This window comes from Nerophis ophidion, linkage group LG05, assembly GCF_033978795.1.
Source record: "Nerophis ophidion isolate RoL-2023_Sa linkage group LG05, RoL_Noph_v1.0, whole genome shotgun sequence".
In the NCBI taxonomy this organism is placed as follows: Eukaryota; Metazoa; Chordata; class Actinopteri; order Syngnathiformes; family Syngnathidae; genus Nerophis; species Nerophis ophidion.
Window position 1 is genome coordinate 47,538,154 of NC_084615.1, and position 144,179 is coordinate 47,682,332.

Genomic DNA, 144,179 nt, shown 5'->3' on the forward strand with positions numbered 1-144,179 from the left:
TCAAAATAAACCCTAATTTGCCATGTGATGAGGTGGCGACTTGTCCAGGGTGTACCCCGCCTTCCGCCCGAATGCAGCTGAGATAGGCTCCAGCACCCCCCGTGACCCCAAAAGGGACAAGCGGTAGAAAATTAATGGATAAATCCTCATTTAGTTGCAAAAAATATGACTTACAAATGATGGATAGAGTATGTCATCGTCTCAGTAGTCCCAGAATAAATATCCAATTAACAGGTTTATAGGTCTAACTTAATTTAAAGAGAAGATCACCTATAGCAACTGTTAGCGTGTGCATGTAGTCGCTGGATATTGCTAACAAGTCCACAAATGACACTATCCTCCCATTCAGTCAATGATAGTTGACGACAAGAGGTCTCACTCCCTTCGTTTTATTCCCACTATGGAACAGACATGGTCAGGTGATAAAGCCGATACACAGAGTGAACTCTCTTGCTGCCTGTAACATTTGGAAAGACTGATGAGACACAGGTGCTTGTAACATCTAGAAAGCATTATGAGACACAGTTGCTGGTAAGACTGATGAGACACAGGTGTTTATAAAATGTGAAAAGACTGATGACATGGGTGCTTGTAAGTGACTGATGAGACACAGGTGCCTGTAAGATCAGAAAAACTATCAAGACACAGGTGCTTGTACCACCTAGAATGACTGAGACACAGGTGCTTGTAACATTTAGAAAGACCGATGAGACACAGGTACTTGTAAAATCTGGAAAGCATTATGAGACAGACTTGTTGGTAGGAGGACAATGAGACACAGGTGCTTGTAAGACCTGGAGAGACTGATAAGACAGAGGTGCTTGTAAGAGCGCGATGAGACAGGGGTGTTTGTGAAAGACTGATGAGACAGGTACTGTACTTGTGACATTCTGAAAGACTTATGAGACACAGGTGCTTGTAAAAGACTGTTGAGACACAAACGTTTGTAACATCTGGAAAGACTGATGAGACATAGGTGATTGTAACAATAAAGATATATTAGAAGAAAGTGACACAGGCAGCTTTACTGTGACGGGGACTGATGAGACACAGACGCAGGGAAGACAAGGACAGACTGATGAGACACAGGTGCGCGGAGCACAGGGTTTTTGAGATTAATCCCTGACTGATGTGACCCATAAAGACATGTAACATGAGGGTGGTCGACTAGGACACACTGATGAGAAACAGGTGGGTTTAAATGTGCGAACATTTGATGAGACACGTGTATAAAATACAAGGATGGATTAACACAGATGGGCAGTATAGCCAGCCAGGATAGGCTGATAGGACACAGCTGCGGGGAAGACCAGGACAGATTGGTGAGACAAAGGCTCACCTCACACTAGCTGAGAGGAAACAGTAAGACACAGGTGTGACGAAGACAAACTGATGAGACAGTTGGGCTTAATGCACAGTAGAGATGCGCGGTATGCGGTCTCATCCGCGGAGTCCGCGGGTAAACCGCGGGTCGGGCGGTTGACATCAAGAAAAAATAGATTTTAATTAGATTCGGGCGGGTGGCGGTTGAACCATCCGGAGATATTTGACATACTTGGTTCTGGGATCGGTATCCTTTGCCATTCAAAGAGCCATTTAAGACCCGTGTCATAAAGCGAATAACTCAATAGGAGACGCTATTATTCTCTTGAATGACTACCGGCAGTCACCCAGATAATAAGTATTGGTGCGTGCTATGAAGCCATTGGCTTTGTCGCCTTCTACAACATGTACGATCTGCTTGTCAGTCCAGCATTGTGTTGTGTGTGACCTCCGCGGTAACACACGACTGCAAGGCATACTGGGTGACACAGAGTACACTAATGGTTGTGATATAAACAATTTTAACACTCTTAGTAATATGCGCCACGCTTTGAAGCCACACCAATTAAGAACGACAAACACATTTCGGGAGAACAACCTCACAGTAACACAACATAAATGCAACACAACAAATACCCATAATCCTTTGTATTCATGACACTTCCTGACTATTTTATACACCCCAAACCCCGCCACCTCCCCCCCACCTCCGTGCATCGGTAAGGTGGGTGGGATTGGGGGCGCGGGGTGTAAAATATATTAAGGAAGTGTCATGAATACAAAGGATTATGGGTATTAGTTGTGTTGCGTTTATGTTGTGTTACTGTGAGGATGTTCTCCCGAAATGTGTTTGTCAATCCTGTATTGTGTGGCTTCATAGCGTGGCGCATATTACTAAGAGTGTTAAAATTGTTTATATCACAACCATCAGTGTACTCTGTATCACCCAGTATGCCTTTCAATCTCATACGTGTGATTGCGGAAGCGGTACACAACATGTTGCAGGACCAACATTCGGTTCGTACATGTTGTTGAAGGTGTCAAAGGCAATGGATTCACAGCACGCCCATATTCTTGTAATCAGGATGAACGCTATTGAAAAGTCGCAAGAACATTAGCGACTCCAATTGACTTCATTACTCTGTGAGACAGGTTTAAATATCTCTGTGAATGGTAAAGGTGGCCAACCTCTGATGTAATTCAGCGGGCGGTTGGCGGGCGGATACGGTCCTGATAAAATGATGGTTCGGGTGGACGGCGGGTGGATGACGATTGTGGTGACGCGGATGCAGATGATCTAATTGCCTATCCGCGCATCTCTAATACACAGCTAGACTGATGACACAGGTGTGTGGATTGCTGGGTTTTCAAGTTTGATTGCTGACCCAGAAAGACAGTTGAGGCATCAATTAGGGCAGAGTGATTAGGCAAAGGTAAAACTAAAGGCTGGTGCTTAAAAAACTGCTACACATAGACTGTCCATGGTGGAATGTAGGTTGGCTGCGTCTTGATGTGCGTCCTGCTGCTGTCACTTATCGTCTGTCCAAAGAGGAGCTAACATGTCCGCCAGTCAAGAAGAAAGAAAAAAGCTCTTCTTTCTTAGGAGGTAAAGTGCAGCCTGAGGGGAAATATTTGTTCAATTGAAAAAGCTTTGGTGGGACAACTAGGACTTCTGTCTTATAAGCAAATATAAATATCAAGCATGGTCTTTCAAAAACATCATAATTTTTGTCTTCTTGTGAGGGCACAGACATTACAATCACCTTATATTACCGTCAACCTGTGAGGTCACCTGCAGCTAATGTCCCAAAATAGAAGAGTCCATGCTGAGACAACATTGTTGGCGCTTGTTTGTTTTTAAAACTGGTACTTTGAGACAATCACCTTAGACTTTTAGACTGCTACATATTCAACCAGTCGTCTTCTGTTTTACTTCCATATGTCCTTCATGTTTGTTTACCAAAATCCCCGTGCTTGCTTCTTTAAACCACCAAATTTCTCTTGAGTTCTAAAGGTTGTGGCACATTCTATCCCTCCCAAACTCCACAAGTTAAAAAGTAATTTTTACTCAGAAGTCTGAAACTGTACAAAAGCATGTCCTTCTCAGTTTTAGATTAAATCTGCAAGGACTAATCTGATTCACCAGCACAGGAAGTCCATTTTTAATGTGGTATGATTTCCCATCTTGTTGAGACTTCATAACGTCCGTCCAGGAATACAAACCGTGGATAAACGACTGCCTCAGACGTCTATCAGCGTTCTCTCTGTGTTGTGACAGGACAGTTTTCCTGCCAGGTTTGGAGGGATCCACTTTGTGAACCAGCCGTGGTACATCCATGCTCTCTACACCGTCATAAGACCATTCCTCAAGGACAAAACCAGAAAGAGGGTTAGACCACACCATCTTTGCTAAATCTTTTCAAAGGACATCGTCTACATGAATGTTGTCATCTTCAGATCTTCATGCACGGCAACAACCTAAACAGCCTCCACCAGCTGATCAACCCTGAGATCCTACCTTCAGAGCTGGGAGGCATGATGCCGCCCTACGACATGGGCACGTGGGCCCGCACGCTGCTGGAGCACGCCTATGACGAGGAAACTGAATATTGTCCAGAGTCCTACACGCTCTCGGTGCAAGACCTGGAGAGAGACCTGGAGAAGGACTCGTCTCCAAAAACAATGAAGAGGTGAGTTGACAGACACAAAATTAGCCTTCCATGGACAAAGTGTCAACAAATTCTGATTAGTGCTACCACAAGGACTGCAAAGTGTATTTTTATTACACTGTACATGTAATATTTCGTGAGCTGATGCTAACGTGCTAACATTCTGTGTCCTTGCAGGTCTCAGTCAGTGGTGGAGCCGGGCGTACTAAAACGTCCAGACAAGGTGAAGCGTGACGAAGACAACTTGCAGCCGCTGCTCTCGCTCGATTAAAAAGCAGCTGGTAGAATTCCAGAATCCTCAGCAGGACAGAGTCAAGCGTCCTCTTTCGAAAGTCTGGGGATGCACCTCAACGTCCCACAATGAGCTTCTGCTGATTGACTTCCATGTCAATATTTGAAAAGTGCCAAGTTTGGAAAACTCGAAAAGATTTTTTTGAAACTCTTCTGTCCTCAGGAAGAACAAGCTCAAGATACAACACAACAAAAAAAGAGATATTTGAAAAAGCTTTCTTTGTTCGAGGATTTTCAAAAGTTCGGCTCAGGATCGGCAGAAAGAACATTTACCTTCCTGGAGATCAGAGACAGAATAACGAACAAAAGTCCTTTTACAGAACATCACTGATATTGTCATTGTCTTCTTCATTTTTACTACAACCAGGAAGTTGTAGTCCAACTGCTGTAGGCTATTAGCAATTATTGACTGAACCAACCTAAAAGGGTGTTTTTATGTATAGAAAAATCATTCACATTTTTATTTTTCATAATCAGTGTTAAATAGACGCTAAAACCAAAACTAGCTACTCGTTTGTAAATATAAACGTGTTAGCATCAGCTGCTAGCAGAGTGCTCCTCTATTCTCAACTCTCGTCAAAGCAGATTAAATTATTGGTGAATTCTACATTTCTGAAAATGTTTATATTTATTACAGGCGCACACTTTTAACAAAAACATTACGATACAAAATTAAATTGGCTGAAATGTTGTCAGTATTTACAGTTAGCGTCTTTCATGTTGTGATGACTATTCACACAGTGTTAGTGACGGTTTCCAAAAAGTGTTTATTCCCAACATTTAAAAGAATATTCCACTCCAATCATTTTACTGTAAACCCAGCTGGAAGACAGGCTAAATTCAGTAGCTTGTTTTCTCGTGATTCAATTCCGCTGTTTGCGCTTAATGTTGATTGACATCCTGTCCAAAGTCCACCGCTGACTTGAGCGACAAGGTGACAAGTGAATGTTGAAACCATTAAACGTAACATGGATGTAACAACTAATGTATTTATTATGTTACTTTCATTGATAAATATCACCTTTTACAGCCACTGTAGATGCTTCCAGTTTCTAGGATACAATGTTTACATTCAATAAACATCACTCAGTCACTAAAGCTCACCTGGCGAAACGCTTAAAATGTCGAAAGTATTTATTTTATTGAGCTGCTGCGTCGTCTTTCATGCTCCCAGTAATGTAAGCGAGAAGGAAACGTTAACGTTCTTTATCGACGATGCAGATTGTGGTTACACGGGGCCAAATTTGTCATGTGACTCACCACTGCCTCTTCGGGTGGACAGTGGTATTGTAAGCAAGGGCAGGCGGCCGTAACTTGCTTGTTTGTAACTTATGTAAAGAAACACAGCAGGTAAATATTTTTACTTCTATGACAAATACACTTTATCACACTGAAAGTTTCATTTATTTTTTGTTTTTCAACATTTGAATGAAAAGTGCTTGTTTAATGAAGAAATATGTTTTGATGGAATATCCCAGCAACTCAAATAAGATATTGTTAAAACAACTGTTCTAGCGAACTTGTGTCTTTATGAGAAAAGCACATCAAATGTGTTTTTTTGCTCCATCGTGTAAGCAGAGACGCTGGTTTGTTGCTGCGTAATGAGAATGATTTTGGGAGAAATTGAGCTGTAAATACAGAATGTTATCTTTTATTTTTGGTCTTCCAGAAATACAGTGAAAAGTCACACAGAAGTGATTGTTTAGAAACACAAACATGGACATTGTTTCACATAATGTATCATATTTCACTAAATGTATTCATTATTCACATTGTTCTTATTAAAATGAAAGATGTGTGTACGTCTACTTGGCCTCATAACTACACAATCCAACAAACATTCATAAGACAAAGGTTTATTCTGCAATTAGAAGCTGATTCGGGCTCATTGAGTTTTATTTTGACGTGTTACCAGTTACAGTTTTTATTTAAAAAAAAAAACAGCTGTCACCATAGAAACAAAGTTGTTATTCGCATTATTTACCATGAATTGATTAACGTGGACTCCGACTTAAACAAGTTGAAAAACGTATTCGGGTGTTACCATTTAGTGGTCAATTGTACGGAATATGTACTGAACTGTGCAATCTACTAATAAAAGTATCAATCAATCAATCAAAAACCAAAGTTTGCACTAATGCAATCATAATATATAATAATAATAGTCCAAGTAATCCTTTCAAACGCAATGAATGCGGTATTTTGTTTCACTATTTTAATCAGAATGTCACAAACTTGAAATTATACTAAAATGCAAAGCAATAACATTTAATTTCAAGCTTTGTAAACAAAAATGGACTTCAATAAACACTGAACATCTTGAAGTGCACTTTTTTGATAGTTGGAAAAACTGAGTCAGTGGTTAGTTTTGTTGTCTTTACTTTCCAACATATTTGGCACACTTGCTCATTTGTCCGTGTTGATAGACTTTTCTTACTCACTTGTTTGAAGCCCAAATTTTCCCAAACCAGACATTTGGCTTTTCTCCTCCTATTTTTACTATTGTTTCTTTGCAGTGCTTTTCCAGTGATGTTGCTCGGTTTTTGATGTAGAGAGTCCCCGGGAGCCACAATTGAGGATTTGCGTGTGTCCCGACTAAAAGGGAGTGTTTTTAAGCAGATACCCAAGATGGTGCTAACTTTCCAAAGTGTTGTAAGCATTATATCCTGCCCTTTTATGCACGTAATGAAGTAACTATACATAAATCGTGCATGCGCATTGGCCTTGTGTTTTCATACCTAATCATAGAGATTTGGATGGCGAACGGTAGCTTTCATTGTTTTTATATTCTGTCATAACAAAATGACTGAAAATAGTTTGTTGCTTCTCTTGGACTGCTTTTGTGTAGGCGAGTGAGAAGACATGACAATGGTGTTCTTGTTATATTTTTGGGTTTAAAAAAAATCCATATATAATCCAAATATACATACATATATATATATATACATATATATATATATATATACACATATAACTTCCTGGAGATCAGAGACAGAATATATACACAGAATATATATATATATATATATATATATATATCTACATATTGCGCTCTACCACGGTATCGAGCACTATTCTCTGGATAATCCAATCAAGACATATACATATATATTATATATATATTTATAAACATACACACATATACATACATGTATATATACACACATACACAATACTATATATTGTATGTAGTATATATACACACGTATATATATATATATATATATATATAGATATATAGTATATATATATCTATATATATATATATATATATACAAACACATATACATAGATATATAAACATATACATACACATATATATATATATATATATACACATATATATATATATATATATGCATATATACATACATACATATAGATACACATACATATATATATATATATATAAACATAAACACACACGTGTGTGTGTAATATATATATATATATATATATATATATATACACACACACACACACACACACACACACACACACACACGTATATATATATATACACATTCATATATATATATATACACCTGTATATATATGCTTATATATACATATATATACTCTATACATATACACGAATGTATACATATACAGTGGGGCAAAAAAGTATTTAGTCAGCCACCGATTGTGCAAGTTCTCCCACTTAAAATGATGACAGAAGTCTGTAATTTTCATCATAGGTACACTTCAACTGTGAGAGACAGAATGTGAAAATAAAATCCAGGAATTCACATTGTAGAAATTTTAAAGAATGTATTTGTAAATTATGGTGGAAAATAAGTATTTGGTCAACCATTCAAAGCTCTCAATGATAAAAGGTGGTTTTGGCTCAAAATCTCACGATACATGGCCCCATTCATTTTTTCCTTAACATGGATCAATCGTCCTGTCCCCTCAGCAGAAAAACAGCCCCAAGGCATGATATTTCCACCCCCATGCTTCACAGTAGGTGTGGTGTTCTTGGGATGCAACTCAGTAGAGATGCACGGTTTGCGGTGTCATCCGGTCGGGCGGGTGACATGACGAAAAAATAGATTTTAATTAGATTCGGGTGGGTGGCGGTTGAACCATCCGGAAATATTTGATATGCATGGTTCTGTGATCGGTATCCTTTGCCAATCAAAGTGCCCTTTAAGACCCGTGTCATAAAGCGAAGAAGACAATAGGAGACGCTATTGATTTTATTCTCCTGAATGACTGTCGGTAGTCACACGGATAATAAGTATTAGAGCGTGCTATGAAGCCATTGGCTTTGTCGCCTACTACAACATGTACGATCTGCTTGTCAATCCAGCATCATGTTGTGTGTGGCTTCTGCAGACACACGCACACGACTGCAAGGCATACTGGGTGAACAAATACCCATAATCCTTTGTATTCATGATAATTCCTGACTATTTTATACACCCCACTAGCAGCAAACCCCGCCACCTCGTGCGTCGGTAAGGTGGGCGGAGTTGGGGGCGCGGGGGTGTAGAATATATTCAGGAATTGTCACGGATACAAAGGATTATGGGTATTTGTTGTGTTAATGTGAGGATGTTCTCCCGAAATGTTGTTGGGTGTGGCTTCACAGCATGGCGCATATTAGTAAGTGTTAAAGTTGTTTATATCACAACCATCAGTGTACTCTGTATCACCCAGTATGCCTTTCAATCTTGAACGTGTAATTGCGGAAGCTGCACACATCATGTTACCGGCCCAACAATCGGTTTGTACATGTTGTTGAAGGTGTCTAAGGCAATGGCTTCACAGCACACCCATATTCTTGTAATCAGGATGAACGCTATTGGATAGTCGCGGGAACGTTAGCGGCTCCAATTATCATCATTACTCTGTGAAACAAGTTTAAATAGCTCTGTGAGTGGTAAAGGCGGACAACCTCTGATGAATTTCAGCGGGCGGATGGCGGGCGGGTACGGTCCTGATAAAATGTTGGTTCGGGTGGACGGCGGGTGGATGACAACATTGGTGATGCGGATGATATAATTGCCTATCCGCGCATCTCTACAACTCAGTAGTCTTCTTCCTCCAAACACGACGAGTTGAGTTTATACCAAAAAGTTCTATTTTGCTTTCATCTGACCACATGACATTCTCCCAATCCTCTGCTGTATCATCCATGTATCCATTTTGGTATAAACTCAACTCGTCGTGAAATCCACACTCTTTTGCCCAGTTGGGTTGTGTTAACACCACCTCACCACGTGGTTTAGCATGTTAGCTATAGCAAGTGTGTGGCAATTTGAGTCAATAGGTGAGAGATTTAGGAAGTGGGTGAGTGCCACTACCGCTGGATACTCTACAAAAGTAGAGTGCAGCTACCATACAACAAAAGGTACTGCTTCTCCACAGCACTCCCTACCTCCATGTACTGCTTCCATAAATATTTACAATGGTGAATTTTAAAGTGCCTCATCAGATATTTAGTATTGACGCTTGTCTTTTTGTCTCTTGGTGGAATTTGTGGAGAAGTTGTGCAATATTTCTTTTTCTGACAGTTAAAAAATCTGTAAATAAAACCCCACACCAGTGACTGCCATGTTGCTTTTCTCTGTAAACAACAGGCCATGCGCGCAGTATCATGACATGCGGCCATATCGTAAGGGGTAGAGGGGTTTGAGGTACCAAGCCTCAAGACAAGCCAACATAGAGACTAACGGCAATCACGGTGATCTATGTGATGTCATAATTGCCATTTTCGGTCGATAATTAACGGCAGCCGATATGATCATGCATCACTACTTACAACAAAAAAAGACATCTATTGAGCTTAAGAATGTTTTGTTTGTGTTAAAATCAGCACTTTTGATAACTTTAATGATCCGTGGCCTGGATCATGTTTTGTTTAGTCATGTTCTGTTCTGTCTCACGCTGCTGGTAGGGTGGGCTTGCAACAGTTTCATTGCTTGTAGCTGGTGCGGCTCTCACTATACAGTAGCAGGAGTTGACTGGGCTTGACGTGCCGAGACAGCTTGTACACGACCCTATGTCTGTCTGGTCTCACGTGGTATGAGACTGTAACCCATTACCTGGAAGACAATAGACCAGGCGAGGGGACTAACAAGTCAACTCTAAACTTCTTGAAACCAGAAATGGTGGAAGGTTAGGCATGGGGCTAGCAACACCAACCCATAAAAACTCCTTGCTACAGAAACATTGACGAAAACCAAAAAATCCAAAAGTCTTGGAAAGGAAGTCTCTTCGCTTACACAAACCAAAGAAAAAATGACGATGCGCTCGGAAAATCGTAAGGAGACGGTGCGTCTGATTCTTCTGACCCCTAGACACTCCACTAACATCGCAACATGGAATGTCAGGACCATGTATGCAGGAGGAAAGACAGCAGTTATAGCAGAAGAGATGAGGAGTTACAGAATATCTCTCATGGGTCTGTGCGAAACCAGATGGCTCCAGTTGGGGTAGGTTAAACTGGCAAGTGGTGAGTTCATACTATATTCAGGGCACCCATTAGACTGCACCACATACAGATGGTGTAGGGTTCATGCTATCCAAAGAAGCTCAGAGGGCCCTCATCAGTTGGGAACCCATCAACTCAAGGATCATTACTGCAAAATTCCATACCACGCATAAGAAAATTAACCTCCAAGTAGTACAATGCTATGCCCCTACCAACGAAGCAGAGGATGAAACGAAGGACAACTTTCACAATCTTCTATACCACATTCTTCAGAAAAAGAAAGGAAAGGACATCATGGTCTTAATGGGGGACATGAATGTGAAAATAGGAGGAAATAACAATGGCTATGAGCTGATAATGGGAACGCAAGGACTTGGAACAATGAATATAAACGGTGAAAGGTTTGCTACAGCATGTGCAGACAACAGCTTGGTTATTGGAGGTTCCATTTTCCCACACAAGGACATCCACAAAGCAACATGGGTTTCTGCCAACCACACAACTGAAAACCAGATTGATCATATCTGCATTAACCGGAAATGCAGGCACTCACTGCTTGATGTCAGAGCGAGAAGAGGAGCTGACGCTGCATCTGACCACCACCTAGTCACAGCAAGGTTCCAGTTGACATTGAAATGCATTAAACAAAGAGAAGGGAGGATCAAATTCAACATACAACAATTCCAAGATGTAGGCACCTTGGAACTATACCAAGTCACATTACACAACCGGTTTCAAGCACTACAGGACCAGACAACACAAGCACCAGGAACTGTAGAAGGGATTTGGGAAGGTTTGAAGACCACATGGAAGGAGACCTGTGCAGGAGTGGTAGGGAGAAAAAAGTCCACAAACAAACCTTGGCTATCCACAGAAACCCACAGGAAAGTTAGTGAGAGAAGGGAAAAAAAGGAGGTAGTAATTGATGCAGAACGAGAGCAGAAAAGGCAGCAGCACAGAGAGAATATGAAGTAGTAAACAAGGATGTGAAGAAGAGTGTCAGAAGGGACAAAAAGAAGTACATCGAAGATTTAGCACAGCAGGCAGAGGAAACAGCAGGAAAGAATAGTCTGAAAGAACTCTATCAAACCACAAAGATGCTCACCTGCAAATTTAAACAAGCCCAAATGCATATTAAAGACACCAATGGTACACTCCTCACAACCAAGGAAGATCAACTCCAGAGATGGACTGATCACTTTCAAGACCTACTCAACAGAGAGCCCCCTCAACTGACTGCAGATATCCCACCAGCTCCAATCATGCTTGAAATAAACAGCAACCCCCCTACCAAACTGGAAATCAGGAAGGCCATCAAAGCCCTGAGAGCAAGAAAGGCAGAAGGGCCAGATGAGCTACCAGCAGAAGCTCTCAAAGCAGATATCGAAACATCCTCCAGTATGCTTTTCCATCTCGTGCAAGCTATCTGGGAGAAAGAAAAGGTCCCATCAGACTGGAGAGATGGCAACATCATAAAGATTCCCAAGAAAGGAGACCTCAAGGAGTGTAAAAACTACAGGGGAATTATGCTCCTCTCAACGCAAGGGAAGGTGCTCAACCACATAGTACTAGAAAGGATGCGGAAATTGGTCGTTGCACAACTGAGGGAAAACCAGGCTGGTTTCAGAATTGGAAAATCTTGTGCTGACCAAATTGCCTCCCTCAGGATTATAATAGAACAATCCATGGAATGGAAATCACCGGTATATATTAATTTCATAGACTTTAAAAAGGTGTTTGACAGTGTCGACCGTGAGACACTGTGGAAGCTGATGGCACACCATGGCATCCCACCTAAACTCATCAACATCATCAAGAGCACCTACCAAGGAATGCGATGTGGTGTCCTACATGACGGATGGCCATCGGAGGCCTTCGAGGTCCTGACTGAGGTGCGGAAAGTATGTCTGCTCTCGCCTTTCCTTTTCCTCCTCTGTATTGACTGGACCATCAACCAAACAACCAAAAACAGCAAAACCGGCATTCAGTGGAGCCTTACCGAACAACTGGAGGACCTAGACGATCTAGCTCTCCTGGCTCACACTCACCAACAGATGCAGGACAAATCACAATAACTACAAAGAGCTGCTGCATTTCTTGGGCTTAAGATCAATTCACAAAAAACAAAGGTTTATGCGTATCAATAACAAGAACAATACACCAATAACAATGGACCATAATCAATTAGAAGAGGTAGTCAGTTTTACATACTTGGGAGCATAATCAGTGTAGATGGAGGGGCAGATGAAGATGCCAAATCCAGAATAGAGAAAGCAAGAACATCATTCAAAATGCTAAACAAAATATGGAGAGCAAAACACATTTCTCTCAAAACCAAACTGAAAATATTTACCTCAAATGTCAAATCCATCCTGCTGTACGGATCAGAAACATGGAAAACCACCAATAGCATACTCACTAAACTTCAGACATTTGTAAACCGTTGCCTCCGTCGGGTCCTAGGAGTCTACTGGCCAAACACCATCACCAATGCCAACCTGTGGGAACTCACCAAACAAGAACCAGCGGAATTGCAAATCAGGAGAAGGAAGTGGAGCTGGATAGGCCACACACTCAGAAACCCCAATAAATCAATAACCAAACAGGCACTAACATGGAACCCACAGGGAAAAAGAAACAGAGGGACACCAAGAACAACATGGAGAAGAAGCACAGAACAGGAGATGAGGGCTGAGGGGCTGTCATGGCAACAACTCGACCGTAGGGCACAAGACCGGAATGGATGGAAGGCTTTCGTCGGCGGCTTATGTTCCTCAGGGAATACTAAGGCCTAAGTAAGGAAGTATTTTCTGTTTAGTTTTGGATTCCCTTAGTTTCTGTTTTGTGCACACCTGGATTTGTATTGGTTACCATGGGTGCTGATTGGTTTCACCTGCCTCTGGTTATTGTTCGGCTTGCTTACCTGCTGCCGAGCACTAATCAGAGAGCTATTTATTCACCTTTCTCGCCACGCTCCGTCTGGCTTCATTGTTTGCTACATGCAACTGTTATGTTTGGTTATTCCTGTTTCTCGACTCTGGAATCCTGTGCTAAGTTTTGTTCTTTAGCGTTTCTCGTGCGATCGGCATGCGTTTTTTTGTTTGTTTTCTGACGTTTTGTATGTTCCTACCAGCACGCTTCGTCCGGAGTAGTCCGTCTGCATCCGGGGAGAGCGAAACCTCAGTAACATGTGACCCCTATGTGACAATAACTTATTTTAGTGGTACAGGAACTATTTTGTTTTCATTGGAATTCTAGTAATTTATTTTAGTACCATTTGCATTGCTCCAAAAATGTTGTTTAATGCAAAAATTTTGGAAAAATAGTGATACAATAAATACAAAGACATACATTCTTTAAAGATGGGACCCACTGAATTTTCCAGGTGTCCTGGGAACTCACTACATTGAAACTTATCAACATTACTGTACTTGCAGATAACGCCAATATAGTAAATGAACAAAAATAAAATGATCACAAAAGACCAGAGGCGTAGAAACGGGCTCAACACCAGGGCCTTTTCCACAAAAGGTTCAAGGACTTTTGGTTCCTTAAAACCTCTGTTTCCTGGAACTAAAGGTTTTTATAGAAGTGTGTGGTTTGTGTTTTCACCGCATTTCACAGTTCAGGGTAGTTTATACAAATCACCGCATTTCACAGTTTAGGGTAGTTTATACAAATCAGGCTGATGACGTATGGAGGAGTGGTTTACTATATTCATATACTGATACCTTGAAAATAAACAATATTAGGTCAGATTTATTCCACAAAAATGTAATTGAAATACAAACCAATAATTTACAAAAATGATACGATTTAAAAAAAAAGGAAAGTGTAACGAGATGTTCTTAAAGGCCTACTGAAACCCACTACTACCGACCACGCAGTCTGATAGCTTATATATCAATGATGAAATATTAACATTGCAACACATGCCAATACGGCCGGTTTAGTTTACTAAATTGCAATTTTAAATTTCCCGCGAAGTGTCTGTTGAAAACGTCGCAGAATGATGACGTTTATGTTGACGCGTGCTTGTGACCGTATTGGTTGTGGCGCACATTCTATACCAACACCACTCACGGCTAAAAGTCGTCTGCTTTAATCGTATAATTACACAGTATTTTGGACATCTGTGTTGCTGAATCTTTTGCAATGTGTTCAATTAATAATGAAGACTATAAAGAAGAATGCTGTTGGTGGAAAGCGGTGGATTGCAGCTGACTTTAGCAACCAAAACACAGTCGGTGTTTGTTTGTTGTGAAGCTTTAATATGGAACAGAGCGGTCAAGCGAACATGTTTCTCTACCACATGTCAACCGGCAGGTTTCGGTGAGAAAATTGTGGTAATAAGTCGGCTCTTACCGGAGACATGAGCGGAGCTTGTGTCGTTCTTCCTGCAGCAGCTGTCAAAGAGGCAGCTGCGACTTTCTCGGCTCCTGCATGGCTTCCATCAGAGACACTGGCGGTCACCACACCTCTCCGACTTTCAGGTATGACTTTATAATCTCACTAAAACACTAGTCACACAATAAGCAGATAAGGGATTTTCCAGAATTATCCTAGTAAATGTGTCTAATAACATCTGAATCGCTCCCACTGCCTTTGCCTTTTTTTTGTTTTTCTAGGGCTTCACTCTAACTTTCCTCATCCACGAATCTTTCATCCTCGCTCAAATTAATGGGGAAATCGTCACTTTTGCGGTCCAAATCGCTTTTGCTGCTGGTGGCTATGATTATAAACAATGTGAGGATGTGAGGAGCCCTACAACCCGTGACATCACGCACACATCGTCTGCTACTTCTGGTACAGGCAAGGCTTTTTTATTAGCTACCAAAAGTTGCGAACTTTATCGTCGTTGTTCTCTACTAAATCTTTTCAGCAAAAATATGGCAATGCCGCGAAATGATCAAGTATGACACATAGAATGGACCTGCTATCCCCGTTTGAATAAGAAAATCTAATTTTAGTAGGCCTTTAAAAAGTCAGGCTTTTGTCCGCTATGTCCAACAGTCAGAAAGTTGTCCTCTCTGTAAATGATGAATTCATGAGGGTCAGACAATTATTTTTGTTCCATTTCAGCTGTGGATAACAAAATATTATTAATAAATGTCGCGGTTTATCTTACGCTAACTGTAATAATATGCCGCTTTAGCGTTAGCTTGTTAGCATTAGCTTTCTGTTCACTCGAGTTGAGGCTAATAACTCCACAAATGGAGTGTCACTGACTACTTTTCCACATTTGATAAAGAAAATAGTTAATATTGGATGTTGTTTACCTTTGTTTCACTTGTGTAATGCATCCTGTTTTTCCACATTTATCCAACAAAGTCAGAGTAGTAAGCATCTGAGGTCGCCGCTTCGGTCCAGCTTTATATTTCTCCGTAATACATTTAAGAGTCCGTCCACTTCTCACAGTTTCGCGTAGCAAAATTAAATTTAGTAAAAACGAAAAAACAACATTAAACTGCATTTAATTTAAAGACAAACGCTGAGTAAAAACACTCCAAGACAGTTCCACTGACCATTCTTCAGCACACAGATGCTCCACAAAAGCTCCTGCAATTCAATAGCTCTTTTCGTTCTTCTTTCTCTCCGTTGTCAAGTTTGTTGTAATAGAAATACACAAGAAATTAAAAATAAACAAGTGTGGAGGTGACATGCCATTGTAACCTACAATGGCAGTCATGTGTTTGAAAAATACGTTTTAAGTACGCCCCCAACAGTGTTCTACCAACAGCACAGCCCGCCTTCCTTGTCGCTTGGAAAATTGCCACCTATCTAGGAGGAACTCCAAAAGGTTCCTACAAGAACTAAATCTACCCGGATAGTTTTTGGTGGAAACACAGGGGGAGCTTTCAAAAGGTCCTGAAAATGTTTTTGCAGTAGGAAAGGGTGTATTGGGAAAGGGTCTTTTGGAACAGGTGCACAGTGACGCACACCCGCACGCGCAAATTTGAAAACTGAACATTAAATACCCTTGCTTACCGGGTGTTTTCATTTATTAAATACACACTACACAGGCATGTATGGTACATCGGTAGCTGCCAACACTCAATATAGCCTGCGGTCAGTCACTCAAATACATCTGTGTGCAGTATAAACACAAAAAAATGTATTTGTTAAATCCCTTTTCTTTTGGAAATAAAATAATTTGTATTATTTGTATTTACTGACTTATTATATCAACTCAACACTTTTCATATCTAACACAAACATATTGTTAGTTCAAATTATACTTTATACCTTTTACATTAAACAATACAACATCAATAGTGTAGTTGAAAAACTTTCTTTCTAGAGGTTTACTTCAACAACACTTCTTTTTTTTCTTGAGTAGTGGAACACTGCTGTGATCCACCGCCACCTGCTGGTGTGTGGGTTTTGTGTTCCAGTAGCCCCTCTCTCCATTATGAGTTGCTTTTGTATTCAAGACCTTCTCAGAAGACAACATTATCTCCGCAGAACACTGCCATTTTCTAGTTTAACCTTGTAGGAACTCTGCGCTCTGAGTCCTCACTCCTGCTGTCCTCTAGAAAGTTGTGTGCGGCTCCCAGGGCTGGACTCCCACGCTGTCTCCTTGTTTCAGAATGTCCATGTCCTTTACTGTGTAGTTGTAATATTTGGCTGGTCTCTGTTGATTACGTCTCAGTCCTGCGGTTGCATCCGTCGCTTTTGGTTCCGAACAAACTCTCTTTGATCTGCAAAAATGTTTTTGTTCTCCTGCTCAGCCGACTTGAGTGCAATCTTTGTGTTGGAGTATAGCTGTGATTTAGTATAGCTGTTGTTTTTAGCTTTTGTCATCAGTCTTTTTGCCGTCTTCATTGCTGACTCCGCTTACAATGGCTTTGTTGTAGGTGTCACGGTGAAAATGTTGAGTGTTTGAATTCCCATCTTTCGCTGAAAATTTGAAACCCCCTGAATGAATATTGAGGACTATTTCAGGTGTGACAGTATGTGGGATTCCTTGTCTGGCAAAGTGGGTTTTAACGTCCTGATTACTGTGCTTGACTTAATATCTGAGAGGTAGTTGATTTCTCTGAAGTTCAAACAATATTCCACTATTATCAAGTAGTTTCTGCTCTCAAACAAACAATCCGTGCCAACATGGTCTGTGTGTCACATCATGTGGTTGCAGTGTCTCTTTTTGCTGATTCACGTCCAGTGATCAACGGATGTCACATTTTGAAATGAAACTTTTATGTATTTCATCATTCTTTGCCAATAAACACAATCTCTTCCCCTCCTCATGCATCCCTCTATACTGAGTGGATAACAATGTGTGATGTTTTGTCAACAGAGATCATCTTGGAATGAGACGTAATTTAAAATTTCTACAGGTAACTCTTTTTTGTTATCTGGCCATCCTTTCTTTATGTTGGTAATTAGCAACTGCAGCTGTGTGTCTTCTTGTGTTGCTGTTCTAATTATATTCATTCTTTCAGCCGAAATTTGGCAAATAGTCCACCATGTTGCCTACTTCCGTCTCCATTTCCATTTGCCTTTTATGTGTATCCTGAAAGTAGGCTCTGTTTAATATGTCAGCCAGCAGAATGTTCCTTGCCAGTGATTAGTACAGTATATCATCTGCTACGATGTTTAAACTACATAGCAAGCCTTCTAGTGCTTGTGTCAGTTTCTTTTAGAAAACTTCTGGCGCAGGACTGATCCTCATCAGCATCCTCAGCCAGTGGAATCTCCTGAGTGGTGTCCTGTCCCTTGTGCTTTGGCGAGATCTGGTATGATGTCATCTATAGTTGGAAGTGGGAAGTGACTTTGATTCAGTGCTTGGTTGAATCTATGCAGATTATTGGGCTGTCGCTTGGCTTCTGGATAGATACCATACTGCTAATCCAATTTGTGCTGTGTTCAACAGGTGTAATAATCCCTATATCCACTATGCTTGACACTTCCTCCATCAGTGGTTTCATTATCACCGCTGGTACTCTACATTTTGGAAGTTTTACTGGTTCCACTCTGGCGTCGGTTTCAAATCTACATTCTCCTTCCAAGCATCCATCTGTTCTGAAGACTTCTTGATACTGAGATTGTATTTTCTGCATTTTCGATACATTGTCGTACTTGTCATTCACAGTCATTAGTTGCATAAAATGTTCTCATACTGTATGAATTTACATTTGCCCAGTAGTGGAGTGATGTGCTTCTCGTCTACCACCTGAAACTTCATTCTGTATATGGTTTCTGGGGTTTCTTACATTTCCCAAGTCGACAACATTTGGATATTTTGTACATTACTAGTACTTTAGTAATTTGGGTCAAACAGATGTAGTGGAATGACATTGCACGTTGCACCACGATCTATGTGGAACCTTACAAAGTTATTGTCACCCAGCATAGCAACATATAATTCCTATTTTGTGTTTATTCTGTCTGACTTAACCCTTCTTTATTCGGTGTTATGTCTACACATGAATCATGTTCATTTTCTGCCACTGTCTTTCTTTATACTGCTGCATGCAACTTCGAAGTGTTTTTTCTCTCCGCACAATTTGCATCGTTTCCTAAAAGCTGGACATTTTACTTCTCTCATTTAATTATCCACAACATTTGCATTGCACTTCTTTTCCTTTTTCCCCATTTTACAGCATGCTTGACATTGTGTACTTCTTCCAGTAATTGTCCTTCAATAGCACTGTTTTTTTCTCAAGACATGTCCATAGGTCTGCACACTTGCGGACACGTATCCAAAGGCAGGTTGTCCTCTGAGCAGTCTTTCCGTAGCACACAATTTTGTCTCTGGTCAGAGAATCCCTTAACTCACCAAAGTTACAGGTGCTTGTAAACATCAGCCACATATTTGTCAATAGCTTCTCTCGGACTTTGAGTTCTGGCACAAAATAAATAGCTCTCCACTATCCCATTTACTTCTAGGGTGCAATGATCATCGAACTTGTTCATCCCTTTGATACACTTGTTATTGAGGGCTACATAAAAAAAATTATATTGATTGATTGATACATCTTTAGTTTAACAGTGCATCATGTTGTGCTCTCAATGCTCATTGGTAGTAGCTTAAATCTCTTACTTGCATTCCAATGAGGTAATAAAACAGTTTTATCTTTGCTGTTTGATCGGCTTCAGTCATCCCCAGGTTTGTGTTGAGAGTGAATTCCTCCTTTCATATTTTCAACGACATAACAAAATGATTTAAGTCCATATTCCACTGTGCGGGTGGTTTTATTTTTTCTTCATTTTCCCGGTAAATCCACATGTGTCCTTTGAAACCATGTTTCAATTCGTACTGTCTCTTGACTTTACAAACTGGACGACTGATTGTTATTGTTGTTAATTAGGTGCACGTAGACTACACAGAGACACATCAGTGGCTGTAGCTATAGGCGCCAATCTACATTTCTGCCAGTGGGTGCTAGGTGTGTGTGTATACCGTATTTCCTTGAATTGCCGCCGGGGCACTAATTAATTTAAAACCTCTTCTCACTCCTGCGCTTACCAAAGGCATGCGGTAAATAAGCATGCGCTAATTATTTTAAAACCTCTTTTCGCTCCGGCACTTACCAATGGTATGCAGTAAAAATGTGAGTGTGATGTAAGCTTGGACCTTAAATCCTACTGAATAGCTCTTAATCTTCTTCCCTTTATGCAATTTCAAATTACCGGTATTGAAATCAGCCTCCTCCATTTTGAAAATGATGACAGAGAAAGTGTCACTCGTGACGTCACGAGTTTGACCAGGCGGTAATACTAAGCATGCGATAATTATTTTGGGAAGCGAGTTTGACCCGGCAGTAATACAAGGCAGGCGCATACTATATGCCCTGCGGAAATTCAAGGAAAATACGGTATTCTAAAAAAAATAAGAGACCTTCAGCGAAGTTAATATCCTTATATGATTTGTGGCTTTATCATTTTGTAAAATGGACCAAACTCGCCACAAAATTAACTACAACAAGATTGATTTTGAAAAAATTATTTTAAAGATTGAATGATGCCATCAATGCTACGTGGATGCTTGGGCCCTGAGGCACCCACGGGATCGGAGCCTAAGGCTGTAGCCAAGTCTTTGTGCAGCATCCTAGTGATTAGAGCAGGGGTCACCAACCTTTTTGAAACTAAGAGCTACTTCTTGGGTACTGATTAATGCGAAGGGCTACCAGTTTGATACACACTTAAATAAATTGCCAGAAATAGCCAATTTGCTCAATTTACCTTTAATAAATAAATATATATATATATATATATATATATATATATATATATATAAATAAATGGGTATTTCTGTCTGTCATTCCGTCCTACATTTTTTTCCTTTTACTGAAGGTTTTTTGTAGAGAATAAATGATGAAAAAAACACTTAATTGAACGGTTTGAAAGAGGAGAAAACACAAAAAACAATTAAAATAACATTTGGAAACATAGTTTATCTTCAATTTCGACTCTTTAAAATTTTAAATTCAAACAAAAAAAAGAAGAGCAAAACTAGCTAATTCGAATCTTTTTGAAATAAATAAACATTTTTTTATGGAACATCAATACTAATTATTCCTGATTAAGATTAGTTTTAAAATTTTGATGACATGTTTAGGTTAAAATTCAATTTGCACTTCGTTAGAATATATAACAAATTGGACCAAGCTATATTTCTAACAAAGACAAATCATTATTTCTTCTAGATTTTACAGAACAAAAATTTTTAAATAATTCAAAATACTTTGAAATAAGATTTAAATTTGATTGTAGAGATCTTCGAGATTTGCCAGAATATTTTTTTTTTAATTCTAATCATAAGTTTAAAGAAATATTTCACAAATATTCTTTGTTAAAAAACAGAAGCTAAAATTAAGAATTAAATTAAAAGGATAGGTTGATTGGCAACACTAAATTGGCCCTAGTGTGTGAATGTGAGTGTGAATGTTGTCTGTCTATCTGTGTTGGCCCTGCGATGAGGTGGCGACTTGTCCAGGGTGTACCCTGCCTTCCGCCCAATTGTAGCTGAGATAGGCGGCAGCGCCCCCCGTGACCCCGAAGGGGAATAAGCGGTAGGAAATGGATGGATGGATGGATATTTATTATTCTTTACAATAAAAATAAAAAAATTACTTGAACATTGATTTAAATCGTCAGGAAAGTCGAGGAAGGAATTTAAAAAGGTAAAAAGTTTTTTGTGTTTAAAAATCCTAAAATCATTTTGAAGGTTGTATTTTTTCCTCTAAAATTGTCTTTCTGAAAGTTATAAGAAGCAAAGTAAAAAAAATAAATGAATTTATTTAAACAAGTGAAGACCCGGTCTTTGAAATATTTTCTTGGATTTTCAAATCCTATTTGAGTTTTGTCTCTCTTAGAATTAAAAATGTCAAGCAAAGAGAGACCAGCTTGCTAGTAAAATAAATACAATTTAAAAAGTAGAGGCAGCTCACTGGTAAGTGCTGCTATTTGAGCTATTTTTAGAACAGGCCAGCAGGCGACTCATCTGGTCCTCACGGGCGACCTGGTGCCCGCGGGCACCACGTTGGTGACCCCTGGGTTAGAGTGTCCGCCCTGAGATCGGTAGGTCGTGAGTTCAAACCCCGACTGAGTCATACCAAAGACTATAAAAATGGGACCCATTACCTCCCTGCTTGGCACTCAGCATAAAGGGTTGGAATTGGGGGTTGGATCGCCAAAATGATTCCCAGGCGTGACCACCTCTGCGGCCCACTGCTCCCCTCACCTACAACAATTCCTATTATAACAGGATATATACAGTATAACTTGTATTTATGATTATTGTATGCACTGTGACGAGGTAGCGACTTGTCCAGGGTGTACCCCGCCGACCGCCCGAATGCAGCTGAGATAGGCTCCAACAACCCCCTTGACCCCAAAAGGGACAAACGGTAAAAATGGATGGGATATGTCATTTTATAATGCAAGCACCAGTGACTGTTACACCATGGTAATGTGCACTTCCAAACAGCAGGTGGTGGTGTAGCATCATGTCGTGTCGGGAGCGAAGAAGACCACAAACAAACATGGCGACCCCCGGGCACAACTCGGTAGGCATGAAGATGCTTCAATTTCTCAAACTAATCGGACAGCTTAAGGTAAGGCACAGTTCTCGACACAGTATTTCATTTTATTAGTTTCCATGCCTTTTAAAAAGTTCTTAAATCTACGAGTGTATTATTAATGTAGTCTACATGTTAATTAACAGTCTACCCGCATTCAGCCCAAACCCATGGACATATTTCCTATAATAGAACGATGAAGGCTTGTTGTCAATAACACTAGGTCACATATCAATAATGTATGAAGAAATGTTAACTTACCTTTCCTTCTGCAGAGGGTTCCCCGGACAGGCTGGGTGTACAGGGAAGTGAAGGAGCCAGAGAGTGTGTCAGACCACATGTACCGCATGGCCCTCATGTCGCTCACCATCACTGACCCCACGGTGGACAAGGACAGGTGAGCTCTTTCACGCCATCAGCCGTCCCTTTGGACACGGGCTGCCCTCCTCTTCCCTGTCTTCAGGTGCATGAAGCTGTCTCTAGTCCATGACATGGCCGAGTGCATCGTGGGAGACATCGCCCCGCTGGACAACGTCAGTAAAGCTGAGAAACACAAGCGAGAGGAGGTGAGTGAATGGGCTGGTTTTCTGTTGGTTTTATTCCTTGAAAACACATTTCCCTCAGGCAGCCATGAAGCAGCTGATTAGTTTGACTCCAGGCAGCGTTGGACAGGAGTTGTATGGCCTGTGGGAGGTACAAATGATTGTTTGTCACACAACGTCCTCCTCATATAAACAACTGCTTTCATGGAGGAAAATGTTTACTTTTCAGGAGTACGAAAACCAGAGCAGCCCCGAGGCCAGGCTGGTGAAAGAGTTTGACCGCCTGGAGATGATCCTGCAGGCTCACGAGTACGAGGAGCTGGAGGGAATGCCGGGAAGGTTGCAGGAGTTTTTCGACTCCACTGAAGGTGAGTCCGTCGCCTCGTTGTGGCAACCAGCATATTGCTGATTTGCGTCTTCTTTAGGTTATTTCCAGCACCCGGATGTTCTCCAGCTTGTCAGCTCTTTGAATGACGAAAGGAGAAGTCATATGACACGTTCAGCAAAGAACTCTTTACATGCTTCGTGACCTAAAACTAAAAAGGTGGGGGGCACATAATGCACACATACATTTCCATTAAAAAAAGTTAAAATGCTACAAAGTCTATTTATTTTTGAAGGGAAATGGTAAATGGGTTGTACTTGTAAAGCACGTTTCTACCTTCAAGGTACTCAAAGCGCTTTGACACTACTTCCACATTTACCCATTCACACACTGATTGAGGGAGCTGCCATGCAAGGCGCTAACCAGCACCCATCAGGAGCAAGAGTCTTGCTCAGGACACAACGGACGTGACGAGGTTGGTACTAGGTCGGGATTGAACCAGGGACCCTTGGGTTGTGCACGGCCACTCTCCCAACTGCGCCATTGTATAAATTGTACGCTATTTTGTTGACAGATCGGGTTACAACTAGTTGAGAAAGTAATGCCACGCAGTTAAAACAATCCTATTGCTGTCTTTAATAAACTTTTTTCAAATTATAAGACAGGTCCTGAGAGTCACTTTTATTTCAACATGTAAAAGACGGTCACCTTCAAATGTTGACATGAAAATAAATCCCAGCAAACAATAGGAAAAAGGATATGACAATGTTAAATACAATTACATTATACAATGTGTGCCGGCCCTGCCTTGAGGTGGCGACTTGTCCTGTGTGTACCCCGAATGCAGCTGAGACAGGCTCCAGCAAACCCCAGCGACCCCGAAAGGGACAAGCGGTAGAAAATGGATGGATGGACAACGTGTGCTGCCTTAAAGAGCCCAGATTGTTCATATTTTAATACAATAAATATTCAATCAGATTGCTTTAGCAATCTTTCTTTCCTTCAGCATCATACCATTCTCCTGAGTGCTTAAATTTTAGCTACAACTAAATGAAGGTTACTGTGCATGCAATGTCCTGTACATTTATTGGCGTGCCCCTTATTAACCTTGTATGAAAACGATGAATAAAACACAATCCAGCTTTTAAATGTCTTGCAGCAGCATCATGTTAGTATTGAACTATGTTTTATATCACATCCTATTGGGTTTTTACACAAATGTTATACTAACAGAACAACAATATATTTTAAAATATAAATGTTGTGCAGCATAGTTGACTGTTTCTTATAAAGTATGAATAAAAAAGTGAGCACTCATGCAATGTAAAGTAGATTAGTGGCCACTAAGTGTCAGAAGACAACTCACTCACAAATATCAATGACTTTGCACAGTTACAGCATATTTGGAATTTGTTACGAGTCAATCGAATAAATACTGTTTGGAGTCGTTTTGGTCTACTGGGGCCTATCTGGCATGTCACTCAAGTCGTTGTTGGGCGTGTCCTGAGAGCTGGCCTTGGCAGCTGAGGAGAGAACGTCCTCAAAGCTTCCTCCTGCGCCCGAACCTCCGACTCTGGTCTAGGAAACGTAAACAATAAATAATTAAGTCCATGAAGTACAACTTTTGGGGAAAAAAAAGTATCACCGGCAAATGGAATATTTGTACACACCTTGATAGTGCTCACTGTACTCTCAACTTTCTCCTCAAAAGACTTGAAACTGGGCGAGTTTCTGTATAGAAATACGATCAGGTCAAAACATTTTTTTCTACCAAAATATTCAGTCTTTAAAGCCATGTAACAACATTTAAAAATATTAATACCATTCATTGTAATGTCTCCTAATAGGAAGAACAAGATCTCTGTTATTGCCGTGGAAAGCCTGTCACCTACTTTAGTGGTCTTTAAAGTAACTGGTGGACCGGCCAGGGGCACCTCTAGCTAGCATTAGCATCTGTGGTTAGTATTCAGTACGAGCTGTTCTTGTATAAACATAAAATAAAAATGAATCAGATCATGTACATAATTAGCATTAGCCTTGAGCATGTAGCCCTCTAAGTACACACACACACACAAACACAAACAGTTACCTCATGGCGGGCATGCTGACAGAGTGTGTGATAGAGTAGCTATCCACCCGGAGAGAGAGCATGGCGAGAGGGGAGACAGACCAGAGTTAGTTGTTAGCACATTTATAAACAAGCACACACAGGGACAGACATCATTTCTAAGGTATTACTAATCACAAATTCTATGCCTCGAATAAGCAAATGTGGTGTATTACATTTTCTTACATTATATTACATTACATTGTTAGCACATTTATAGACAAGCACACAAAGGGACATACATCATTTCTAAGATACTACTAATCACACATTCTATGCCTCTAATAAGCAAATGTGATGTATTACATTTACTTCCATTACATTGTTAGCACATTAATTGACAAGCGCATGGAGTGACAGACATCATTGCGAGGGCACTACTAATCACATGTTCTATGCCTTTAACAAGCAGATGTGTTCTATTACTTTGAATTACATATGTTAGCATGTGCAGGTTCTTACCCAATGGAACCGGACCTTGGTGGTGCATGCAGGACACAATTAAGGTTTAATTGAAGATAACAACTAAAGAACCTGCACTTTTATTTGGGGTTGACTTCCTGCTTGCTGCTCACAAGGGAAGGTGCTCCAAAATACACACATTCAAATCAAACCAGAATTTGTTAGAACTTAAGCAAACCAAACCCATTCATGCATATTCAGTTTAACAGCACTATCAAATGGTGATCACCAATATCTTCACATGTTTAACGTTGTGCTCAAACATGCCAGGCAAGCAAAACCATAGAAAACAAAGTGCAAAACATGCTTTATATTTCCAAACACACACAACCACACTCACACAAACACACACATACCTGCTGGGGAACAGTAAGTGTAGACCAGCCATGCTGTATGAACAACAAGGCTTAGAATGTGCTTCCCTGATTTGATATGCCCTATGAAAACTACAGCCAACATTATTCAAAATTATTATTTTTATTAGTATATATTTTCTTAAAGTCAGGATTTATTTTGTGGTGTATTAGCAGGTGTACCTAATGAGTGGTCCCCTGAGTTATTTTCAAAGACATTCGCAGCAATAAAAGTAGCATTGGGGGATAAAAGCAAGTGTAAGTGTGCACCTCATGTCTCCAAACTTCCTGTTGATGGTACTGCCCAGGGTGCTGAAGGCTACTGAGGTCTTTTGTCCAGCTGAACTTAGCGTCTCTGATGTCCTCTTGTACCTGGCCAGCAAACACAACATCATAGAACAGGATGTACTGTTGCATACTAATTATTTGATAACAGAAAAAAAACGTGAACTTGCAGCTTTTTATCCTGGTAGTGTTGATTTAGTTTACAATAAAGACAAAGTGTTACCCAATCTGTGTGGTCATTGATCTGCATTATACATGAGGAAGGTTAGTGTGCTCATCGATCTGCAGGCTGCAGTAACTTGATCATACCTCCAACAACCACCACCCTCATTTACTACGCTTCTTCTTTCAGTAAATTTGAATCTGCAATGTACTTCTTTCTTGTGGTAGTAACAGTACAAGGTGTACTAGTAGTAGTAGAAGTACATAACAAAAGTAGTGGTGGTAGTAGTAGTAATAATAATAATTCAACAATTTATTTTTTGTCTTGGGTAAGCACAAAAATGAATGAGTATTATTTTTGGAGGAGGAGCGCAATGATTCAAGTATTAAAAGTAATAATGGGCTTGTTTTTTTCCGGAGAAACCTGCATATGAAATGAGGCTGTGCACCCTCACCCCAACTTGGACACATAAGAGATAAAAGATTTAAACAGAGGGCAATGATCCTTAACAGTCTTTACGTTCAGAATTTTTTTTACCGGTATAAAAACTGGCTCTGACGAGCTACGGACAAGTATGGGTTCGACAGCTTACTTCAATCTCTTGTCCATTGGATGTGCTCTTATGGACCAATTCCACCAATTAATTTTGTTTTTCTTGAGGAATAAAGTACAGTTTGTCTCGGTACAGTCCCAATTTACTCTAGGTTGTTGCTCTCTCGACATCTCACGGGTACAGCATAGCCATGTAAATAAAATCTTTGGCCCACAAAAATGGCTATTGCGGCCCCACAATACATTGCGAAATCATGTTCCCTTTTTAGCCCTATATCACCATCCAATGTTTTTTTGTACTTGGTGTAGATTTTGTGATTTACCTTCTTTAAAAAATGTAATAATCCTCTCCTTTGTTTGAATGAATGAATGAATGGTTTATTTTGAGCCATGCAAACAAAACAAGAGTGACATAAAATACAAAAGAAATATATAGATACATTATTTTTACACCTACATTGAAAACATTACATGTGACTAATCTTTTGTAGATGTCAAGATTGGCTCAAAAGGGAGTGGGAAGAAGTAAACTTATTAGGTCCCACCCCTATACATATACAATATATATATACAATATATAATACAATAATATATATAATATAATTCAATTCAGTGGTTGCTGCTATATATTGTCGATATAAAATACATTTAAATTCACACACACTTACATATATACCTATGTACACACACATGTACACAACACACACATATATACAATTTATATATATATACATACATACATACATACATACATACATATATATATATAATATATGTATATATATATATATACATACATACATACATACATACATACATACACACACACACATACATACATACATACATATACACACATAATCACATACATATACCCAAAATACACACACACACACCTATATAAATACTATAAATAGAATATTATATATAATATACACTTTGGTCTAAACATTATTAACAGTTTATGGTGCCTATGGGAACAAGCTTTCATTTTGACTGTGATATTAGTGGTTAATAGTGGATCTGTGGCTGTGGAGCTACTGCCCCTGATCAACAGGACCTGAGGACCACTCTTGCTATGTGTCCTATGCTGTGCATTAAAAGAGACGAGGGGAGTCCCCTGCCAGAGGAGTTATCCCCGAACATAAGATCCCCCACTCGCCTGCCCTGTACTCCAGATAGTGTACTTATGTGTCCTATGCTGTGCATTAAAAGAGACGAGGGGAGCCACCTGCCAGAGGAGTTATCCACGAACATAAGATCCCCCACTCGCCTGCCCTGTACTCCAGATAGTGTACCCAAATCCCTTTTCTTAGTTTCCATCGGCACCAATTCTTTAGTCAGAATTCATATTTGTTTTTACATTTGCAGAAAATTAGTATTACTCAAATTGCATATAGGATTGTTTGTGTACACACACACACACACACACACACACACAATTCAATGTATTCCTCTTATTGATACTAATTCATATAGTTTAACTAGTTGGGTGATGTCATAGAAGTAATAATAATAATGATAATATCAACAATGACTAAACAATAATAATATCGATAATGATAACAATAATAATAACAATATGAACAATAGCAATGACAATAAATGATGACAATAATACATATAAAATAATGAAGATGATGATGATAACAACAACAATAATAATAATAATAATAATAATCATTATTAGCCAGTGATGGAGTTTAACACTTAGACATCCATGTTCACATTCATATACATTGCCCATACCATTTTTTTGTATCTTATTTTGAACTGATGGACATTTGGACATTGCTTGAGCCCCACATCCAATCCGTTCCAAAGTTTCGCTCCACGCACAGACACACACAAACTTTTCCTCGTAGTTCTTACTGTTTGAATATTAAAGATACTACACCCCCTTAGATTATGAACTCCTTCTCTGTGTTTGAAATGTTTTTGAATATTGGCAGGTAGAACCTTTTTGTTTGCTTTAAATAGTAATTGAGCTGTATTAAAATCAACTAGATCAGGCAGTTTTAATAATTTAGATTGTAAAAATAAAATATTTGTGTGGTTGCAATATCCCACCTTGTGTAGAATTCTTATCGCACGTTTTTGGAGTGTAACCAGGGGATGTAGTGAAGTTTTGTAGTTGTTGCCCCAGATTTCTATGCAGTAATTTAGATATGGCAAGACCAATGAACAATACAATAAATGCAGAGCTGTGTAATTTAAGAAGAATTTGGATTTATTGATAATAGAGATGGTTTTGGAGATTTTGCTTTGTATATGTCTTATGTGTGGTTTCCAGCATAATTTATTATCAATAGTGACTCCTAAGAATTTAATTTCTGACACTGTTTCTAGAATCACGCCATCTATATTTATTGCTGGTCCTGGATTGGAATAGCCGAATAACATAACTTTTGTTTTCTTTAAATTAAGGGATAATTTGTTTCTATCTAACCATGTTTTTAATTTTGCAAGTTCATTATTTAGGGTGGATACAAAATTTGTATAATTATCGTTAGAATAGAAAATATTAGTGTCTGCGAATATGACTAATTTTAATACATTTGATACTGTAAATACGTCATTGATATATAAGTTAAATAACTTTGGACCAAGAACGGATCCCTGTGGAACCCCACAAGCAATGTCCAAATGCCCAGATGTAAACTCGCCCATCCTCACAAACTGCTGTCTTTGTGTTAAATACCTCCTTATCCAAGTCAAAGCTACTCCCCTTATTCCATATCTGTATAATTTTTTCAGTAATATTTGATGATTAATGGTGTCAAATGCTTTACTCAGATCCATGTAAATTCCAGCTGCATATTTCTTACTATCTAAGCTATTGGTTATCTCTTCTACTGCATCAATTATTGCCATAGATGTTGACCTTGCTGTCCTAAAACCGTATTGACTTTCATTAATTATCTTATGTTTATCTGTAAATTTCTCTAATCTAGTGTTATATAATTTCTCTAAGATTTTGGAAAACTGCGGGAACAAAGAGACAGGTCGGTAGTTTGAGAAGATGTGTTTGTTCCCATTTTTATATATTGGTATTACCTTTGCCATTTTCATTTTATTAGGAAATTGTCCTGTTTGGAAGGACAGGTTAAATATGCAAGTTAGTGGTTTGTTTCAATTGATATCGCTGGTGTTTGAACCATGATGAATGTCAAGCCACCTGGTGCAACAGCTCTCCAAAGTGTGAACACTCCTATTTAACTGCAAAATAATGAACACATTTAATCTGATGCAGATATTAGCTTTGGAAATGAAAATTGACAGAGTGATTCCATCATAAAATGCTCAGAATTGAGTGATTCCATAATTTCTTTACTCTGATCAATGCGTCCCAGCTACAACGGGGTTCTATTAACACTGACACGATTGTATACACGGCGGATACTGCCCTCCAAAATACTTTCTCTCGTTTTGAGGAAATAACATTAGAGGAATTGTTACAACGTGTAAATGGAATAAAACAGACAACATGTTTACTTGACCCTCTTCCTCGGAAACTGATCAAGGAGCTCTTTGTATTATTAGGTCCATCAGTGCTAAATATTATAAACTTATCACTCTCCTCGGGCACTGTTCCCCTAGCATTCAAAAAAGCGGTTATTCATCCTCTTCTTAAAAGACCTAACCTCGATCCTGACCTCATGGTAAATTACCGACCGGTGTCTCACCTTCCCTTTATTTCAAAAATCCTTGAAAAAATTGTTGCGGAGCAGTTAAATGAACACTTAGCGTCTAACAATCTATGTGAAACCTTTCAATCCGGTTTCAGGGCAAATCACTCCACGGAGACAGCCCTCGCAAAAATGACTAATGATCTATTGCTAACGATGGATTCTGATGCGTCATCTATGTTGCTGCTCCTCGATCTTAGCGCTGCTTTCGATACCGTCGATCATAATATTTTATTAGAACGTATCAAAACACGAATTGGTATGTCAGACTTAGCCCTGTCTTGGTTTAACTCTTATCTTACTGATAGGATGCAGCGTGTCTCCCATAACAATGTGACCTCGGACTACGTTAAGGTAACGTGTGGAGTTCCCCAGGGTTCGGTCCTTGGCCCTGCACTCTTCAGCATATACATGCTGCCGCTAGGTGACATCATACGCAAATACGGTATTAGCTTTCACTGTTATGCTGATGACACCCAACTCTACATGCCCCTAAAGCTGACCAACACGCCGGATTGTAGTCAGCTGGAGGCGTGTCTTAATGAAATTAAACAATGGATGTCCGCTAACTTTTTGCAACTCAACGCCAAAAAAACGGAAATGCTGATTATCGGTCCTGCTAGACACCGAACTCTATTTAATAATACAACTCTAACATTTGACAACCAAACAATTAAACAAGGCGACACGGTAAAGAATCTGGGTGTTATCTTCGACCCAACTCTCTCCTTTGAGGCACACATTAAAAGCGTTACTAAAACGGCCTTCTTTCATCTCCGTAATATCGCTGAAATTCGCTCCATTCTGTCCACTAAAGACGCTGAGATCATTATCCATGCGTTTGTTACGTCTCGCCTCGACTACTGCAACGTATTATTTTCGGGTCTCCCCATGTCTAGCATTAAAAGATTACAGTTGGTACAAAATGCGGCTGCTAGACTTTTGACAAGAACAAGAAAGTTTGATCACATTACGCCTGTACTGGCTCACCTGCACTGGCTTCCTGTGCACTTAAGATGTGACTTTAAGGTTTTACTACTTACGTATAAAATACTACACGGTCTAGCTCCATCTTATCTTGCCGATTGTATTGTACCATATGTCCCGGCAAGAAATCTGCGTTCAAAGGACTCCGGCTTATTAGTGATTCCCAAAGCCCAAAAAAAGTCTGCGGGCTATAGAGCATTTTCCGTTCGGGCTCCAGTACTCTGGAATGCCCTCCCGGTAACAGTTCGCGATGCCACCTCAGTAGAAGCATTTAAGTCTCACCTTAAAACTCATTTGTATACTCTAGCCTTTAAATAGACTCCCTTTTTAGACCAGTTGATCTGCCGTTTCTTTTCTTTTTCTTCTATGTCCCACTCTCCCGTGTGGAGGGGGTCCGGTCCGATCCGGTGGCCATGTACTGCTCGCCTGTGTATCGGCTGGGGACATCTCTGCGCTGCTGGTCCGCCTACGCTTGGGATGGTTTCCTGCTGGCTCCGCTGTGAACGGGACTCTCGCTGCTGTGTCTTGGATCCTCTTTGGACTGGACTCTCGCGACTGTGTTGTATCCATTGTGGATTGAACTTTCACAGTATCATGTTAGATCCGCTCGACATCCATTGCTTTCCTCCTCTCTAAGGTTCTCATAGTCATCATTGTCACCGACGTCCCACTGGGTCATTATTGTCACCAATGTCCCACTGGGTGTGAGTTTTCCTACCGAGGATGTCGTGGTGGTTTGTGCAGCCCTTTGAGACACTAGTGATTTAGGGCTATATAAGTAAACATTGATTGATTGATTGATTGATTTGAAATCTCTATAGTTTTGTGCCATATATTCAGTTTTTTTCTACAAAATTAAACAACTGAATGAACATACTTGAAGTCTGCAACAATAAGTCTTGCCAAAGGTTGTAGTTGCAGTAGTAGAACCTCGAGATGGGGGAAATAATAGATTTTTAGATACACCCCAGTTCGGCCATCTATAAAATGGATTACTTAACGTCATCCCACATCAGAGCAAGAAAAAACTCAACCCGATGGGAACAACGAAAAACCTTGGAAGGGACCACAGATGTGGAGACCCCTGCAAATGATCTCTGAATAACGGAATTAAACTTGAAAAATACTATGGTAGTGGTTTATAATTCAAGATTAGTGATTCGCTCATGTAGCTGTCCTTCATAAAAGGGTTTCAGCTTCAGACAGATCATCCAATCATCATGTGGAAGATCAGCATCCAGGCCAACATAGGCCGAGCTCACTCTTTATACACTTTCAGGGTTGCTCGGCATCCGTGGGTGGGACAAAGCCAAGCATTTATCCAATGTTTGTTAAGTTTGGCTGCAGTGGAACAACCCAGTCTATGCTCCCCCACTGAAGTCAATGGACGCACAGCTTCAATACAATTTAATGCACTGTGAAAGTCGCGTCAGCTGTCACGAAAGTCACTAAATCTGAACAAAATGTGAATGCAGTCTAGCGTACATTTAGTCAATGGAAAGTACAAACCCCGTTTCCATGAGTTGGGAAATTGTGATTTCCCAAATTGTGATACAATGATTTGCAAATCCTTTTCAAGCCATGTTCAATTGAATGCACTACAAAGACAAGATATTTGATGTTCAAACTCATAAACTTAATTTTTTTTTGCAAATAATAATTAACTTACAATTTCATGGCTGCAACACTTGCCAAAGTGGTTGGGAATAAGACATCTTCACCACTGTGTTACATCACCTTTTCTTTTAACAACACTCAATAAACGTATGGGAACTGAGGAAACTAATTGTTGAAGCTATGAAAGTGGAATTCTTTCCCATTCTTGTTTTATGCAGAGCTTCCGTCGTTCAACAGTCCGGGGTCTCCGCTGTCGTATTATACGCGTCATAATGCGCCACACATTTTCGATGGGAGACAGGTCTGGACTGCAGGCGGGCCAGGAAAGTACCCGCACTATTTTACTATGAAGCCACGCTGTTGTAACACGTGGCTTGGCATTGTCTTGCTGAAATAAGCAGGGGCGTCCATGATAATGTTGCTTGGATGACAACATATGTTGCTCCAAAACCTGTATGGACCATTCAGCAATAATGGTGCCTTCACAGATGTTTAAGTTACCCATGCCTTGGGCAGTAATACACCCCCATACCATCACAGATGCTGGCTTTTGAACTTTGCGCCTATAACAATCCGAATGGTTATTTTCCTCTTTGTTCTGGAGGACACCACATCCTTTGTTTCCAAATATAATTTGAAATGTGGACTCGTCAGACCACAGAACACCTTTCCACTTTGCATCAATCCATCTTAGGTGAGCTTGGGCCCAGCCAAGCCGGCGACGTTTCAGGATATTGTTGATAAATGGGTTTGGCTTTGCATAGTAGAGTTTTAACTTGCACTTACAGATGAAGCGAAAGTGGTTTTATGAAGTGTTCCTGAAACCGTGTGGTGATATCCTTTACACACTGATGTCGGTTTTTGATGCAGTACTGCCTGAGGGGTCAAAAGTCCATAATATCATCGCTTGCGTGAAGTGATTTCTCCAGATTTTCTGAACTTTTTGATGATTTTACGGTAAAATCCCTAAATTCCTTGTAATAACTGTTGGACAATTTGCTTACAAAGTGGTGACCCTCGCCCCATCATTGTTTGTGAATTACTTAGCATTTCATGGAAGCTGCTTTTATACCCAATCATGGCACCCAACTGTTCCCAATTAGCCTGCACACCTGTGGGATGTTCCATATAAGTGTTTGATGAGCATTCCTCAACTTTATCAGTATTTATTGCCACCTTTCCCAACTTCTTTGTCACGTGTTGCTGGCATCAAATTCTAAAGTTAATGATTATTTGCAAAAAAAAAAATTTTTTTTTATAAGTTTTAACATCAAATATGTTGTCTTTGTAGCATATTCAACTGAATATGGGTTGAAAATTATTTGCAAATCATTTTATTCCGTTTATATTTACATCTAACACCATTTCCCAACTCATATGGAAACGGGGTTTGTAAACACAAAAGTACATAATTTACCATGTTTTTTTTCTTCGTTTTAGGTTAAAGCTGAGCTTCCCTTGCAATCTTAGAGCAATCACCTTAGAGTAGTAAGGATAGTAGTAGTAGGAATAATAACAGTAATAGTAGTAGTATTCTTACGCAATGGAGCTCTGCATGTCCTGCCATCCTCGAGTGAAGTTGTTGCGTATTTCAATGAGAGGATTAATTCCAAGTTTGTGTTTAAGTTCACTGTGTTGCTTCTCTTTAGACGCCAACACCTGCTTCAAAGTACTGATCTCCTCGTCCAGCTGGAGCACAAACACACAATTGATTGTGTTTACTATGATGTACTGCGTTACTGTATTTGTGTCCTCTTACTCTAGTCAGTTCTTGTTGTATTTCTTCTCGCTCTGCTTCAGTCAGGATGATGTATGACGCCGTGTGCTCGTCTGCTTCTCTCAGAGGGTCCGAGTCCAGGAAACCTGAAATACGCCATAAAGGTCAACAAACATACCTTATCACGGGCTCATTGAAGTGCGGCCTGATTTTTAAAAATTCCTCCCCGACATACTATGATAATAAAATAAATAGATTATTAATTATATATTATTAGATATGACATTACTTTGCTTTGTTCGCTATAACCACAAAGCTAAGATGTTTTGTTCAGATAGTTTAGCATCTATAAAACTACATTGGTTTTAGCATTCAATTTATGAAAATTTTTAAACAATTGCATCCGTACTTTATTTTTTTTGCATGCTATGCTCCTGTTAAAGATCAACTAAGTGTGCATTGTTTTTTTGATGACACCACAGAAAGGCCTCAGTGAGAGCAGTGAAGACAACTATATCCCTCAAGGATTTCACAATGTCACGATTGCACAAATTCACGCAAATTTAACCAATCACTGTGATTTATGCATGGCCCTGCAACTTTATTGAAATGCCCGCAACTTCCCCGCACATTTTGGCCAGTCAGTGTTATTTTTCAACCAAATTTGTCTCTGAGCGGCACTTAAACACATGTCAAATGTCTAATGAAAACTTAAGTTTGTTTCTTTTGTAGACTTAACAGGAACAACACCATGTAGCAATATATCAACTTTTTATTGCTCAAACGACACAATTGTTGTCCTCCCGCATAGCTCAGACCTTCCTGTTCCTGTCTACAATGTTAAGTAGTACATAAACATTTACTTCCTAGTTTTAATGTGTTTATATATTTAACTTTTATTTATCCAAGGTAAGACAATTAAGGACATATTTTTATTTGCAATGCTGACCTAGCAACAAGGCAACATTTACATGTTAGAGTGAAGTGAAGTGACTTATATTTATATAGGGCTTTTCTCAAGTGACTCAAAGCGCTTTACATTGTGAAACCAATTATATAAGTTACATTTAAACCAGCGTGGGTGGCACTGGGAGCAGGTGGGTAAAAATGTCTTGCCCAAGGACACAACGGCAGTGACTAGGATGGCAGAAGCGGGAATCAAACCTGCAACCCTCAAGTTGCTGGCACGGCCACTCTACCAACCGAGCTATGCCGCCCCACAAGAGATGTTGATGTGTGATGATAATCTCTTATCTCTCATTTACCAACATAAAATAGCGCTATAGATCACTCTCAACAGTTCACATGTGCGGGGTAAATGTGTTTGAACATAAATAAATGAATGCTTAAGACGGAAAATCCCTTTTCAAGTTTAAATCATACACATACACTGCTCTATAAGCTATCTATCGATCAGTGTGCCTCTTCTAATTGTTTTACAGCTTTCTTTAGCCCTTTTCTAAAACCTTTAGTAGTCTTATCGTACTTACAAAGCACCCTCTCTTTGTTTTACCGCTACACTTTCAGCGAGCCAGCTGCAAATCTAGCGAAGGTAAGCGTGTGCCGGTCCGAAGTCTCTCGCTCCGAAGACAGCAAGAACTCGACTCAGTGAAAGAAAAATCGTGAGTTCTTCATGCACTCTTCTCATTAATAAATTGTCCCCTGCTAGAAGGCTGTGTCCGCCAGTTAGAGCAGAGTAACTTCTTAAATTTAGACCACGCGGGCATATTTGCTAGCGCTAGCCGTATTTACATACATAACCCATTTTGTAGTAGCACTAAACAGCCTATAAACTAAGGTGAGCTTAGCCTTTTAGCTAGCATTACACCACAGTCAAAAAGCTACCATACCTTTGTTATAGGGGACTCCATTACCCGGAACATACAGGCCAAGTAATCTGTATTCCTGGGGCCAGAGCACTCGACATTGAAACTAATCTTAGGGAACTGACTCGCAGCAGGAGTAGCAAACATTCTATTCATGCAATCTACTGAGGTGAACAGATGTGGGTTTAGATCCAAGGATTTTGTCATCGTTTGTGAAGCCTTTTAAAACACATGTGATTAAGAGCTATATAAATCAATTTTTATTGATTGATTGAGAGATATCTGCAAGTTGTGGATGACAGAGCAGACAGTGGACAATAAGGAAGCCTTTGGTGGTGTTTATTTTTGGGATCATAATTATTACAAATTTTTATTTTAATTAATGCAAACCTTTCAGTCATTTGACAATGAGCTCTGAGTATTAGAGCCAAGCTGATTATGTGCATTTACTGCCTTTTAGTTTCTACTTTTGAGTATTGTGTTTGTAATACACAACATAATGCGATGGGACACCGATCTGTACTGACTGAAAAACATGAACAATTATATTACAGTATCTGTAAAGTACTAGCCCACATTTCATGTTTTGTTTGTACACAGCTCATCTGTCATGATGAATGCATAATGTGTTGTGTGCTGGCTTCTAGAAACCGTAGTTCACCCTCCATAAATTCACATTCAAAAATAGAAGGTTATGAATCCTCATTTGTCCAAAAATAGTTGTATTCCTTGATTGTTACTGAATCTGTCATGATTAGAACACACTCGCGTATTTGTATCCGTAAGGGGTTGTTGACAGAAGTCCAACATGCGCTGCTATGGAAATACATATAAATGCGCCGAAGAATTAGTTCCGGCAATGATTAAAATGACCAAAATACAGTAAATAGTGTACATATTTCATATTGTTATGAATGTGTCTGTTACTACATTATATATAGACTTGCAGTACGTATATAAAAAGTTAATGGGAGGGTTTTGAAGTTGTTTGAGGGCTTTGAAGGATACAACGGTGACTCCCATTAGCCGCATCTTCCAAGTGTTTTAACATATTTTAAACCCCCCCCCCAAAAAATAAGACGTGTTCTTGATAATGATTATTATCTTGATAATGATTGTAAACGATAGTCAAAAGTGCAGTTACCCTTCAACACATTGATAGCAAATTAATAAAATCAAAAGTTGATTCAATCTTTTTTTAAGAAAAAAATCTCAAAACATTGCAACCTTTGCTGCAACTTTCTGAAAAAGATGCTGAAAATTCAGGCATTTACAAAAAAAAAAAAATTCAAGGAAATCCTTTGGGAATGATAGAACATGTCACAAGAGTGAGTCGTTTTCTCTGAAATGTCTTACCTCTTTTTACAGAATGTTACTTAAAATGTTCATAAAATATCTGACACAATTTGAGCCTGGAACAGTGGCATGTCAAGAGGGTGGGTTGGGGTGGCACGTGCCACCCCTAAAATCTGACAGAACACCCCAGGTTCCACCCAACTCAGAGGTGGAATGATTTTAAGCAGCTAATCAAACTGTGGTATGCGAACCATTCCGACCCCATCTTGTGGTACACCAAAGAATTGCTTAAGGGCCTACTGAAATGAGATTTTCTTATTTAAACGGGGATAGCACGTCCATTCTATGTGTCATACTTGATCATTTCGCGATATTGCCATATTTTTGCTGAAAGGATTTAGTAGAGAACATAGACGATAAAGTTCGCAACTTTTGGTGGCTAATAAAAAAGCCTTGCCTGTACCGGCAGTAGCAGGCGATGTGCGCATGACATCACTGATTGTAGAGCTACTCACATCCCCACATTATTTACAATCATAGCCACAAGCAGCTAGAGCGATTCGGATCGAGAAAGCGACAATTTCACCATTAATTTGAGCGAGGATGAAATATTTGTGGATGAGGATAGTGAGAGTGAAGGACTAGAAGAAAAAAAAGAAAAAAAAAAGACGAGGGCAGTGGGAGCGATTCAGATGTTATTAGACACATTTACTAGGATAATTCTGGAAAATCCCTTATCTGCTTATTGTGTTACTAGTGTTTTAGTGAGATTATATAGTCATACCTGAAAGTCGGAGGGGCCAAGCGAGTCGCAGCTGCCTCTTTGACAGGTGCAGGAGGAACGACACTAGCTCCGCTCATGTCTACGGTAAGAACAGACTTCTTACCACAATTTTCTCACCGAAACCTGCCGATGTACATGTGGTAGAGAACCATGTTCGCTTGACCGCTCTGTTCCATATTAAAGCTTCACCGTCATCTTTAGGGAATGTAAACAAAAAAACACCGGCTGTGTTTGTTTTGCTACAGCCGACCGCAATACACCGCTCTCCACCAACATCTTTCTTCTTTGTAGTCTCCATTATTAATTGAACGAATTGCAAAAGATTCAGCAACACAGATGTCCGGAAATCTGTGTAATTATGCGATTAAAGCAGACTACTAATAGCTTAGATCGGGCTGGAAGAACATGTCCGTTACAACCGATGACGTCACGTGCACGCGTCATCATTCCGCGATGTTTTCAACAGGATGCAGGATACTTCGCGGGAAATTTAAAATTGCAATTTAGTAAACTAAACCTGCCGTATTGGCATGTGTTGCAATGTTAAGATTTCATCATTGATATACAAACTATGAGACTGCGAGTTTCTTGTTGAAAACGTCGGGGAATGATGACACGTGCGCGTGATGTCACGGACTGTCAGGAAATATTAGCTCAGCACCAGTTACGGCTAAAAGTCGTCTCTTTTCATCGCATAATTACACAGTAATTTGGACATCTGTGTTGCTGAATCTTTTGCAATTCGTTCAATTAATAATGGAGACTATAAAGAACAATGCTGTTGGTGGAAAGCGGTGTATTGCAGCTGTCTTTAGCACCGAGACACAGCTGGTGTTTCTTTGTTTGTTGTGAAGCTTTAACACAGAGCGGTCAAGCGAACATGTTTCTCTACGTCAACCAGCATGTTTTTGGATGGGGAAATTGTAATATATATCTTACCGGAGACATCTTTGGATTATTTGTCCTCCTGCAGTAGCTTTTTAAAAGGCAGCTGTGAGCTTGGCTCCTCGGCTTCTCTCGGAGACACTGCGTGTTCACCGCAGCCATCCGACCTCGAGGTATGTCTTTACAATCTCACTAAAACACGATTAAAACAACAAGCAGATAAGGGATCTTCCAGAACTATCCTAGTAAATGTGTCTAATTACATCTGAAATGCTCACACTGCCGCCACCCGGAGCCGTCGCTTTTTATTCTATTTTATTTATTTATTTTTTTTCTAGTCCTTTGCTATCAATATCATCATCCACAAATCTTTCATCCTCGCTCAAATTAATGGGGAAATTGTCGCTTTCTCGGTCCGAATAGCTCTTGCTGCTGGAGGCTCGCATTAAAAACAATGTGAGGACGTGAGGAGCCCTAAGCCTTGTGACGTCATCGTCTGCGACTTCCGGTAAAGGTGAGGCATTTTTATCAGCACCAAAAGTTACCAACTTTATCGTCGATGTTCTCTACTAAATCCTTTCAGCAAAAATATGGCAATATAACGAAATGATCAAGTATGACACATAGAATGGACCTGCTATCCCCGTTTAAATGAGAAAATCTCATTTCAGTAGGCCTTTAATTCAGGTCACTGGTCGCAAAACTACTTCCCATGAATTGTCCCAAGTTTAAATGAATTAGGAGATACTGAAATGTAGTCTGCCACCCGATAGGTAAGGTCCACAGCAAATACTATTGACTATATACACTACAGGAATATGTCTTGCTCAGACTCAATATAAAAAGGTACTAATTTAGACAACCTTTCCAACTCATGATCTAATCAATCAAAAACCAACACAGAACATTAAAAGATGTGATACAAAAACACACAACTTGCTCACTGAACTCTGTGGACATTATAAAAAAATGTCTAAGAGTACCATACACAATTCAAAAATACACCCATTTAACCCATTTACTTGACCTGGTGGTTAATAATATGCCAAACACTCTCCACACCTCGATATGTTTGGCGAATTTCAGTTGCTTGAGGGACATCTATAGAAAATGGATGGATGGATATTTCTGATGGATTACAACATTTTAAAGAGGAAAGTAAACAAGGTATAAATTGTTCACATACTCTAAATGTTCAATGTTTTATTGTTTATACTTCATATTGTAGTGGCAAGGCCACCCCTAAAAAAAAAAAAAAAAAAAAAAAGAAAAATTCTGGAAAAAACTATTTTTTATTTGTTTTGGATTGCTGCATGTTGTTGTCTTTTGAAATATTCTTTTAGTTTTTTCGATTGTTGCCAAAGAATATTTCTGAACTTCTCCTTGCCCTAGTTTGCATTTTAGACAAGACTGTTACGTAATGTGTGAATGTGGCTCTAATCTGGATTAACAGACATGGATTATGTTGTTCTCGCAACCTCGCACGCACGCACGCGCACACAAGTGAAACAGAAACCATTTGTTTTTGCACGAAACCGCTTCATCACATAAAAAATGACTCATCAAGTCAGAGGCAAACATGTGAGAAATGAAGATGACAAATATGCTCATAAAAAGGTGAGAATGAAAGTTATGATAAAGTGTACCTGATGAGAGACGTCTTGTGTCTTGATGCAGCAGAGGAGTAAAGGATTATTATTCACACTTGTATTTCACTACTAGCACCCTGTCTTTTTACACTAAATTACAAAACATGGACGCTAACTACAAGCAAGTTTCCAAAACTACTGCATCCTGCTACTTTACCACTTCTTCCTTTGTTCACCTATCTACAAGTCCCAGTCGTTGGAGTGACACGCCAAAGCTTCGTAGTTATCACCATTTTGCATACTTACCAACCTTGAGACCTCCGATTTCGGGAGGTGGGGGCGTGGTTAAGAGGGGAGGAGTATATTTGCAGCTAGAATTCACCAAGTCAAGTATTTCATTTATATATATATATATATATATATATATATATATATATATATATATATATATATATATATATACACATACATATACACACACACACACACACACACACACACACACACACACACACACACACACACACACACACACACACACACACACACACACACACACACACACACACAAAAAAAAGATATACTTGAATTTCGGTGTTCATTTATTTCCACATATACACACATAACACTCATCTACTCATTGTTGAGTTAAGGGTTGAATTGTCCATCTTTGTTCTATTCTCTGTCACTATTTTTCTAACCATGCTGAACACCTTCTGATGATGCATTGCTGTGTGGCACGCACAAAAGTGCTTTCATCAAATGCACTAGAGTCTGGAATCTTCCATCTTTCCCTGGCATGGCCCAAAACCGGTCAATCTTTGCTTCCTGAGGAAGATCTTCACTGCCAACACTTGGTAGTCCACTACTTCTTCCCGGAGGCTATCCAGGTCCAATCGCAGCTACGGCTTGGAACTTACAAGCGTATTTCTTCATCTTACTCGTCGTCGGTGTCGCCGCGGCTGTATGTTCCTCGTTCTTCTGCTTTGTCTCCTTGTTGTGTGCGCAGCTGTGCACTGCACTCTCTAACAGCCATAGATGTTACCGTCACATATGCATGTACAGTAGATGGCAGTATTGTCCTGTTTAAGAGAGTCACAACATTGCTGTTTACGGCAGACTAACTGCTTTACGGGAGACAAAAACCTGACTGCTGTTGATGTGTGTTGTTAGCGCACTGGGAGGACGTTAATGAAACTGCCTAACAATAAACCCACGTAAGATATCAAGAACTCGCCCTCGATCATTGTACTGCTATAACGTCATTGGGCAGACACGCTGTTTATATTGTGGGAAAGCGGATGTGAAAACAGGCTGTCCTCACTTAGGTTCGCATGGAGCTGGAGGGGGCGTGGTCTCCAGCTGCGCCTGAATTTCGGGAGAAATTTGTCCCGGGAGGTTTTCGGGGAAGGCGCTGAATTTAGGGAGTCTCCCGAAAAATCCGGGAGGATTGGAAAGTACACCGTTTTGAAACATCTGATTGTAATCTGAGCACCTGCTAGTCACCTCCTCACCAGAGGAGGCAGTCTTGCTTATTGTCAAGCCTGCACAGTCATATCAAAGTATGAAATCTTTTTTTTTAATACCAAAATGTCATCAAATAGGATTTTTACGACGTGGCACAATTATTTTATATAGCTAATTCTCAATGTTTACGACACACTGATAAACGATTAAGTTGTTCCCATTCAAGATGTCTCCCAAGCTTGAGGTAGGTTCTTCTGAGGGCAGTGTGTCAAAGAAAAGAAAAGAAAAGTGACAAGTTGATCATCATGAAGGATAAAAAAGGTGTGAAAAATATCTGCTTTTATGTAATGGACAGTGACAACTAAGTAGCATAGTGGTCTCAATATTGTCACTTTCTGTCTTTACTGTACACAGAACTTTGTGTGTTCTGTGTGACTAATTACGTGTGATTTTAGGTTGAAGTTCTCACCTAAACTAAAAGTCAAAGAAACAAAACTCGTACTGTAGGTAGACAAGAGTACTGTTTGTGTTTGCTGCCTAAACGGGCTGCTGAAGAAACTGAAAGTAGACAGCATAAAAGGTAAAGACAAACTGAGCATTTTACAAAAGTAAAAACATGACTGTTTCTTTGCATTTTCCCCCGCATCAATTGGCACCTCCCGACAAAAGCACCATCACTGGCGTATTGTGCATGTAGCACATGTAAAAGTGGTAAAGTAAATTTTTTACGTTCGCCGTGGCGTAGATTTGGCTGAAAATTTAAGTCGGCCACATAAAAATAAATAAATTAATTCATAAAGAGTGGGCAAAATGTGCTTTTTAGTATTTCCCCCTACAATGTGAATTTCACACGAGATGTTAGCATATGTGGAATTTTTTATTGGTTTATTGTTTCCTTCACCAAAGGTTGTATCTGTTTACAAACAATTCAGAGACCAACCAGAATTGCTTACCTGCATTAAACTAATAAGGTAAACTAATATTTTCCCCTGTGACTGATAATGATGATTCCTGGATTCCAGGTGTCTCAAACTCCATTTACCTGGGGGCTGAATTGAGAATCACATTTTAACCATGTGACTATATTTGTTAACTTCTTCTACCATAGTGACCCTGGGCTATTGTATTAAAACTTTCAAATTCAATGTAAAAATTTTACATTTTGACATTGTTGAGTTCCCCAGGAGGATGTCAGTGACACTTTCGCTTGCTTACAGGAAGTTATTCTTTGTGTTGCTCAATTTGTTTGCTGTGCTGCCATTTTTATTGCAGGTATTGTTCTTTCTACATCGTAGAATTCAACATTGCAACTGCAGCGTGAATTGGCCCCAAACCCCTGATTTAATCGTTCATGTTTGGGAAGCCTTTATTTTCTTACGATGTTTCTGCTCAGTAGTATTACCCTGCTCTGCCTGGTGCATTGTGGGGTTAACCCATTCCTCTCCAGGGCCCACGCTGCCCCAGTCCTTTCCCCGAGACTCTGCAGCCAGCAGACAAGGGCAGCGCTCAGCAAAGGAGACAAATAAAAAGTTAAGCTAACTTAACTGACACTGTAGCAGTCAGAGGAAATTCTAAAGGGAATGTCAGAATAATTTTTAATTAATACACAAGCACCAGGTAAGGTAATTCATTAATTTCTGGTTCAAACCCACAAAATTTGCGATAAATGGTCAGAATGATAACAGCGGTAAAACTCCCGACGGTTAGTATTACTTCTTTAAATTAAAACTTTATTGATAACTGTATTTTGATAAACTCATGGACTGACTGGCGCTGGTTTGCTAGCTTTAATGCTCACATGAAAACAAGAATCATTCACGTATTTTACAATCAAGAAACGATACACCCCAATTTATAAAAACATTGCTGTCTGATCAACTAAGCTATTCAATTGTGTACATTGAATCTACAAGTTGTGCTTTATTAGTGTTCCTTAATTTTTTTTGATTGAGGAAAAAAAGCAGATGTCTTTTTTACGGTGCGTTCAAGAGTAGGAAACAATGCGCGGCAGAAATAATTATCAATTTTTTTTGTTACGCACTTTTCATTTAAATAAATTTGAAAGTGCTACACTACAAACTCATCCATCCATCCATTTTGTACCGATTGTCCCTATCACTGTCGCGAGGGGTGCTGGAGCCTATCTAAGCTGCATTTGGGCCGAAGGCAAGGTACACCCTGGACACGTCGCCAACTCATCGCAGGGCCATACAGTACAAACTAATAATTAAAACAATAACAGCTTAGCCATTAAAACCAAGACTAAACCACTATTAGTGAAGCAAAATAAACACAGTGGGGTTTCTAACAGTGTTTCTATTTATTTTAGTTATCTGAAAATATTTATTGGTCAAAAGATTTCAGTGTGTGTAGTAGTACTTTTTGAGCACATTCAACAATACCGCAATAATAATGATAACTATGATAATTTTGGTCACAATGACTGTGATATGAAATTTTCATTTTGTTACACCCTTTTCCTCTCTAGGTTTGTAGACAATGAAAAAAACACCAAAAAACTATTTTGTAAGAACAAGAAAAAGGTCAATCCAAACACTTTTGTATTGTTTATATACTGATACTACACCAGGTATCAAATGTATCGACATCTGGATGGATCATCCCTACTTTACATTAAAGCTTTAGTGGTTAGCTTCTTGTGTTGTCCTGCTCTGTGTGTGTGTGTGTGTGTGTGTGTGTGTGTGTGTAGCATGCGTCGCCATTCATTTTCTTCCAGTGATAATGTTACATAGAAGAAACAAAGTGGTAAGGATTAGTATCTTCGAAGCGTCTTCGCACTGAGGATAGACGCGTTGCTTTCAAATTGGAGCCAGTGTTCTGGCAAAACACGCACCTCCTTTATGCTACTCCTACATGTGTGTAACAAGAGATACGCAAACGTATTTGTGACTCGCTGAGCATGCATCACTTTAGAAGGAATCTCACAATCTTCTGCATGGAAACACTTGGACACAACTGGGGTAAAATCCTGGAGGGTTAGATAATGGCAAATGACTACCATTGAACATTTCAAAAGTATCAACTACTCATAAGGCTAAACTTGAACTGGCCCCAAGATAAAAAGTACTCTGGGATCAGTAATGATAAGAACTTGTCTTTTGAATCTCAAATAGAAAAACATGTACTGTACCTAAACTTAAAATTAAACAGTTTTTTCTCTTCAGAAACAAGTCCTGTTTTTCTTTACAAGTTAGGAAATGCCTTTGCTATATTTTAATGGAGACTTGTTTTTACAAATGCGCCAAACACTTTTTTGAAAAAACTGTATTAATGTGGCTTACGTTTTATTACTGAATGTGGCAACATTTAGTAATAAATCCATGTAATAAGTCCATCATTGCACTTTGCATGCAAAGGCAATCTGTCCATCTTGGTCAGTCTGTAGATTTTCTTGATGGATGTTTTTTCATTTATAAATCCCTTTTTGGTCACAGGACATTGTTGGCGTGTTGATTTCTGGAGCTAACACTTGGTAAAAATAAAAAGACTTCAGATTTGATGCTCCATGGACATGGAATTAATTACAAAACTGATTTCAGGCTACCTGAACTCATCACTTTGGGGGGAATTTCAGCACAGTTTAAAAGATTGAGAAGCTGTTTCTATTGGGCACTGTAATGGTTTTTAAATAGTTTTTATTGAGTCATTTTTTTTAACCTATTGGGTGTTTTTATGTCTATGTTGTAAGTAATTTGTGCTTGTATGTATAGTATGTGATTGATCCTGCTTTTTGTTGTTCTTTGTATTGATGTAACTTGTTTTTACTACCTTCTTGGCCAGGTCACTCTTGTAAAAGCGATTTTTAACCTCAATGAGTATTTACCTGGTTGAAAAGGAAAGCGAATGAAAAATTTGTGGAATATCTTTGGTGGTACTAAAACAAATGATGCAGGAATTGACAACAACTGTAGCAAATCATCCAACGTGTTACTTTCACATTTGACTTCCGGGTAAAAGTAAAGTGGTCATATTGTGTAAAGTGTGGGGTTATAACACATGCAGACACTTCTAAAGAATATCTTAAACATAAGAAACAAGTGTGCAAGTCAAACCTGTCACGTCCATTTTTATTTGACCAAATACCAGATAAAAGGCATACGTCCAAAACACTCATCTGTCTTCTTGCTCCTCTTTTTGTCTGGCCTTGAATAGCTCTGGTCACAAGATTCCAATCTGGTCATGTGTTGTAGCTAAATCAGAGGCCTGGGGTTGGTCATACTGGCTGTAAAAGCAACTCAAGCTCAACCTGAACAAAGTACAATATGACCATTCATTTAAGTGCCAAATAGAAATGTTTGGACCAGAACCAGGTGGACTGTTTACACACTGGCAGGGAGAAAATGGAATGTAAAAAAATGCCAATAAACTAACGTCCATCTGACTACCTGGCAGAGTGGCTTAGATGGTAGAGCGGCCGTGCCACAAACTTGAGGTTTGTATCTAACCTACGCCACCCTAGTAATGGCCCTTGTGCCTTTGGGCAAGACCCTTAACCCACCTTGCTCCTGATGTATCTAGTTCAGTGTTTTTCAACCTTTTTTGAGCCAAGGCACATTTTTTTCATTGAAAAAATACGGAGGCACACCACCGGCAGAAATCATTAAAAAATGAAACTCGGCAGCCAATAGTGACAATAACAAGTTTTCGTCGGAATAGTTGGATATGACTTGATGAGGTGGAGACTTGTCCAGGGTGTGCCCAGTCTTCCACCTGAATGCAGCTGAGATGGGCTCCAGCACCACCAACGACCCCAAAAGGGACAAGCGGTAGAAAAAGGATGGATTGATGGACTTTAAACCATAACCAATTATGCATCACTATAGCTCTTGTCTCAAAGTAGGTGTATTGTCACGACCTGTCACATCACGTCACGACTTTTTTGCTGTTTTCCGGTTTATAGCGTTTTAGTTCTTGTCTTGCGCTCCTGTTTTGGTGGCTTTTTGTCATTATTTGGTATTTTCCTGTAGCAGTTTCATGTCTTCCTTGACCGCTATTCCCCAAACCTGCTTTGTTTTAGCAATCAAAAAGAATATTTCAGTTGTTTTTATCTTTCTTTGTGCGGACATTGTCATGTCATGTTTGGATGTACTTTGTGGACGCCGTCTCTGCTGCACAATAAGTATTTGCTGTCGTCCAGCATTCTGTTTTTGTTCACTTTGTAGCCAGTTCAGTTTTAGTTTCATTCTGCATAGCCTTCCCTAAGCTTCAATACCTTTTTTTAGGGGCACTCACCTTTTGTTTATTTTTTGTTTAAGCATTAGATACCTTTTTTAAACTGCACACTGCCTCCCGCTGTTTCCGACATCAACAAAGCAATTAACTACCTGCTGCCACCTACTGATATGGAAGAGTATAACGTTGTAAGTCTGCCGATCTCCAGACAGTACAGACACTCAACAATGGCACATTACTTGCGGATTATAATTACTGGTTTGCAAAAAATATTTTTAATCGTAATCTTTTATGTAAAAGCGCTTTGGGTATCGTTTCAGATACAAAAATGTAAAAGTACCACTGATAGTCAGTAACACACACACCAGGTGTGGTGAAATTACCCTCTGCATTTGACCCATCTCCTTGTTCCACCCCAGTGGTTCTCAAATGGGGGTACACGTACCCCTGGGGGTACTTGAAGGTATACCAAGGGGTACGTGAGATTTTTCAAAAATATTCTAAAAATAGCAACATTTTAAAAATCCTTTTTAAAATATTTATTGAATAATACTTCAACAAAATATGAATGTAAGTTCATAAACTGTGAAAAGAAATGCAACAATGCAATATTCAGTGTTGACAGCTAGATTTTTTGTAGACATGTTCCATAAATATTGATGTTAAAGGGGAACATTATCACAATTTCAGAAGGGTTAAACCAATAAAAATCAGTTCCCAGTGGCTTATTTTATTTTTCTGAGTTTTTATTTTTATTTTACCCGTCCCGGAATATCCCTAAAAAAAGCTTTGAAGTGCTTGATTTTCGCTATTTGCAAAACCACTGTCCATTTTCCTGTGACGCCACATAGCGATGCCAATACAAACAGATGGATACCACAGCAAGATATAGCGACATTAGCTCGGATTCAGACTCGGATTTCAGCGGTTTAAGCGATTCAACAGATTTCGCATGTATTGAAACGGATGGTTGGAGTATGTAGGCAGATAGCGAAAACGAAATTGAAGAAGAATCTGAAGCTATTGAGCGAATAGCTATTGACGCTATTCGGCCATGCACGTCTGCCTTATTAGCATCGCCGGTAAAATGTGCGGACCAAACGATCATGACTTTTGCATTGACACTGGAGCAACTTAAATCCGTCGATTGATAAGTGTTTGTTTCGCATTAAATGTGGGTGGAAGGAAACTCTGGATGTAAATATAGTTTCAAATGTACATACAGCTGGCCTAAATAGCATGTTAGCATCGATTAGCTGGCAGTCATGCCGCGACCAAATATGTCTGATTAGCACATAAGTTAACAAGATCAACAAAACTCACCTTTGTGATTTTGTTTACTTTATCGTTGGGAATGCATCTGATTTGAGTATTGCAAGATATCCAGACATTCTTGCCATCTCTGTGCCATCTGTGTCGTAGTTCCGCCGTTAAAAACCCAACGAGGGACTTTCGCATCTCTTGACACTGGAGCAACTTAAATCTGTCGATTGGTATGTGTTTGTTTGGCATTAAATGTGGGTGGAGGGAAAGGTTGGATGCAAATATAGCTACAAATGAGGCATAATGCTGCAATATGTACATACAGCTAGACTAAATAGCATGTTAGCATCGATTAGCATGCCATGCTAATCAATGCACATTCTACGTAAATCAACTTGAATCCGTCCCTGATCGTGTTGTTACACCCTCCGACAACACACCGACGAGGCATAATGTCTCCACGGTACCGGAAAACAGTAAAAAAAAACGGAAAATAACAGAGCTGATTTGACTTGCTGCGTGTAATGTGGTGGAGAAAATGGCGTTGACTACTTAGGTGACGTCACGTTCTGACGTCATCGCTCCGAGAGCGATAAATTGAAAGGCGTTTAATTCGCCAAAATTCACCCATTTAGAGTTCGGAAATCGGTTAAAAAAATATATGGTCTTTTTTCTGAAACATCAATGTATATATTTGACGCTTACATAGGTCTGGTGATAATGTTCCCCTTTAAAGATTTCTTTTTTTGTGAAGAAATGTTTATAATTAATTTCATGAATCCAGATGGATCTCTATTACAATCCCCAAAGAGGGCACTTTAAGTTGATGATTACTTCTATGTGTAGAAATCTTTATTTATAATTGAATCACTTGTTTATTTTTCAACAAGTTTTTAGTTATTTTTATATCTTTTTTTCCCATATAGTTCAAGAAAGACCACTACGAATGAGCAATTTTTTGCGCTGTTATACAATTTAATAAATCAGAAATTGATGACATAGTGCTGTATTTTACTTCTTTATCTCTTTTTTTTTTTTCAACCAAAAATGCTTTGCTCTGATTAGGGGGTACTTGAATTAAAACAAATGTTCACAGGGGGTACATCACTGAAAAAAGGTTAAGAACCACTGTTCCACCCCCTGGGAGGTGAGGGGAGCAGTGAGCAGCAGCGGTGGCTGTGCTCGGGAATCCTTTTGGTGATTTAACCCCCAATTCCAACCCTTGATGCTGAGTGCCAAGCAGGGAGGTAATATGTACCATTTTTATAGTCTTTGGTGTGACTCGGCCGGGGTTTGAACTCACGACCTTCCAGTCTCAGGGCGGACACTCTAACCACATGGCCACTGAGCTAAAAAGCAACCCAAATAGCATCAAAAATAATTTTCAACAATTTATTTATCTATTAGAAATGCACGCATTGTTTCTTAAGACAAGCATCAATTCCTTCGTTGAGAAAAAGGCCTTCATTATGAATTAGGAGACAAAACTAGACATATTAAACCCTGGAAACGCTATCCAATTCCAGGCTTATGGAATAAACGACAAAAAAGTAGTCACCGTGTTGCAACGTCACTTCAGGTTACCTGTGCTTCGAGAAACGTATGGAACCAGTTTATCTGGACTAACTCAAAAGTTATTAGGCAAAGAAAAATAGCCATTTAAGTGACCGCACACACTGGCCACAATTGTCCACTGTCAAAGAGGAAATATAGTCCTACTTTTTAGTGGACATCTTGACAAGGTGCGGTCATGCTCTGCAGCCAAGGTATGAATAGCAAGTTCTACTGAAAAAAGCCGGGTATGAATGGAACAATGAAACGTAAAAACATCGACTGACCTTGTTGTCTGGTCTCCATTGTTAAGTAGTAGTCCCACGGAGACACGTCACGGCGAGTGTAGCCGCTTGGCAGGTCGCCGGAGTAGTTAGTAGTTCAGTTGGTCTTCTCGCCTTTGCTGTCGCAGGCTATGAGGGCGGGTCTTACTTTGTGCTACAGCCAATGAGAGCGTGCACCGCTGCACCTTTCGTTCGGCTTACTTCCGGTCATGTTTGACTGACAGGAGGTCCGATATTTGCTTGCTTTGTTCACATATTTTTATTGTTATGGTAATATGAAAAAACAACACCAACGGATAAATTTAGGAGAACATATTTAACAAATAAAACTCTATATTTGTCCCAAATTAAAATATTTGTAAAACACTTGTGCGGATCAAGGGGATTTGATTGGATGTTAATTACGACTCTTAAACTTGTGTTCGCCCACGGTAGAGGTCTTGGACAACTTAGAGCAGGGGTGTCAAACGTACGGCCCGAGAGCCAGTTCAAGCCCACGAACAAGTTTTATCCGATCCATGGGAAGAGTTTTGTTAAGCATAAAAATTTACCTTAAATGTTTGAATGAAAAAAACTGCTGTTCTAAAAGTGTCCACTGGATGTCGCAGTAGCAATTTTTTGGATCTTTGTAGATGCTACATGTAGAGCAGTGGTTCTTAATCTGGGTTTGATCGAACCCTAGGGGTTTGGTGAGTCGAGCTCAGGGGTTCGGCGGAGGTCAAGACGCACCCGACTCATCGAGTAAAAACAAACTTCTCCCTATCGGCTTATTGCGGATACGGCAACAGCAGAAGTCACATTGATTTGCAGGTGTGTAATTTGTTGTGGGTTTATGCACTGTTTTGGTTTTGTTCTTTGAACAAGGTGATATTCATGCACGGTTTATTTTGTGCACCAGTAAAAAAACATTGTAACACTTTAGTATGGGGAACATATTCACCATTAATTAGTTGCTTATTAACATGCAAATTAGTAACATATTGGCTCTTAACTAGTCATTATTAAGTACTTATTAATGCCTTATTTGGCATGGCCTTATTATAACCCTAACCCTCTAACCCTAACCCTAACCAAGCAACTCTAAATTCAGTCTTTGTTACTTAAAATATGTTCCCCTAGTGTCCAAAAAAACTCTAAATTAAGTATTTGTTACATAGAATAGTGTCCAAAAAAACTCTAAATTAAGTATTTGTTACATAGAATATGTTCCCCATACTAAAGGGTTACCAAAAACATTTAACTGTCTTGAATTTGAAAAAAAAATACCAAATTTTATTTTTCACTAAAGGAGGGTTCGGTGAATACGCATATGAAACAGGTGGGGTTCGGTACCTCCAACAAGGTTAAGAACCACTGATGTAGAGGCAGGGATGTTTCACACGTGTCACCTGGGATAGTGGGTGTGGCTACCAGTGTGTGGGCGGAGAGTGTGTGGGGCTGAATGATTGCTGAAAGACTAATCGACTAATGCTGCGATGCGGAGGTGACTTGTCCAGGGTTTACCCCACCTTCTGCCCAATTGTAGCTGAGATAGGCACCAACGCCCCCCCGCGACCCCAAAGGGAATAAGTAGTAGAAAAGGATGGATGGATAATGGACTAATGCACCTGCCTGTGAATTGTTTGACTTGTATGGAGAGAGTGAGCCAGGGTGCCGTTACTTCTGTTGACCGCAAATCAATCTACATGTAATGTATTATTGTATTTATCCATCCATCCATTTTCCTACCGCTTATTCCCTTTGGGGTTGCGGGGGGCGCTGGAGCCTATCTCAGCTACAGTCGGGCGGAAGGCAGGGTACACCCTGGACAAGTCGCTACCTCATCGCAGGGCCAACACAGATAGACAACATTCACTCACATTCACACACTAGGGCCAATTTAGTGTTGCCAATCAACCTATCCCCAGGTGCATGTCTTTAGAAGTGGGAGGAAGCCGGAGTACCCGGAGGGAACCCACGCAGTCCCAGGGAGGACATGCAAACTCCACACAGAAAGATCACGAGCACAGGATTGAACCCAGGACTACTCAGGACCTTTGTATTGTGAGGCAGACACACTTACCCCTCTTCCACCATGTTGCCCCGTTATTGTATTTACTCAAAGGGAAAATAAATCACCCTCAAAACGCCAGCAATGACTTCATGTTGCATCCTTGGACCCAGTGTGTCAGACAGAGCCCTGCTTGCCACTCTCAATGACTAATTAGTTTCTGATAGTCACACAACACTACATATGTACAAAATAAATCACATGATGTTAGTACATCAGTCAAGGAAAATTATCAAACTATATAAATAACATTGTTTAATTTGATTTTGATATTTTTTTTTATCTTGATTGAAAATTAACACCAATGAGTTGACTGATGAATGTCATCGCATAATTTATTCAGAAAAAATAAATAACGACAAATATTTTATTAACCGCTACATATCTATGTGTAAAAAAAAAAAACCCCAACAACATTATGATTTGTACATTTGTGCTTAAACAAAGAAAACAATCTGAAGTTGTCTTTATTTTTAAGTTATCTTGTCGTGATTTTACCAGTCCGGCCCACTTGGGAGTAGATTTTACACCCCTGACATAGACTTAGACAAACTTGATTGATCCACAATGGAAATTGTTCCTAAATTCTTTACCAAACAAATGATTTAAAAATGGATGCACTCTTAACAGGCTAACACCGATCTTGCAGTTTTGCGCCGTCCTCGGAGTGGCGTGTTTTCAACAGCTTGAAGCAGGAACCCTAAGACATGTGGTCCGCGACATCCCCCTGTTGACAGTAAACTGCAATCACAAGAGTACACACAAAACGAGTGACAAACTTCACTTTATTAGTTCTCCATCCACATTTCAAACACTCTTCAGCACACCCCAAATTAGAGGAAGAAAGTGTCCAATGTGTAGTATCCTGACCACAATCTAGTACGTTTACATTCATCTACTTGGAAGTGTCCAGGTTCCTGTAACGTGCATGTCAATAATATGTGCAAAAGTACAATTATACATACTTGGGTTGCAGCTGGGACCATGGATTGTATTAATAGAGTCAGCACAACTGAATGCTATGAATATTCAAATTTACCCTGTGAAGTGAATAATAGTCAATATTAACCCTATATTTAATAATGGTGTCACATGATCAACAAATTGATGCCTTGCATCAGTGTTGGGGGCTATAAGGCACACTTGAAACATTATGTAACTAAAATCGGTCAAAAGGTAACATCCAGCCAATAGAAACCAGCAGCCTTCATTCAAATTGACATGACACTGAACTTATTCCTATAAAAAAAAGGTCTGATAAACAGCATGAGGGCCACAATGGGAAATGACACAAATATCAACAAAACAGGAATTATGGGAATAATGTACAAAAAATTGTCTTATTTTTTCAAACGAAATTACGAGATAAACAGAAAAATGATACAAGATTAAAGTCATAGTATGAGCGTAGACAAACTTTAATCGTAATGTAACCAGAGATCCTTGTAACTTTTTATTCATATTACAAATACTGTTTAATCTTGTGATGTCAGAATGTTTTTGTAACTTGATAACTTTACCTTGGCTTTATTCCCTCATAACTTTATCTCCTAAAATTATGACTATTTTTTATGAAAATACTATGACTATATTATTGAAAGATCACAACTCAGTTTTACTGCTCAGTGGCCTAGTAGTTAGAGTGTCCGCCCTGAGATGGGTAGGTTGATAGTTCAAACCCCAGCCGAGTCATACCAAAGACTGCAAAAATGGGAGCCATTACCTCCCTGCTTGACACTCAGCATCAAGGGTCGGAATTGGGGGTTAAATCAACAAAAAATTATTCCCGGGCGCGTCCACTGCTGCTGCTCACTGCTCTCCTCACCTCCCAGGGGGTGAGGGTGATGGGTCAAATGCAGAGGATAATCTCACCACACCTAGTGTGTGTGAAACAATCATTGGTACTTTAACTTTAACTATTACAACTTTCCGCCCCCTGAATATTATAACTTTATTTTCGTAACATGCCAAGGTTATTGAAGGACTGCATCATTATATTCAAATGTATTTTTTACCGATTAGTTAATTGATTTTTTTTTAACTCAACTTACTTATTTTTGTCACATTTGACCTTATTCTTTGTATCACAACTTTTTTCCATTGTTACCAACTTTTCTTCTCGAAAAATGTGGACTACAATATCAGGAATTTATTCTTGCAACCACCTTTTTTCCTTCTAATAATATTACGACTATATTATTGTAACACAAATAATTTTGTAACAATACGACTATATATTATCGCAAGTCTGCAACTACATTTTAGTATTTAAACTTTTTTTCTCGTAAGATTACAACTTTATTAAAATATTGCATCTCTTTATTCCAACATATTTTTCCTGATCTGACCTACCATTAATTATCAAATATTTTTCTCACATTCCAAGTTATTCTTTGTATTACAAAATAATTCTTGCAACATGACAACATTATTCCATCGTTACCTCGCAAAAAAGACTATTTTGTAACAAACCTTTCCCCCCCGTAATATTACGACTATATTCTTGTAAAACCACTACCTCTTTTGTAACATTCTGACTATATTATCCCAAGATAACAAATCTATTTTAACATAAGTACCTTTTGAACCCGACTATTACAACTTTATTAAAGGATTGCATCTTTTTTGTAACATATTTCTCCCGAATGTTTTACTTAAAGGGGCAATATTATGTAAAAGTAACTTTTCCTACCTATTGATATCTGTTTTTGTGTATTTGGGATCTGCTTAAGTCTCGTTAATTTTAAAACAGAGAAATTGTAAGAAACAATTTTGCCTTCCTTTCTTCATACTTCCTCTTAACAAGCCGTTTGGAATTTTCCCACTTTGTGCCGTTTTTAACACCGGTGACATCAGCGGACATATTCATATATGGTATATTTACTCGAAGAGCTATGCGCGACTCCGCCATTGTAGTCCGCACTGTAGTCAACGAGTTCTTTCTTTTTCTCTACCCTCTTGTGGGGCAGACTGGCTCGTACATGCACATGCATCCTCAGCTATTGCCGTTTCTAATGCAAAGTAGCGTATAGTCTTAAATTATATCTGTCAGCAGACTCCATGTGGAAGCGCTAAAAACTACAACACGGCTGGCGGGGAGAAGATGCAGTCAAAGTGGAGGCATGTAAAACACCACCCACAAAATGGCATATCCTGAAGAGAAAACGGCTTGAAAACTTTCTCTAGACATAATCCATGCAGGATTTTGACCAAAGAACCACTATTACATGATATGCAGAACACTTGAAAGTGTTTTAAATGGAGAAAAAAAATCACAATATAATACATTTAACATTAAACTATTTTATCAGAATCCATACGTATTCTTTGTATTACAACTTAATTTCTTTGCAACGTGACTTTCTTAACACATTTGTCACATTCTTTATTCCAACATAACCAACTTTTACTCTTGTAATATCAGGACTTTATTCTTGTAACCAACCTTTATTCCCGTAACATTAACACTTTACAACATACTCATTGCATTACAACTTAATATTGCAATATGAATAATTTGTTTCAACACTATAATACATTTTTTGGGGAACCCGTCCATCCATTTTCTATCGCTTATTCCCTTTGGGATCGCGGGGGGCGCTGGTGCCTATCTCAGCTACAATCGGGCGGAAGGCGGAGTACACCCTGGACAAGTCGCCACCTCATCGCAGGGCCAACACAGATGGACAGACAACATTCACACACTAGGGCTAATTTAGTGTTGCCAATCAACCTATCCCCAGGTGCAGTCTTTGGAATATTACCTTTTTTTTTTTTAGCAGTTTTGTAATTTCTCATACTATCTCGACTTCATTCGAACATTTCTTCATCATTTTCCGATTCGTTTCCTTTGTATCATGTCTCTTTCACCACTTTGCGGCACTGTTTTAATAAAAATCATAAAACATCGGGAACAACATTTTTATAGCTTTTTTTCAGTGTGGCCCTCATATTCTTGGGCACATTTAGCCTTTTCTACACGGAAGTCAATAGTGAATACCGTGGAATTTTATTTCCTCCATATTTCACACACGCGTTTCCAAATATAGAGCGGTGGATTTTCATGTTTGAGGACAATGGCGTGTTCAGCGAGACAGACATGACGTCTTTTATGTTACTAGAATGTGTTAAAGTGTGTGGCTTGATAGGGAAGGTTAAAAGCTTCCAGCATTCTTTGGCAATAAGAAAAAACATTTGGACATGAGCATCCTGCTACAGATAAGTAAAAGTAAAACGGGAGCAGATTTAGCGCAACACATTTAGGCAGGTTTGTTTTGGCACAACACGACAGGCCGACACCTTGGTTTTGTTTTTGATGAGGATGCACACGTGCTGACATGCAGGGTGTGGGCATGCACACTTACACACACACAGTAGTTTCAACTGTTGCATAAATTACTGTTCACTATAATGTGGATATTTTTGTTCCTTGTCATACCTCCAGTCTTCTCTCCGGGGTGCTCATTTCTTCTCAACACAGTCCCACCTCATCCAAATGTCAGCCAATCGTAGATCAATCGTGCAGGTGGCAACAAACCTGATTCTCCTCAGTTTGATTAAATGAATGTCAAGCGTGGATTTGGGAAAAAAAAGTGCAAAAGTGCAATATCCCATTCCTGGTCTTGTTTGTGAGTGGTGGTCCAGGGAACTTGGATGACCCTGAAGAGATGCTCCTGTGGTGCACCCGGCGTCAGGCAGTCGAAAAAGATATAGCTGTAAAGCGCTGCTTCTTTCTCTTCTTGCACACATAGTAGATGGGAAACCCTATCACACCTGCAAACATGAACAGCTGGCTAAGAACATATAGGAAACATACAATAAATGCTCCTATTACTGCATATGCTCAATTACCACAGAGTCTGGGTACTACAAAAGCAAATAACCGCCAGGGACTTTAACAATAGGGGTGTGCAATCTCACCATTTTATTATGATTCAATTACCACTCAATTGTCAAACAATTATCACGATTATGGATGTTACTTTTTTCCCCCAGACAGGGTTTGTTTTGAACAAGGTAGTCCATATTTATAGGCGTTCATTAAATAAAGTAAACAAAACTCAGACATAACGATCCAACACGTCTTAACAAAAAGCTGCTCTAATTACATAAAGCGTAATACGTAAAGTGCTTTCAGAAATTACAAAATGCAATGCTGAAAAGCCAAAGCCAAACTGAAATGCTAACAGGACTTAGCCTGTAACAAAATATGTAAGTCTTAAGTGTATGTCTGCAAAACACTGCCACGCTAACGTTAGCGTGCAAAAGGTTAGCATGCGTGAAAAATCAAAATACTTGACTTTGAGCAATATACCTGAAAAAATTGCTAAAAACCTAATATGTTAATAGATAGTCAGTACTTTATTTTATTGATTCGTTCAGGAGAGTTCCCTCAGGAAAATTTTAATTTAAGTTGAATTTAAAACAGTTAGAATGTGTGACAAAATGGTAAATGAGTTATACTTGTATAAAGCTTTTCTACCTTCAAAAAACTCAAAGCTCTTTGACGCTATTTCCACATTCACCCATTCATACACACATTCACACATTGATAGCGGTAGCTGCCATGCAAGGACCCTAACCACGACCCATCAGGAGCAAGGGTGAAGTGTCTTGCACAAGGACACAACGGACGTGACTAGGATTAGACAGGAAGATGTTTTAAGACTATAGAAATGATTCCAATGGTTAGAATGTGCACTTTTGAGTGACATACAGGTTACTACGGTAACCATAGGAAGTGCTGCTTCATGCAGACGAGGCACGGGCAGAGTGGGTGGGGCAGCAACAAGCCTGAGACCTCCCAAAAGCAAGTGTCATACAGAGTCAGATTTCTACAACAAAGTTGTGCAGAACAGTGATATTATGTTGAAAAAGTTTATATTTAAAATATAATTTTGCCTTTATTTTTTGCCGTGTTTGTTACATCTTTGTTGCTCTTGCTTGATTATGAAAGATGTTGATCCAGATGGTCTGCAGTAGAGAAGCAACTTTCATATATTCTCAATATTCAGTGTTTTATTGTTCATAGTTAGTATTGAAAATCCCACATTGTGTATTTTCATGTACATTTTTAGTGTCTTTTTCAGTAAAGTACTAAACAGACCACCTCAAAAACGGAAATGAACTCCTAAGTTTTTTTTTTACTGACTTAAATGACAGTTACAATGTACAAACCCTGTTTCAATATGACTTGGGAAATTGTGTTAGATGTAAATATAAACAGAATACAATGATTTGTAAATCATTTTCAACCCATATTCAGATGAATTTGCTACAAAAACAACATAAAAGCGTTACTAAAACGGCCTTCTTTCATCTCCGTAACATCGCTAAAATTCGCTCCATTCTGTCCACTAAAGACGCTGAGATCATTATCCATGCGTTTGTTACGTCTCGCCTCGACTACTTTAACGTATTATTTTCGGGTCTCCCCATGTCTAGCATTAAAAGATTACAGTTGGTACAAAATGCGGCTGCTAGACTTTTGACAAGAACAAGAAAGTTTGATCACATTACGCCTGTACTGGCTCACCTGCACTGGCTTCCTGTGCACTTAAGATGTGACTTTAAGGTTTTACTACTTACGTATAAAATACTACACGGTCTAGCTCCATCTTATCTTGCCGATTGTATTGTACCATATGTCCCGGCAAGAAATCTGCGTTCAAAGGACTCCGGCTTATTAGTGATTCCCAAAGCCCAAAAAAAGTCTGCGGGCTATAGAGCATTTTCCGTTCGGGCTCCAGTACTCTGGAATACCCTCCCGGTAACAGTTCGCGATGCCACCTCAGTAGAAGCATTTAAGTCTCACCTTAAAACTCATTTGTATACTCTAGCCTTTAAATAGACTCCCTTTTTAGACCAGTTGATCTGCCGTTTCTTTTCTTTTTCTTCTATGTCCCACTCTCCCGTGTGGAGGGGGTCCGGTCCGATCCGGTGGCCATACTGCTCGCCTGTGTATCGGCTGGGGATATCTCTGCGCTGCTGGTCCGCCTACGCTTGGGATGGTTTCCTGCTGGCTCCGCTGTGAACGGGACTCTCGCTGCTGTCTCTTGGATCCTCTTTGGACTGGACTCTCGCGACTGTGTTGTATCCATTGTGGATTGAACTTTCACAGTATCATGTTAGACCCGCTCGACATCCATTGCTTTCCTCCTCTCTAAGGTTCTCATAGTCATCATTGTCACTGACGTCCCACTGGGTCATTATTGTCACCAATGTCCCACTGGGTGTGAGTTTTCCTTGCCCTTATGTGGGCCTACCGAGGATGTCGTGGTGGTTTGTGCAGCCCTTTGAGACACTAGTGATTTAGGGCTATATAAGTAAACATTGATTGATTGATTGATTGATATTTGATGTTTAAACTGATAAACATTTTTCTTTTTGCGAAAAATCATTAACTTTAGAATTTGATGCCAGCAACACGTGACAAAGAAGTTGGGAAAGGTGTCTCCCATCAAAAATCTGTGACGCATTATGAAGCGTAAAATACGACAGCGGAGACCCCGGACTGTTGAACGACTAAAGCTCTACATAAAACAAGAATGGAAAAGAAATCCACATTCAAAGCTTCAAAAATTAGTTTCCTCAGTTCCCAAACGTTTATTGAGTGTTGTTAAAAGGTGATATAACACAGTGGACATGCCCTTTCCCAACTACTTTGGCACGTGTTGCAGCCATGAAATTCTAATTTAATTATTATTTGCAATGAAAAATAAAGTTTATGAGTTTGAACATCAAATATCTTGTCTTTGTAGTGCATTCAACTAAATATGGGTTGAAAAGGATTTGCAAATCATTGTATTCCGTTTGTATTTACATCTAACACAATTTCCAAACTCATATGGAAACGGGGTTCGTACATAAAAATATACAATGTGGGAGCGATGAGGCGGCGACTTGTCCTGGGTGTACCCTGCCTTCCGCCTGATTGTAGCTGAGATAGGCTCCGGTGCCGCCCCGCAAACCTGAAGGGAATATGCGGTAGGAAATGGATGGATGGATGGAATAAACCACTAACTATTGAGAATATATGAACGCTGCTCCTCTACTTCCCAGACAACCTTGGTCGAGATCTCTTACAATCTAGCAAAACCAACAAAGATGCAAAAAACATGGAAAAAACACTATTGCAAAAGGTAATATAAGAAACATCCACATAATTGATATAATATCACTGTTCTGCAGAACTTTGCTATAGAAATCTGCCTTTGTATGACACTTGCTGCTCCATAAAAAGCCCGCCCACTCGGTTCGTGCCTCATCTGCATAAAGCAGAGTTCTGCATAGAATGTCACTCAAAAGTACAAATTCTAACCATGGGAATCATTTGCGGTTTGAAAATAGTCAGTGGTCCGCAATAAATTGTAAATTAATTAATTTTACCAATAGTGAGTCTTGCTTTTTGAAGCAGCAAATTTTTCGACACTGAAAGTTTAGGCACTGAATGTTTTTACACTGCATATTCATAAAATTAATTTTAAAACAGTGATTATTTTTCTCAATTAAATTGTCAGCGTAATTGGATGTAAAAAAAAATCAGTTCACAAAATTCAAATGCAAAAAATTCAGTTGCATAAATTCATTGTCAAAAAAAGCTGTCGTAATAAAGACGATAATTAACCTCATTATCATGGTGTTAGTTTATTTCAAACATGCATATACCGCATACCTGGAAAGTGAGTATGTAAATACATATTAGTGACATAAGAATAAATAAAGTTCCCATAAATAAATAGTTAAGTATAGATTCAAATAATGTGATCGGTTTCGCTACTGGCCGACTACATCGCTGTCGGAATCAGCAGCATACAATCCTGATTGGAACCCTTTGGGAAAATAGTTCCTGGAAAATGTGGAATTCCTGTTAAGTGTTTTGAGGAAACAATGGTAGCTTGTGTGTTATGAATAAAGTGAACGTTTTGAAAGTGGAATAGTTTGAATCAGATGAAAAATGTGTGAGGATAAGTCTGACGAAACAAAAGGCTGGAATGATAATTAAAATACTATATGTGTGCATTTAATAATACATGTCCTGATACACCCCTACTCAGTGGCCTAGTGGTTAGAGTGTCTGCCCTGAGATTGGTAGGTCGTGAGTTCAAACCCTACCCGAGTCATACCAAAGACTATAAAAATGGGACCCATTACCTCCCTGCTTGGCACTCAGCATTAAGGGTTGGAATTGGGGGTTAAATCACCAAAAATGATTCCCGGGCGCGGCACCGCTGCTGCCCACTGCTCCCCTCACCTCCCAGAGGGAGATTAAGGGTGATGGGTCAAATGCAGAGAATAATTTCGCCACACCTAGTGTGTGTGTGACAATCATTGGTACTTTACTTTACTTTAAACCCTACCAATTAGGAAAAATACATTGGTATTACCAACTGTGGCTGTAGGCAGCCTCTTAAAAGTTTTTTAATCAACCCCACAATATGGGAGAAGCGACGTGAGAAGTATGAGTTGTCAGCATCAACAGTTTTATCCAGCCATGCACTATAAAATGTTGCTCTTCAGCTGCCGGTGTAAAAACTGCTGAATTGCGGTATTAATACTGACTCGGCAGTGATGATGATGATGATGATGATGATGGATTAGATTTATATCGCGCTTTTCTATTGTTAGATACTCAAAGCGCTCACAGAGAAGTGGGAACCCATCATTCATTCACACCTGGTGGTGGTAAGCTACATCTGTAGCCAAAGCTGCCCTGGGGTAGACTGACGGAAGCGTGGCTGCCAGTTTGCGCCTACGGCCCCTCCGACCACCACCTATCATTCATTCATCATTCATTCACCAGTGTGAGCGGCACCGGGGGAAAGGGTGAAATGTCTTGCCCTTGGACACAACAGCAGTGATTTGGATGTCAATAGGTGGGAAGCGAACCTGCAACCCTCAGGTTTCTGGCACGGCCGCTCTACCCACTACGCCATGCCGCCCCAGTTGGTTCCTTCTGCGCTCTTACAACATTGGTTATGTTGTACAATATACTTTTTCATGAATCACAACTTGGGCAAATACACTTTCTCATGCTCTCTAAATCATGATTCAAGTTAAGTAAATGTGTAGCTGGGACAAAAGAAATAGAACAAAAACTACTTGGCGCTTAATGATTATAGTACATTCCAACCTCGAGCCAATCATCACCCGCCTCCAATAACTCCTTGTTTTCTTCAGATAAATAAAGATGGAGGAATATGTTACCTATGACCAGTGCCAGAGCGCCAAAGACCAGGACCAGTGAGATGACCACTGGAGCGACCAGCACCTTCAGGCCTGAAACAAGAACAACAACAACACATCTTCACTACCAATAAATCAACAAACACATAAAAGACTCAAACAGTGGAACCTCGCAATGTGGAAGTTCAAATTGTCTGAATTTGGGTTAAACCAATCACCACTATAAATACTTTTATTTAGAGGAAATGTTTTAAGGCTTGTGAAGAGTACCATATTTTCCAGGATGTGGGGTGCACCTGTATTTAAGCTGCACCCACCAGACTATACGGTGCATATACAGTCGTGGTCAAAAGTTTACATACACTTGTAAAGAACATAATGTCATGGCTGTCTTGAGTTTCCAATCATTTCTACAACTCTTATTTTTTGTGATAAAGTGATTGGAGCACATACTTGGTCACAAAAACATTCATGAAGTTTGGTTCTTTGACAAATTTATTATGGATCTACTGAAAATGTGACCAAATCTGCTGGGTCAAAAGTATACATACAGCAATGTTAATATTTGGTTACTTGTCCCTTGGCAAGTTTCACTGCAATAAGGCGCTTTTGGTAGCCATCCACAAGCTTCTGGCAAGCTTCTGGTTGCATTTTTGACCACTCCTCTTAACAAAATCGGTGCAGTTCAGCTAAATGTGTAGGTTTTCTGACATGGATTTGTTTCTTCAGGATTGTCCTCCAGAAGGTCTTATCTTTGTCCATGCCATGTCAGATGATACAAAAAAATTATGCTGTTTGGCCACAATACCCAGCAATATGTTTTGAGGAGAAAAGGTGAGGCCTTTAATCCAAGGAACACCATACCTACCGTTAAGCATGGAGGTGGTAGTATTATGCTCTGGGCCTGTTCTGCTGCCAATGAAAAAGGAGGATTACATCCATATTCTTCAAGACAACCTAAAATCATCAGCCCGGAGGTTGGGTCTTGGGCACAGTTGGGTGTTCCAGCAGGACACTAACCCAAAATCCACGTCAAAAATGGCTAAGGAATGGCTACATCAAGCTAGAATTAAGGTTTTAGAATGGCCTTCCCAAAGTCCTGACTCAAACGTGTGGACAATGCTAAAGAAACAATTCCAAGTCAGAAAAAACTTTTTTTTTTTGCTGAACTGCACCAATTTTGTCACAAGACTAGTGGTCAAAAATACAACCAGAAGCTTGCCAGAAGCTTGTGGAAGGCTACCAAAAGCGCCTTATTGCAGTGAAACTTGCAAAGGGACATGTAACCAAATATTAACATTGCTGTATGTATACTTTTATACATTTAGACAATTATGTTCTTTACAAGTGTATGTAAACTATTGATCGCAATTGTATATATTTTCATACAAAATATTTGTAAATGTTTATTTACATACCTTAATAGTTTCCAAACAGTGCCTGTAACACTTCAGTAAAACGGCTGGTCAAACAAAAGAAAATTCATCGTCACGCACCCTCTGGCTGTGGAACTGAGCGCAGCTAAACAAAGTTACTAACTTCATAGTGACGTTTTGTTGAATTTATAAAAATGAAACAATACAAAAAGAAGGCCAACGTAAGTTAATAATACTAACACAAACACTCGTGTTGGCATATTTGCTAATGCTAGCTTGATTTGACTTTTGACATTAAAGGCCTACTGAAACCCACTACTACCGACCACGCAGTCTGATAGTTTATATATCAATGATGAAATATTAACATTGCAACACATGCCAATACAGCGTTTTTAGTTTACTAAATTGCAATTTTAAATTTCCCGCGAGTTTCTTGTTGAAAACGTCGCGGAATGATGACGCGTACGCGTGACATCACAGACTGTAAGGAAATATTAGCGCTGCACCAAACACGGCTAAAAGTCATCTGCTTTAATGGCATAATTACACAGTATTTTGGACATCTGTGTTGCTGAATCTTTTGCAATTTGTTCATTTAATAATGGAGACTATAAAGAACAATGCTGTTGGTGGAAAGCGGTGGATTGCAGCTGTGTTTAGCACCGAGACAGAGCCGGTGTTTCTTTGTTGTTGTGAAGCTTTAACACAGAGCGGTCAAGCGAACATGTTTCTCTAAGTCAACCAGCATGTTTTTGGATGGGGAAATTGTGATATATATCTTACCGGAGACATCATTGGATTATTCGTCGTCCTGCAGCAGCTGTTTAAAAGGCAGCTGTGAGCTTGGCTCCTCGGCTTCTCTCTGAGACACTGGGTGTTCACCGCAGCCACCCGACCTCGAGGTATGTCTTTACAATCTCACTAAAACACTATTAAAACAATAAGTAGATAAGGGATCTTCCAGAATTATCCTAGTATATGTGTCTAATTACATCTGAAATGCTCACATTGCCGCCGCCCGGAGCCGTTGCTTTTTTTTTTCTTTCTAGTCCTTCACTATCAATATCCTAATTCAAAAATCTTTCATCCTTGCTCAAATTAATGGGGATATTGTCGCTTTCTCGGTCCGAATTGCTCTTACTGCTGGTGGCTCCAATTAAAAACAATGTGAATATGTGTGGAGCCCTGCAACTCGTGACGTCACGCACACATACTTCCGGTATAAGCAGGGCTTTCCTATTGGCGACCAAAAGTTGCAAACTTTATTGTCGATGTTCTTTACTAAATCCTTTCAGCAAAAATATGGCAATATCGCAAAATTATCTAGTATGACACATAGAATGGACCTGCTATTCCCGTTTGAATAAGAAAATGTCATTTCAGTAAGCCTTTAAGATAGCATGTACAAATATGGATGAAAACACTCTTACAGACATCACACATGGGACGTTTAGTAAGTATGAATTGTTTTAGTTATATTGTAAAACTTCTAAATGTTGCTTGGAGTCATATATGAAGAATCCTTTTGAGCAGTAACACTACTGACGATTATACGTACAGTTCAAAGCAATAAACAGGAAGTACATTTTCATCCCGCAGGACCTGCAATGAGCCAACGCATCAAAAAGATGGCTCCATAGAAAAAACAATAAAAAACCTTTTATGTGTCGCTGTCCGTCTTATATGAAAACTATGTTGCATACAAAACATGGATGTTAGCGATGAGCAATCCGTAAGATAGCTGCACCATTTCATTAGTTGCAGGGTACAAAGCGTGGGGAAAAAAGAAGCGGTTTACAGTCTGGAAAATATGGTACATAGAATGAAAAAACTAACTTCACTTCCCTGCTGAGCGACAAAGATGTCGCAAGGTCATGTTTGAACATTCCCAATTGTTACAAAAGTGCAAAACGAAGTTAACCACTGTTAAATGTCAAAAATTCAAAGCTGGGAAGATGATTTAGTTGCCATGACGGCTACCGACCGATCAATATCATGGTGTACTAGGGGCTGCATGACCATCCGTCATAAACACTGAGGAGGCACGTTTAGCGTGTGTGTGTGTGTGTGTGTGTGTGTGTGTGTGTGTAAAATACTATTGGTGTCCATTTTGTGTTGAGCTGTTTAAAAACAGCATATCTAATAAACAAACACTCAAGTCCCAGGTTGATTTTAATAAAAACTTTTTAAAATGATTGGTCTCAAAAGGGGAACTGCATTTTTCTTGGAATTATGCCTATCGTTCACAATCCTTATGAGAGACAAAAAGACAAAAGTTTTTTTTTTTTTTTGCATTCAAACACTAAAATGGGCTGGTTCTAGTTGGCTCGCGATGCAGCTGATGGCAGCCATCAATTCTACATCTAAATCACTTTAACAATGCATTCAAAAACCGTCAACAAAACTTAATTTACGTTCCGTAACATGTATGATAACCAAGCTGTAGCAATATTGTTATTGTAAGAGCGAACCCTGAGGAACTCTTTTTTTATCGTAGTAACACATCGGTGTGCTTCTGTGTTGGCCGTAAAAGCTAACTACGGCAAGAGATAAGCTCGCTTCTACATCAACACGAAATGCGGTTTGAGTTTGTAACGCACAACACTGCGATAGGACACCAATCTGTACTGACTGAAAAAACATGAACAGTCATATTACAGTATCTGTAAAGTTTGTACACAGCTGAACTAGCCAGAGAGTGTATGCAGTTTAGTTGTAATACCACGTATGACGTGCTGCTGCGTGTATCGTGATTGACATATAGTGGCAGTTGTTTGTCTGGTCCAGCTTGCCAGGGACGTTTCCTGACGATTTTGGGTCAGCACAGTCCCATGGGTTAGGGTTTGGGGTCTAGGGCCCGCCCACAGACTAAGACGTCTCCGCTCTGGGCTGGAAGCTATTTATTTTGTTTTATTTCTTTATTTTTTTTTACATCAGACCAGGTAAAAATAAGATGATTAGTAATCAAAAAACAAAAGCACATTGACTAAGACGATAAAACAACTGACATGTTATCAAAAGTATAAATACCAGACAAAGAAGTTGACAAACAAAATCCAATCATATTTAATTTTGTCTTGTTGATTGGTGGGACAAATTTGGAATATATCCAGTAACAGCTCTTACACGGCGTACATTGAAAGAGGGCTGCTGGAGGCTAGGTATGAGCGAGAGAAAATCAGATGGTTTTCCTTGCGGGATCACACAGACAAAACCAAAATGTGTGGCCTTAACATGTAATATTTGTACACCAGGGAGACAGTGAACAATTTTACTGCTATGTCATCAGCAAGTGAGTCATCTACTCTGACATCAACATTGTAAGTCAAATCTATATTTTGCTGCTATCAGTGTTGCGGCAAAAACTGATTCCGTCTCAAAAAGTGATTCCCGCCACCGCGCCGCAAAAGCGTGTACCGCATTCGGGCTTCTTCTGTAGATAACTGATTACTAACTACATCGTAGGACAAACACGTATAGTTCTGGTTATCGTAAAGATATGTGTTTTAAATGATTTCTGTCTTTCTCGTGTCTGAAAAATTACAGAGTTGGCCATTTCTATAGTAATAATGAAATTGTAAAGGATCCGATGTTAATGTGCTAAAACCTTTTTCTTGTTTAGAAGCTTCATATTGATTGTACAGATATGGTGTTGTTTCTGATGGGCAAGTATGCCTGACGCTCCTCCTACAGCACCTTGGATCAGCTGCAGGGTCATCAGCCGGGGACCACCGCTCATTGGAGTATCGCTCTCTTTAACCCGGGAATGCCTCCTAGTGGCGGAGCGGTGGCAGGGAGACGTCCCTGCTTGCCTCGACCCCCAGTACTTATCCCTCCTCCTCAGCCACAACCAGAAACTTCCCTTTTCTGTTTCCTCAGCAAGGGACTTTGTTTCCCTTTGGAGCTTAGCCCCAGTCGATCCCACATCTCGGAGCAGCCTTATGGTTGATGTACCGACGAAGCCCCGACAGCCTACTTCCACATGGTAGATGGTAGTGGACCAGCCTGCCTCTCTGCACTCTGCAGCCAGATCTGCATACTTGGCTGCTTTGCGCTCGTAGGCTGCCTGGATTCCCGCCTCCCAGGGGATGGTAAGCTCAATCGGCATGGCGGACTTGGTAACGGCAGACCACAGTACAATGTCTGGGCGGAGTGAAATGGTGGTGATCTCCCGGGGGTATTGGACCTGTTTGCCGATGTCAGCCCTCATACTCCAGTCCTTTGCCAGAGAGCCTCGTCGGCTGGTGTCTCCTTTGCCTTCCCCTGGCCTCACAAACATGACAGAAAGTTGCTTGGCTATGGGCTGGCTGTTGGCCTCTTGTCTACTGCTCTCCAGGACTTCTGCCAGTTTCATCAGGACTTGATCATGCCGCCATCTGAAGCGACCCTGTGTCAGCGCAATCTTGAAGCCTGATAGCAAGTGATGCAGGCTGGCGTTGGGAGGACCACATAGGGGACAGCTCTCCTCCTGGCCGAACCACTGGTGGAGTTTTCTGGGGCATGGCAAGGTGTCATAAGTTGCCCTGAGTAGGAAGCTTAGTCTGGCTAGTGGCATCTTCCATAGGTCGGCCCAGCTGATGGGTCTGCTGATGGTACCTTCCCAAGTGGTCCATCTTCCTTGGCGACCTTGAGACACAGCCTTGATGGTATATTGCTCCTGGTTCACCCTTGAGACCTCCTCCACAACCATGGCTCTGCGTTCCCTCTTTGTGGCCTTGGACCAGAGGCGTGGAGAATCTCGCTAGCCAAGCCCCGCTCTTCCTACTTGCACCCTGCCAACACTCTCCTGGTGTTGGAGCCTGCCAATGGCCTTGGCAACCTCTGGCCCTGCTTGCCACTTTTGGCCTGTTCGGGTTGGTACATGTGCATTCCTCACTGTAGGATCTGAGGATTCTTCCAGCTCGTGAACCAATCTGGCCTTCTCCTGCTTGTAGCCCAGGGCGATGGACTGGATCGGCAGATGCAGTAAAGTTGCCCCAAATAAGCCAGTGTTGGAGAAGCAACGCAGTAGGCCCAGCCACTTTTGGATGTCGGAGTTGGCTAATCTGTCCAACCCGTTGGCTGTTGAGGATGGAATCTGGCACATCTTCAGTGGCCACATAACCCTTTGGTATAGAGTGAAGTTGTAGCACCACAACTTGTACTTTCCGGGGAGCTGGCTCTTGTTGATACTTGCTAGGCCTTCTGAGAGTTGTTTCCATGGTGCCTTGCCTGCGTGCTTGTCCGACAGGTCCGCATTGTACTGCCTCCCCAGGCTTTGGATGGAGTGGTTGACCAGTAGAGGGATTTGCTCACCTCCTGCAACAAAGATGGTTTTGTTGTTCCTGGTGCCTTTGCGCAAGGAGAGGCTTCGTTACTTGGAGGATTTTATCTTCATCCGTGCCCATGTCACTAACTCATCCAGCCTCTTCAGAAATCCTCTCACGCATGGGGCTGTTTGCATTACCACAGTGACATCGTCCATGTAGCTTCGGAGTGGTGGAAGCCTCTGCTCTGTCTGCAGCCTCATTCCTCCTACAGTCTGACGGGCTCCGCGGAGGATGATTTCAAAAGCTGCGACAAAGAGGACTGGGTAGATGGAACACCCCATGGCTATGCCTACTTCCAGACGCTGCCATCCTGTTGTAAAATCCTGGAGGCTGAAACATATCTGGAAGTCCCTAAAGTAGCTGGTTACCAGGTTGATGATGGAAACAGGGACGTGAAAGAATTCCAATGCAAACTGGATGAGTTTATGAGGGACAGAACCATAAGCGTTGGCAAGGTCAAGCCACATCACGTGTAGGTCGCTCTTCTCCTGCTTGGCCCTCTGGATCTGAACCCAAATCATTGAAGAATGCTCAACGCATCCTGGAAAACCCGGTACTCCGGCTTTCTGGCAGCTGGTGTCAATATAGCCATTCTCTGTAAGATAAAAGGTTAGTCTCTTGGCCATGACTGCAAAGAAGATCTCGACATTTAACAGAGCATTGCTCCTGAATTGATTGATGTTATGGGACTCCTGTTCCTTCTGAATAAACATCACCACAGCTCTCTGCCACTCCGACGGAATGAGTAGATTTTTCCATGCTGTGCTCATTAGCTTCAACAAGCATTTCATCACTTGGGGGCAGTTCATGTATAGCTTGTAGGGGATAAATCACCAAAAATGATTCCCGGGCGTGGCCACCGCTGCTGCCCACTGCTCCCCTCACCTCCCAGGGGGTGAGCAAGGGTGATGGGTCAAATGCAGAGAATAATTTCGCCACACCTCGTGTGTGTGTGACAATCATTGGTACTTTAACTTTACTTCCGTTAACCTCGCTTTCTTGACCACTGGTCTTACCTCGCTCAGTCGAGGAGGGAAGCTGTCAAACTGCGTGGTTGGAGGTGGTGGAGGGACATATCCTGGTGAACCTAACGGATCGTTCCTCTTTGAGTCGCTGTATTGGCCCCTGATGTACTGCTCAAGCTCCTCCTTGGTGGCTTCCAGTTTCCCGTTTCTTTTCTCCTCCAGAAGCTGACGGGCGTGCTGAAAAAGATTCCTCATGAAGCTAGCCCTTTCTTTCTCCTTTCTTTTTTTGCCTCTGCGAATACGCTCTGCTCTTGGCATGCTGCCCAGCTTCTGTCTCACCTCGTCCCATAACACTTTCAGGCCTTCTTTCTCCTCTGCAGTTGCTTTCCTCCATCTCCTGCGGAGCTGGCGACGATCTTGCACCAGGGCGTCAATCTCAGCCTCCCTCCTGCCCTTTCTTGGGGGGAGATAGTACTGCATCTGGGTGAGGCTACCGAATCTAGCTTTGCATTCCTCATACAGGATGTCCCCAATAAGGTTGAGTTTCTTGTCCACTTTACCACGTAGTCATTCTCCAGCAGTAGACTGATGTCTGAGTCCAGTTTCTGCCATATCTTCACATCATTTGCCCTAGGCCACTTGATGGTGCCCTTCCTCCCTGGTTCCCTCTTTTCTTTTTGCTGGGTGACTGGGGGGCTGGCAGGTCTATCTTCAGCATGCTCACATGCCAGGGGGGTACTGCTCCGCTCAGGGGGTTCTTCCTCTACCGTCCGCATATCAACAATGTTTGGACCCTCGGCTCAGTGGTTCTCTCCCCGGCTGGGGGTCCTGCTTGTCTTATCTGCCGGAGCAGTGCAAGGATGTTGTATGTTGTATGCCTTTCTTCTCGCTCTTCTTTTTCTTCCTCCCCTGATGAATCTGTAAGCCCCTGTATGTGGTCACTTTCCCCCATCCACACTTGCACAATCGGAAGGTCTTCATCTCGTTGTTGATGTCCGTTCCAGTCGTTACCGAGTAGTCAGTCCTGTTAGGCCCAACTTCCACTCCGCCTCTCGGAGGGCCTTCGGGTTGTTTTTTCTTATTTGTTTTCGTAGTCAGAGGTTGGGTGTCTCCTGGCTAGGAGACTAGTGGGTTGGGTAACTAGCCGCCCACTCTAGGTACAGACTTTCCTGGAAGTCTTCCAGTCTTTCCTAGCTGTCAACTGCCCTTTCACAGTAGTCACTGATTACCCAAAATCAATACAATAACAACTGATATTTGTTCATGTACATAGTAAATATTAATCAAGTGTTTGGAGGTATTCATTCAAGAGAGTTACATATATGATAATGAAGCACATATACTGTACTGTTTTTGTGTGGACGTACCCTTTAAAAAGCTGAAATCAACCCCAACGAAAACATTTTATTTTGATATTGACACATGTCACTTGCACATATCAAAATGTTACATTGCATCACCTTTTAGCAAACAAGAATACATTGATTTAATGATTACATTGAAACACTTTAATACTAATAATGTGTTTGAACAAGTAAGTTAATATTGTATGAAGCTTTTAAACAAGAAAGAGGTTTTACCACATCAACATTGGATCTAAAACAGTCCTATAATTAATACAATACATATGGCCAACTTTTAAATTTTTTGGACACAATAAAGGCTTGAATAATTTTAAAAACATATCCTTATAACCACAAATATAAAATATTTGTCCTACATGTAGTAATCATTTGTGGACAAAGGCCGGCATTAAAGCTTTAACAAATGTTCGTGCTACCACGGCGGGAGTCAATTTTTGGCAGGGGCCACCTCGAAAAAATTTGAAGCACCACCCACTTGAATATTTTTCTGCAGCCAAGTCTGGGTAAGCAATCCATTTATGTCGAACGAGCTTGGCTCCAAGTTCCATATTGATAGCATCAAAATCAATTTAACCTCACTTACCATCTTTTTCGTGCTGGCTTCTATAAGCAGCAGTATATTCAGCTTCAAAAAGTGTAAGGTTGTGAATCCTCATTTGTCCAAAAATATTTGTCTTCGTTGTCTGCCATAATTAGAACACACATGCGTGTTTGATTTTGGAAGTAGGAACACACATTTGTCAGAGTGCGCTGCTCTAGAAACAGAAATCAATGCACGGAAAAAATCAGTTCTGGAAATAATCAAAATGATTAAGATACGGTAAATATTGAACATATTATATATTGTTATGAACATGTATGTTACTATATCATATATAGACTTGCAGCGTGTACACAAAACCTTGGAGGGTTTTGAAGTTGTAGAGGGCTTTGAAGGACACAACGGTGACTGCCATTATAGGCTTTCAAGCGATGATTTTTTTATCACCTTTGAAATCCTAAAAAAAGACGCGTGTTCCTGTCTCTCATAATGATTGTGAATAGGCAAAATTCCTAAAAAAGGGCAGTTACCCTTTAAAGTACACTAATTACAGATGAAAAAATAAACTTGATGGCAATTTCACGAGTTGAACACAGACAAAATATGATTGCAATGATATATTTTCATTATTTGACATCCCTACTAACAATAAAACTAGATTAACTTTGATAACAAGTAAAGTTTATGCTGCAAAGCATTTCCTTAATTTTGTTGCATCGCAGAAAGCCAAAAAAAGATGCAAAACAAGCAATGAAAGGAACTGTAGGAAGGTACGCTTGAAAGCTGAAGCTTTGAACACATTTAGAGACATATTTGTCCTGAACATTTTGTTCAAAAGGGGGCACTTGACTTGGGAAGTAGGAAATATCACGCACGCACGCACGCACGCACGCACGCACGCACGCACGCACGCACGCACGCACGCACGCACGCACGCACACACGCACACACGCACGCACGCACGCACGCACACACGCACACACGCACACACACGCACACACGCACACACACGCACACACACTGACCGCAGATGGATCCTCTTATTAGCCGCCGTAGATGTGGGTTATTGGGCAGATATCCATATTTGCAGCCGAAAACGCTGAGGTTGGAGGAGTGATCCCCGAAAAACCTTGACAGCAAATCTCAGGTCAGGTCAACGGATAATAAATCAATTGAAAAAACAACAACAAAGGGATGTTCTTTACTTGAGTCGATGGAATCGCTCGCCGCAGCGGTAGCAGAAATTAGTGTAGCACTGTCCACATATCATGTGATCACATCCCTCCGTGCGTTGGATGTGGACCTGCGCGCACGCACACACACATGCACACAGACACTTTAATGAAAATGCAGGCATCAGTATACGTCAATGTCTCTCTGCTACTTAGCTACAGTAGAGCTATCATGTCCAGCTATTCAGTGTACATTATGCTCAGTTAAGTGCTCATACTGACATCAATTTACTGGACATAACAACAAGTCGGCCCTCCCTCTTCCTCACTGGAGTTAAAGTTCACTTAAGGACACGGCGAGGAAACATTTAGCGTCATTTCTTTCTCTTTAGTGGTGCGGTGCAGACATAACTGTAGGCCTATGAAGACAGCATCCATCATCTTCGTCTATGTCACCAGTGCTTTTTTAACGTACATAAATGGAGGAACATGAAGTACTTACGTAGGATAAGGAAGAGTAAAAGTCAGTCATCATCCTCTATGATTTTTTTTTACTTTAAACTAAGAGTGTCCCGATTCGATAACGATATTGATTTAATATCAGCAAAAATCAAGGATGTTTGCATGTAAAATGTCCGATACAAGCAGTCCTGAAACGTTTTTACTTGCGCAAAGTTGGACAGCCAATCTGAATGTCCTCCAATAAGCACACAAGGTTGGTCTTTTCTCGTATTTTAGTCATTTACGAAAAAGCAAACATTGTAGGCTATAGGCTTTTAGGAGCTGGCAGCTACACAACAGACAGGCACATAATAGCACACAAGCTAGACATGTAATACATGTCCTTCACTGAACAACATTGCAGTCTAAAACAGCATATTTGTCAATATAAACAATTATCAAATAACTATAGTTGCGTATTACTTATACACACAAAGTCTCCGAGGCAGAAATGAGTTAGAAAGTCTTCTTCAAAAGTGTCCGCATCGTTCAACTTGCTGTGTCATTAATTTAACTTTATGAATTATTGTGATCACTCGGTGTCGCACAAAAAAATATAATAAACAATTACCACGGCACTTTAATTTAAAGAAAGCGGAAGTCCCCTCCAGACTGTTAATAATAAATATGTTATGGTTTTTAATGGCTACAAAACAGTAAATCGCAGAAAAAGTTTGGGCAAGTGAAATTGACTTAATCAAATATTTTTCAACATTCCACACTGCAAAATAATGATCCCCGCTAACATTGTATAGGATCAATATCGTTATTGGTTTATATTCAAGGTTCCAATATTGGTATCGTATCGAAAGAAATAAGTTGTATTGGCGCACCAGTGCTTTAAACTACATCAGCTGAAGTAGACGTCTAGCATGATTGTTATGCTTTTTTTTTAGCTGTGCTTGACTGACATGTCAGCTAATATAAGAGGAAAATTACATAAACAGCATAAATTGTGTAATTGTTCTAAATAAGTTCCATAGTCAAACTGTTGCTATTATATAGGATTTATTAACTATTTCAAGTGTATAAAGAGGTTAACATAACAATACAACATTCCATTTTTATTTAATGATTATTTATTGTTTTACTTTAAACTATACTAGATATATTATATTGAGTTTGACAAAAATAATACTTTTGCAAAAAGTAAAAAAATGTTTCTTTTGCATTTTTTATATTTTCCTAATATTATTTACTGCATCCAATACAGCTGATAACTTCCCCTTGCAGAGCTCTCTGTATTACACAGAAAATTCGCAATGGTAAAAAAATATAAGAAAAATCGGCCCTCTGATCGGGGGACATATCAAAGACATCAAAGACGAGACCCGGTCGAGTTCTTACCTTGCACTTAGGACACTTCTGGGCGTTTCTTTGGCCGCGCTCGATGGCGCTCGCCCATTTTTTCAGTAGCGTGTCGCCTTTGCGGTAGTCGCGGCATTTGACTCTGTGGTGCCAGGGTGCGTGACACCTGAAGCACCACACAAACTGGCAGTTGCTGCACTTGATCTACGAAGAACCACAGAGTGTCACGTTTTAGCCTGGCCGACAACAAGCTGGGTCTCACCTTGTACTTGTGCTCAGAGCGGATGGGGCTGGGCACCGTGAGCGAGGTAAATTGTTTACAGCGCGGGCAGGGCTTGGTGCTGGAATCCAGAAGACTTAGCTCCTTGAAGTAGCGATACCTGAGCACCTCCTCTTTGTCCAGGAAGGACACCACCAGGGCGTCCTCCAGCAGGCCGCTGCACTCCGAGATAGGGCAGCGGATGGAAGTCTTGGCCTCTTGCACCTAAAGGACAAGACAAACTGGAGTAAGCATTGACCCAATTACACACGGGAAGCTTTCCTGACGGGAAATGGTTAATAATTCACTCCATAATGCAATTAAATGCTCCATAAATGGAAGGCTGGGGAGGTCTGGAGGCACATTCATTAGTCCGTAAAAAAAGGGGGGTCGTTAAAGCTTGCATCTGTCTAAAGAACGCTCGCTACAAACACATGCACCATCGAGTGAGGTTCAGTGGAAGAGCTGTATCCAAAATCCTGTCTTTAAAGCTAATTGATCATAAAAGTCAGAATAGTCGACCAGAGAGCTTGTAATTGACTTGTTTAATAGTATAGTGGTCGGTCCTAGAACAGTACTGCATCACACTAACACTAACTTGGGGGTCAGCAACCCGCGGCTCTCTAGCGCCACCCTAATGGCTCCTTGGACCTCTTTCAGAGAAGTGTGAAAATGGGAAAAATTAAGAAAAAATATGTTTTGTTTTAATATATTTTCTGTAGGAGAACAAACATGACAGAAAACCTTCCTAATTGTTAGAAATCCCACTGTTTTTGTTATACATGCTGCACTGATGAGAGTATTTGGCAAGCTCCGTTTTATCCTACTAGATTCAGCGATCCTTGAACTAATCGTAGTTTGTACAACTTTCCCAGATGCTGCCCTAGAAAGACGTGTTTTATGCCACTGCTTCTTTGACTCATTTTGTCCACCAAACGATTTATCCTGTGCGTGAATGCAAAAAGGTGAGCTTTATTGATTTGCTGGAGTGTTTATTAGGCATATTTGGTCAATCAATGGCTGCGAGCTAATCAATGCTAACATGCTATTTAGGCTTGCTGTATGTACATATTGCATCATTATGCCTCGTTTTTAAGTATTTTGAGCTCATTTAATTCCTTCTACTTATGTCCTCTGTGTATTTAATTTATATTAGCATGTCTCAAGACACATTATCTGTATGTAATATTGGCTGCATTTCTGATAGTTGTTTGTATACCATGTTGTTCCAGACCACAGCAAACGTTACCCAGCTTGCAAAGATTGTAACAAATCCACTAGAAGAAGACAGCCTGATGATTCCTTAAACTTGGACACACACACCTATAATTTTGGCCATTTTGAGCCAGTAATTTCCAGAAGTTCTCATCCTGTGGGAAGCATCCATTTTACTAATGATTTCCAACGTTGCAAAAATGTGTAGAATAAATAACATTTCTGTCAACGAAGATTTGCGTCATCCTTTGATAGTAGGCTAATATAGCTAGTATAAACACATCAGGTGTTGCCTTCATTATAACACTTATATAAGGCTTTTAATTTGTTGCGGTTCCAGACAGATTTTTTTTCTGTGTGTTTTTTCTGTCCAATATGGCTCTTTCAACATATTGGGTTGCTGACCCCTCCACTAACTGAATGTATTGCCTTTGATGTTGCTAAATAAGACAAAAACAATACTGCAATTAGGAGGTAAAAATGATTTTTCTGATAGAGATCTTGTACTGATGCAACAATCCTCTGAGTGAATTGTGTCCATTGTTCTACAGTGAAACACTTGTCTCCAAAACACAAACACATTGTTTAAATCTCATGTAGACAGACATGAGAGCTGCTACATGCGGGCAGAATTGGCCACCGAACTCGTCGGACAGGTTTATGTTTTCCACATGTGTGTTACCACTCGCGCTGTGTTCAAGTACCAGGTATATTTGCTTTTCCCAATCATAAAAAGACCATTAAGGTTTGACATCCGGCTCGGAAACAAGGGGTCTTGTTTGCCCACGAGCAAGGCAGTTAGAGTGCTGGAAATCTCTGCTATCATGCTACAAAAGAATCTGACAGACAACATAACAGTTGTTTTTTTTCAATGTGCTTCTAATCAAGAACGGATGTCATGTATGAGTATTCTTAACGTGCTGCTCCACGATTACACACCACAGCACAGAATATTTCAACGCAACACTTACAGCACGCATGATTACTAAATAGAGTTGTTACAAGTATGGATACTTCAATACCAACACGCAAAAATACATTGATATCAGCTTTTTCAGTATCGTCAGTACAGAATACTGTGTAACACTTTTTTCTCAGCGAGCTGTGTCAATTCTCGGCACGTGAGCACTGCATCAGCGAATAAAAAAACATTTGCTCTCTGAAAAAAAAATAGCCGTAGTTAATTGTGTGTGTAAACCTGTCACAAATGCAGTGTTGGGACTAACTTGTTACAAAGTATTTTCAGCGGTAAGTAGTAGTCTAACGCGTTATGTTTTATATTCAGTAACTCAGTTACCGTTACTACATGATGCGTTACTGCATTATTTTAAGTTATTTTTTTGTAGTATCGGCTAGAAACAGAGAAGATCTGTGTTTGTTTTATTGGAGAGCTGCAGTGTCGTCCTTCTGAATTGTCTTGTGTCACAAGGGGGAGAAGAGGCACAAAGTGTGTGTGTTTGGGTGGGGGGGCCTGTCTGTGTTTACTAACAAGACATCATGGCGGAACCTGAGTCAAGTTTCTTAACATGGAGATATTCTCACTACTTTTCTTTTGTGGAGCACAAAGAAAATAACATTATAGTTAAATGTAAGGTGTCTTGGATCAAAGATCCTATCTACTGCTCAAAACAACAATTCTAATTAGCTGAAACACCAACAAAAGCAACATGCTTCGACAAAGCTAGTAAAGAGAGACACACTTCACCTCACCTCCACCTAAGGATTTTAACGCAGGGACTGCTAGCCAGGACAAGATTGATAGAGCCATTGCAGCGTATGTGCTAGAAGACATGCAGGCTATTTCTACAGTGTGGTCCCCCGCTTTCAGGCAGCTAATTAGCATGATACCGGGCGTCAAACTGCAAATGGTACCTAGACAGTGAGGTCATAAACATGGAAAGCGAGCTAAAGAAAACACTCCAAACTCTGCCTTAGCTCATCATTCAGCACTGAAGGTACACACACTCTTCCAATTCTCTTGTATACTCTTTCATTCTAGACTTCTAGAGTGTTTGATTTTCACATCACTCTAAATGTATAGACTATGAAGTTCACAAACATAAAGAGGGATCCTAGTGGGCCATGCCAATCTTTCCTTTTCTTTAAAGTAAAACTGGGGAAAGGCTAGAGCATGGGTGCCCAAACTTTTTCTGCAGGCGAGCTACTTTTCACTTGACCAAGTCGAGGGGATCTACCTCATTCTTATATAGACATTTTTGTTAAAAAGGGAAAGGTGTTTAATAAAAATACAAGCATGTTTATTAACACGTATAGATCCCTTTCTTTCATGAAGACAAGAATATAAGTTGGAGTATTACCTGATTCTGATGACTTGCATTGATTGGAATCAGACAGTAGTGCTGATAACGTCCACATTTTCAAATGGAAGAGAAAAAAAGTGCTCCTTTCTGTCCGATACCACATGAGAGTGGTTGTTTTTGGCATCTTATTTGTCTAGCTTCCATACTCGTTTTTATAAACTTTACAAGAAATACAATGGCAAACTCCGTGCACGCCATTTTCTTTGAGACTCTTATTTTGTTAGCGCAAGCATGATGAAGCAGCGCTTTTATTGTTAAGACAGGAATTGTGCAGTCGGTCTTTAGCGTTGTGACGGCAGGTACGATGCGAGAGTCTGTTGAAATAAAAAGCTATTTTCGCCTTCCCCTCGATCAACTAGAGTTATCTCAGAAGATCTTTGGGTGTCGTGAATGTCAATCAAATGACAAAAGTGACGTCTTAGTGAAGATAGATGATCACTAATTTTTAGGTCTATTTTTTTAATGCCTGGCTGGCGATCGACTGACACACCCTCTACAATCGACTGGTAGCTCGCGATCGACGTAATGGGCACCCCTGGGTTATAGTGTTCTGGGCTTCAGTAGAGTGTTGATCTCTTGAAGACGACATGCTCAATTCCTTGAGAGAAAACAATGACTGGTATGCTTTGTGAATGTCATGTGTGCCTTCCTTGGGTGAAGCCAGGTTTACAGCTATGTTGTTATTTTGCTATTTGTTACTTATGTATGTTATGGTATGTTATGTTGCAGCTATTTAAAATAGTTTTGTCAATTTGTTCTGGCCCAAAATAAATTGGCCCTTTAAAACAAATCCTTGTCTTTGTGTGTTGTATGTAGACCACATTGCTTAGCAGAGTTCAGTGATGCAGATGCATGTCAAGTTGATCAACAGATTGTATTATTATCCAGTGCAATAACAGAACTGAAATGAAGGCTAAAAGGGCATTAATGGGAGCCTTAGAAAGAAAAAAGGAAAAAAGGACTAACTAAATAGTTACTTTTCACAGTAATGCATTACTTTTTGGTGTAAGTAACAGAGTTAGTAACTGAGTTACTTCTGAAATAAGTAACGGTAGCTAGTTACTGGTTTTTAGTAACTAACCCAACACTGCACAAATGCATATTTGGTGTTTACAGCATAACAGCAGGTGTTGCACAACACACCTCATACCAGTCTGTTTTGCCGGAGAACAAGATGTAGCACAAATGATCTGTGATGCAGTTTAGCCACTTAGTCGCTACATTTAGCGAGTAAGGGCACACGCTTACCTCAAGCATTAAATTTACTAATCACAAAAGTATTTGCTTCACAAGTAAGAGTGGAGGGCTGCCACCACAAGCCCAGGGGTGTACATTAGCACAGCGTGCAGAAAATCTTCAGAAGCGTGGAAGCTAACCTTTATCACTTCTATAAGTGCTAAGAAAACACAGTTTAGAGACACTCCACTGCCGTTTGGCAACACTTTCAACACCACTGCTTTACTTTTTTCACTAGGAAGGCAAAGTGCGGTCATGTAAGCATTCGCTAGAAATAAAAAAAACTAAGAAAACAGCAAAAATCGAAAATGGAGTAAAACAGGGATAAAACAAAGGCTTAAATGTTTATACTAATTAAAATAAATAAACTGCACTTCTATTTGGAATTTTGCCTATCATTCACAATCCATATGAGGGTCAAGCACACATTTTCCTTTTTTTTATGGTTATGATTTAAGTGTATTTTGAACATGCATACAGTTATAACATGATATACATCACGATAATTTGATTGGCAACACTAAATTGGCTCTAGTGTGTGAATGTGAGTGTGAATGGTGTCTGTCTATCTGTGTTGGCCCTGCGATGAGGTAGCGACTTGTCCAGGGTGTATCCCGCCTCCCACCCGATTGTAGCTGAGATAGGCTCCAGCTCCCCCGTGACCCCGAAAGGAATAAGCTTTAGAAAATGGACGGATGGATGTCCGAAACGGAGTAGGAAGAAGCAGATCTTATTAAATCCTAACCCTTTTCCATTTCAAAGCAAGTTCTAAAACGTGTTCACTTCCTGTTGTCATTTTATAACAAAATGAATAATAAATATAACCATTCTCTTAAATAAATACTTTAAAATGTTATGATTCACATAATGAGATCAATAAGATTTTAATTTTTCAATCAGATTCAAGACATTAATCAGGATTTGTTTCCCCTTTACTTTGTTTCTTAAACTGGATTATGTCAGTACATTGTTTGACTTTTTTTTTGCGTAATCCATTCTATAATTTAAGGTTTTAAGATTTGTATCTGCATACAAATCTTTTAAGTTACATTTTTTTACTAAGATTATATTTCTCCTCCTTTGTTGAACATTTTAGAACAATCGTTGTACATTCTTGGGTGGCAGGTTATAGTTTGCTTTGTGCATAATTTTAGCTGTTTGCAAATGCACCAAATCATTTAACTTCAATATTTTTGATTCACAAATTAAGGGTTCGTATGCACACACACACACACACACACACACACACACACACACACACACACACACACACACACATATATATATATATATATATATATATATATATATATATATATATATATGGGAAAATAGTAAGCAGAAATGGTGAAAGAAAAGGGTTCATATATGTAAATTTAGCACAGAGGATAAATATGTGGGCTGATATAGAGGAAGAGTGGCCGTGCGAGCAACTTGAGGGACCCACACTGGTTTAAAAATGTAACTTAGATATAGGGTTTGACTATGTAAGAGCGCTGTATAAAAATAGTTCACTTCACTACTTATACCACAGGTGACTTATTTAAAGGTGAACGTGGACCTTGGCATTGTAGAGTGAGTGAATTACCATGAATTGATTAACGTGGACCCCGACTTAAACAAGTTGAAAAACGTATTCGGGTGTTACCATTTAGTGGTCAATTGTACGGAATATGTACTGAACGGTGCAATCAACAAATAAAAGTATCAATCAATGACACCCCACGTTGCACGCCGTCTTCCTTCTGTTACCCACCTGGGAGCGGACGTACACGGTCAGGCAGTCATCACACACCGGCTTCCTGCAGCAGGGCAAGGGTGCAATTGTTTTCTCCTCCAGGCACACCCGGCACGGCTGTACTTGGGCTGCGTGGGCACCCGTCTGCAGTGTTGACAGCCGCCGGGCGGATCCACGCAAGGGGTCCACTAGGTCCTCAGTGGTGTGCAGAACCAGTTCGTTCCCAGAACTGTCAGCGTCTTGTTCGGCTATAATGATCGTGTCGTCTGGGTGTTCGAAACCAACAACGTCGCTGTCGTTAGCTATGCAGTAGACGGCGCAATAGACGTGCTCCGTGACGCTGGAAGAGTCACCCACGCTGAGATTATTCCCACTTCGATTTAAAAGTGAAACTAGATCAAACCCTCCAGTGCTCGAAGCGTTTACAGCAGCAGAGGAAGGCTCGTTTTCAACTCCGGCTTGTTCCTGTTTCCCGTGCGGCTCCTGCTCGCCGTCGTAGCCGCTTGAGACGTCGCAAGCGGCGGTTGCGTCACCGAGGACTCCCTCAGAGGCGTCCGGCATCCGACCGTCTGTGCCGGTGCGGTCAAGAGGAGACGTCCATGCCAGCAGACTCCCCCTAAGGAGCTCCACGATGCCCGCCCCCCTGGCCGCACCGTTGCAATTGTTGTTGTTGTTGTCCTCCGCATCCTCGTCTTCTTCCGCGGCCCGAGATAAGTTGACCTTGCTCGCACGGCGTATGTCCAAATTCCGCAGCGACAGTTCGACTCTGCTACTTCCGGCCGGAGGGTCGCTGGACGCTTTCATCTTGTCGTCGGTGAAAGTCGGCTTTTTGTGATGAATCGGAGCGTCATCGTCCATCACCGGTCAGTTTCTTCCCCCCCCCGTTTATTCCGTGTTCGGCTTCGCTTTCTTATGTTTGTCCCGGTCCCAGCCGGCCGCATGTCGCCCTCACAGTCCAACTAAAAAAGTCTAAACCAAAACAAAACAAAAGCGTCGCAATTCCGGGCTGTGACGTCAGACGTAAACCACAAATTAAACGCACGCACTACTCCTGATGGCCGCTAGAGAGCAGAGTGAAGAGCATACCTGCTAACGTCAACTTGTTCTTAACCAGTTTGACATCAACGCCCAATTTTTTATACTACAGATCCCACTCAAATATTAACAGTGAATTAGTAATCTTAATCGTATTCAATAATTGTATCTAACCTACTTACAATTTAATAGGATACACCTTGTCAAATGATATGAAAGCATGTATTCGTGTTTCCCACAGGTCAGGCATCTATTTGTGGTGGCGTGGTCGGGCGACGGGCGCGGGGGGGGGGGTGGTTGGTGGCAGCAGCGATGACCAAGAAGAACGCAGAGTTGGAATATAAATACAACACATTATGTACATATTTATACACATATTTATATAATATTTACATATTTATATAATATGTAACTACAAGTTCCATTCACAGAGTCCCATTGCTTTTATGAGCAGTCGAGCGAGTCAAAAGCCAGACAAAAAAAAAAAAAAAAAAAAAAAATATATATATATATATATATTTTTTTTTTTTTTATTTGTGGCGGCCGTAATTCTTTCGTGGCGGGCCGGCACTAATAAATGAATGTGTGGGAAACCCTGTATTCAATACAAAGATTATTAGGTCAGGCTGATTACAAAAATGGATACTAATCAAGAAGGGATTCATAAATATTGATGAAAAAAAAGTTACATACAATTACTCAGGGCTAAAATAAAGTTAACGTTAAAGTCCCAACCATTGTCACACACTCACACCAAGTGTGGTGAAATGTGTCCGCTGCATTTGACCCATCCACTTGTTCCACCACCTGGGAGGTGTGAGCAGCTGCATGTGTCACACTCGGGAATCATTTTTGGTGATTTAACTCCAATTCCAACCCTTGATGCTGAGTGCCAAGCAGGTAGGCAATGGGTCCCATTTTTTGTAGTCTTTGTTATGATCGGCCAGGGTTTGAACTCAGAACCTCCAAGTCCCAGGGCGGACACTCTAACCACAAGGCCACTGAGCTGGTGATATATATATCTCCATCCATCCATTTTCTGCCGCTTATTCCCTTTGGGGTAGCGGGGGGCGCTGGTGCCTAACTCAGCTACAATCGGGCGGAAGGCGGAGTACACCCTGGACAAGTCGCCACCTCATTGCAGGGCCAACACAGATAGACAACATTCACACTCACATTCACACACTAGGGCCAATTTAGTGTTGCCAATCAACCTATCCCCAGGTGCATGTCTTTGGAAGTGTGAGGAAGCCGGAGTACCTGGAAGGAACCCACGCATTCACGGGGAGAACATGCAAACTCCACACAGAAAGATTCCGAGCCCGGGATTGAGCCCACGACTTTCGTATTGTGAGGCAGACGCACTAACCCCTCTGCCACCGGGAAGCTATATATATATATATATATATATATATATATATATATATACACACCTACCCACTCTGTGCCCTATATAAACCATTATGTGTGAATGCTTCCATTAAAATCTCCTGATGATTGAGGGAACCCCTCATGAAACAGTTCTGTAGAGATTAAGTAGTCTTGTGATTTTTCCCACACATACCTATTGCGCTCTACAACGGTATCAAGCACTATTCTCTGGGTAATCCAATTAAGACATATACATATGTATATGTGTGTATGTATTCTAACAAAAAAATAATATATACCATATATATCCTTCTTGAATTAACTGTCAATATAATTAAAGTTCAAATGAAAATACAGATTCACAACTTTAGTCATATCTTTTGCACTTAATAAACTTCTATGACTTTAGTTCTGGACTTTCAATGTTTGATTGTTATTGTCAAACTGGTGGAAAAGTGTGTTACAAGTGAGGAACTTTTTTTTTTCTTACCCAACCAATAATGGTTAAGAAACACTGGTTTAAAGTGATTGTTAAAATTTACTCATATTTAACCGACCTCAATGAATTGTCCGTGGCCTCGAAACTTTGTCCAATGCCAGCAAATTCCCTGAATACACTCACACGTCAACCGTCTAATCAAAACTTATGTTTGTTTCTTGTGTAGACGAAGCAGAGACAATAACATGTAACAATGTATCAACGATCAAACGACACAACTTTTCTTTCCGCGTAGCTCAGACCTACTTCATTTTCCTGTCTACAGTGTTAAGCGTTCTGGTCTGGGTAATCCATCCATCCATCCATTTTCTACTGCTTGTTCCTTTTGGGGTCGCTGGAGCCTATCTCAGCTGCATTCGGGCAGTAGGCGGATTACACCCTGGACAAGGGCCAACACAGATACACAGACAACATTCACACTCACATTTACACACTAGGGCCAATTTAGTGTTGCCAATCAACCTATCCCCAGGTGCATGTCTTTGACGGTGGGAGGAAGGGAACCCACGCAGTCACGGGGAAAACATGCAAACTCCACACAGAAAGATCTCGAGCCCGGGATTGAACTCAGGACTACTCAGGACCTTCGTATTGTGAGGCAGATGCACTAACCCCTCCCAAACGTGCTGCTCCCAATGTGTAATAAACATAAACATTTACTTCCTAGTTTACATGTATTAATATATGTATTTACCCTTTAATAATCCAAGGTAAAACCATTAACATGTTTTCATTTGCAATGCTGACATAGCAAAGAGGCAGCATTTACATGTTAGAGCTGTTGAAGTGTGATGATAATCTCTCATTGCTTCTTGTTTACCAACATTAATTAGCACTTTAGACTGCTCTCAAAAGTTCACAAATGCTCCTAACGTGAGGAAATAAATGTGTTGGAATATAAATTAATGTTTTAAGTTGGACCAGCACTGAGAATGTGATTTTACTGCCATCTAGTGTCTACATTTAATTCTGCACGGTATGAAATGAGTAAACATCCATCCATCCATTTTCTACCGCTTATTCCCTTTCGGGGTCGCGGGGGGCGCTGGCGCCTATCTCAGCTACAATCGGGCGGAAGGCGGGGTACACCCTGGACAAGTCGCCACCTCATCGCAGGGCCAACACAGATAGACAGACAACATTCACACTCACATCAATACAGTATTTGTATTCCATTTTTTGTTGAAATCCTGTGCTTTGTAAAACGTTGATAAGAAATCCATGAAATCACGATTTTATTTAATCTAATTGAAAAATAATAAGCCACACATTTTTGCAAAAAGAAAATCTGCTGGGAATTCAAGCATTTTAGGCAGGAACGATAAAAATTAAAAAACAATTAAATTTAATTCAGCGGAATTGTGGCGGGACAGATACAAGTTACTAAGAGCTCCATTTGAAATGCAAAACCCTGGAAAAAGAAAAGTTCTTTGAGGTGTACAAAAACCTTTGTGTTGTCCAAAATAGCTGCCATGAAGATACATGTTGTTTTAAGTGCAACAGTGTATGCCGTACTTTGAACAAAATGGTGGTGCTTTGAGGATTGAGAAGCGTACAAAGCTTTGACTGAAAGTTTATTGACATAAAACACAACGTGGCTTCAGATGTTTTTACTCGGCGTGTCTACAAGTTCACAGACAAAAATCTCTATTGACTCTTTCAAAGTCTAACTTGTCCTGTGAACACGGTAAAGAACTGTGCTGCTCTGTACTACTACATGGAACTATTTGTAATTATTAGCACGACTAGTCCACATCCCATACAACTATGTTCTTTTGCTTTCACTTCAGTTTGCAGCTTCTTTGTTTTCTACAGGGATGCTCGTTGTTAGAGATGGGCATTTGACAGCATTCCCTTGTGGTAAAAAATATAAGTCCATGATTTTATTATTTTTAATGAGATGCCAGAATCTCTCAGAATGTTCTGAACTCCTGTTTCCGTGCCAGTGTTGTTTATGACAATGTAGCTACCGTAAAATCTCCAGTTACCACCTCAAGAGGATGCTGTATTCGAATGTGTGGTCTATAGGTGTCTCAAACTTTTTCACTTCCGATACCAATATCCGAGACTAAAGTACAGGCTGATACTGATATTAATCTGATACGAGGTCCACACAAATCAAACCTACCTTTATCATTTTGTAATGGAGCATGTTAGAAATGGTTGGAACAAGTCAAATTAGTCGAACAGAACAATGGTAGGTATGAAAAACACTAACCTAATGACAGGCTTACGCTGTCTTTAAGTTGAAGTGAAGCGGTAATTGTTTTGGCAACGCATAGTGGTCACAATAATTCACAAAGTTAAACTCATGATGCAGTAAGCGGACATGTTTGTTACTGGATACTTTCTAATCAGCTTCTGCCTTGTAGACTATATGTGTAAGTAATATGCAACTACAAAGATTTGATATTTCTTTGAATTGAAAAATGTCCCGTTTTAGACTGCAATATTGTTCAATAATGGGAATGTTTTATTTATGTCTAGCTTTTGTGCTTAGCTGTTGTGTAGCTGTTAGCTCCTAGTAGCATGTAGCCTACCATGTTTACATTTTCATAAAAGACTAATAACCATGTGTGTTTATTGGAGGACATTAAATGTTAACTGCAGGACTGCTTGTATCTTATTTTTGACATGAAAGCCCATAAATTCTGATAGGTTTTTGCAAATATCGGACCCATACCAATATCAAATTTGGACACCCCTAATGTGGTGTATAAAAGAAAACAACTCTAACTAGTCTAAAATTAGCGTTGGCCAAAAAACATTGGAATTGACATCTGTGGCTGTAGGCAACCTCCAGATGTAGCTTTTTTTTCTCCAAGCTTTCGGCATCCAGCAGCTTCATTTAGCTTACGTGAAAGTTATGCATGTTACACTTGTCAGGGGTATTAACGCTGACTCGGCTGTTTACTCCTTTGCGCTGTTACAACATTGGTTGTGTTGCTGCTGTGTACTTGTTGAATGACCATGTGGTCCAAGAGAGCTGCTGTTTGTTTGCACTTTCTCATGCACTTCAAATCATTTTTTCAAGTAAAAAAAAGTACATTCTTTTCTCCAATTAGTCAATTACCAGGGCATTCTCTTAGTGGTTTACCTCGGCTATAATTAGAGCATTTATGGTATCTACTTCAGTTTATTTTGTTTTGACTGGCATCCGGCTGAGACTCAAACAACAGCACCTCTGCTGTCCGCAGCCGAGTGTGCACTCCTACAGTGGCTTCAAAACAATGATTGTTAACAAATAATTATTATAATGCCCATCCCTAGCGGCTGTCTAAAAAAAGCCTAGTAAAATAAAGCACAATTGTACACAACGTCACACGGTAGAAAACAAGAAACACTTTGTCACGGATTACATGGTTGTTGTTTTTTTTCCCCAAACTATTATAAAAACAAACAACGAGAAAAGTTCACATTTCTTTGAGGAGAAGCATTTAACAAAGTTCCCTCGGAGTAGCTAGGAAGTAGGCATGAGAGTAAATATGCAACATCTGATAGACACCTCATGCAAAAACACACACTTTCTTCCAAGTCCGTCAAGAAAAAGTTTGCTCAACAAGGCCTCAAATGTTTGGTCCAGCAAGTCCCAAAAAGTAGTTGAAGCGCCAAAAAAAACAAAAACCAAACACTTTTTTTTGCTTTCTTTCCATGTCGGCGGCCATTTTTTGTCCCAAGCAGTCCGTTTGTTTACACTTCTCGAAAACTCTGCACAAAACCATGCGCTTACTGTTGGCACTTCTGATGTGAAAAGTTGGACAAGAGTCCTAATATGGGAAGCAATTATCATAAAAGAGCAACAATTTGTGGTTTTTGGTGTAAGTTATCGTTTTTGGCGGGGGATTTAGGCCAAAAAACAAAAAAGTTTACCTTAAACACTGCAAAATGTTGTGGTACAACTTCTTTTTTTTACTAAAAAGCAAGAAGAAACTGTTGTTAGATGACCAATTTTTTTTGTTGCTATTTTCATATCGGCAGTCATTTTTAGTCCCAAGCCATCCGTTTGTTTGCACTTTCTGCACAGAACTGCAAACTATTGGCACTAATAACATGAATGATTGGACAAGAGTCTTAATTGTTCACTTATGAGAGGACTTGGGGGAGTAATTGTACTAAAAGAGAAACAATTGGATTTTATTTTCGATAATTTACTAATTTTGGAGATTTAAGCCTTTAACGCAGGCCTGGGCAATTATTTTGACTCGGGGGCCACATTTAGAGAAAAAAATGTGTCTGGGGGCCGGTATATTTATTTTTAGGGACACTAATACAAAACTTCACAATAATGTCTGATTGAATGCTAAAAACATTATGATAGACGCCTTAAAAAACATAATGGAATTTTACATTTTTCTATGAATGATTAAACACTGAATATTGACAAAATATGAATGTCACACCCCCTTTCGATTGAAATATATCAAGTGGAACGCAACAAAAATTCAACAAACAGTGAAATATGAACAAAGGGTTCAAAAACCCCCACCTACAATCTGATACATCTGATATATCACTAAGCTTTAGAACTTTGTTGTCAAAATCTCCTTCTGCGTCTGTGGAAACGCTTCCCGCCCACACTGCTTAGATGACCATAGTAACTAATTAGATTACCATAGTAACTGGTATATCATCCAAAAGCACAGATTCCAAGCATTGAAATGCTTTGTATAGTTGAATGAAGAGTTACGGTCATTAGAAAACATGACTGCACATCAAAATGGCAGCTACACTTTCCATCTTAAAGATCTAAAAAAAATATTTGGGAATGTCCGGCGGGCCAGATTGAAAAGCTTAACAGGCTGCATGTGGCCCCCGGGCCTTCATTTGCCCAGGTCTGCTCTAACGGGATAGCATGGACTCATTAAGTGATTAATTGTTGTCAGATGACAAAAATGTTTTTTTTCCCCCCGTTTTTTTTTACACTTCCAGAGAATTCTGCACAATGCTTACTTGTTTGAGTCCCTCATGAGGAAACTTGAGGCAAAACGGGGAAAAAAACAGCATTTGTCAGTTTTGGCAGATGGAAAATGACAATTTCTTTTACCAGAACCTTGAAATTATCACACGTTGGGGAAAACTATTTCACAATATAATATACTCTATTTGATGTAGCTTATACTTGAACATTATCACAGACCGTATATAGAGCAGCTTGTAATGTAGTTGTACCTTCTAATAAACTGTTGGAAAAAACTGCCACTTTCAGAAAAGTGCCCTCACCTGGCTGTAAACGGGATGCATCAGGTTTGTGTTTGCTAACTACCAAGTATTGAAGGAGTCAAACTATCGTACATTGTAGGATTTGGGGAGTTGTTGATTCACAGAAGATACAATTATTGTATGTTTGGAAACACTGCTGCCCGATGGGTTTGTGCATAAACTGCATTTGCAACATGCATGCACAAACATAGCTTCCTGCCACGTGAAAAGTTTTCAATTATAAGCAAAAAATGCGAGCTTATTCAGTTAGCGGAATGTAATTAACAATATGTCAGCTGGATTCAAAGCCAAAATGAAAAGGAAAGTTTCAAATTTGAAGAATGAACGATGTGGTTGGAAATTATTTAAGTTTTTAAACAGTAGATGTTGATAATCTGTAGTTACTTTTGCCAACCTTTGCTTGAAAAAAAAGAGAAAAGAAAAAAAGTCAAATGTCCCTTGCCACATCGGCTTCAAATATTGTGGCTTCACTTTAAAATAGCATGTTCAACATATTTTTATCCAAATTTAAAGCCCCACTAAAGAACTTTCACTTTTGGTTGAATTCGGCAGTGCCAGAAGAGCAAAGCGGTCGTGTTTGGCCAGAAGAAGACCACATTTCCCGTGAGGACTAGTGCATATAGCGTCTGACTGACATGATGTCCGCTGTAATATTGTCTCTAATGGCTATGCTGATGTTAAAGAGCAGACACTATCAAGAAATGAGCTTGGATTGCGCTTCAAACATGACGCTACTACCAAGATTGTATCGGGGAGGATGCAGGTCCGAAACAAAGAAAGACCTGCGGGAGAGGTTTTTTTCGAAGTAGTGTGGAACTGCCAACTATCAAGCTGGTCGCTATTTATTGCTACCATGCAAATTTCCGATCGCAAACATTATCATTATTCAAGTGAAAGCCGGGGCAATGTTGAGCCTGACTGTCTTTTTTGCCCAGTTTTTCTTTTTTGTCTCCTTAGACAAAATTAGTTTCTTTGGTTGTTTTGCAGCAGTAATTGCACGTAGGCGTTCTTATTATTTTAGTTTCTGTCTTTTTAACGAATGGGGTAAGGGGGAGTGACGTATGCCGTAAAGCAAGTCAGCACATTTGTACTTTTTTGTGTGGCAGGTTATCCTGCCACCCTTCTCAAAGTTGGTAAGTGCCAGTAAAAGTGTTTCTTTGTCATGAAAAAGGGAGTTTTATGGGTTGGTGCACTAATTGTAAGTGTATCTTGTGTTTTTCATGTTGATTTAATAAAAAAAACATTAAAAAAAAAAAAAAAATAATAATAATAATAAAAATCTTCTGCGGCCCGGTGGTGTAGAGGACGATGTCGCCAGGCTGGCTGCCTGGCAACTAAAGGCTTGAATGGTAACGTGATGATTGACAACAGGTGCATGAGGTCAAGTGAATCAGGTGCGTGAGTCTTGAGAACAGGTGAATTGATTGGTAGTCATGCAAACAAAACAAAAAAACAGGGTGCGCAAAACAGGAACTAATAAAGTCCAAAACAGAACATAACTAAACAGAACATGATCACAAAGACATGACAGCTTTAAGTGTTAATTTAAGTCCTATTTATGTCTTAAATGCATTACAGTGAAGTATTTATCTTATTTTCTATTTTGTTGTGGCAATCAGTAAAGATATTCACCAAGCGGGACTTCCATTTCCAGCTTAAGGGTGAAAAAGCAAAAGCTCAGCTGATCTCCGGTAAGAAGCGACTTTTTACCACAAATTTCTCACAGAAACCTGCTGGTTGACATTCCATCGTGATTCATGTTGGCTTGACCGCGCTGTGATCCATAGTAAAGTTTCACCTCCGGGAATTTTAAACAAGGAATCACCGTGTGTTTGTGTGGCTAAAGACTAAAGCTTCCCAACTCCATCTTTCTACTTTGACTTCTCCAATATTAATTGAACAAATTGCAAAAGATTCATCAACACAGATCTCCAAAATACTGTGTAATTATGCCGTTAAAGCAGACGACTTTTAGCTGTGTGTGTGTGCAGCGCTCATATTTCCTAACAGTCCGTGACGTCATTACACAACATTTTCAAGACGAAACTCCCGGGAAATTTTAAATGGTAATTTAGTAAACTAAAAAGGCAGTATTGGCATGTGTTGCAATGTTAATATTTCATCATTGATATATAAACTATCAGACTGCGTGGTGGGTAGTAGTGGGTTTCAGTAGGCCTTTAAACCAAGCTGCAGCCGCACAGAACTACTCTTAAGTTGCGCCCACTTAAAGAAAAAGCTGGAGAGACAATACCTAAGACAGAACTGAACAAAAATGACTACTGAACATAAGTTAAGGTTACAGAGAGTTTTGGGTTGTGGTGAGGGTTAGAGTTGCATAGAATCAGCAACCAAATTAATAACAACCAATGTTGTGTTGCGTGAGCCGTTGTGGATCACGTTACAAATCAAGTGTCCACTCACGCCTTTTCAGCGCCTGTCTTTAAAACACGGTCCACTTCTATTGTGGTCACCCCTGTGGCCGCAGCTGTACCCTTCTCAACAAAGCACCAAAACAAAACAAAAGCGTCTCACACATCCAGGCTGTGACGTCAGCAGTCAACTGGACGTAAAAGAAGCCATTACACAAAACTCATGCCATAATCCTAGTGGTCACTAAAAGGCGATAAATTAAACTTACTAGTGTTTTGCTTGTTGCTCGCTTGAATTTGTTTAAAGGGCAGGTAAAGATATTTTAAAGATGTGAAGACATTGTATTATGATTTGATCACATGGTCACACTCTATAAAATGATTAGACATACGGCGATCCTATTATTTTTGCTGATATCTACGTCAAATTAAATGTTTGTCCGTTTTGGGATTGGTTTTTTGTAGCGGTTACAAATTTTTGTTCACAAAAAAAATGTTTTTTGCTGTTTTTCCCCACATTGTTGTGAGTAATACAACATACCAATTTTAGTCTGGAGTGGTTGGATAGTTTAGATTTTTAGAGAATTCTGCACACAACAACGCACACCTGAATATTTGAGTCACTGGGGATTCACCAAGGAAAACAGGACATGTGTGTCTCTTTAAGAATTAAACATTGTTTTTTGACTTTAAATGAGATACAAATGGAGGCCGCCCTGACTGTGATTGTCATTTGTGTCGAGCCAACACGTCAACTTTGGAGCATTTCTTAGTTAGGGATGGATGCTACTGGCAAACAATAAAAAAAAAAGAAAGCAAAAAAGGCTGCCTGACCTCTACCTGGTCTTCTTCCTGCCCGCCTCTTGTGGCTGGAAGACAAATTATTCAGACAACCGAGGTCTGAAAAAGCACAAACAGTTGTTTGATTAAAAAAGTCTTGTCAAAGATGTAAACATGAATTCGTTTTAGCACGTTTGGACGTCGCTTTGTGTCTTTTTAAAATGTCTGTGATGCTTTGCTAACATCCACGATCCAAATTTTTGAGGAAGTAGAAAAAAAAGATGTCAGACATTCCTTGTTTGGTTGTTGTTGTTGTTGTCAGGAAGTCTCACCAGGCACTAAAGAGCAAGGGGAAGTTCCAGTAGTTGGCCATGAAGGTGCTCAAAAATGTTCTTATAACCGCTAATGTAGTTAGTGACTCCCACCACCAGAAGTCACTCTTACTTCATCAGAGAAAAACTGGAAGGACTCGGTGTCCTCTTGTTTCCTTCCTCAAAAATACTTTTAGAGTAAAAACAAACAAACACAAAACAAAGCGGTAAGGCAGCTCTTCTAAAGAAGTTCCTGGTCTTTTATTTGGACCTGAAAAGACAAAAGACAAAATCTTTAGAAAATACCCAACATTGTTTGAAAACAAAACATGTTTAAAATATTTTTATTTTTTACTGTTACCAGGGGCAAACTTCTTTTTACACTTGAATGACTGATTAGAACGTTAAATTGTTTGATGATGGCGACAGTTTGAAACTGGAACGGGTCAATTATGATGTATTTATTATTACTACTAATGCTGGGTAAATGAAGCCTCAGTGAGTGTTTGGCACACACTAGATGTATTGACACTGGAAGTTAAGACATTAAGGCACACAGTATCACTCCTCGTGTTTCATAATGCATCAATGTTTCAGTATCGTTGGACCCATCACTTCTTATTAGTGTGTTTTCATGGTGCACATAACAAGAAAAAACATTTGTCAACATTTTTCCACAAATAAAAAAACGTATCAATGAAGATTTTTTAGGTTTTGATCATATTGTATTAATTAATCAATTGCGTTTCTTCTTTTTGTTTTACAAAAATCCTATTTATTTTGTGACTTCTGGAGTAAAAACACCATAAATGTAACAGCTCTACGAAAGAGATATTTCAGTAGAAACTGGTGTGAATACTGAAAAGCCAAACTGAAATGCAGACAGATGCTAAACCAGGGGTGTCCAACTTTTTCCACTGAGGGCCGCAGACCGAAAAATCAAAGTATGCGGGGGCCATTTTGATATTTTTCTTTTTTAAAAGCAATACAATGGTTGTTGTTGTTTTTTTTTACCTTTATGGCTTTCCTCAAGTTTGGTCCCCGGTGTCCGGAAGGGTCTCAGTCATAAAAATGTTAGAAATAAGTCATAAATTATTATTTTTTTAATTTAACGCTTGACTCTCGAAATCAACTTCAGGTCTGTCTGTCTTTATAACATTTTTTTAAATTTTGTTTTTTATGTTTATGGCCTTTATGTCAAAACCCTTATTCATATGGCAAACACACAAACTATGCAACATTTTCTCCCAAAACATTTCAAAGTGGAATATTTGACATGAAGTAATTGAAACCCTAAATAGGTCAATAATTCATAACAATGAAAAAGAACAAGTGTTGAAAATAAGTCAAATGTATATTTGTCTTTTTTTACTTTTAACGCTCAAGTCTGTAGATCTCTTGATTATAAGATTTTATAATTTCTTTCATACTTTTTTGTTTGTTTGATGCCCTTTTTTTTCCCCCAAAATGGCGCCGCTGTAGTGGCTGCTGTGGGCAGGAGCTCTGTGCTCTTGTTTCATCCTTTTGTGTTTCCCTCTTGTTTTCATGTCTTATTATATATATATATATATATATATATATATATATATATATATATATATATATATATATATATATATATATATATATATATATATATATACACAGTCTGGACTCCCTCTCCAGGGGCCGAGGCTTAGACCGTTTTTAATCTTATTTTTTTCTCCCATTCCCCCTCCTTGTTTACCTGTATCTCACCTTTTTTGTAAGGGGCGCCGGAAGTTGGCAGACCGTTCAGCGATCATGTTCTGTCTCCCTGTAATGTTTGTCTGATCTTGAATGGGATTGTGCTGAAAATGTTAATTTTCCTGAAGGAATAAATAAAGAACTATCTATCTATCTATCTATCTATCTATCCGTCCGTCCGCCCGCCCGCCCATCTGTCCGCCCGTCCGTCTATCTATCCGTCCGTCCGCCCGCCCGCCCGCCCGTCTGTCCGCCCGTCCGTCCGTCCGTCCGTCCATCCATCCATCTTTTTGTGAAAGAAAACTTTGTTTTGCACAAAATTTGCATTATTATCCCCCCAAAACATTTGAAAGTGGAATTGTTCCAGTGAAGAAATTGGAGCCTTCAGCAGGTCAATAACAGTCCGCATGGCAGATTTGTGTTATTAGTGTCAACATTGCAACTTTTTCTTTTTACATGTCACTGTTTACTCTTTTATTACACTCTTTAATGTTTTAAATTTTTCTTATAGTATTTTTTAGAATGGGCCGGGGGCCATTAACAAATTAGCTGGGGGCCACAAATGGCCCTTGGGCCGCACTTTGGTCACGCCTGTGCTAGACAGTTGGCATCAGGAAACACAAAAATACAGCTAAGGTGTGTATCTGCAATAAGCTTCACAAGCTAGCATGAAATGTTAGCAAGCCAACAGTTGCATCAAATACCAAAATATATGATCTTTAGGTTCATACCTGCAAAACGTGCTAAAAATGTCACCATGCAAACATTAGCATGCTAGCAATTTGGAGCATTTTGACTTTGGAGCAGTTTGAATCAGTTGAAAAATGTTGGAAATGTGAAGGTTTGAAAAATTACCTTTTTTTTTTTAATGGCAAAATATTCCTGAAAAACGCGGAATTTCTGGATATTTTTGAAATAAATAAAGCAGTACTAAAGTTAGTATGCTAGCTATTCACTTACATTAGCACAGAGCATTTTGACTTTAAAATGGTTTCCAATTGGTTGACAAATGTGGAAGTTTGAAAAATTGTCCATCCATTTTGAATGGGCAAAAATGTCCTGTGCACTTAAAAAATTTTCAAAGTGGAATGGTTTGAATTGAATGAAAAATAGGACAGAATAATATTTAGAATACTTCATGTATTTCCAGCATTCACACAATAATACAATCACACCAGAAGGTGATATACTAAAATCAAGTCAATCATGTATTTATTTAATTTCACAAATCAATGAACAGGGGCACAACAGAAAAAAGGGTCATGGGTTCAATTCCCGGACTCGGGGTCTTTCTGTGTGCATGTCCTCCCCGTGACTGTGACCGGGTACTCCGGCTTCCTCCCACCTCCAAAGACATGCACCTGGGGATAGGTTGATTGGCAACACTAAATTGGCCCTAGTGTGTGAATGTGAGTGTGAATGTTGTCTGTCTATCTGTGTTGGCCATGAGGTGAGGTGCCCCGCCTTCTGCCCAAGTGCAGCTGGGACCCCAAGCGGGACAAGCAGTAGATAAAGAACGGATGGATAGAAATCAATAAAACAACTAAATTAAAAATGGTCAAATGAGATATAAAGCAAAGGATGTTGAATAAACGTATGTATATGTTAATTTAACACAAAACACCATGAATGAGGTTATTATCTCCTTACTGTGTGCAGGTGTACCTAATGAAGCATCCTGGCGATTCAGCCGTGTGGAACACAAAAGGTCAACAAATTCAGCTGAAGATTTTATTTTTCTTTGCAAAAAAGCACTTTGCAAATATTTCTGGAGGCAATAATTGTGCTGAATTGTATGTGTGTGTGTGTGTGTGCGCGCGTGCGTGTGTATGTCAAGGTGTGACAAGAGCGTTAGATATTTCCTCTGGGACACACCAATTTATTGTTCCCTTTGGCCACAGCCAATCAACAGAAAGTGAAAGGACAACAGCTGCAGGAACAATGATAGCATATTGATAATGTTTGTCTTTGTGTGAGTGTGTGTGTGCATTAACACAGCATCCTTTGTGTTACTCTGTGTGTCTTTGCGTGCGTGTGTGTGTGTGTTTGGGGGGGTCAATGATTTATGATGTGTGTTATGTCCTCCATCAGGGACACATAAAAGTAGAGAATGTGCCTTTATTGCCTTTTTTCTCTGTTTAGTGGAACATTTCATCTGTCATTTTTTTCTTTCTACAATCCGTTTGCTATCGCACACTCTTTCACATCCTGCTGCCATTTTTAGTCCAAATCACTTTATTTACAGTTCTGCAGAACATTCCACACACGTGATTATTGAATAATAATCTCCTGCATGGTTGCAGTCACTCATGAGGGGATTTGGCAAGGAAAAAAGTCTTAAAATGACTTTTGAGTAATTATTTGGATCTAGGACACAAATGTTTGGTGCAGACAGTTCCGCACTTTTGCTTCCTTCCTGCTTCATGCAGACCTTGTTCTTGCTTAGTCTGCATGAAGCACAGCTATGTATGTCACTCAAATGTACAGATTCTAACCATTGAAATCATTTTTATGGTTTGAAAGTATTCAGAGGGCTGCATTGAAATGTTATTTTTTTTGTATTGTGCCAAGATGGCCCAGTTAAATGCTTTTTTTATGCTGTTTTGCAAGACCCATATCACATGACTTCAAACTTGACACCTTATTGGCTGGTTCTGAGACAGGATCGATTGCTTCAGTCTTAATTTACCGGAAGTGAGTCTTGCTTTTTGAAACAGCAAATATTTCAACACTGAATTTTTTTACACCTAAATTTTTTTTTACGCTGAATTTTTTTGCCCTGAATTTTTATACACTGAGTTTTTTCACACTGATTTTTTTTAAAACTGAACTTTATACACCGAATTATAAACACTGAATTTGAAAACACATAATTGTTAAACACTACATTTTAAAATATGGATTTTTTAAAACATGCATTCGTTAGTATAATTGGATGTAAAAAAAATTAGTTAAAAAAATTTGGACGCAAGAAATTTTAGTGACATAAATTCAGTGTCAGGCAAAGCTTTTGTAATAAAGACACAAATGAAACTCCATACTAGGTGTGAAATGCACGGCCCGCTGCTGCTATAACGAGAAACTTGGAGCCCTGTAAACTTAATGAACACATGTACTATGTTTCATGTTGTGTAATACATGAACAAAATATATAAAAGCAATACTCTTGTTTTTGCTCCCATTTTCATGAGTTGAACTCAAAGATGTAAAACTTTTCTAGAGACAAAAAATATTATTTCCTATCAAATATTGTTCACAAATCGTTCTAAATCTGTGTTAGTGAGCATTTCTTCTTTGCCAAGATAATTCATCCCACCTCTCAGGTGGGGCATATCAAGATGCTGATTAAACAGCATGATTAATGCACAGCTGTGTCTTTGGCGGCCCACGATAAAAGGCCACTCTGAAATGTGATTTTTTTCTTGATTGGAGGTCTGGGGGTGTCAGAATAGTATCAGTATCTGGTGTGACCACCATTTGCCAAACTCAGTGCAACACATCCCCTTCCTGTCAAATAGATCCGGTTGTTGATTGTGGCCTGTGGAATGTTGGTCCAGTCCTCTTCAATAACTGTGCCATGTTACTCGATATCAGCAGGAACTGGAACACGCTGTCGTATACGCCGATCAACAGCATCCCTAGCATGCTCAATGGGTGACATGTCCAGTGAGTATGCTGGCCGTGTAAGAACTGGGATGTTTTCAGCTTCCAGGAATTGTGTATAGATCCTTGCAACAAGGGGATGTCCATTGTCATGCTGCAACATGAGGTGATGGTCTTGGGTGAATGGCACAACAATGGGCCTCAGGATCACGTCACGGTATCGCTGTGCATTCAAAATGCCATCAATAAAATGCACTTGCATTCGTTTTCCATAACATAGGCCTGCCCATACCTTAAATCCACCCCCACCATGGGCCATTCGACTCACAACGTTCAGATCAGCAAACCGCTTTCCCACGCTGTCTGCCATCTACTCTGAACAGTGAAAACAGCGATTCATCCTTGAAGAAAACACCTTTCCAACGTGCCAGACGCCATCGAATGTGAGCATTTGCCCCATTACGATGACGAATTGCAGTCAGGTTGAGACCCTAATAAGGACAATGGGCATGCAGATGAGCTTCGCAGTTTGTGCAGAAATTATTTGGCTATGCAAACCAATTGTTGCAGCAGCTGTCCGGGTGACTGCTCTCAGACAATCATGGAGGTATACCTGATGGATGTGGATGTCCTGGGCTGGTGTGATTACACGTAGTCTGCGGTTGTGAGGCCAGTTGGATGTATTGCCAAATTCTCTGAAATGCCTTTGGAGACGGCTTATGGTAGAGAAATGAACATTCAATATACGGGCAACAGCTCTAGTGGACATTCCTGCAGTCAGCATGCCAACTGCAGGCTCCTTCAAAACTTGCAACATCCGTGCTATTGTGCTGTGTGATAAACCTGCACATTTTAGGTAGGCCTTTTATTGTGGGCAGCCTAAGGCACACCTGTGCAATAATCATGCTGTCTAATCAGCATCTTGATATATTACACCTGTGAAGTGGGATGGATTATCTTAGCAAAGAAGAAATGCTCACTAACAAAGATTTAGACAGATGAGTGAACAATATTTGAGAGGAATAGGTGTTTTGTTTATATAGTTGAAGTTTTAAATCTTTGAGATCAAATCAGGAAAAATGGGAGTTATATTTATATTTCTGTTCAGTGAATATGAATTTAGTGTGTATTACTTACATTTATTTAATGTGTAATACTTACATGTACATGGATTTGGTGAGTTGTATTTACATGTACATGTGTAATTAGGGAGTATTACTTACATGTATTTTGTGAATACTACTTAAATGTATATGTGTATTTACAAGTAATACTTATATGTACATGTACATTTAATGGCTTACTATTTACACGTACTTGTGTACTACTTACATGTACATGTACAATATATGTAATGAGCAATACTTACATGTACATATAGTGAGTCCCACTTACATGTATGTGTATATTTAGTGATTCATACATCCATCCCATCCATTTTCTACCGCTTATTCCCTTTTGGGGTCGCGGGGGGCGCTGGCGCCTATCTCAGCTACAATCGGGCAGAAGGCGGGGTACACCCTGGACAAGTTGCCACCTCATCGCAGGGCCAACACAGAGAGACAAACAACATTCACACTCACATTCAAACACTAGGGCCAATTTAGTGTTGCCAATCAACCTATCCCCAGGTGCATGTCTTTGGAAGTGGGAGGAAACCGGAGTACCCGGAGGGAACCCACGCATTCACGGGAAGGACATGCAAACTCCACACAGAAAGATCCCGAGCCTGGATTTGAACCCAGGACTGCAGGACCTTCGTATTGTGAGGCAGACGCACTAACCCCTCTGCCACCATGAAGCCCTGATTCATACATGTATATGTATATTTATTGAGCAATACTTACATGTAAATTTGCATTTAGTGAATACTACTAACACGTGCAAAGGTTTTTAGTGAGTACTACTTACATGTATATTTAGTGTGCAATACTTACATGTACATGTGCATTTCATGAGTACTACTTACATGTGCAAGTGTATTTAGTGAGTACTACTTACATGTACATAGGTTGTAGTTGAAGGTGGGAGGTCTTCTGAGGTCCTTGGTATCCGTACGAGTCGAAGCCCCCTATAAAGTCAACTGCACATGAAAGTCTCCATTAATCAACAGTTTAAAAATATGATGTATTTTAGAAGCTATATGTGTGTACAATGAATACAAGTACAAAGTAAGAGTACATTCATCATGCATGCAGAATATTTGGCCTGCAAGCATGAAATGACGAAGCGGCAGATTGGGAGCCTGGAGGCCACCAGCAGGTGGTCGCTCCCCTCAGACGGTCGAGGATGATAGAAAGATCTGTAGAATTTTTTTTACGCTTTGATGTCAGCCACCAAAATAAAAAGTGACTTCCTCATCTCTGTCGGCAACAAATCATTTATTTTCTGCCAGGGAATTAGCTGACATTCGTATGGAAGGTAGTCGTTATTAGCAGCTGTTTACACACAATTCAGCAGCCTAGGAACTTAATATATATAATGATGTAACAATGTGTATACAATAAATGCATAATGACTTTAGAATGTATAAACAATAAATGTATAACTATATAACAATGCATATATATATATATATATATATATATATATATATATATATATATATGATGTAACAATGTACATACAATATTTAATTATGTAACAATGTATATACAATAAATGTATAGTTATGTAACAATGTATATATATATATATCCATACATCCATTTTTTTACTGCTTGTCCCTTTTGGGGTCGCTGGATAATTATGTATATATATATAATGTATATAAATATAATGATGTTACAATGTATAGACAATGTATAATGATGTAACAATTTACATACAGTGGAACCTCGATTCACAAACACCTCTATTTGCACCCTTTTCGGTTCACCAATATTGACATTGTGCCAAATATGCCTCTGTGTGCGGACCTTGTGCGGACCATGTCTTGGCGTACGAAGGCTTCATTTATTTGTTCATTCATTCATTCACAGTTATCATTTTAGCTAGTTAGCCTTCAGCTTGTGAAACCTTCACTTGGAGGTTTTTATCAATGAAGGGAACTTTTTTCCCCCGCAGTGAGTCCTTAATTTTGTATAATGACATACCACTGTATATATAATATTTATAGTGATGTACCAAAGTATATATGTGTAATGATGTATCAATGCATTTATAATATGCACATAATTATGTAACAATGTATACACAATATGTATAATGATGTAGCAATGTATCTAACATATGTATAATAACATAACAATGTTGTGGAGGGGGGTGGGGCCTGAGGGCCTGAGGGCCTGGCGCGTAACGGGGTGTTCCAGGACCGGCCTTGAATACAGCGACAGGTGAGTGGATGGCCCAGGTGGGCCTTGTAATCTAATCACCTGTAGCTGTAATTAGCAGCAGCCAGGACGAGACACGTAGTTGGAGTTGGATTGGGAATGAGGGAGAGAGACACGAACAAAGGGAAAGACATTTTGCTGGAAAGCAAAAGCCTCTCCAAATTTATGAAAATAAAACAGTGTTGTACCCTGAAATTCAGGCTCTCGTGGCAGTGTGTGTTGGTCCGAAAAACCCACTAGAGGGCAACCTCTACAAATGTATATATGTAAGATAATTTAACAATGTATAAACAATATATATCTAGTGATGTAACAATGTAAAAATATAATACATATACAATGATGTAACAATGTATATAATACATGTATACATTGTTACATGTATAATCATGTAACAATGTATACAAAATATATATAATGACGTTTACAATATTACGACTTCCGCAACAGCCGTCTTTTGACAGCTCATGCTGATCACTCGTCATACTTCAAATGCAGCTGCTGCCATATTGTGGAGTTCGTAAAACAACAACACCAGGAGGTTGCCTACAGCCACAGCTGAAAATGTGTTTTGGCCTAATAGGGACCCAAACCTTTATTACCCCAGATTTCCACTGGATGTAGTACGGCTGCGGAACAGCGCTACCGTAGGTGCGGACTATTTCGGATTCCATTCTAGTCAATGTGACTGTTTCCAAACAATGCGGACCCTCTCATGGTGCTGCCATGCCGTTTTCATACCACATCCCTGTGCTAAGTATGTGCAGAGCTTTTTTTATTTGCTGGTTGCAGTTACACATCGGATCAACTTAGCCAAAATGTGCTTGTGTGGTACACAAAGTCATGCATAAATACAAATTGATCTGAATATGATTCTGGAGGTCCAAAATCCATCCATCCATCCATGTCCCTTTCAGGGTCGCAGGGGGTGCTGGAGCCTATCTCAGCTGCATTCGGACGGAAGGCGGGGTACACCCTGGACAAGTCGCCACCCCATTGCAGGACAGGTCCAAAATCAAAAAATCTTTATACAGGAAAAATCCTGGACAGCTGTATGGGGTCCTGTGTCAATTACAAGCTGACACAGGGCAGGGGTGTGGTTAACGTCTTTTTTAATTTAAGTCTGTGCCGTCACAGATGCCCGTCTGTGGGTATTGATGGACGGCATAGCTCAAGACGTTCCACGGTGTGGCAGTATAGCAGCTGTTACGGATATCAAATGCAGAACCAAATGTATTTGCTTCTGCTCCTCTGAAAGGACAGAATAAACTGCATGTAGTTTGCTTTACTACAACTCCCCTTATCACATGATTATGCACGCAACAGCGAAATCTCGTAAAATTCCGCATTACTTCTCTGCACGGCAACAATGCACATCAGAAATGGCAGAGGTGATTGGCAGATGGTGGAGACGATCCGTGGCAGTGATGTTCAGCAGCCGTTACGCAACCTCACTTACCGACTTTTGCTGACCTGGCGGCTAATTGAAAAGAAGCATCCCCTTTAGGCCCACCCTCCGCTCATTGCTAGTAAGGGTGTCCAATACAACTTTTTCACTTGATACAATACCGTTATTGGAGCCCTGAGTATTGACCAATATCAATATTAATCCGGTACAAGCAGGAATTAGGCTGGGTAATATGGATCAAAACCGATATCATTGTGTTTAGACCGAATCTCGATATCCGACATAGATATCGGTGTTTTAAACAAAACATGCAAAGTGTTTAGTTTAAACCAAACACCACATTGCTGTTACTAGTAGTGTTTTGATAATGAATTAAATAACTAATTAATAAAAGTTACTCCTTAATTAACACAAAAAGTAATTACCGTATTTCCTTGAATTGCCGCCAGGGCGCTAATTAATTTAAAATCTCTTCTTACTCCGGCACTTACCAAAGGCATGCGGTGAAAGTAAGCATGCGCTAATTATTTTAAAACCTCTTCTCACTTCTGCGCTTACCAAAGGCATGCGGTAAAGGCAAGCCTGCGTTAATTATTTTAAAACCTCTTCTCACTCCTGCGCTTACCAAAGGCATGCGGAAAAATTAAGGCCTGCGCTTAAAAATTTGAGTGTGATGTAAGGATACAATCATGAAAAGCACATTTAATAAAAAAAAGTTATTATGGTCTTACCTTTACTTATAAATGAAGTCCATGCGCAGCTCCTTCTGATCAAAAGCATCGATAACTTGTTTATAGAAGTCTTCCTTATCTTTCTTCAGTTTTAAAAGTCTCTCTGTCTCGATGGAGATCTTCCTTTATTACCTCCTGCTTCGATTGAAAGTCCAGTTTAGAAAACGATTTTATTTTAGAGATGTAATCCTCCATGTTAAAGGTGCAAGCGAGAGGAAAAAATAAACACACGCTACTCACTCTTGCTGCTTGTTGTCACTTCTTCTGCAGCCGAGTAGTCGCAAGAAGGATCACTAGCGCCCTCTACCACCAGGAGGCGGGAGTCACTTAATGATTCATATTTGACACATGCAGCTACGGTATATTAATAAAACATACCTGCTTACTGTTCTTTTTAGCATATTCAATAGATTGGACCTTAAATCCTACTGAATAGCTCTTAATCTTCGTCCCTTTATGCGATTTCAAATTATTGAAATCAGCCTCTTCCATTTTGGAATTGATGACAGAGGAAGTGTCACTCGTGACGTGATGAGTTTGACCCAGCGGAAATTCTAGGCATATGCTAATTATTTTGCAAAACGACTTTGACCTGGCTAAAATTCTAGACATGCGCTAATAAAAATAATATTTTGCAAAACGAGTTTGACCCGGCGTTAATCGTGAGCCGGCGGTAATGCTAAGCATGCGCTAATTATTTTTCGAAATGAGTTTGACCCGGCAGTAATGCTAGGCAGGCGCATACTATATACCCGGCGGCAAATCAAGGAAATATGGTAATGCTTTATTTAAAAAAAAACTTTAAATGAATTTCGTATGCAGTTGAGAGTAGTTAATAAAATAAGCGCGTGCGTGCCTTTAAAAGGCGACTGTCTGAAGCCAAGCGGCGTCCAACGTCAGCGAAGGTTTCAGCCGAACTTTATTTGTTAGCTTTGGCAGATAGCAGTGGCAGTTTGTTGGCATTGTCGGCTGTTCTGTTGACTATTATTACTGGCTTGTGTTACCTCTTGTTAACAAAGAGGAGCCGCCAGCCGCCAGCCACCAGTGTTACTCAAACAATATTGCATGTGCGAAGGCAAATGTGGCAGGGGGTCGGCATCAGCAACATGCGGTAGCGACTCCAGACGCGCGGTACAAGGGTCTGGAGTGGACCTTTCTGCCTTGTAGTCTTTGCTGTGTAAGTAATATGCAACTATAATTATTCGATACTTGTTTATATCGACAATTGATTGGGGACGCCTTAGCACGGTTGATGGAGGGGCCGTGCCAGCAACCTTAGGGTTCCTGGTTCAATCCCCGGCCATCACGCCTGTTGTGTCCTAGAGCAAAACACTTCACTCTTGCTTCTGATTTCTTTGTATGGCAGCTCCCACCATCTGTGTATGAATGTGTGAATGTGGATATAGTGTTACTGCGCTTTAAGTACCTTGAAGGCAGAAAAGCGCTTTACAAGTATAATACATTTATCATTTACAAATGTGCTTCTTTAGATTGCAGTATTGTTCAATATATGACTTACTACGTATTTCTACCTTGTGTGCTATTGTGTGCTTGGCTGTTGTGCAGCTGCAACCTCCTAGTAGCCTATAGCCTACCTTTTGTAAATAAATGACTTGACTAAAATACAAGAAAAGAGACGACTTGTGTGCTTATTGGAGGGCATTTAAATGTTAACTGGTATCAGCTTGCATTTAACATACTTGTTTTTTCTCATTGGTCTGATAGGTCTGATAGTTGATATCCATAATAGATCAGGACACCCCTAGTTGCTACCATAAAACATATTATTTTGTGTTTCAGGCCTCAAAGTAAGAATTGATCAACACGACATAACCACAAAGAACCAAAACCAACTTCAAGATCAATTCGAACAATTATTGATAATTGCACATTTCTCATTTCTTATGAAACGTTGGACATTTAATCAGTTAATTTTTGGTCAAAGTATTCCTCATCGTGCAACTATTCCTTCATTTTACCCTCTGAGTGCTCACATATCCAATAATCCATAATCACGTATTCATCAGCTTGTGTGATTATGAAACACAACAGGACGAGCGCTAATCTTCCAACTGTCAGCAGTGTCCTTGGACAGCAAAATTCCGGATAATTTTTCCGACCATCAATCAACTGGCAGATTTCTTTCCGCCTTTTGGGGGATTCTTTATGAGAGATTCTTCCTGCTGACTCACACTGAAGTCGAGTTGTCCCAGGCGGCTTTCTGACACACAAACAACACAACGCCCGTCCCCCTGAGCTTGTGTGTGCTCAAGTGTTGATTAGAATCGGTGCGATTACAGCAAGTCAGTCAGCCATACACGAATAATCATCAGACTAATTAGCTTCCTCAGCAAGTCTTCATGAGGACCCTCAGCGAGCATTAGCTTTCACACCCGAGGCCCATTTCCCCGACTCGGCCGTGCTCATTGTTCAGCCTCTGCGTTATCGAGCTATTTCAGGAGTTCAAGGAGACTACAATCCATCCACAAAATTATTTCAGGAGAAAATGATATGAGCCGTTTTGTCGCAAGTATTCTGGATTCTTAAAAATGATCTATTATGCAAAAGTGGGCTAATATCGATTATATACAGTACATCTCTAAAGTCTGTTTATGAACAACAAATGCAACAAAAATCCATAATCTTTGCTTTACTTTGAGAGAAGAGGTGCGTAAACGACCCCTCATGGTGTTCTTGGATGGGCTTTGCTACACATCGTAAAACTGCTACACGTCTTAAAACAGCGCCACATTCTCTGCCAACTGTCAAGCCATACTAGTGTTGCTAAACTTACATGATGTTGGATTGTAATGTTAGCATGTAGCTTCAATCATTATGCTATTGTTGCTAACCCAGTATGATGTCCAAATGCAATGTTAGCATACATCTCACATAGCTGTGTTTGTGTTGTTAACCTACAATAATAAAATGCAATGTTAGCATGTACTGGAGCTCACTTTGTCTACCACAGCATCCATAAAAAATGACATGCATATGCATCATAGCAATAGATAGCAGTTCTTTGGGAAACATTAAATAGTGAATCTTTAAAATTCAAAATAATATACAGTAGCTGGTTTTCCACAAGTATGAACGCCCATTCTATTCCAATTGGTTACAAAATATTGCGGGAATACCGTGAGTTACTGTGCAACTTCTAATCCTGATTCAGACCCCAAACTTGTCAAAATGATAGTCCAAATTTGGTAGAATAGAGGACGCTGCATTAGGTGGGATGATTTGCTTCAGATACAGTGTAATCCTCCAAGGTAGGTTTAAGTGACACATCTATTAGTATAAAGGCTTATCAAAACAGGGAATTAGTGTAACATAATGGAAAAATACTTTAACATTTTTTTTTCTTGGTAGAGATCATTTTTAAGACATTTATGAGCCTGGTGAAGTTGTGACCCCTTGTTGTGTATGAAAAAGATCAAAAGTCAATACTACAAAAAGGAAACTTGGATGTACTTTAAAGTAGTCAATCTAAAGCTTTTATTACAGTATATATTTACTGTCAAAACAAAATTAGTATGGCGTACTTTTTTAGAAATACAAGTGAGTACACAACACAGTGAACATGTCCACATTGTAGCTAAAATGTCAATATGTCACTCAATGAACTGCAGCTCTCCTAGTGCAGACAACACTCGTGCGTAGGGACTGGTACCAAATGGGATACTTTAATAGGCACCTACCAAATTTTGTCGGTACTAATCTGGGATACCAATTCATGTAAAATCAAACAATGCTATATTTTGATACTTTTGTTGCACGTGACGTCATGTCCAGTCGCAGACTGAAGTACTTGGCAGGCAAACGGGCGGAATAGAGGACTGTTTCAAGATAATGTTGGAATTTTTAATGTCAACAAAGCAAGCATGTCTATTATAACTTATGTAAAAGTGAGGCTCCACTTTAAAATGCGCTACCTCAATAATAATTTACATTAGATATGCCATACACATGCTACTGATTAGTATTAATACTTTTAAATGTGCTAATGAAAACTACATCTAAGATAAGATATTAACATCATTATTATGATTTTTATTTATAAAAATGTATTACCACATAAATACACACAAATGTACTGAACATTGGTACACAGGTAGGGATGATGTTTGATAGGAAATTATCGAGTTTGAGCCCATTATCGAATCCTCTTATCGAACCGAGATAGGTTGTTGTATATAAAAAAAACCACAATATTTGGTTTAACAAAAGCTCACTTTTACTTTATAACAAAAAAATTTAAGAAATAAATATTGACTGTTACCCCCCCAAAAAAATATATATGACTGTTGTTACCCAAAGTATATTAAGTGGGCTTTTTCTGAAAAACAAATATATACAGTAACACAAAAACAACCTGTCTCTGTGATCACTATAGGTGTATAAATAATAATATAGTGTTAAATAAAATCAGTCCCTAGGGCACAAAACTGAATATAATTCCGCTCTCCAAAAAGTGCACTTCTGCTGCCATTGGAACATACAAACTACACACACTATGACACTAAGAACACCACAGTCATCAATCAACAATTATTCCCCCCTTACATGAGAGCGAAGCCTGGCAATAATTGCATATTGCCTGTTCTGCCCTCACTATACATGTTGAGGTTATAGACCTTGACAGACAGCTAAAAACAATCCAAAGCTGATTAATCCATTTAGGCTCTTTATTGTTGTTGATCTTGCTTTATCTTTTCCTATCTTTACTTTTGTCTTGCACTGGATTGTTATTTTTTTTAAACTGAAATACACACAATGACAAATGTGTAAGCTATGTGATTCAATTAAAGGCCTACTGAAATGAGATTTTCTTATTTAAACGGGGATAGCAGGTCCATTCTATGTGTCATACTTGATCATTTCGCGATACTGCCATATTTTTGCTGAAAGGATTTAGTAGAGAAGATCGACGATAAAGTTCGCAACTTTTGGTCGCTAATAGAAAAGCCCTGCCTTTACCAGAAGTATGTGCGCGTGACGTCACTGGTTGCAGGGCTCCACACATATTCACATTGTTTTTAATGGGAGCCACCAGCAGTAAGAGCAATTCCAACCGAGAAAGCGACAATTTCCCCATTAATTTGAGGGAGGATAAAAGATTCGTAAATTAGGATGTTGATAGTGAAGGAATAGAGAAAAAAAAGAAAAAAAAAAGCAACTGCTCCGGGCGACGGCAATGTGAGCGTTTCTGATGTAATTAGAAATATTTACTAGGATAATTCTGGAAGATCCCTTATCTGCTTATAGTTTTAATAGTGTTTTAGTGAGATTTTAAAGATTGTAAAAGATTGTAAAGACATATCTCGAAGTTGGATGGCTGCGGTGAACACAAAGGGTCTCAGAGAGAAGCAGAGGAGCCAAGCTTACAGCTGCCGCTGCTGCAGGATGACGAATAATCCAATGATTTCTCCGGTAAGGTATATATCACAATTTCCCCATCCAAAAACATGCGGGTTGACGTAGAGAAAACATGTTCGCTTGACTGCTCCGCTCCACAACAAACAAAGAAACATCGACTGTCTCGGTGCTAAAGACAGATGCAAGACACCGCTTTCCACCAACAGCATTGTTTTTTATAGTCTCCATTATTAAATGAACAAATTGCAAAAGATTCAGCAACACAGATGTCCAGAATACTGTGTAATTATGCCGTTAAAGCAGACGACTTTTAGCTGCGAGTGGTGCAGCTGCTAATATTTCCTGACAGTCAGTGACGACACGCGTTTTCAACAAGAAACTCGCGGGAAATTTAAAATTGCAATTTAGTAAACTAAAAAGGCCGTATTGGCATGTGTTGCAATGTTAATATTTCATCATTGATATATAAACTATCAGACTGCGTGGTCGGTAGTAGTGGGTTTCAGTAGGCCTTTAATATACTAAAATGTAATACACAATATGTAAATAATAGCTTCACACAAATATACAGTACTATCATCTAGGGCTGGGCGATATATCGTTATATACGATATATCGCAGGTTTGTCTCTGTGCGATATAGAAAATGACTATATCGTAATATTCGATTATATGTTTTCACACCATTGCTGTAAGCTGCGTGCATTACATTACTGGCGTGTCTCACTCCTTCTCGTCTGTCCTTCTCACAGAGACGTAAAATAAACCCGCCTTCTTACATACGTCACATACTGTCGCGCATGTAGCGTTACACGCTCTCGCCGAAAGCTAACGTTAATATGGCTAACGTTAGCTGAGGCAGGTCGAGTTGCTTTTAGCCGCAGGCTTTACACAACAGGCGTTTTTCTCTCACTCCTCGTCTCTCATTCTGACAGATACGGAAAACAAGCCCGCCTTCTTACATACGTCACATACTCTCGCAAGTGTAGCGTCATAGCTCTCGCCGATCAGAGAGAGAGATGGTGCGAAACTTATCACAAATGGAGGAACAACAATAAATGCCCAACATAAAGAGCAGGGGGTCCATCATCTGGCGGTGGTTTAGCTTCAAGTGGGAAGATATTCAGCAGACAACAGCAATATGCTGTTCAATGTATGTACTATGATGATTAACCTGTTTGATGACTGTATTATGCTGATAGTATATATTTGTACCATGAATTGATTAACGTGGACCCCGACCTAAACAAGTTGAAAAACTTATTCGGGTGTTACCATTTAGTGGTCAATTGTACGGAATATGTACTGTACTGTGCAATCTACTAATAAAAGTATCAATCAATCAATGCAAAGTATGCAGCAGAAGTGTTACTACAAAAAGGTAGCAACACTATTAATTTGTTCTTTTATTTAAAAAGTCACCCGTGAGAGAATGAAAAGTATATAATGAATACAGTTTTGGTCAATTGACTTAGTTGTGATTTCCCTCTCTGCATGAAAGTTTAAAAGTAGCATATATGAATGCAGTATGAAGAAGAATGTTTTAATGTAGACACAGAATCATCATACTGATGTGATTATATGCATCAAATGTTCATTTAAGGCCAAGGCAAAATATCGTAATATATATCGTATATCGCAATATGGCATAAAAATATCGCAATATTAATAAAAGCCAATATCGCCCAGCCCTACTATCATCAAACAAATACTTCTGAGTGTTGAAACTATTTCGATGGTGGATATATACGACTGGCAGCCATTTTAAGTCCTCAAAACGTCCATTGAAACAGTGCACAAAAATCGATTTTAAATAAACATCTTAGTATCAAACTTAACCACTTTCCACCTTAATATTGAGTTACATAAACAAGTTATACAGTTTACTTACAGACTCATCTTTTCCAAGGCTAGTAAGAGCTAACACAACTAGTCTAATGCTCAATTGTCTCAAACCGGAAGTGCCCAAACTAATGACGCGTAGTATTTTCATATCGCCACAAGGTGTCAGTAAGATTCTACAATCAAATGGGCATAACATTGCAGGTCCCACAGGGCATTTCCTGTATGTGGGAAGGAATTCGTTCCCAGGGATTCGAATAAAGAACCAACTCTTTTTCTTTACTATAGTGGGTCTCAATAACGGTAACCGGTTCTCAAAAAGGGATTTCAGTCCATGGAATCGGTTCTTTTCTTATCGAACAACCGGTAGAACCGATTTCGAACATCATCCCTATGCACAGGTATTGATTTCCAGGTACTGTGAATTGGTACCATATCAATTCAAAGATAAAAAGTACCATTCCACTTTGAGCATGGTAGCACTACTTGATCCGTTGTGCTGCCAGTACATCTGTACAGTAATTCCCTAGTTTATCGCTGGTAATCGGTTCCAGACATGACCATGATAAGAGCCCTATTCTCCCGTTTGCGCTTAAGTGTTTTAAATTAAGGCACATTTATTTTATTCGTATTCTCCCGTCCAGCCTGCGGACAAGCTCATCCTGTGTAAATCAAGCGAAAGTGGTTAAGTCGTTGAGCCAGCTCATTGGCCTTGTGTCTGCCCTGAGATCGGTAGCTCGTGAGTTCAAACCCCGGCCGAGTCATACCAAAGACTATAAAAATGGGACCCATTATCTCACATTACCTTCCTGCTTGGCACTCAGCATCAAGGGTTGGAATTGGGCAATAAATCACCAAAATGATTCCTAAATGCGGCCACCGCTGCTGCTCACTGCTCCCCTCACCTCCCAGGTGGTGGAACAAGGGAATGGGTCAAATGCAAAGGGTAATTTCACCACACCTAGTTGTGTGTGTGACTATTAGTGGTACTTTAATTTTAACTTTGTGATGAACGCAGGCTCATTAGAAATGAGGCAGACTTTGCCGTGACGCCACTTGTGACTGTCTTTGAAATCCGAGAAACAGATAACACTTTCAGTTTAAAAAGGCTGTATCAATGCAGGCAGTTTTTGTCGCCATTATGATGTAGTGTGTGTATGCACACTACAAAAGCTTTCATCATCCAGCTGGATTTAAAAAATAATTTGTAGATGAAACTTTTTTGCAAGTATTATTCTATAGCACTTTGTCAAATGTGTCAATTTTCGGTTTCGGTTTGGATGAACGCTGGCGCAATAATCTGCCGCTGCTCTCCACTGTTTTCTAGTTGTTTATTTTTAAAAGTCTTTATTTTGCAAAGTTTACAGCAGGTTTTCTACTTCTGACCAATGTGGTACTGTTAGCTTTTTTAATGGCGCTCCAAAATTACCGCTTGCTGGCATTTTGTCGTTTTACTCACCGTGCAACCGTTACTGCTGTAGGTCCATCATGTGGATTTACAATCTCACTTTGGGCTATGTGCTCTTTTGGACTGTCCTGTCCATGTTTAATACATGCAGTATTATCACTGTTCCAATACATGAGAGTGGAGCTTTTCCAACTCCAATTCCTCCCGTTTTGCTCCCCCGCGAACTGCATTACTTCCCGAACATCGTTTACCACCGGTACATCCACCGCGGTGCCGGACAACGCCACCATATTAACGTCTTCTCTGCTATTACCTTCATGTGGTCCTCCGCCTGCCACCATCCTCCAAAAAACAACCGCAGAAAGGTGGATCATAGCACGTTAATTAACCTAACGTTAGCTTTTACAACATCAACTTTGGATTATTAAGGTAGGTATATAGGTCTTTAATGTCATTGCACAAGTACAACAAAACTTTTTTTTTCCAACACAAAACTTTGTTTTTAACAACCGCTTCCTCACTGGCAAAGGACTACTGATGCAAGACCTCTTTTACGGCCGCAAATATGACTTTCTAATAGAGACTTGACATAATCCCAATGACGTCTCTCAGCTGAACAAGTCTACTCCACCTGGGTTTGTTTACATCTGTCAACCCCATCTCACTAGAAGAGGAGCAAGTCTCGCGATGATTCACCGCAAAACTTTAAAGATCTGTGAGATTGCCAGTGTCTCATTTATTTGAATCGGTGGCTCTTCAACTAAATAGTCCAACTGTTTTAGTTAATATTTACCGCACACTCAAACTAAACAAGGATTTCTCTGAAGAGTCTAAAACACCCACATTTCTCTACTCTCTTCCAAAATAATTTTGCAAGGCGATTTAAATATTCATATGAATAACAACAATCATCCATCACAAAGGAATTAATCTCTTTCCTGGACAGTTTTGGTCCTAAACAATATATTGACTTTCCTATACTCACTCCAAAGGTCATATTTTGGACTTGGTCTGTTGCTCAGGTGTCACTCCTCTCAACTGTTCTGCTGTTGTATTTACCCATCTCCCACCACATACTTGCTTCATTTAACATATGTTTGACAATATCTAAAACCAAACTACCACGTTTAATGTCCTACAGTAACTTCCAATATGCTGAACTCACTTGCCTCCCTCAAAACTCGGACTGTCTGATTCACCCACTATGCCTCCAGTTTCTCCCTGGTCGTCAAATGCACCATTCACATTATATCCTACTCGACACTCTCCTCAGCCAAATCTCAGTTTTTTTCAGACATAATTGCCGCTGGGAGCACCTCCAAAAAAGTAGCTTTACAGATTCATACACATCTCTCCAGCAATAACCTGCATGAACAGTTCCAGTCTGGTTCTCGTCCCCACCACAGCAGAGAAACAGCTCTTCTTAAAAGTCATAAATTACCTTCTGTTGGCAGCTGACTCAGGACTTCTATCTATCCTCATCCTCTTTGACCTGAGCGCCGCATTTGACACCATATGTCATTCCATCCTACTTGACTGTCAAGCTTCCATTGGTATATCTGACCCACCCTTAACCTGGTTCTACTCTTATCTTTCTGGTCGTACTCAGTTCATACAGTTAAAATCATTCTCATCTCATTCATCCCTCTACCTTCTCCCACTTGGCCAGATTTTTCCGTAAACATAACACAAATGTTCACTGTTACGCAGAAGACAACCAGCTTTACGTTTCCTCCAAACCCTCTTCCACATTTCTTACCTCCCCTCTTTGTGCCTTTCTACAGGAAATTAAATCCTGGTTCACTAGTAATTTTCTTCAAATTAACCGTGATAAAGTTGAGGTAGTCCTCTTTGGCTCTAAGTCCAAATTCTCCAAGCACTCCAGTTTCACAGACACCACAAACAACTCAGTGGTCTCCCCATCGTCCTATGGTAAGTCTCTGTGTCGTCACCCACAGTACCCTGTTATTTCATACCCATATCAAGAACCCCAATCAATCCGCCTATTTCCACTTCCACAGCATCAACCGCTTCCGCTGTTCATTCACTGCCAACAATGTTGCAATCCTGGTTAATTCTCTTGTCTCGTCCCTTTTGGATTTTTGCAACACCCTACTTTTTGGTCTGTTCCACAAACTCCTCCATAAACTCCAACTCCCTGTAATTTCACCAGAACTCCTGTCATCAGTCACATCACCCCTGTTCTTCACCAATTCCACTGGTTTCCAATCAACACTGCCGATTGTATTGTACCATATGTCCCGGCAAGAAATCTGCGTTCAAAAGACTCCGGCTTATTAGGGATTCCTAAAGCCCCAAAAAATTCTGCGGGCTATAGAGCGTTTTCCGTTCGGGCTCCAGTACTCTGGAATGCCCTCCCGGTAACAGTTCGAGATGCTACCTCAGTAGAAGCATTTAAGTCTCACCTTAAAACTCATTTGTATACTCTAGCATTTAAATAGACCTCCTTTTTAAACCAGTTGATCTGCCGCTTCTTTTCTTTTTCTCCTATGTACCCCCCCCTCCCTTGTGGAGGGGGTCCGGTCTAATGACCATGGATAAAGTACTGGCTGTCCAGAGTCGAGACCCAGGATGGACCGCTCGTCGGGACCCAGGATGGACTGCTCCCCTGTGTATCGGTTGGGGACATCTCTACGCTGCTGATCCGCCTCCGCTTGGGATGGTTTCCTGTGGACGGGACTCTCGCTGCTGTCTTGGATCCGCTTTGAACTGAACTCTTGCGGCTGTGTTGGAGCCACTATGGATTGAACTTTCACAGTATCATGTTAGACCCGCTCGACCTCCATTGCTTTCGGTCCCCTAAAGGGGGGGGGGGGGTTGCCCACATTTGAGGTCCTCTCCAAGGTTTCTCATAGTCAGCATTGTCACTGGCGTCCCACTGGGTGTGAATTCTCCCTGCCCACTGGGTGTGAGTTTTCCTTGCCCTTATGTGGGTTCTTCCGAGGATGTCGTAGTCGTAATGGTTTGTACAGTCCTTTGAGACATTTGTGATTTAGGGCTATATAAATAAACATTGATTGATTGATTGATTGATCAACAACAAGATCCTCCTCCATACATTCAAGGCTATCCATAGCCTCGCCCTGCCATACCTGTCTGACCTCCTACACATCAACATTTTACCCGATCCCTCAGGTCTTCATTCCTCATCAACCTGAAAGTCCCCTAAGCCAGCCTGTCTAACATGGGGTTAAGAACTTTCAGCCGCTCTGCACCCCCACCCCCACCATCAGGAACATTGACTCTATTTTTTTTTATAACTAACCTCAAAACCCACCTGTTTAGGCATGCCTATGTTTGACGCAAATCTCTGTTTTTAATTGTTGCTGTCTAAATGTATTATTATTAATATTATCATCACCTTGATGCTTTTTGTGATGTAATTTTGTTTGGTATAAATGTTTGTGAAGCCGAGATGCATTAGAGGGGCTTGCAAAGACACCTTTTTGTGTGTTTGTGTGCTTGCCCGGGGGAGCGTGACAGTTAACTGTCAAAAAAATCAGTGGAGTCAACATAATAGTAACATAGTTCAGAGATCATGGTCCAGATGCATTGAACGTCTGTTAGTACCAGGATTTTTAAACACAGTTGATGTATACGTGTCCACTTTCATGGTGGTTGCACTCATGAGACATCCATCCAGCCATCCATCCATCCATCTTCTTCCGCTTATCCGAGGTCGGGTCGCGGGGGCAGCAGCCCAAACAGGGAAGCCTGTTTGGCTTCCCTCTCCCCAGTCACTTTGTCTAGCTCTTCCCGGGGGATCCCGAGATGTTCCCAGGCCAGCCGGGAGACATAGTCTTCCCAACGTGTCCTGGGTCTTCCCCGTGGCCTCCTACCGGTTGGATGTGCCCTAAACACCTCCCTCAGGAGGCGTTCGGGTTGCATCCCGACCAGATGCCCGAACCACCTCATCTGGCTCCTCTCGATGTGGAGGAGTAGCGGCTTTACTTCGAGCTCCTCTCGGATGACAGAGCTTCTCACCCTATCTCTAAGGGAGAGCCCCGCCACACGGCGGAGGAAACTAAATTTGGCCGCTTGTACCCGTGATCTTATCCTTACGGTCATGACCAAAGCTCATGACCATAGGTGAGGATGGGAACGTAGATCGACCGGTAAATAGAGAGCTTTGCCTTCCGGCTCAGCTCCTTTTCACCACAACGGATCGGTACAACGTCCGCATTACTAAAGATGCCGCACCGATCTGCCTGTCGATCTCACGATCCACTCCTCCCCCACTCGTGAACAAGACTCTTAGGTACTTGAACTCCTTCACTTGGGGCAGGGTCTCCTCCCCAACCCGGAGGTGGCACTCCACCCTTTTCCGGGCGAGAACCATGGACTCGGACTTGGAGGTGCTGATTCTCATTCCGGTCGCTTCACACTCGGCTGCGAACCGATCCAGTGATAGCTGAAGATCCCGGCCAGATGAAGCCATCAGGACCACACTATCTGCAAAAAGCAGAGACCTAATCCCACGGCCACCAAACCGGAACCCCTCAATGCCTTGACTGCGCCTAGAAATTCTGTTCTTGAAAGTTATGAACAGAATCGGTGACAGAGGGCAGCCAGAGTCCAACCCTCACTGGAAACGTGTCCGACTTACTGCCGGCAATGCGGACCAAGCTCTGACACTGATCGTACAGGGAGCGGACCGCCACAATAAGACATTCCGATACCTCATACTCTCTGAGCACTCCCCACAGGACTTCCCAAGGGACGCGGTCGAATGCCTTCTCCAAGTCCACAAAGCACATGTAGACTGGTTGGGCAAACTCCCATGCACCCTCAAGAACCCTGCCAAGAGTATAGAGCTGGTCCACAGTTCCACGACCAGGACGAAAACCACACTGTTCCTCCTGAATCCGAGGTTCAACTATCCGGCGTATCCTCCTCTCCAGTACACCTGAATAAACCTTACCGGGGAGGCTGAGGAGTGTGATCCCACGATAGTTGGAACACACCCTCCGGTCCCCCACTCATGAGACAATGATTTGCATTTTGATATTTGAAAATTAATACATTGGCATTATGGTACTTTTATTTTCATCTTAATAGATGTTTCCAGACATCTCCTATTGTAGCAATTAGAATAGAGTTGGCGCTGGATTTATTCCAGCCTCAGACACACATAGAAGCAAAAGTACTTATGGTAGGTCGATGGAAGAATACACGGAATGCCACATTTTAAAGGGAATGCCCGCATTTAAGGTTTGCTCCACCCAAAATGTGTATCTTGGGTGACGAAATGACAGGGTTTAGTCGCGTGGGAGACTGTTATATAGCCAGAAACCGTGCAGTTGCTCACCTTTTTTCACTTAAACACTTGGGAGAGTATGGCCCAATCTGAATAACCGCAGTGAAATAATAACAATAGATATTATTTGTTAAGCACATTTTATTTAAATACATCTTTCAATTAAGGGACAAGCGGTAGAAAATGGATGCATGGAATAACTTCAATCAAGGTTAAATTTGACATCGGTCTCTCTTTCATATTTTAGGAAACCACCACAAACTTCACAGAACAACCGTTCAATGTCAGCCTAGTTTTCTCCAATTTCAGGAATATCTGTAATCTAGCGGGTGTGGCAGAGAGGCGCTGTAGCCTTCCAATTTAGAACAATGAGTCTTCCAGCCAACAAAGTAGTAAACGCTGTTTTTGAAATTGATAAGAGAAGATGACAGAGGGGCCATCCAAAAGTGTCCGCTTAGAACAATTGGTTACATATTTTTGCCAATTACCAAAGATAAAGTATTAAACATTTCAGTGAAATAACTGTACAGGGATGGAAAAAGCCAAAATATATGTATTAAATTAGCTGGAGACTGTTTGCACCAATCTGGATTATTGATATTCTGTTATATATCTTAGCCAGTTGGACCTTGGGATAATAAGCACAACGTATTAGCTAGCATTGAATACGTCTGAGTCTAACACAAATAGAAAACTTATGAACTCTACTTCTATGTCCCACTCTCCCTTGTGGAGGGGGTCCGGTCCGATCCGGTGGCCATGTACTGCTTGCCTGTGTATCGGCTGGGGACATCTCTGCGCTGCTGATCCGCCTCCGCTTGGGATGGTTTCCTGCTGGCTCCGCTGTGAACGGGACTCTCGCTGCTGTGTTGGATCCGCTTTGGACTGAACTCTCGCGACTGTGTTGGATCCATTGTGGATTGAACTTTCACAGTATCATGTTAGACCCGCTCGACATCCATTGCTTTCCTCCTCTCTAAGGTTCTCATAGTCATTATTGTCACCGACGTCCCACTGGGTCATTATTGTCACCGATGTCCCACTGGGATGTCGTGGTGGTTTGTGCAGCCCTTTGAGACACTAGTGATTTAGGGCTATATAAGTAAACATTGATTGATTGATTGACTTAAAATCTCTGACCAGCCCTCCTCAGATAGGGTCACTCCTAAGTCACCCTCCTAATGTGACCTAATTGAATTCAGAGATTCAGGGCGTATATGAAAAATTTGATTGTAAATACTTTTAAATCATCCTTTTAAAGTCAGAAGTGGTGTCAAAAAGCATCTAAACCCTAAAATCTTGGTAAGTTTGGATACCTGGGGAAATCATTACGAACAAAACTTCAGCTCTGTAGATATCTAAAAAAAATGTTGATTAGGGAGTGACAATACATCCTAAAGTTGCTGGAAAGAGGCTAAAATGTTGTCAGTGTATGAATCTTTATTGCTGTTGATCACCAGATTTGATCATCTTAAAAAGAAACTATTGACAAGAGATGGAGAACAAGCATGATTAGCAGTGATGGGTGCAGGACTAGAATTAATTTGTAAGCCAAAATAGTGCTTAAAATGAACCTAAAATCTGAATGAGGATTTTACAATTGGATTTTTCGTAAAAGCGGAAGTAGAAGAGTGGAAAGGAGAGTGAACAAGAGCCCTAAAAGATGCTAGTTTAGTTGAATTAGCTTGCATAACGGAGAGGGATAAAATGCTTCATATTGCAGCCTATATTTAAGAATTGTAATGTTGGTGGTGACGCGTTGGCGACGCATTTTGGATGCGCATTGGCACCCCAGGGATGCACGAGGACCAAGACGGGCAGGAGTTGCAGGTAAGACTTGATTTAATACAAAAATAAAATAACACTGGTACAAAATGACAAAGAAAAGGCGTGCAGAACTCATGGTAGCTAAACTAAAACTTAGCAGGGTTCAAAAAGTCCGAAACAAGCTTGTCGAGTGCACGAGAAGGTAAGACGAAACTTAGCACTAGTAAAGATAACAAAGAAATACCAACGTGCATGTTGCGTGGAGCAAACAAACCATCCAGGTAGAACTGAGGTCGCAAGTGGGCTTAAATACACAAGCAATCAAATAAGAAACAGGTGTGGTAGAAACAAGAGTAGGTGGGACCAATGTGAAACCATGGAGGCGAGATAAAACAGGAAGTGCTCAAACTAAGGAACGGAAGAGTCCAAAATCATAACAGGTGGCCCAGTAGTACAACTTAAGTAGTGCTAATCGTCCTGACAATTTAGGTTTCTATAAATATTGTTCACGTAACCTGTGTGTCTTTTCATTCCAAATTAAATTTAAAATCTGACCATCTAATTTACGAAAGAAGGAGTGAGGGAGAAAAAGTGGTATACACTGCAACAAATATGAAAATCACGGAAATACATTCATTTAAACAGAGTTGACAGGCCACAGTAAATAAATTAAGTAAGAACTAGCAATCAAAATCTCCCTGGATTCTGGACAACAGTGGAACAAAGTTGGCTTTATAAAGCTCTGCAAGTGTATATGTGACCTGGATGCCCAAATATGTAAAACTTTGTGAGGCAATTTTAAAGGGAAAATTGTGCAGAGGATATTTCTAAGCAGCAGAATTTATAGTAAATATCTGACTTTTACCAAAGTTCAATTTGTAGCCAGACATATGTAAAAAAGATACATACTAGCTTTGTGAGACAAGATCATAGACGGTATTGGACAATATAGTTTACATACGAAATGTCCATTTCTGTTTACTACAAGTAATAAGAAAACGTAAATCAAGAAAGAAATTAGCATGTTTGGCATCAGATGAAAAAATCTTCTCCGCCTTCAATCGTCTCTATCTTTCAAAGGCATCCCCGATACAAATCCTCATTTTATTCCTTGCTTTGTCATTAATAACTTGAGAATTGTAACAAGGCCTTGTAGATTTACTAAGGTCTAACATGTTTACTAACTTTACCAATGGCAGTAGCTCAACGAAGAGGGCGGTACGTAACTGGCAACCTGGATGTGACACACTCACACACCTTCTAATTGGTCAACAGGTGGCGGGCGGGACATCGAAATGAAAAAAATAACAAGATTTCGGGGCTGTAAATTTGTTTGTGAAATGAGCATATCCCGGCTGAAATACTGTTATCAGTTATAAAGGTATATCAAAAGAACATGAATTTTTTAATGCCTTTTGACATATCGGGGCTGCGATGAGGTGGCGACTTGTCCAGGGAGTACTCCGCCTTCCGCCCGATTGTAGCTGAGATAGGCACCAGCGGCCCCCGTGACCCCAAAGGGAATAAGCGGTAGAAAATGGATGGATGGATGGACATATCGGGGCTATTTAATGACTTGACATGAAATTATCACAAATGGCTCCTTTAAAGTTTTGTAATAAATCAATGAGAAATATCAAGCAGCTAAAATACGGCAAACATGGATATGTGTGCAGAGAGTTTTTTTTAGCATTTTCCCCCATCATGCTTTGCAATGGAGACAAATGGGTATAATTTAGATGTTGTTATGGTGGTTGACTGAGTTTATAATATCCACAAAGTTCAGTGAGTTATTTTATTTTATTTTTATTTTTTTTTGGCGCCATGAAAAGGGAAGGTTGTGTTGATTGGGTCATATAAGTAATTGCGGTGGTCATTGAATATTACACTCCAAGGTCACTGGCCTGTGTCACTCACCTATCATACCACAAGATGAACTCTGGTCATGTGAATTACGGCCACGGCAGTTGAACTCAAGCTGTCTGTTGGGCCAAATTGAAAAAGCTGGTGGGGTGCTATTGGACACATTGGACACCCCTGCCATATAAGATACCAAAGAAACTTCTCCCACCGTTCGCTGTAACTGGTTCTGAACCTGATATAAATTAAATCGAACAATGCAGACCAAAAAAGTTCCCCGTCATTAGACCTAGTGCAGAGTGTCCAGTGGGCGAAGTCCAGCATGGACTTGTCATCTTTCTCTTGTAACAATTAAGCAGTGAACTCGGTCGGATCAGGGCCCTCACATCCTTCAGGAAGGCCCACCACTCAGATATTACTGCACCTTGAGCGGCCCTCTAGATCATCGCATTTTTTTTAGAGAGGAGATCAAATGTGACAGTTAGCTTGTTGATGTCAAAGCGGGACTTACTAGCATTAATGTTAGCATGAACTCCAGGCCAGTGATGGCGCCGCCATAGGATGAGGGAATACTCTCGAATGGTTTTATAACAACCGCTATTTCTCCTCTGACAATGGATTTAAGATTGTAGAGGATGTCGACTCAAAATTCTTCCATCTTCTGACTTATCCAATTACAAGGGGCCAAGTCTATGACCGACTCCTTCCTATCTGGATGCGGAGACGCACGAGGCCTGGAGCGGCCTGGCTTGTCAGATTTCCCCTCGGTCAGACATCACGTAATTCGCAGGCGCAATCCACAAAAAAGAAACTACACACGACGGGTCAGCAAAAAGTATGGTAGAGTTGACGGCTGGAATTAGTAAAAGTGTCGAATTATTAAAGAGGTCACTTTTCCACAAAGCCCCGCCTTGCACAGACCATGCTCAATTGGAAGTTCGTCAGCCTGTACTTTCGTACTTGTTGTGATCCGGTTGCCGGATCACATCTCTAGCCTATGTTTGAGTCCTTTTTGTGTGTTTTCTTATTATTTTTGGACTCTTCCGTTCTCTGAGTCGTGCGCACATCCTTGTTTGTATTCATCACCATGGCGACTTCATTTGTTTCACCTGCACTGGCGCCTGACGCACACCTGTTTTGGATTATTGTGTTAGTATTTAAGCCCGCCTGCTACCTGAGTTCAGTCTGGATGTTTTGTTTGCTCTATGCAACAGTTGCGTTGGTTATTCTGCTTTTGTAATACCTTGCTAAGTCACATCTTAGCTTCCGCGCCACTTTGGATTTTAGAACTCGACTCTTGCTAACATTAGCATTTAGCTTCCCGTGCGAAGGCACGCCTTTTCTTTGCTTTTTGTCAAGTGTTATTTTGTCATTTTTATATTAAACACAATTCCTACCTTCTATCCTGCCTGGTCCGAAGTCCTGTAGCATCCTGGGGTGACATCAATATGCGTCCAAAATGCAACACTACTGTAACTATTTTATTTTATTTTTTTATCACTGTGGCTTGTACAGCCCATGAACACAAAATTAATTGGTGAAGATTGCAACAGGATATTCTGAGAGGTTTCCGTGGGGATTAGACGCTGTTTGGTAATAATAAAAAGTGTCTTACTGTAATGCTGGCTAATCCTATGCTCTGCAAATAAACACAAACACAACATTTGAATGTAAAATACTCCGACTGGAAAAAAGGCATGTCCTGAACTTAAATCTAATAATCGATCATAAATTTAATGAGGAAACTGTGATGTAACATGTGTTACATATGGATGTCTCCTTTATTGGCTGTCATGCAGCATTTATTGCTTAGCAGGACGCTTATTGATCTAAACTACGCTTTAGCTAAACTCACTGCCTGGGGTGATGATGGTGCATTGACTTTGGAGCTGACACACACTCTCATGCATGTACATTTACATAGACTATTCCAAGCACGACTCATCACATACTTCACGTATACCACCTAACACTTCATTCAGACAGTCAAAACGCCTGATTAATCATAAACAACATCATTCCTTTTCATGATGTGAACTGGAGTAGCTTGGCGGCAGCATTAAACGGCATCTTCTTTACACACACACACACACACACACACACACACACACACACACACACACACACACACACACACACACACACACACACACACACACACACACACACACACACACACACACACGCACACACGCACGCATCCCCACACGCACGCACGCACGCACGGAAACATACACGTCCCCTCACAAATGAATGAGCCTGGCTGCAAAATGCGGAGGCGATGAGATTCCCTTTGAATTGACTGCGAGTGCCAGTAAAAATGGCTTCATCTCTGACTTCATGCTTGATTTTATGCAGCGCCTTTGCTGCGAAGACGATGAAGAGCAAAAGCAAGGCAGGATGAAGCGACGATAAGGAGGAAAAGCGCCACACATCCATGGATTAAACATATGTTGTAATACAGACAAACTTTTAGACAGTGTAATTTATAATGTAATATGTAAAACACAAGCTGACATTCCATTTATTTTATTACATACTGTTCTCCAGTGGCCTCATGTCAAACTAGCAGGACACCTTGTTGGTGGCTGTGCTTAAGATCCCCAGTCAGACATACTAGCAATGTTTTATATCAATGTTGTATAATGAATAGATAATAATTATATTGATATCCGTATGACTTGTATGCTAGCATGTCTTACTAAGCATTTTAATACAAATCCTTGTTTAGACAAGTTGTGCAGGTGTTCTTGTATTTGTAACCTTCTTGAGACACCAAGGAAAAGTACCTTCCATAACAGGACCGGTGAACAAGTTAGGACCAAAATTATTGCCCCAATACGGAAAAACATTGCATCTGATAGAGAATTTCGGTGTCTCTTAAATCTGAGATGAGATCATTTAAAACAGATTTTTTTCCAAGTTCAGGGATGTCTTTCATTTTCCCCTATGATGTTTACAAAGTCTGGTCCTAAAGAGGAAGGCATTTTTCAGAGGTCTCAAGAAGGTAACAAATACAAGAATGTGTGTGTCCATCCATCCATCCTCTTCCGCTTATCCGAGGTCGGGTCGCGGGGGCAACAGCCTAAGCAGGGAAACCCAGACTTCCCTCTCCCCAGCCACTTCGTCTAGCTCTTCCCGGGGGATCCCGAGGCGTTCCCAGGCCAGCCGGGAGACATAGTCTTCCCAACGTGTCCTGGGTCTTCCCCGTGGCCTCCTACCGGTTGGACGTGCCCTAAACACCTCCCTAGGGAGGCGTTCGGGTGGCATCCTGACCAGATGCCCGAACCACCTCATCTGGCTCCTCTCGATGTGAAGGAGCAGCGGCTTTACTTTGAGTTCCTCCCGGGTGGCAGAGCTTCTCACCCTATCTCTAAGGGAGAGACCCGCCACACGGCGGAGGAAACTCATTTCAGCCGCTTGTACCCGTGATCTTATCCTTTCGGTCATGACCCAAAGCTCATGACCATAGGTGAGGATGGGAACGTAGATCGACCGGTAAATTGAGAGCTTTGCCTTCCGGTTCAGCTCCTTCTTCAGAGGTCTCAAGAAGGTAACAAATACAAGAATGTGTGTGTGTGTATGTTTAAAAAAATCTGCCCATCTTTGTTCCTATCTGTGTCTGTGTTTGTAATTGTGTGTGTGTAAAAAATCTGTATGTCTGGGTTCTGATCTGTGTGTGTGTGTGTGTATGTATAATCTTGTATTTCTACCCTTCTTGAGACATCAAGAAGGAAAAGTACCTTCCATATTAGGGATGGTGAACAAGTTAGGACCGAAATCATGATCCCAATACAGAAAACCATCGTATCTACAATAATAATAATAATGGATTAGATTTATATCGCGCTTTTCTATTGTTAGATACTCAAAGCGCTCACAGAGAAGTGGGAACCCATCATTCATTCACACCTGGTGGTGATAAGCTACATCTGTAGCCACAGCTGCCCTGGGGTAGACTGACAGAAGCGTGGCTGCCAGTTTGCACCTACGTCCCCTCCGACCACCACCTATCATTCATTCATCATTCATTCACCATTGTGAGCGGCACCGGGGGCAAGGGTGAAGTGTCCTGCCCAAGGACACAACGGCAGCGATTTGGATGTCAATAGGTGGGAAGCGAACCTGCAACCCTCAGGTTTCTGGCACAGCCGCTCTACCCACTACGCCATGCCGCCCCTAAAACATTCTAATAGAGAATGTCTCATTTGCACTCCTGGTGGGGAAATCTATCAAAATTAGGGTGGTCCCAAAAAGGAGGGCTTTTTGTAATTGACAGTGTGTCGGTTTTTAAAGTGCTCCCCCTCTAGTCCAAATTTGAAATAACAAGTGTGTGTAAAAATTTGAAGTGCTCCCCCTCTGGTCAACATATGTAATAAAAAGTGTGTGTAAGTTATTGAAATTTGCCCCCAATGGCAAATATTAATAAATAAAGTAAATATGTATATAGAGACATACTCTAATAACTTGAAGTAAATAATGAACATTAAAAATCAAGGACAACCAACAAAATAAAACAAATAACTAAAACCAGTCTTTCAACTTTTTTCTTATGATATTGGGAACAATTCACCATATTATTTCTGTTTCTGTAATATTGCAATTATTTCTTGTAACAATTATTACTTTTGAATGCAAAAGGGTTCCATTTGTCGTATAAAATTCCGACTTTTATCCCAATATTGCCAATTTTTTGGTTGTTCTTGTAAAATAGCGACATTTTTTCAGGCAATTAAAAATTCCGGTCAATATTATTATAATATTGCCAAAATGTTAAAGTTTTCTTATAAAATTGTGACTTTTGTTGTGTAAAATTAGGACTCTTTTCATAAAATTGCCAAAATGTTAAGCCTTTCTTGTAAAAGTACGACTGTTATTGAGAAAAATTCCTACTTTTATCATAATATTGCACAAATGTTCAGTTTTTTTTGTACAATTTTGAGTTGCGTTGAGTAAAATTACGACTTTTTTTACAAACCTCGTTTCCATATGAGTTGGGAAATTGTGTTAGAGGCAAATATAAACGGAATACAATGATACGCAAATCCTTTTCAACCTATATTCAATTGAATGCACTACAAAGACAATATTTTTGATGTTCAAACTCATAAGTTATTTTTTTATTTTGCAAATAATAATTAACTTAGAATTTCATGGCTGCAACACGCGCCAAAGTAGTTGGGAAAGGGCATGTTCACCACTGTGTTACATCACCTTTTCTTTTAACAACACTCAATAAATGTTTGGGAACTGAGGAAACTAATTGTTGAAGCTTTGAAGGTGGAATTCTTCCCCATTCTTGTTTTATGTAGAGCTTCAGTCGTTCAACAGTCCGGGGTCTCCGCTGTCGTATTTTACGCTTCATAATGAGCCACACATTTTGGATGAGAGACAGGTCTGGACTGCAGGCGGGCCAGGACAGTACCCGCACTCTTTTTTTTACAAAGCCACGCTGTTGTAACGTGCTGAATGTGGCTTGGCATTGTCTTGCTGAAATAAGCAGGGGCGTCCATGAAAAAGAAAGTGCTTGGACGGCAGCATACGTTGTTCCAAAACCTGTATGTACCTTTCAGCATTAATGTTGCCTTCACAGATGTGTAAGTTACCCATGCCTTGGGCACTAATGCACCCCCCATACCATCACAAATGCTGACTTTTGAACTTTGCGTCGATAACAGTCTGGATGGTTTGCTTCCCCTTTGGTCCAAATGAACCAATGTCGAATATTTCCAAAAACAATTTGAAATGTGGACTCGTCAGACCACAGAACACATTTCCCACTTTGCATCAGTCCATCTTGGATGATCTCAGGCCCAGAGAAGCCAGCGGTGTTTCTGGATGTTGTTGATAAATAGCTTTCGCTTTCCCAACTCATATGGAAACGGGGTTTGTATAATACAGCCAAAATTCTACGTTTTTCATGAGGAACTGTGACCTTTTTCCTGTGAAATTCCAACTTATTTTTCACAACAAGTTTTTTTTTATATTTGCATGGTATGTATTTATTATTAATGTTTTAAATACAAATCTTTAGATATCTGGAAAGGGTGGTCCTAGGGAGGTAGGCATTTTTCGGAGAGCTCTAGAAGGTAAAAAATACTAATAATGAATAATGAATGTGTGTGTGTGTGTGTGTGTGTGTGTGTGTGTGCGCACTCACAGCTGTCCTCTTCCTCCGAGATGATCTTGACCACGTAGCAGGCATAGATGAACCCCACCAACTGGAGGAGACAGGAAACAAACATTAGTGAGAAGTTGTTATGGAAAGAAGAGCATATTGTGTTAACCCACACCAAAGCTTTGTTGAGATAGTGTTACAGAAATCAGTTTTTTTTTGTTGCTTTTTCACAAAAAGCACTCATGTGGTCTCCTTAGCTACCAACATTCTTGTTTGGACGCCGTGACTTGAACACCTTTGCTCTCTAATCTCTCATCTCATTGGCTGCTCCTTGGCAACCAGGAGGAGGTTGCCGATTGCGGCGGGGTCGCAGGAAAGGGCGGTCGATAAAAGGTCGGCCTTTTAAGACCTCAAAAAAGGAGGACAGTTAGAAGACGTTGGCAGAAGACTTAAAGTGTAACACCGAAAAGGCTTACTGTCTGTTTCTGCAATGAGGCTTTAGTTACGACCTTGTTTTGGTATTCATTGATGTTCATTTATCTCAAGGTCTACACCTCATTTACTTGGAAATATGTGCCTCACTCCTTCCTCGCCTCTGTCGCCATCTTGCTCGCCCCCAATTAATATGCACTGACAACTATATTAGTGATTTTACTGCATCGGCAATAATGACTTTGCTTACAAACTAGCATTAAGTAAAACTAACTAACACAACTACACACACACTAGGCATGGTGAAAATATCCTCTGCATTTGACCCATCCACTTGTTCCCTTGGTGAGGGGAGCAGTGAGCAGCAGCGGTGGCCGCGCTCGGGAATCATTTTGGTGATATAAATCCCAATTCCAACAATCAGTGGTACTTTAGATTTAACTTAACTAAAACTAACCTTAACCCTAATACTAACATACTGGTCTATCATACCTCTAACAATTACCTGGCCCAAAATATACCATAACACCGTCACTAACTAACCCTAATACTAAATAACACTAACTAACCCTAACAAACATGAATTAACCCAACCTCTAATTACACCTAATTAGCCCCAACAATAACTAACCCTTGCTCACAGTTAACAATACTAAAAATCTGTTACCATAAATAAAACAACACAAAGTAACATAAGAAAAAACAACCATAACACTAACTTACCCCAGCTCTGACTAACACTAACTAACCCTAACTTTAACAAACTAACTCAATCCCTCATCCAAGCTGTAACTAACCAGCTAAATGAATAAATAACTAAATAAATGAATGCCCCTGACCTTCAAATTGAGCTAAAAAGCAGTAATATTTGGTGTGTAACAGTAGATCTATATTCACAATATGTTTTTGTATATTATAATCATAAATTAAGTAATTATTAGATACAGTACTACACTAATTTGCTTTGTCAAGATGTTTAGTTTAAGATAGTTGAGCATATATTGAATTACACTAAATTGTTTAAGGGGTAGAAAATTGATGGATGGATGGATGTTTTAGCAGTTTCATTGAACACAATCTATCATATTGTTCCCAATTCTTATTTTAATGTTAGTATTTGTTTTAATGTTTGATTCAGTTTACACATTATTAAAGCAGTTCACACAAAACTTAAGTAATTTTATGTTTTGGGTTTCGTTTCTTTACTGCACCACAATAAATGGAACTGTGAGGACAAATCCACACAATAGGAAACACTAATTTAAGCTCCATTCTGCTTCTTACTTAAAGATCAAGAAGAGAGAGAGAACAGCGACATGTAAAGACTATGCTGTGCTGTTTTCATATTTGTTGAATAAACAAGAATATTATAGTCTTAAAAGTCTTTTGTTTGCTTTGTCTAATAACATTTACGTTTGCAACCAATCAGTCTTATTCGAGCTAAACCATTTCTATTGCACTTTGTCTTATAATAATTGTTCATCATTATTTAATGCTTTTACTAGTTAAATTACTGCTTTCAGTAGCTATTTACTGCTATTCCTAACTAAATTACTGCTTTACCTAGTTTAATTACTGCTTTTACTAGCTAAGTTACTGCTTTTACAAGCTAAACTGTTTTGTCATTTCCCTGCCTTCTCCTTTTTGAGACCTCCGATTTCGGGAGGTGGGGGGCGTGGTCGGGGCGTGGTTGGGGCGTGGTTAAGAGGGGAGGAATATATTTACAGCTGTTGTGTGCGCAGTTGTGCACTGCCCTTTCTAAAGTAGATGTTATTGTCACATATGCATGATTGATTGATTGATGATTGAAACTTTTATTAGTAGATTGCACAATGCAGTACATATTTTGTACAATTTACCACTAATAATAACACTGCAATAAGTTTTTCAACTTGTTTAAGTCGGGGTCTACGTTTATCAATTCATGGTACAAATATATACTATCAGCATAATACAGTCATCACACAAGTTAATCATCATAGTACATACATTGAATTATTTACATTATTTACAATTCGGGGGGTGGGATGAGGAGCTTTGGTTGATATCAGTACTTCAGTCATCATCAATTGCATCAACAGAGAAATGGACATTGAAACAGTGTAGGTCTTACTTAGTAGGATATGTACACCGAGCAGAGAACATAGTGAGTTCAGATAGTATAAGAACAAGTATATACATTAGAAATACATTCGATTATTTACATTAGGTTATTTACAATCCGGGGAAATGGGATGTGAATTGGAGGAGGATAAGTAAAGGGTTGAAATTGCCTGGAGGTGTTGTGGTGCATGTACAGTAGATGGCAGTATTGTCCTGTTTAGAGTGTCACATTCTGTTTACGGCAGACGAACTGCCTTACGGTAGAGTGGTAGACGTAAACGTGACTGCTGTTGTTGTGTGTTGTTACTGCGCTGAGAGGACGTTAATGAAACTGACTAACAATAAACCCACATAACAAACCTAGAACTCGCCCTCGATCATTCTACAGTTATAACGTCATTGGGCAGACACGCTCTCAGACACGTCACTCAGGTCCTCATGGAACTGGAGGGGGCGCGGCCTCCAGCTCCGCCTGAATTTCGGGAGATTTTCGGGAGAAAATTTGTCCCCGGGAGGTTTTCGGGAGGGAGTCTCCCGGAAAATCCGGGAGGGTTGGAAAGTTTGGTCCTGCCGGTTATTTTCTCCTGCACCTCCCACGTGCATGTGCTAGCTTCACTTCGTAAATCCTGGTATGTTGTCTCTCCTTATTCATGAAAATTCCTCACCTCTTTGTATTTGCTTCCTAGCCTCCCTGAGGTAAAGAGGATTTTGTATTGGACCTTTTGTTGTGCTAGTGCGCCCTGGCCTTTTCCCTTGCCGACCACTGAGGGGCCTGTTTTTGTTTGTTTATTCATGGTGTGCACTTCTTTTGCCCCATCGCCTTTTGTTACACTTTTTGGACTTATTAAATTTCCCCTTTTTGTAATTCAACCTTGCCTCCCGTCTCTGCATCCTGGGGTCACATCCTTGACCAATTCCTAACATAAACAACTGCTTTTCTGAGTTAAATTACTACTTTCAAGAAACTGTTCAAATTGAAGTGTTTACAAATTACAAGGAAGAGGAATACTGATAAACATCTTGAACCTTATTGATGAATGACATATCACATATTCAGTAAATTATGTCGACCATACAGCAATTTAATTATCTATTCCTTTTCAGACATGTTAGAATGTGAAAAGTGTAAACATGTGACGTCAACATTGTAACTGTAACCATGTTCCAAACACATCATAATGTAAATATTTGGTTTCATTACTCTTTTTGTTGTTTTGTTTTTCGTCTCTCCTTTTTGATTATTAAACATGTTTGAAATAAATACTATATACTGGTTTTAGTACTTAAATATGTTTATGATTTACTGCTTGAGTAGTTAAATTTGTATTATTATTAAATGGTTATAGTACTTAAATTAGTTTATTATTTACTGGTTTTAGTGGTTAAAATAATATAATATTTGCTGGTTTTAGTCTGTAAATAAGTCAATTATTTGCTGGTTAAAGTAGTTAAATGAGGATCAAATAAACAACAAAGAATGATTTTGCTAACCCAGCACACAAAAGAGCGTCTGGGCTGAAGAATTGATTAGCGCCAAATAAACAAATGTAATCGTGTGAATGAGACACGTTAGTGACAGCACAGTTAATCAGCAGCAAAAGGACGTGTGGGGATTAACGATAAGGCACCGAGGATGTTGGCAGTGGGAAAAAAAAAGTATGATAATCAGGCGCACACAGACGACATCATCTGATTCTAACACACTTATCAATGTCTACGAGCAGAAAACGGGATGGAATCGTTTAGGAGTTTAAATATTGTCGTCATCTTTACAGATGATGACCTTGCTTTTACCAGGATTATAGAATTTGAGGGGGCGGAGGGCACTGTTTCTTTCTTAAGCAGGAGGAAAAAGCAGCATCACTTTGTTAAGTTAGTGTCTTATTGGTGAACCAACCGCAAGGTGGCTTTTTGACCTTTCTAAAATGTGTCCTGTCTTATTTTGTTGGTTAAACATGTTCATATAGTGAAAGTAGACATATTCAATATAATTAATTTGAAAAACATTGCCTACATCGTAACTTTGTGTTAGAGGTGCCAAAGCAAAACTAAACCTTTGTGTGCATTAAGTCTTTACTTTCATTTGTAGAATAGGCACGCAGATAAAAAAAGGTAATGCGGGCAGCAAATAAACCTTAGACCACATGTTGGACACGTCTATAAAGTAATTATGTTTCTATCAACTTAAAAAAAAATTAAATAATAATAAAATAAATATATATATATATATATATATATATATATATACATATATATATATATATATATATATATATATATATATATATAGGGCTTCACGGTGGCAGAGGGGTTAGTGCGTCTGCCTCACAATACGAAGGTCCTGCAGTCCTGGGTTCAAATCCAGGCTCGGGATCTTTCTGTGTGGAGTTTGCATGTTCTCCCCGTGAATGCGTGGGTTCCCTCCGGGTACTCCGGCTTCCTCCCACTTCCAAAGACATGCACCTGGGGATAGGTTGATTGGCAACACTAAAATTGGCCCTAGTGTGTGAATGTGAGTGTGAATGTTGTCTGTCTATCTGTGTTGGCCCTGCGATGAGGTGGCGACTTGTCCAGGGTGTACCCCGCCTTCCGCCCGATTGTAGCTGAGCTAGGCGCCAGCGCCCACCGCTACCCCGAACGGGAATAAGCGGCAGAAAATGGATGGATGGATGGATATATTATTCATTTATTATTCATATATGTTTTTCTAAATATATTAGTTATTTTTTATGGTGCAAAGTAAATGTCTGCAAGTGTTGTAAAAAATATTATATCAAAAATCCTGACAGCCATTTTGAAAAAAAAAAACTAAAAACTTTGAGCATTTTGTTTGCGTGGCGCAGTGGCAGAGTTGCCGTGCGCAACCCGAGGGTCACTGGTTCAAATCCCACCTCGAACCAACTTCGTCACGTCCGTTGTGTCCTGAGCAAGACACTTCACCCTTGCTCCTGATGGGTGCTGGTTGGCGCCTTGCATGGCAGCTCCTTCCATCAGTGTGTGAATGTGTGTGTGAATGGGTAAATGTGGAAGTAGTGTCAAAGCGCTTTGAGTACCTTGAAGGTAGAAAAGCGCTATACAAGTACAACCCATTTATCATTTATCATTTATTTGTTAGCCTGCTAATATTAGCATGTAGCTTAAAAATGTGCACTCGTGGGTGTTGAAACAGCTAAAAATTTCACTTTGAAAGACATAAAAAATCTTTAATGATTCAATTATTTGATTGTACATTTTTATACATTAATATTAAACATTTATTTAAATTTTTTTTGACAGAAAAGTGTATAAAAAAGAGGAACCTGTTTTCTGTCTTGAAGTCCATGTGATGATTTTTAACCAAAGTTCTTCAAGGAAAAAATGTACATCAAGAACAAGCGACTGTTGTGATCCGATGGTCGGATCATCACCATATTGTTATTTTTGTTCCAAACTCTGCGGTTTGACATGCTTGGTTGCTGTTTTGTTCGTTTCCATGGTCACTCATTAGTTTCAGCTGCTACTCTCTTTTCCAGCACACCTGTCTTTACTAATCACCACCTTTTATAAGCCAGCGTTTTCTGTTCACTCATTGTCGGATCTTAGTTTGTTCACATAAATCTGTTTATGACTTGTCTCTCACTATTGATTTCGCTAGCTCTCACGCTAAGCTTTATTTTATTCCTAGCTTTCACGCTAGTTGTTTTGTGTTTCCTTTTGTGTGCCTTTGTGCCAAATGTTTGTGTTTCGGTTAGTTTGACCTAGCTTTCCATGCTAGCGCTTTTATTTGCCTTTTCTATGTGTACCAGTGTTTTTGTTCATAGGTCCTTTTGTTTAATAAATCCCTTAGTTCTTACCTTTTTGCTGTGTTCTTGCTGACGCATCCCCGAAGGACCGAATCCGGCATTACAATGCCACACAAGCGTAACAGCAACCTCTTTACTAAATTTTACAGAATAATACGTGTCCTTCATTGAACAATATCGCAGTCCAAACAACACATTTGTCAATATAAATAAAGTATCAAACAATTATACTGTAGTTACATATTACTTACAGATACAAAGTCTCCAAGGCAGAAGCGTACTAAAAGTATCCAGTAACAAACGTGTCCATATCGTTCAACTTACTGCACCATAACTGAACATCATAAATTACTCTGACCACTAGGTCTACCCAGAAACATCTTCAACTTGCAGGGGAAATGCACTTTTATTTTAAATTTTGCCTATCGTTCACAATCATTATGAAAGACAAGTTGACGGATTATTAAAAAAAAAAAAGCATTTCTAACTCATAAATAAACGTAAAAAAAGTCATCTTACAGCAGAGCTGATGGGCGGTCCTCTATTCTGCCCATAAAACCCGATAAATAACCATTCAAAAAGCGCTACCAATACTCGATTTGCATTTTGTGATTTGAATATTAACTAAGTATTAGTAATATTGTTATTGTAAGCGCTAACGCAGTCAAACTATTTATAGCGGCGCTGTGATCACTAGCTTGTGCCCCTATGTTTACACCATCGATTGGTAAACAGTTTCATCGATAGCCTGCTTGTGAAACTTTATTGTGGATCATAAATCATGCCTCTCACCTGGATAGTAAAAAGACGAGGATGTATTCTGACAAGTTGGTACACTTTAGCAGCCAATTTGGACCCGGTAATGGCAAGAACGACACAAATCGACGCTTGGTTCCACACCCTTTTCTTCCCGAGAATTATGAGATTATGAACATCCTAACATCCTAATGACAGGAGACATTGTACAGGAAGTGATGTTTTATTTGTTTGTGGTTTCTCATAAAACCTGCAGTAAGAAGAAATCAGTGATGAAGAAAAATATTAAATAATGTGCTGCATATGCTTAAAATGATCAAAATAAGTAAATATTAAATGTTATTAATATTGTGCCCGTTACTACATTATATATATACTTATATCATGCACACATATATACTTACATTATGCATACACATATATACTTACATCATGCATACACATATATACTTAAATCATGCATACACATGTATACTTACATCATGCATACACATATATACTTATATCATGCATACACATATATACTTATATCATGCACACATATATACTTATATCATGCATACACATATACTTATATAACACTGACACGATTGTATATACGGCGGATACTGCCCTCCAAAATAGTTTCTCTCGTTTTGAGGAAATAACATTAGAGGAATTGTTACAACGTGTAAATGTAATAAAACAGATAACATGTTTACTTGACCCTCTTCCTGGGAAACTGATCAAGGAGCTCTTTGTATTATTAGGTCCATCAGTGCTAAATATTATAAACTTATCACTCTCCTCGGGCACTGTTCCCCTAGCATTCAAAAAAGCGGTTATTCATCCTCTTCTTAAAAGACCTAACCTCGATCCTGACCTCATGGTAAATTACCGACCGGTGTCTCACCTTCCCTTTATTTCAAAAATCCTTGAAAAAATTGTTGCGGAGCAGTTAAATGAACACTTAGCGTCTAACAATCTATGTGAAACCTTTCAATCCGGTTTCAGGGCAAATCACTCCACGGAGACAGCCCTCGCAAAAATGACTAATGATCTATTGCTAACGATGGATTCTGATGCGTCATCTATGTTGCTGCTCCTCGATCTTAGCGCTGCTTTCGATACCGTCGATCATAATATTTTATTAGAACGTATCAAAACACGAATTGGTATGTCAGACTTAGCCCTGTCTTGGTTTAACTCTTACCTTACTGATAGGATGCAGTGCGTCTCCCATAACAATGTGACCTCGGACTACGTTAAGGTAACGTGTGGAGTTCCCCAGGGTTCGGTCCTTGGCCCTGCACTCTTCAGCATATACATGCTGCCGCTAGGTGACATCATACGCAAATACGGTATTAGCTTTCACTGTTATGCTGATGACACCCAACTCTACATGCCCCTAAAGCTGACCAACACGCCGGATTGTAGTCAGCTGGAGGCGTGTCTTAATGAAATTAAACAATGGATGTCCGCTAACTTTTTGCAACTCAACGCCAAAAAAACGGAAATGCTGATTATCGGTCCTGCTAGACACCGAACTCTATTTAATAATACAACTCTAACATTTGACAACCAAACAATTATACAAGGCGACACGGTAAAGAATCTGGGTATTATCTTCGACCCAACTCTCTCCTTTGAGTCACACATTAAAAGCGTTACTAAAACGGCCTTCTTTCATCTCCGTAACATCGCTAAAATTCGCTCCATTCTGTCCACTAAAGACGCTGAGATCATTATCCATGCGTTTGTTACGTCTCGCCTCGACTACTGTAACGTATTATTTTCGGGTCTCCCCATGTCTAGCATTAAAAGATTACAGTTGGTACAAAATGCGGCTGCTAGACTTTTGACAAGAACAAGAAAGTTTGATCACATTACGCCTGTACTGGCTCACCTGCACTGGCTTCCTGTGCACTTAAGATGTGACTTTAAGGTTTTACTACTTACGTATAAAATACTACACGGTCTAGCTCCATCTTATCTTGCCGATTGTATTGTACCATATGTCCCGGCAAGAAATCTGCGTTCAAAGGACTCCGGCTTATTAGTGATTCCCAAAGCCCAAAAAAAGTCTGCGGGCTATAGAGCATTTTCCGTTCGGGCTCCAGTACTCTGGAATACCCTCCCGGTAACAGTTCGCGATGCCACCTCAGTAGAAGCATTTAAGTCTCACCTTAAAACTCATTTGTATACTCTAGCCTTTAAATAGACTCCCTTTTTAGACCAGTTGATCTGCCGTTTCTTTTCTTTTTCTTCTATGTCCCACTCTCCCGTGTGGAGGGGGTCTGGTCCGATCCGGTGGCCATGTACTGCTCGCCTGTGTATCGGCTGGGGACATCTCTGCGCTGCTGGTCCGCCTCCGCTTGGGATGGTTTCCTGCTGGCTCCGCTGTGAACGGGACTCTCGCTGCTGTGTCTTGGATCCTCTTTGGACTGGACTCTCGTGACTGTGTTGTATCCATTGTGGATTGAACTTTCACAGTATCATGTTAGACCCGCTCGACATCCATTGCTTTCCTCCTCTCTAAGGTTCTCATAGTCATTATTGTCACCGACGTCCCACTGGGTCATTATTGTCACCAATGTCCCACTGGGTGTGAGTTTTCCTTGCCCTTATGTGGGCCTACCGAGGATGTCGTGGTGGTCTGTGCAGCCCTTTGAGACACTAGTGATTTAGGGCTATATAAGTAAACATTGATTGATTGATTGATTGATACTTATATCATGCATACACATATATACTTATATCATGCACACATATATACTTACATCATGCATACACATATATACTTATATCATGCATACACATATATACTTATATCATGCATACACATATATACTTAAATCATGCACACATATATACTTATATCATGTATACACATATACACTTAAATCATGCATACACATATATACTTACATCATGCATACACATATATACTTATATCATGCATACACATATATACTTATATCATGCATACACATATATACTTATATCATGCACACATATATACTTATATCATGCATACACATATATAGTTATATCATGCACACATATATACTTACATCATGCATACACATATATACTTACATCATGCATACACATATATACTTATATCATGCATACACATATATACTTATATCATGCATACACATATATACTTATATCATGCACACATATATACTTACATCATGCATACACATATATACTTATATCATGAATACACATATACACTTAAATCATGCATACACATATATACTTATATCATGCATACACATATATACTTATATCATGCATACACATATATACTTATATCATGCATACATATATATACTTATATCATGCATACACATATATACTTACATCATGCGCACATATATACTTACATCATGCACACATATATACTTACATTATGCACACATATATACTTACATCATGCATACACATACATACTTACATCATGTATATAAAACCTTAATGACAGTGTTTGGTTGTTTTTAAGGGCTTTTATAGGCAAATTTGTAGGCTCTATTGTAAACAGACTTTTGATCAGCTTTATTTCAAGTTTGGAATGCATAAACAAAACAAAAACATATGTGTTCTTCTCTTACATAAGGGTTAGGCAACATTGCACAAGAAGCGCAGTTCCCCTATAAAGACAGCGCAAGCCCATTCCAGATAGTTGATAATAGGTTGGTGTTTTTCATACCTACCATTCTTCTCTGACTAATTTCACTTGATCAAATCAAAACTTCAATCGTTCCACATTACCAAATAATAAAAGTATGTATGACTCCTGCTGATATTGTATGGGATCAAACCAATAGTGGTATTATATCGGAAGTAAAAAAGTTGTATATTTATGTTTTCCAAATGTTTAAATGTGTTTTTATATAAATGTGTGTATGTATGACAAACGTTCTCGACTCTGTGTTATTTCAGTGACGTCCTGTCAGGGGAGGCAAGTGAGGCAGTGCCTCACCTGCCACTAGGTGGCTAAACCATGAGATGTTCCAAAACGAAGTAAAAAAATAAAATAAGTTTTAATATTTCTCTTTTGGTTTATTCTTTCTATTTGATTTTGGTGTGGTTCCTGTATATTTTGAAAATTTTCATGGTCAAAATCGCGGAAATTCCTTGTTTTCTGATCAAAACAAAGATTGATTCATTGATACTTTTATTAGTAGATTGCACAGTACAGTACATATTCTGTACAATTGACCACTAAATGGTAACACCCAAATACGTTTTTCAACTTGTTTAAGTCGTGGTCCAGGTTAATCAATTCATGGTACAAATATATACTATCAGCATAATACAGTCATCACACAGGTTAATTATATAGTATATACATTGAATTATTTACATTATTTACAATCCGAGGGGTGGGATGCGGAGCTTTAGTTGATATCAGTACTTCAGTCATCGACAATTGCATCAACAGAGAAATGGACATTGAAACAGTGTAGGTCTTACTTAGTAGGATATGTACAGCGAGCAGAGAACATAGTTAGTTCAGATAGCATAAGAACAAGTAAATACATTAGAAGTACATTTGATTATTTACATTTGGTTATTTACAATCCGGGGAGATGGGATGTGAATGGGGGAGGGTAGTAGTAAAGGGTTGATGTTGCCTGGAGGTGTTGTTTTAGAGCGGTTTTGAAGGAATATAGAGATGCACTAACTTTTACACCTGTTGGGAGGGCATTCCACATTGATGTGCCATAGAAAGATGAGAAGTGAGGCTGACACAGGCGGTGCTTCCAAGGCTACACACAGTGTGTATAGGGCGTGTGCGTGCGAGAGGGCGCATGCTTGTTGCCACGTGGAAAAGGCAGGTCTTGAGGCAGCAAGTACCTCTGCCTCAAGGTAGGGGACGATATATTGTCAACTTGCAGTTCAATGCCTCAGCAGTACTCTAACTCGCCACACTGGGAGAAGTGGGGGTGCTCAAGCTGGCAGACACAGGTCTCTCCAGCGGAAGCCAGCATTTTTTTCTTTTCTTTTTTTTTTTAACTGTATTTATAACAAACATGGCATTTTTATTAGAGTAAGCCAGCGTTTGTGGGTGTTTTTTGTCAGATGCAAAATATTGTTTAATTTCTTGGAATGAAATTGAATTAAATGAATGTTTCTGTCAATATGGAGGATTATATACTGTATCCAAAATGAAATATTTCTCCAAACTGGACTTTAAGACAAAATGAATACAAAATATCCTTTCATGGATGATAACTTTTGCTGCTTCAGGTACAAATACAGAAAGGTAAGATACACTCACAATACTTGATTTATTTTGTTAAAAGCAAATGGGACCAACAAGTATTTAGTAACAACTGTATCAAATAGTTTTTGGACCCATTTATCATATCATAATATCATTATGATAATGTTTTTATGAAAGCGAATAACTCACTTTTTTTCCTGTAACTCTAATGTGCAACCTAAATCAACAATGACTAGAGCTGCATATATGAATTTAAGTAAAAAAAAAGAAAAAATAAGAAAAAAAAGTATGTATGCCTCAGCTGGTTTTTAGTTCACTGCACGTCACTGTGTTATTTTATCCAAATGTGCTAATGAAGGATAAAAGCAAATATGAAACAGTTGAATAGCATAAAGCAAGATAAAGTGTAATATTGCTGCTGCTTGTCAATACTTTACTTTTCAGTTTCTTCACAACACAAGAACACCCCGACCCCCTCTTCTGTGTCAACAGGATATTATGGTAGCATGCAGCGACAGCAAGATGGAATATTAACAGGATATTAATGTGCATTGCAGCAAGAATTGTATGTGCAGCAAAAGTCATTTTCAGGGGTGATGAGGCTGCAGAGAGCAGAACCTACACTGCTGACTCAGCAAAGCACCAAACCCCTGCGGACCCAAACAACATTCAAATTCGGGGCTTGACGACATTAGGTGCACAAATGAGACTTCGTTTTGTGCACGATAACATGTTACGTACTTATCTGGACATATGCAAGTATGTCATAACCAAAACAAACATGGCTGACCACATGTTTGCTTCTCTAAGGCTTCCCTAGCAAAATGACATTACTGTGTTCCTCATATATTTTACAAACCCTGTTTCCATATGAGTTGGGAAATTGTGTTAGATGTAATTATAAACGGAATGCAATGATTTGCAAATCATTTTCAACCCATATTCAATTGAATGCACTACAAAGACAAGATATTTGATGTTCAAACTCATAAACTTAATTTTTATTTGGAAAATAATAATTAACTTAGAATTTCATGGCTGCAACACGTGCCAAAGTAGTTGGGAAAGGGCATGTTCACCACTGTGTTACATCACCTTTCTTTTAACAACACTCAATAAATGTTTGGGAACTGAGGAAACTAATTGTTGAAGCTTTGAAAGTGGAATTCTTTCCCATTCTTGTTTTATGTAGAGCTTCAGTCGTTCGAGTCCGGGGTCTCCGCTGTTGTATTTTACGCTTCATAATGCACCACACATTTTCGATGGGAGACAGGTCTGGGCTGCAGGCCGGACAGGAAAGTACCCGCACTCTTTTTTTTACGAAGCCACGCTGTTGTAACACGTGCTGAATGTGGCTTGGCATTGTGTTGCTGAAATAAGCAGGGGCGTCCATGAAAAAGACGGCGCTTAGTTGGCAGCATATGTTGTTCCAAAACCTGTATGTACCTTTCAGCATTAATGACGCCTTCACATATGTGTAAGTTACCCATGCCTTGGGGACTAATGCACCCCCATACCATCACAGATGCTGGTTTTTGAACTTTGCGTCGATAACAGTCTGGATGGTTCGCTTCCCCTTTGGTCCGGATGACACGAGGTCGAATATTTCCAAAAACAATTTGAATGTGGACTCGTCAGACCAAAGAACACTTTTCCACTTTGCATCAATCCATCTTAGATGATCTCGAGCTCGGAGAAGCCAGCGGCGTTTCTGGATGTTGTTGATAAATGGCTTTGGCTTTGTATAGTAGAGCTTTAACTTGCACTTACAGATGGAGCGACCAACTGTATTTAGTGACAGTGGTTTTCTGAAGTGTTCCTGAGCCCATGTGGTGATATCCTTTAGAGATTGATGTCGGTGTTTGATACAGTGCCATCTGAGGGATCAAGGTCACGGTCATTCAATGTTGGTTTCCGGCCATGCCGCTTACGTGGAGTGATTTCTCCAGTTTCTCTGAACCTTTGGATGATATTATGGACCGTCAAGGTTGAAATCCCTACATTTCTTGCAATAGCCCTTTGAGAAATGTTGTTTTTAAACTGTTTGACTATTTGCTCACGCAGTTGTGGACAAAGGGGTGTACCTCGCCCCATCCTTTCTTTGTGAAAGACTGAGCATTTTTTGGGAAGCTGCTTTTTACCCAATCATGGCACACACCTGTTCCCAATTAGCCTCCACACCTGTGGGATGTTCCAAATAAGTGTTTGATGATCATTCCTCAACTTTCTCAGTATTTATTGCCACCTTTCCCAACTTCTTTGTACTGTATTGCTGGCATCAAATTTTGAAGTTAATGATCCATCCATCTATTTTCTACTGCTTATTCCCTTTTGGGGTCACCGGGGGCGCTGGCGCCTATCTCAGCTACAATCGGGCGGAAGGCGGTGTACACCCTGGACAAGTCGCCACCTCATCACAGTTAAGGATTATTTGTACACAAAAAAAAAAGTTTATCAGTTTGAACATCAAATATGTTGTCTTTGTAGCATATTCAACTGAATATGGGTTGAAAATGATTTGCAAATCATTGTATTCTGTTTGTGTACATCTAACACAATTTCCCAACTCATATGGAAACGGGGTTTGTATTATTTGCTCACCGCAGGAGGAAAGATCCAGACACG

General features: G+C 39.9%; 5 protein-coding genes and 1 pseudogene across 11 annotated transcripts in view; 3 read left to right on the forward strand and 3 right to left on the reverse strand.

Annotated features, from left to right (window-relative positions):
- clvs2 (clavesin 2) overlaps positions 1-6,319 on the forward strand; it is a 17,354-nt gene extending 11,035 nt beyond the window's left edge. The window contains exons 3-5 of the mRNA XM_061901163.1: positions 3,602-3,712; positions 3,781-4,013; positions 4,170-6,319. Of these exons, the coding sequence (XP_061757147.1) occupies positions 3,602-3,712; positions 3,781-4,013; positions 4,170-4,263 (438 nt within the window). The 3' untranslated portion in view covers positions 4,264-6,319. The remainder of the gene's footprint in view (positions 1-3,601; positions 3,713-3,780; positions 4,014-4,169) is intronic.
- A 4,216-nt stretch (positions 6,320-10,535) lies between these two features.
- On the forward strand, positions 10,536-13,517 carry LOC133553693 (uncharacterized; annotated as a pseudogene).
- Positions 13,518-22,561: 9,044 nt separating this feature from the next.
- Positions 22,562-24,275, forward strand: hddc2 (HD domain containing 2). The gene is made up of 8 exons (XM_061901169.1): positions 22,562-22,577; positions 22,658-22,784; positions 23,024-23,145; positions 23,212-23,314; positions 23,373-23,441; positions 23,520-23,658; positions 23,716-23,834; positions 23,959-24,275. Exons 2-7 carry the CDS (start codon positions 22,677-22,679, stop codon positions 23,817-23,819), a joined length of 645 nt encoding a protein of 214 aa, XP_061757153.1. The 5' UTR covers positions 22,562-22,577; positions 22,658-22,676; the 3' UTR covers positions 23,820-23,834; positions 23,959-24,275.
- On the reverse strand, positions 24,228-51,846 carry tpd52l1 (tpd52 like 1). 6 transcript variants are annotated; one of them, XM_061901172.1, is made up of 8 exons: positions 51,689-51,846; positions 35,590-35,693; positions 35,371-35,519; positions 26,808-26,909; positions 26,185-26,199; positions 25,705-25,743; positions 25,286-25,346; positions 24,228-25,193 (listed from the first exon to the last, which is right to left on the reverse strand). In XM_061901172.1, the coding sequence occupies exons 1-8, from the start codon at positions 51,705-51,707 to the stop codon at positions 25,071-25,073; spliced, it is 612 nt and encodes a 203-aa protein (XP_061757156.1). In that variant the 5' UTR covers positions 51,708-51,846; the 3' UTR covers positions 24,228-25,070. The 6 variants fall into 6 exon arrangements, with proteins under 6 accessions (XP_061757156.1, XP_061757154.1, XP_061757155.1 ...); XM_061901170.1 differs by lacking the exon at positions 26,185-26,199 and adding an exon at positions 26,541-26,573; XM_061901171.1 differs by lacking the exons at positions 26,185-26,199; positions 51,689-51,846 and adding exons at positions 26,541-26,573; positions 47,468-47,607.
- A 2,655-nt stretch (positions 51,847-54,501) lies between these two features.
- rnf217 (ring finger protein 217) lies at positions 54,502-84,240 on the reverse strand. The gene is made up of 7 exons (XM_061901182.1): positions 83,247-84,240; positions 76,722-76,943; positions 76,499-76,663; positions 74,684-74,781; positions 74,504-74,607; positions 63,942-64,013; positions 54,502-58,508 (listed from the first exon to the last, which is right to left on the reverse strand). The coding sequence occupies exons 1-7, from the start codon at positions 84,084-84,086 to the stop codon at positions 58,426-58,428; spliced, it is 1,584 nt and encodes a 527-aa protein (XP_061757166.1). The 5' UTR covers positions 84,087-84,240; the 3' UTR covers positions 54,502-58,425.
- Positions 84,241-94,384: 10,144 nt separating this feature from the next.
- nkain2 (sodium/potassium transporting ATPase interacting 2) overlaps positions 94,385-144,179 on the reverse strand; it is a 216,803-nt gene continuing 167,008 nt past the window's right edge. For both annotated transcript variants that reach the window (XM_061901183.1, XM_061901184.1), the window contains 3 exons: positions 129,306-129,366; positions 102,146-102,227; positions 94,385-95,087 (listed from right to left, as the gene is read on the reverse strand). In XM_061901183.1, coding sequence (XP_061757167.1) covers positions 95,078-95,087; positions 102,146-102,227; positions 129,306-129,366 — 153 coding nt within the window. In that variant the 3' untranslated portion in view covers positions 94,385-95,077. The remainder of the gene's footprint in view (positions 95,088-102,145; positions 102,228-129,305; positions 129,367-144,179) is intronic.

What these genes read in the sequence shown, in the direction of transcription:
- hddc2 (XM_061901169.1), top strand. Translation starts at nt 22,677, where the DNA reads ATGTCGTGTCGGGAGCGAAGAAGACCACAAACAAACATGGCGACCCCC. An exon ending in AACTAATCGGACAGCTTAAG is followed by an intron (nt 22,785 to 23,023) that starts GTAAGGCACAGT and finishes TTCCTTCTGCAG; the next exon opens with AGGGTTCCCCGGACAGGCTG. An exon ending in AGAAACACAAGCGAGAGGAG is followed by an intron (nt 23,315 to 23,372) that starts GTGAGTGAATGG and finishes CATTTCCCTCAG; the next exon opens with GCAGCCATGAAGCAGCTGAT.
- tpd52l1 (XM_061901170.1), bottom strand. An exon ending in CACTTACTGTTCCCCAGCAG is followed by an intron (nt 25,744 to 26,540) that starts GTATGTGTGTGT and finishes CCGGGTGGATAG; the next exon opens with CTACTCTATCACACACTCTG. An exon ending in GTACAGTGAGCACTATCAAG is followed by an intron (nt 25,194 to 25,285) that starts GTGTGTACAAAT and finishes TACGTTTCCTAG; the next exon opens with ACCAGAGTCGGAGGTTCGGG.
- rnf217 (XM_061901182.1), bottom strand. Translation starts at nt 84,086, where the DNA reads ATGGACGATGACGCTCCGATTCATCACAAAAAGCCGACTTTCACCGAC. An exon ending in GAGCGATTCCATCGACTCAA is followed by an intron (nt 74,608 to 74,683) that starts GTAAAGAACATC and finishes TTTGCTGTCAAG; the next exon opens with GTTTTTCGGGGATCACTCCT. An exon ending in AATAAGAGGATCCATCTGCG is followed by an intron (nt 64,014 to 74,503) that starts GTCAGTGTGTGT and finishes TTCTTGTTTCAG; the next exon opens with GCCTGAAGGTGCTGGTCGCT.